At 48.5% G+C, this 143,505-nt stretch overlaps 2 protein-coding genes across 3 annotated transcripts; both read left to right on the forward strand.

The window, feature by feature from the left end:
* The first annotated feature begins 3,304 nt into the window (after positions 1 to 3,304).
* On the forward strand, positions 3,305 to 81,396 carry SYT17 (synaptotagmin 17). 2 transcript variants are annotated; one of them, XM_058569957.1, is made up of 8 exons: positions 3,305 to 3,673; positions 7,292 to 7,309; positions 7,945 to 8,093; positions 13,965 to 14,113; positions 16,895 to 17,514; positions 49,039 to 49,159; positions 50,853 to 51,008; positions 80,004 to 81,396. In XM_058569957.1, the coding sequence occupies exons 1-8, from the start codon at positions 3,659 to 3,661 to the stop codon at positions 80,198 to 80,200; spliced, it is 1,425 nt and encodes a 474-aa protein (XP_058425940.1). In that variant the 5' UTR covers positions 3,305 to 3,658; the 3' UTR covers positions 80,201 to 81,396. The 2 variants fall into 2 exon arrangements, with proteins under 2 accessions (XP_058425940.1, XP_058425939.1); XM_058569956.1 differs by lacking the exon at positions 3,305 to 3,673 and adding an exon at positions 6,706 to 7,140 and having other exon boundaries at positions 7,287 to 7,309.
* A 5,809-nt stretch (positions 81,397 to 87,205) lies between these two features.
* CLEC19A (C-type lectin domain containing 19A) lies at positions 87,206 to 107,147 on the forward strand. Its single transcript, XM_058569958.1, has 5 exons — positions 87,206 to 87,295; positions 98,238 to 98,403; positions 102,464 to 102,557; positions 104,744 to 104,876; positions 106,134 to 107,147. The coding sequence occupies exons 1-5, from the start codon at positions 87,208 to 87,210 to the stop codon at positions 106,211 to 106,213; spliced, it is 561 nt and encodes a 186-aa protein (XP_058425941.1). The 5' UTR covers positions 87,206 to 87,207; the 3' UTR covers positions 106,214 to 107,147.
* Positions 107,148 to 143,505: the final 36,358 nt, after the last annotated feature.

Raw genomic sequence — 143,505 nt, forward strand, 5'->3', positions numbered from 1 at the left:
TCCAGGCTTGTCTACTCCACGCCCACGACAGAAAAACACACACACCCGTCAAAATCTTTCTGAGCCTCACCCTTCCTGCTCTTCTATGGGGTAACTTATAAGGCTGCCCGACATCTGTCCTCTTCTGCCTGTTGAAGCTCGCCTGGCACCACCCTCCCCTCGCTCCAGCCAGAGAACTACCGGTGGTTCCCACTCTCACCTCTAAGCTAATGCACACGCTTCTTTCAGGGGTTCTCGATCCTTTCTGTGCCATGGACCCCCTGCCAGGATGTTGAAGCCTATACATAGGAGTATAATGAAATTATAATTATATTGATATACACTTATCAAAATATTAAAACTAATTTAAATGTGGTAATGTATGTGTTTACTCATTAATGCATTAAATAGAAAGATCTAGTGGTGGGCCTAGTAACTGTTGCAATTTTCAAGCAGTAAAGAGTGTAAATAAAATTTCAAGTTATTTGCAACAGCTGTAATGTGATAGGAACATACATGATTTCCATTGGTGACAAAGACCCAGGTAAGTGCAAATATTGTTGAGGCTTGTTGCCTGCATTCATAATGAAAGGAGATACTGAATTTCAAGTAGAGGTTAGTGGAGATGTAAATTTTTTCCTTTCTAAGTTCATGGACCCCCCAGAATTCTATCTACAGACTCCCCCCTACCCCGAATTAAGCACCACTGGGCTCTAGAATAATCTTCTCCCCACCTTTGGTTCTTTGGGAGTCAGCTTAATGTCACCCCCTCCAGAAAGCCGTCTCTGACCCTCACCACACTGTGTTGGGGCCCATCCTCTGTAACCCCCACAGCCGCCTAGGCCTCGCTTTATCACAGCACAGGTCACACGCAATTTCATGCATTCGTCAGTCCCCTGGACCGGGGGCTCCCCCACCCAGAGCTGTGAAGGTGCCAGCTGCCTCGTCCACACAGACACAGCCTTGGTCTGAGTCCAGGTTAGCCCTCGTAGCTGGACTGCAGGACCCTGTGGAGGGCAAGGAGAGGCTTGCAGAGCTGGGGACCCTGACATCCAGTCTTGGAGTGACATCTGACACTCCCATGATAAGTAACTGAGGACTGACTTCTCGTTCATTCTCTCATTGGGGGCAGGATGGCACAGCCGCGAACAGTAGGGCCTTGAGAGCTGAAGAGACCTGCACTTTATCCTGTCCCCGTCACTTCTCACCTGTTTACCTTGGGCGACTCGCCCCTCCTCTCAGAGCTTCAGCCTCCTCTCCTGTGAAATGGGGTGACGATGGTACTCACTTGGAAGGCTCTGAGGAGCAATAAACAAGCATGCACGTGAAGTGCTCAGCCTTTGATCATAATAACGATGAAGAGTCGGAAGCATCCATATTAGCTATTAGTACCATCCATGTACTCATTCAACGAGCATTTATTAAGCACCTGTTGTATGCCAGGTGCTTGACATACATGAAAGTATTTGATAACCCCAGAGGTAGGTTCTATTATCCCCACTTTAAATAACTTCCTTCACTGGAGGAGGGGTGCTTGGTATTCCCAGATAGTTTTAAGTCTTTAGGGATTAAGGTACCACACTAACCCTAAGGATTTCATCCCCCTTCCCCCAAGATCCAGCCTTGTGAGGCAGCGAGGTGCCGTGGCTAGAGGAAGGATTCCGGCTCGTGCTGTCTTTGAATCCCAGAGCCGTATACCCCCAGGCAAGTTACCCCACCTCGTTAGGCTTCCTTTTTTCTCATCTAAAGAGTGAGAGAGTAACAGTGCTCACCTCACGGTTATCAGAGAATTAAAAGAATTTGTGTAAAAGATTGAAAACAGAGCCTGGCACACAGTTTCAAAAAGGCTAGCTATTCTTCACGGGAACACCTGGCAAACCCCTCTTCCTCTCTCAAGTCCCCCCAAGGAGCACCCATCCCAGTAGGCATGGGTGCCTCTGTGAAACCCCCTTCCCACCAAGCACCCCTTCCCATCAGTGCTGAAGAAACATTGTGGATGAACACCATGAGGTGGTTAGGAGGGCAGACCGTGTGGGTTCAAATGCAAGAACCACCAGCTGCCAGCTGTCATGCCTCGGGAGAGTGGCTTTATCTCTCTGCACCTCAGTTTCCTCATCTGTAAATTGGGGCTAATTGCATCACCTCCCTCATGAAATGAAGAGGAGTCAACAGCAACAACATAAACATTTATTGAGCGCCTACTCTGGTCAGGCTCTATGCTAGATGCAAAGGAGTGAGCACAGCAGAAGAGGATGAGAGGAAATAACGCTTGTGAAGGGCTGAGCACAACGCCTGCAGAATTATAAGTGCTCAACGTGGGCTACATGCCATGTACTACCGATGAAATAGTATATCATACTCAAAAATGTCTACCTATGCTAGATTTGTACACAAAAGATATCCACATATGTATATTACATCTTTTGTTAATTACTTCCACATTCATTTCCTCATTTATTCTCCCAAAACAGCCCTGGAGGATAGGTAGGGCAGAGATTTTATGCCAGTTTTACTGAAGAAAAGACAGAGGCGCTGGGAGGTTCAAAGGTTGATAAACTGGAGTCTGGCAACAGGACACGGCTGAGCATTTTAAAAAGAGAACCAGCGGAGGGCAATGTTCCACCTCAAATCCCTCACTGGAGAGCCAGCCCCAGCTCTGCGGCCTTGGTGGGGGCGAACCGGTTTGAGGAGCTTTCCAGGCCCAGGACGCCCCAGCCACGCAAGCAGGCGGGCTGGCGGGCTGGCGGGCGGACACGCCCGGGGGCGCACGCTCGCTGGCGCGGAGCTTCGAGCGGGCAGAGGCGCGCACGGCGCTGGCGCGACGCTGGGTGGCGCTGCTGGGCCGCCCCACACCAGACCTGTTGAGCCCAGGACGCAACTCGGGCAGGTTTAGGGTAACGGGGCGCTCCGCTCTCTGCGCGCGCCCCTGCATCCCAGGCCTCAGCCTCTCCCTCGAGGCGCCCCACGCCTCACCTTAACCTGATGCTCCCATTCATTCGGCCTCTGCGTTCCTCACCGCAACAGTTCTAGGCGCGTCGGGCGGGGCGGGAATAAAGTTTTTCCAACCTGGTCTGGGAGAGGGCTGGATGGGGAGGACCCTCCCAGCTCGACTCCATGGCAGGCTGGACTGTGCCCCCTCGGCTTCACGGCTGCCCAGGGGGCTCTGCTCTCGGTAGGTGCCAGGCCCGGCGCCGACCGGATGGGCTGACCCGTGCACCGCCCCCTCCCACCCGCTTCCCCATCCCCATCCCCATCCCCTCCCCCGCCTCTGGCGCGCACGGGCCCCAGCGTCTCCGGCCCCGCCTGCGCCGGGGTCGCTGCAGTCCCCGCGGCTGCCCCGGGCTCTCTCCCCAGGCGCCCCGGCCTGATTCCAGCCGGGGGAGCGCCTCGGGGGGAGCGCGGGACAGCGAGGGAGGCCGAGGCGGGGGCCCTGGGTGCTCCAGCTCTCCAACCTGGGAGGCGGCCCCGACACCGGGAGCCGGAACGCAGGGAAAGGCAAGGACGGGGCGGCCGGCGGAGGGGCGGGCGCCGCTCATCAGCCACGCCAGTCACGTCTGGGGCCACCCGGCTGCCTTCTTCTTCCTTTCCCCCTTTGCTGTCTCCCCCCTCCCCTGTTGGCGAGGGCAAAGTGGCCGTGGCGGCGCCATGCCCGGGCCGGAGTGAGTGCGCGCGGGCGAAAATGGCGTACATCCAGGTAGGGCTGAGGCTGGGGGGCACGGTCCGCGGGCTGGGGGGGGGGGTGCCGCGCCCCCTCCGACTGGGAGCGCGCGGGAGGGAGGGCACACGGCTAGGCTCCCACAAACTTGCCTCGAGAAAAAGGGTGCCCGAGCACAGGCAACCTGTGCAGCGGCGAGGGTGCGCCCCAGAAGAGGCTGGGGACCCCACACCCCGGATTGAAGGACCCGGTGTGGAGTCTGCCCGCGCGCCCTCGGCTCCTGGGGATGGAACGGGGGGTGGGGCGGACTTTTCTCCCCACCACCCCTCCCTCTCCATCTTGCACCCCACCCCAGGGGAGGGGCCGCGGGAGGGCGGCCCGGGGCGCACCAGCCGCCCTGCCCGCCAGCGGCCGTTGCCGTGGTGACGGCTCCGGCTAATTGGCCGGCGGAGCGAGCCTGAGGCAGCTGTTCCGGGCAGGAGGGACAAGGACATCGTCTCGGCCGGGCACTGGGTGCTGAGGGGTGGGGGACACACCAGAGGCGTGCTGGTGGGGGTGGCAGCCGATTACTTTAGGCCATTGGATTGGGGTCTGGAGTTGGGGACCCCCATCACCTTGGGGAAACTCCCCCAAGAATCCTTGGGCTGACATTATTAACAAGCATCTTTTTTGGGCGGTGGGGGCTGCTTGACTAAGAGACCTTTCCCCACAGTACGAGGGGGGCAGTGGCTGCGCGTCAGCGTCAAGGTCACGCAGTCAGACCCGTTGAGCGGCTTGCTTGTGGGGCTGGCTGCTCTGAGCCCGGCCCGGAAGCCTGCAGGCTCCTACATTCAGGGCGCCGGTGGGCTCACTTCTCCCCTTGGCTGTAGCTGGGGGGCTGCTGGTCCCCTAGTTCCCCTCTGGCTCACACATCCCTCATCTTGCCCTCAGACTTTTCAGCTTGCCAGGAACTCTGTGCCCTGTCGCCTGGTGTAGATGGCTCCATTGGCTTCCCTTCCTGGAATCCCTAGGTCCTCTTTTCAAATTCAATGAAGGTCATGTTTACTGCACACCTACTGTGTGCTGGATGTTGTTGGGGGGACTATTCCATAGTCACTCAGCAGACACTTGGGTCACCACCTACTATGTGTGGGCACTAGGAACACAGCCATGAAAACAGCATGGTTCCTGCCCCTCGGAAGACACAGTCTAGTGAGAAATGAACAACGTTAGAGCAGGCTTCTGTGGTTCTGAATGACCCACCACAGAGAAATTAACTTGCCCAAGGTCACACAGTTGCTTAGGGGCCATGGTGGGATCTAAAAGGGAGGATGGTGGGGAATTTCTTAAGCATCTAGTATGAGGATGGCCCGGTGATGTTGCCTTTCCTTCTAGAACAAGGTGTTAAACTTTTTCTGTAAAGGGCCAGATAGTAAATATTTTCTTCTTCGAGGGCTGCATGGTCTGTGTCAACTCTGACTATGGCTCTGAACAGCCGTAGACAATAGTCAATGGATGGGTGTGGCCGTGTTCCAATAAAACTTTATTTGTGGACACTGACATTTGAATTTCATATATTTAGTAGGAGTCAAGAAGTATTAATCTTTTGATTTTTCTTTCAACCATTTAAAAACGCACTAACCATTCTTAGCTGGAGGGCTGTGCAAAAACAGGCTGCCAGCTGGATTTGGCCTGCGAGTCAGAGTATGCCAGCCCCAGTGCTAGAATGTCTGGGTTCTCTTTCTTCCTGTTTCTTTCTGGCTTGATTCAGTTCTCCTCCATCGGTTCAAACACGTGAACCCAGTGGACCTCAAGATGCTTGGAAGCATCAGAGCATCTTCCCTTTCCTCTTCATCTTCCTTGGTGTCTCTTTGCTTCCTGACACTCATCTTGTGCCTGGCCTTGAGAAAGCTGGGTTGTTGGTCCTCAGTGGGGATCTTGAGGTGGCCTTGTCTCTGCTCATCATGCTCTTATAAATGGTTCTCTTTTGATCACTAAATACCAGGGAAATGCTTCCCTAAATGAAAAGAATGGCCATGGATTGTGAAAAAGCATCACTTTATCCTTGTACTTTATCTTAAGCATTTTAAAGCACTTGCTCATGTACGCCCCATGAGGGCATAGGTTTTTGCTGCTCCGTTCACTGCTGTATCAGCCAGGACAGTCCCCAGTGCCTAGTAGGTTCCAACTGGACTTGACAAACCTCCTCGTTCTCATAAGCCGCAGAAAGGGTGCAGCTATTTTGCAGCTGGGCAGCACACAAGCATTTTCATAGTCAGTGTCCTAGCTTAGCCCTTCCACTACAAAAAGAGGTAACCGAGGCTCAGAGTGGCCCCCTGACTTGCCCAAGTCACATGATTGGCTGGTGGCGAGGCCGGGACTAGCGCTTCTCCACTCAGCTCTGTGCGTGGCCCCCCTAGCACTTTCAGGTCTTGCTCTGTGTGTGGTTTGAGTTTCTGTTTTGGAAGAGTTTGTGATTATTCCCTGAGAATTTGCTTCCCAAGCTACAGTCACTCCCTTACTACCTCAAGGATTTTGGAGTTTTCACGAGTTGTGTACCACCTGTACTGTTATTTACTTAATATTTTTTTCTATAAATGGATTCACTTTTTTTTTTTTTACTTCGAAAATCATATGAAAAGGAAAATTTTATGTCACTACCATAGTAGAAAACCAGGATCACTTGATAGAAACAGAAAGCAATTGGAAAAATAAACACGATGAGAATAAATGCCACATCTTTAGATTCTAGCTGGATAGAACTATCTCCAAGGCTCTGAGCTGGTTTAAAAAGGAAGGGGGGGGTATGATTTACAAGTGTTAGAAAGATATTAACATGCAACGGTACCAAATTAAGACTTTCTCCTCCTTGCGAGAGAATTGAAAAAGACAATAACTTTCTTCTTGATTCAAAGTTCTGAGTTCGAGTCCCACCTCAGTTCATCTCTGGGACATGTCCCAGGCTGGGATGTGGGACCCCTCCTAACCTACCTGGTCTGCTTGGCCCATTTGGAAAGCTATCAGGACTCTTCCCTGGAAGAGGGGAAGGGAGCCTGTGCCTTGGGAACCTGTGAGAAGAAGATGGGGTGGGGGGTGGGGCCAAAGAAGGCAGCCCCTCCCTCCTCCTGAGGACCAGATATGGCTTCCTTTTCAGCTCCCTCTATTTGTGGGTGATCATATGAAGCTCCCTACCATCACCATTGGAGCAGAACTGGAAGGTAGGGCCTCCGAGAGGAGGGGGGGCGCCAAGTCGCATCCCCTCTGTGCCTGCCTGCGTGTCAGCTAATCATGTCCGTTTAGGTGGGCTTCATGGCTATTTCTGTAGAGGAAGGTTTGCTCTTCTGAAGTGTGGCTGTGTTGGATAGCATGACTATCTATCCAGCCGCTCTGATTCATAACAGCATACGGTGCAAATCAAATCGAAATGCTAAAGTTTCCCATTTATTCGGTGTTGGTTAGCCAGGAGGCTACCAGCAGCCCTGGAAATAGCAACACCTTGCTGGGAAGTCATCTCCCTTCCCAGGATGGTAAGTGGAAAGAGGAGGGCTTTTTTCTTTTCTTTTCTTTTCTTTTCGTTTTTTGAGTTGCTGGAATATTGCTAAACTGGTCTGGTCTCTCTCTTTTTGTAACCCCCACCCCCTCGCCCCTTGGCTTCATCGTGGATCTCTAAAAGGACAGTTGGAACCTTTAAATGAGGTGGGTGAATTCGATGATTCATTTGGTCTGCTTTCTAATCGAGAAATGCTTGCCTTTGATTTTGGAGTCTTCTGTGGGGCTGTGAGGATATTGAATTTTAAACAATAACTGGATGTTGATAACGGCACAATTTCGATGTCTTTCTGTGGAAGGGAGACACGAGTGGACGAGATGGGTTTCCCTCCCCACCCCATCTGTTGGATTATCTCTGTTTTCTTTCATGTCACAGAGATGATTGTTTTAAATATTTTTGTTTCGCTTTCAAGAAGACAGAGTAATATTCATTGTGTTTCGAGAACATATTGTCTGGCCCTTACGGTGCTGTAGACACCCCACCCACATGTCAAGAAAGATGTTCCCAGAAACTCCAAAAGAAAATACCTGTAAATGTTTTGCTCGCTATTAATGGCTTCAGTGAGTTGGTGTTTGCCATCTTTGTGCCTGCAGTTGGTAAATAGAAACGGAAAACATTTTGTTCTAAGTGTTCGGCCGTGGAGACAGACCTCCTGAATGTCATTATTTCTCCTCAGGGATCGGCTGCTTGTAATTTCGGGTGTTTTTTCCTCTTCCTCCTCCCCGCCCTCATCCACCTCCCCTCTCCCCCTCTCCACGGCCCACTCCCCCCTTGGCCTCAGGGTTTTCTTTCTAGAATCTCCGATCTGCTGCTGTGCAGGTGGACTTGCCGGCACTGCTGTGAGAAATGCTGTGCGTCCAGCTGCTGCCAGTCGAGCGAGGATGAAGTTGAAATTCTGGGACCTTTCCCTGCCCAGACCCCTCCCTGGCTGTAAGTAAGACTGCTCTGAACTTCCTTGGAAGCACGCTCAAGACCTTTCTTTTCTCGGTTGCTGAGAGGGGGGTCCGGGCCCCGGGAGGGAGGATTTGGGGTAAGAAAGAGGGAAAGGCTGAGTTCCATTGACCTCTTTGCTGCGGGTGGGGACATACCCTGCGCCTCTCATTTTGTTGGGCAGGCTGGGGAGACCAGCTGGTGGCAGGGCTGTGGTTCAGCTCATTTCACGTCGGGCCTTCTGAGATGTGAACTGTGTAATGCTGAGCGTGTGGGCACTGTTCATCACACTGGGTGTCTTTCCAAGCAGAAAGAGAGATCTGTGAGCATCTGTATTCTTCAAGGGATGTCCAGATACTAAAGGTGTCCACCAAGTCAGTATGACGGATTGTCCTAGCACCTGGCCCATAGTAGATGCTCGAAAAATATTTGTTGCATGGATGGGTGGATGGAAAGAACAAACAAGAGCCTCTTTGCTGGTCTGAGCAAGAACTTCAGAAACAGGGAAGCAGAAAAGCACCTCCGGGCTCCATTCTGTCCTCCAACGCTGTTTATGTTCTCTCTGGCATCTTTCATTTTATTTCCAATTCTTTCTCCTCCCTCGCCTGCATACAACATCTCCATCTGCCAGTCGCTCAGATATTTTGGGAATGCAGTTTTGAAGCTTCTCAGCCACGTGTCTGGTCCACCTCTCTGTGGCTGGGAGAGGAGCGTGGCCTGAGTGTCTGAGTTGAGTCTAGAGGCCAGAGCCTGGGAATTATCGAGTGCAGCTTCTCATGATACGGAGGGGGAGGCCCAGAGAGGGGGAAGGACTGTGCGAGGGCCCACAGCTGGAGCCTCGGCGGGGACGCAGCACTGTCTCAGCTATGTCCTTGGGCTGAGATTCCAGAAGCCTCTGGTGCCCCATCTTTCCCTTCCAGTTGGGGGTCATGTCCCAGTCTTCTCATTGTCTCTTCTTAGAAGCAAATATCAAATATTTCCATAGCAAAATGGCTCCGGGTCAGGCTATATGAGCTCAAATATTATTTCTCCTACTTTTTTCTAGTTCTGTGACCTTGGGCAAGTTGCTTGATCTCTCTGTGCCTTAATTTCCCATCTGTAAAATGGGGACGATAAAAAGAATAGTATTTATCCTAGGGTTGTTGTAGTGATTGCAGGAATTAATATACGGAAAAGTACTTAGGAATGCTTGACACCTTGTTGGCAATCATAAATGTAAATGTTCTTCTTACCCTGTTTTGGTCTCGGTTTCCTCATCCGTAAAGTGGAAACAGTAATAGAACTTATTTTATAGGGTTGTTATTAAGAATAATGGGATACGCATATAACATGCTTAGCGCAGTAGTAAATATCCCTTTTTATCAATATCGGGTATTGATTGAGATTCATTCAACTGATATGAAGGCACTGTTAAGGAACTCTTCCATTGTTCAGAGGTTGTGGCCTCAATCCTGCAGGTGTGTGTAGAGTTGAGATGTTTGGTGAAGCCAACTCATTCATCTGAGGTCATTCCTATTTTCTGGAGCCCTACTTGGTGGAGGTTGGCTCAGCCCTTCTGGTGTCTTTACAGCCACGCTGAGAAGAATGCCAGCTGTGTGAGGGAAAGGTTTCTATCTGTCTTGTTCACTCAGAAAAATAGTTGACCAGCTGACTGACCTACAGGCAGGAATTGAATCCTGAAAGTGCCAGTCGTCTGGTTGAAAGTTGATCTCAGTTTCTTTGGTAGTTAAGTCTCTAGTGCCCTGTGTGTGCCAGATGCACAAGGCTAGAGTCCCATTGCTATGCTCTAGGGTTTTAAATCTACTAGAGAAGGTAGGTACATAGGTCCAGGTGCCCCCTGGAGTTGTGCACACTCATATGACAGTCCTGCATAGTCTTGTTATAGAAAAGTCCAGGGAGAATGGCTTCAGGCATAGCTGGATCCAGGGGCCCAAGTGATGTCATGGACATGTGCTCTCTCTCTGTCTCTCTTTCTGTTTCTTCTGTATTCGCCTCATTCTTAGGCTTACTTTCTTCTTTGCCTCATTCTTAACAGCGGCAAAAGCACCAGGAAAGGCTCTCATTGCCCTGGCTGGGGTCATGTGTTGGTCACGTGAGCCAATCACTTTCGCCTGGAGGGAATGATGCTCAAATCACGCCTGTGTTGCCTGACCACTCTGGAACCAGGGGAAGGGTCATTCCCACCTGAAACACATAAACTAAGCTAGGAGACCAGGCGTTGGCAAACTTGCTCTGTAAATGGCTGGATAGTGAATATTTTAGCCTCATGGGCTTAGTCTCTGTTGCAAGTACTCACTCCTGTCGTTGTGAGAAAGCAGCCGTATACAAGACGTAATGAATGGGGGTGGCTGTGTTCCAATGACACTTCAGTTACAGAACAGGCAATGGACTCAGCCCCAGAGTTCGCTGACCTTCGGAACAGACAGTTTGAGTTCTCTGACCAGAGAGGAGGGGATGGACCCAGAGCAGGCAAACACTGCAAATGGACACTACATCTAGGAAGAGTTGGGGGAGTAATAGAAAATGAGCCTGCAAGCTTAGGTCGTGTGGGGTCTTCAATGCCAGATTAAGGAGTGTGGATTTTTTCTGAACCAGTGGACACCCCCTGATGGACACTGAAAATCAGTCGGGTACACATTTGCCCCCAGATACCTCGATGTTGAGTGTTTCAGATGCAGGGCCTAGGTCCTAACACTGGGCTGGAGAACATTGCACTTTGCCCAGGCTGTTGACCCTTTGTGCAAGCAGGGCGCTCTTTCTGGGCATGAGGGCTTGGGACCCAACGGGAAGACACTTCTTTTGGTTTTGTCACAAGCAGAGAAGTGGGCTGGAACTTTCCCAGCAGGGCCAACACACTCTGCAACTCATGGAGGTGCCATTCACGTGGTGGTCCCTGTGAATAGCATCCCCTAGAGTTGTGCAGTCTACGGCCTGAACAGCTGTACGTGACCTTTGTGCTTCCCAAGATGAACCAGATCTCCCTTAAATCCTGGGCGGTACTTAGCGCATATTTAGCACTCAACATAATGCAAAATGTTACGAGACGTCTATAAAGGGGTGGCAGATTTAAATCATTCAAAAAGCCAATTTACAGCTTGTGCTTTCCCCAGATTTATTTACCAAGTGGGCAGTTGCATGTTATCAAACAGGCAGGGAGTAGAAATGTCAAGTGTACGGGCTTTGCAGTGCTATTCCTACCATGACATTGAACCACAGGACATGCCTTTCTGTAGGGTGGCATGTGGCAGATGAGCTGGCCCTTTATGTGTGTGATTTGGGGGGATACACCATTAATTGTTAAGTATGCTTCCTTCATGTGGGTCCCCCAGCTTTCCCTGGCTGAGCTGGGCTGCTGAGGGTCAGGAAAACTGTGCAATCCGCCTGGCTCCTTTTGGGGCAATGCCAGAAAGACCCTCATTGAAGAGGGAGTTAAAGTCAGATTATTTGTTTGTTCAATAAGCATGTGTTGAGGACCTACTGTGTGCAAAGCTCTCCCTGGCCTCACAGGGGATGCCCAGCTCAGCAGTGCGGAGCATGAGAGCTGGAGTCTGGTATTGCTGGACTCCTTTGGGGTTCTCCTGTTTAACAGTGCTGCGGATTAATTACCCATCTTCCCCTCACCCTATCCTGGAGCTCCCATTTCCCCATCTGTAAAGGGGGCGGGGGTGGTTAATAACAAGTACTTCCTGGATTGTTTTCAGGATGAAATGAGATGGTTCATACAGAGCATTTAGCCCAGTGCCTGGCACATGATAGCTGCTCAGCATCTGGTACCTTTGATCGTGATAAGTACAGATCCCGCCGTTAAGGAGTGTCCCCTGCTGTGGGAGGGGTGACAAGACGTGCACTCTGATCCTTGTGACGCAAGATAAATCAGATACGCACTGCAAGAAGGCTTCGTTCATTCATTCATTGGGAAAATAAATGTGGAACACCCCGAACGTGCCAGTCGCCGTGCTGGGGCGAGGTTGGCGGTGGTGAATAAGACGGACACCTCCCTGCCCGCACGGAGCTCCCGCTTAGTGTCAGAGGCAGAAGAGAAGGAAGCAAGACACAGCCACAGATGAGTTGTGTGCAGTGTTGCAGACGGAATAAAGAAGGTGTAAGGATGAGGCTGGCGGGGGTGGGAGGAGGTGCTATTGAAGCTGAGACCTGGATGATGAGGAGGAAGCAGACAGGTGAAGGGGCAGGAACAGCATGCCGGTCAGAGGGAACAGTGTGGCTCGGCGTGTCGGAGGAAGGGTGGGGAAGCGTGGGGGCTGCAGAGGAGGCAGGGTGGCTCGGCATGCATGGCGCTGTGCCTGCGAGGACTCAACCAAGGCTTCGGGAGGCAGTGGCGTTTAAGCTGATCCTTGAAGACTGGATGGGACTTCCCAGGTGGAGGCGGCTGCCCCAGGGAGGTGTGGCAGCCGGGAAACACGCAGGTGGACACGGTGCCCCAGTGGCCAGAGCATTCTGGTCCTACCTTCCTTAGAAGATGCTGCTGCTTCTATTAAGGGAGAGAGAGAGAGGAATGGTTGATACGATCTGACCCCGTTTCTGTGCCCTTCCCTGCTCCCTTCCACCCCCCGCATTTCATCTGCTACGTTCGCCTTTTACAGAGCAGCAGGAGCTAAAGAGGACTGGGCATCCTCCCCCTTATAACTTGCCGGGTCTTGTCCTGGCTGTGACCCTGACATCGCTTTGCAAGAACATTGGTCTCATTTCACGCACAGGATGTGTCTGAAGACCTCGTGGAATTCGAAACTTGCATTTTTCAAGACTAGTTTCCCCGCAGGCTTAAATGTCAAGTTGGGGGATGCAGTCACAGAACGGATCAGTCTGCAGCTGTGATAGCTTAGGGGCTTGTGGTGAGCAGCATCCGTCTCACGGCCACGTCGCCTGCTTCCTTTCGCCCTCCTCTCCCCTCGCCCCAGCAGCCCTACCTAGCTTTATGAGCATCGGGGGATCTGAAAACCACCCTTGTTGTAATGATATCAGCTAAAATGTCTTGAGCACCTGCCGACCACATGGCAAGCACTGTTCTGAGCATCTCATACGTGTTAACTCATTCAGTGTTCACAGCAGCCATATAAGATAGGTACTGTTATTATGCCCATTTTACAGATGGGGAGACAGATGCACAGAGAGAGGAAGGGACTTGCCCAAGGTCACACAACCGGGGTTCAAACCCAGACATTGTGCTCTTAATTACTACCCTGTGTCGTCCCCCACCCCGCAGTGCTGTCCATGTTTTTGGCATTTCGCATCCTCATTGGGAGCACATTGAATCATGGCTGCTGCTAGTTCATAGCTGTGTCTTCACATCAAACTATTGTTCTCAAATCATTGATTCTCAGGGCCATTTTGTAGCCGTAGCCCTGCCACTTACAGAACCCTTGAATGACGCTGCTATAGGATATTTTTAAAAGATGTTAAATTGTAGACACAGTGGCTGTTGAAATAGCAGGACAGTTCACACCAAAAGCCACTTGCAGAAGTTGGGATGCATATAAACAACCGCATGGTTCCTTCCAGACTGATTGACAGGTCTCTTCTTGACTTTGCCACAGTGGCGCCCCCGTGTGGCAATATCCCGAATAGGTTACATAGCCCTCTCCTCAGCCCCAGCTTTGCAATTATGCAAATTCTTGATGGATTGTTTTAAATTTGGGAATATTCATTCATATCCATTCATATTTCACATTTTGTGCAAAATGTAAGCCATCATTGAGAATTTAGGGCTACCACACTTTCACATTTGCACTATTCAAATCCAAGGTGCGTAAACTGGGTCTGAGAGCTGTTTTGTCGTGGGTCTGTCCCCCAAAGGACAGAGATGCCAGGCCCCGGGGATTCTTTGACAATCATTGAGACTTTTCCCTGCTATAGGATGGCTAGCCGGAGCAGTGACAAGGACGGGGACTCCGTCCACACAGCCAGCGAAGTCCCGCTGACCCCACGGACCAGCTCCCCAGATCGGAGATGCTCGTCCTCAGACACATCCAAGTCCACGTACAGCCTGACCCGGAGGATTTCAAGTAAGTATCTCTGCCATCCCTATTTGGGGGACCTGGCCCGAGAAAGCCTGGCTGCTCAGCTGCCACTCAGAGTCCGTGGATTAAAATCCCATTAGCCGGGTTCCCAGGACAAAGGAAGGGAGCTGGCTTTTCCGGACCCTCAGCGGCGTCCCCAGGAAAGATGTGAAGGACAGGGTTGTCTCTGGGGAGGGGACCGAGTGGGGTGACAGTCCAGGAGGCAAGATGACAGAGAGATAATGACAGTGTGACAGGAATGCATTGCACCTGGTCGCCGAGTTCCGTCAGAAGTGATCATGGTGATTGATTTGTGTTTTTACTGGTCACAGGTTTCACTGAATTGGCTCAATTGATTGACATGGTCAGCGTATATCATTTCAGACACCAAAAGGCGAGTGTTACCATGTTACACAGCAGGGCTTGCAAATTCAAGTGACTTCAGGGGCCAGGTGGATTGTGTCAGTGACTGAATGCAGAGAGTTGGATAGAGATAAATGTCGCCCTAATGCAGTGATAAATGGCAGCTGGTTCTCAGTCTCAAGAGGTTACTAGGGCAGGGTGGGGACCGTGGCCAATTGCAAAGCTAATGCCCCATTGGAAGGGGACAGCTGCCAGTTAGCTCTCACCATGTGGGATTGTGGGCCCAGTATTGCCTCATCTTTCTAAAGAGAAACTGGCAATCTGGGCTTTTATATGAAACTTCCTTACTTTTAAATGCAAACAGAATGTATCTAGGGGTCAAATTTGGCCCATAGGCCACCCACTTTATCCCCTCTAATGTATGGCATATGTGTTTGACCAAATGGTATGATTTGGTGGGGAGGAGAAAGGATGACTCCTGAAGACTCCCAGCCTTCTTTCACTCCCCAAAAGTTTCTCTGCTGTCTCATTCAGCTGGTGCTGAATTTCACTTAACAGAGGAAAAGAGCTTAACATTCATGAAACAGATCCACTTGGGTGGAAATGATTGGCGTCTGATCTTTCCTGGGAGGAGATGGGGAAGAAAAAGGAAGTAGAGACAAGTTCAAGGACTTGAGATAGTGAGCCAGAGGGGATGTCAGACTTCTCCAGGCCTCAGTCTTTCCATCTGTAAAATGAGAGGGCTGGCCTCGACCTGCGCTGTCCACCCAGTACAGGGGCCGCCAGCCACACGTGGCTGTTGAGCGTTTAAATGGGGTTAGGCCGAACGGAGATGCGCTTTACGTGTAACATACACATTGGATTTTGAAGCCAGTATGGAAAAAAGAGAATTTCAAGTGTCTCGCTAGAATGTTTTTATATGGATTACACGTTGGAATGATAATATTTTGGATCTATTGGGTTAAATAAAGTATTAAAATTAATTTCACCTGTTTGCACATTTAAAAAATTGTTGCTACTAGAAGATTTTAAGTTACTTATGTGGCTGTCTTTCTGGCTCGCGTTATATTTCTCCTGGATAGCACTGGTCTAGATGATTCCTGAGTCTCGTGCCCGGCTCTGTACACAGCCCATTTCCATTTAGCACAGTTATCAGAGTCCCGACCATGCACCAGGCGAAAGTCTCCTGATTTTAGCTGACACGACAGGTATTTGGGCAATTAACGAGAATACCGTGCAGGAACTAATACGATGTGATCCCACTAATATGAGGGATCTAACAGTCAGACTCACTGGAGCAGAGAGTAGAACGTGGTTACCGGGGGGAGCGGGAACCGGGCAGTGTCGGTTTTAGTTATGTAAGATGAGTAAGTTCTAGAGATCTGCTGTACGGCATAGCGCATCAAAGTAACAATTCTGTATTATATACTTAAAAATTTGCTAAGACAGTAGATCTTATGTGATGTTCTTATCACACACGAAAAATTAAATAAATAAAAAAGGCGGGAGGAAGCTTTTGAAGGGGATGGATGTGTTTACGGCGTAGACTGTGCTGGTGGTTTCCCAAGTGCATACTTATCTCCAAACTCATCGAGTTGTATATATTAAATACGTACAGCTTTCTGTATATCAATTATGCCTCAATTAAATGGTTTTAAAAAAAGAACACCATGAGCTCGTTGCTAGAATAGAGGGATGAGCGTAGATTAGAATGGTGGCCTGGAGAGCAGTGAGCTCTGCTGGTTGAGGGAAGGGAGAGGCACCCCTAAGTGATGAGGTCTGAAGATGCTCCTTGAAGAAGTACCTTTTACCGTGTTCTCACCGCGCGCGCGTTCTGAGCCGAGCCCTCTCCAAGCGTTTGCTCGGTGAGTCTTGACCGCCGTCTTTGAGGTAGGTGCTCTGATGGACTCCATTTTACAGATGGGGAAACCGAGTCCCAGATTCTCAAGACTGTGCCCAGAGTCACAGGGCTCGTTCATAAGGAGCGGAGCTGGAATTTGACGCAGGCACCTGGCCCCGGAGTCCGTTCTCTGAAAGTGGAGGCAGTGTAGGGTAAGGGTTAGAGCCAGGCTCGGGGGCCAGACGGGCTGGGTGTGACCCCTGGCTCCTCCTCTTACTAGTAGTGTGACATTTGACTTGAAGTGTCTGTTTCCTCATCTGTAAAATGGGGATAACAGTCACTGGCTAATACCTGGTGAAGATCAGCTGACTTGATACATGCAGTGCATTTAGAACGATGCCTGGCGCCCAGACGCCTCTCATAGAATAAATAAGAGGATTTCAGGCTGTGGAGAGCAGAGGGCGAAGAGCATGATGAAGCAGTGAACAATGTGAGAATCCGGGAAATGTGGCCGACCTCACGCGGTGGCCCAGGTCCGGTCCCCTACGTGGCGGTGTTAATTCTTATTTCTGGCGGCCGTTTAGGTCTTGAGTCCAGACGACCCAGCTCCCCGCTCATCGATATCAAACCCATCGAGTTTGGCGTTCTCAGCGCCAAGAAGGAGCCCATCCAGCCCTCGGTGCTCCGACGGACCTACGCCCCGGACGATTATTTCAGAAAGTTCGAGCCCCGGCTCTACTCCCTGGACTCCAACAGCGACGACGTGGACTTTCTGACGGACGAGGAGATCCTGTCCAAGTACCAGCTGGGCATGCTGCACTTCAGCACCCAGTACGACCTGCTGCACAACCACCTGACCGTGAGGGTCATCGAGGCCCGGGACCTGCCGCCCCCCCTCTCCCACGACGGCGCGCGCCAGGACATGGCGCACTCCAACCCCTACGTCAAGATCTGCCTCCTGCCGGACCAGAAGAACTCCAAGCAGACGGGGGTCAAACGCAAGACCCAGAAGCCCGTCTTCGAGGAGCGCTACACCTTCGAGATCCCCTTCCTGGAAGCGCAGAGGAGAACCCTGCTCCTGACCGTGGTGGATTTTGATAAGTTCTCGCGCCACTGCGTCATTGGGAAGGTGGCCGTGCCTCTGTGCGAGGTTGACCTGGTGAAAGGCGGGCACTGGTGGAAGGCGCTGATCCCCAGTTCTCAGGTAAGGGGGGGCGGGGTGGTGGTGTCCCCTAAGATTTTTTTTTAAAATGATGATGTTTATGAATTTCTTTGCATTTTTAAAACTTGTTATTTTGAAATAATTTTCGACGCACAACAAGTTGCGAAAAAGTACGGCGAGTTCCTGTGTACTCTTCATCCATCAACCCCGGGTGGTAAATCTTACACAACCAGAGTAGTGAGCAGGATCAGGAAATAGATGTTGGCAGCTCAACTACATGCCTTATTCAGTTTTCACGTGCACCGCTGTGTGCGTGTGCGTGTGTGTGTGTGTGTAGTTCTATGAAAACTTATCACATGTGTAGATTCATGTACCCACCACCCTGGGAGCTTTTTTGTCATTGATGCCGGGTTATTTAATAAGGACAATGGTTGTCCGGGGTCTGAAGCGATCAGTCATTTTGACTTTCAGAAATTGATTTGGGGAAAATAAAACGAGGGCTGAAGAAGAGGATGATAGATGGATGTTTTCCAGGCAAATTGTGCGATCGGCTTCCCTCCCCCTTCCAGCCTGGGGCCATGCAATTGGCCGCTTGGGAAGCCACCCACGGACCAGGCTGTCTCTGGTGGGCTGTCCCTCCGTTGGGCATCCGTGGGCTGGAGGATGACAGTGCAGCCCCTGCGGGTGCGAGGATGTGGTGGGGGCCAGGGGAGGGAAAGACCCAGCCAGACTCCAACCATCTGGAGGCTGGTCTGGCCCATCCACGCTGGGGCCAGCAGTCCTGGGAAATGTGGGCGGGATTGTCTTGCATCAAACACACTGAGGCGCTTCTCAAAGCTGAGCTCTCCTGGCCAGCATCACATTCAGAACGCAGGTTTTTAACACGAGGACTGGAGGGGCTGTTCCACTGTCGGGGTGTGCGTGTGTGTGTGTGTGTCTGTACACACCATCAAAGATAGGAGATTTATCCCTCTCTTAGTTTGAATTCCCCAAGAAGAAGAAGACCCCGAGGCAAGGGAGGTCGTTTCTCAGGGAGGTGACAGCAGAGGACACCCCCAGAGGGAGTGGGAAAGTCCCGTAGAGGATGCATTATCAGGCCGGCTACCTCTGTGGGTGATTGGAGCTGAAACCTGCTGGGGAAACTGGGAGCCAGCATCACACACATGCCTGAGTCTTTCCACCTGGGGAGCGAGGGAGCTGGGGTATTTATACACCAACTCCTGTCAGCCAGTGAAAGAGGGCGGTTGGGGGACAGGGAGGTTCATTCCCTGGCGTTTTTGGCCTGTTACACTGGCAGATAAAGAGACCTTTGACATCCACAGATGCAAAACGTGCGTTTGCTGGCAGCTGGCTGTAGGCCTGTGTGTGCTGAAGTGGTCAGGGCCAGGAGACAGTGGGCATGGTGTTGGCAGCGTCCGCCCGAGTCCCCAATCCTGCTTCCCATCACATGATCTGGATGTGTTGGGTGGTTTCCGTGTATCCTCCTGGATATTTGATATCACCGGGTTCTCAACTGTCAAGAAACTTACAATCACAAGAGGGAGACCCACTCGACAAAATAAATTCTATATGGCCAAGCTCTGTTCTTGACATCAGTGGCAGGCCCTGGACAGACAGAGAATCTGGACATCCCCATACCTGGCCTCCTTTAGGTCTTGGCTGAAATGTCACCTTTTCGGCAAAGCCTTCCTGGCACGTCCGCCCTAGTTTGGCTGTCCTGAAATCCGAGGCCGAGGCACCTGGGAGCGGGTAGTTGATTCAGGAGGTGATCCCGGAAGCAGGAGTGAGGGCTGAGGAGAGGAGGCAGGGAAGGTCAGTGGTCAGTGGTGGTCCTTCAGGTCGCTGTTCTGGCAGCAGGAGGGGGCGGCCTTCCATTCTGCTGGAGCGTGGACTCCGCCCTTGTGTGCTGGCCAGGTGGGCTCCACCGCCTCACAGGAAGGCTGGGGCGGAAAAGAGCAAGAGGCCGGGTGTGCCTGAGCCGAGACCACGCCCAGGCGGAGCTGTGGAGCATCTGCAGCGTCACTGTTTACATGGCAGCCCCCACCCTGGGCCATCCGGAACCCCTTCTCCTTCTTCTTTTTTCTTTTTTTTTTGTGAGGAAGATCGGCCCTGTGCTAACATCTGCCAATCCTCCTCTTTTTTTTTTGCTGAGGAAGATTGGCCCTGGGCTAACATCCGTGCCCATCTTCCTCCACTTTATATGGGACGCCGCCACAGCATGGCTTGACAAGCGGTGCGTCAGTGCGCGCCCGGGATCCGAACCTGTGACCCTTGGGCCGCCGCAGCGGAGCACGCGCTTAACCACTGAGCCACCGGGCCCGCCCCTCCTGCTTCTGTTCTCTCCACAGCACTTCTGTCATCCCGTAGACCACATATTTGATGGTCTGTCTCCCCTGCTGGTCCGTAAACCCCATGATGGCAGAGGTTTCTGTCTATTTTGTTTACTTCTGTATTCCCAGCACCTAGAACAGTGCCTGGCATGTGGTCGTGCTCAATACTGTTTGTTGAATGAATGAATGATGGAAGGAGGGGTTCTCCAAAGTGAATTTCCTTCTTCCTTTCTCTCTCCCTCCTTCCTTCCTTTCTCCTTTCCTTCTTCCTTTCCTACCTTCCTTCTCACACAAAGAAAGGCTTGTGGAAACTGCCTAAGGGAATAGTGGACTCCAGCTCCCATCTCAAGCTTGCCCTGGAGTTTATGCCCTGTGACTGGAAAGGCCAGTTGTCCGAGGTTGGGCTCCCTTGAAGCAGAGCCTGAGATAGGGATTTGGGGGGGATTAGTTTCCTAAGGCTGCTGTGACAGAGCCCCACAAGTTAGGTGGCTTAAAACTTCCGAAATTTATTGTCTCACAGTCTGGAGGTTAGAAGTCGGAGATCGAGGTGCCGGCAGGGCCGTTAGGGGATCCTCCCTGGCCTCTCTGGCTTCTGGTGGCGGCTGGCAGTCCTTGGTGCTCCTTGGCTCGTAGCTGCCTCGCTCTGATCTCTGCCTCTGTCATCACACGGCCTTCTCTCTGTGTGTGTCTGTGTCTTCTTTCTTCTTATAAGGGCACCAGTCACGGTGGATTAGGGGCCCAGCCTACTCCAGTACAATCTCATCTTAATTATATCTGCAACGACCTTGTTTCCAAATAAGGTCACATCCTGAGGTATTGGGAGTTAGGATGTCAACATATCTTTTTGGGGGGCACAATTCAACCCCAAACAGGATGCAAACAGGAGAAAACCCTGCAGGAGAGGGGGTGAAGCCGTCTAGGTAAATGGTGACAGCTGGACGAGGGCGTGGTCCCAATGAGACCTAGCATCTGCTGGTCTGTGGTGGCGAGGGGACTCTGGACCCCGGATCACGCTGCACCATGTCCCTCGTCCAGACCAGGAGCCAGCCGTCTGTACTCCCACATCTGCGGGTCACTGGCTGGGACCAGGCTGGGAAATCGGATTCTCGGCTGGGCGGCCGTGGGCCTCCCTCAAGCTCCCAGATTGTGGAACAGTGGTTCTGAACCGGGCGCGGTTTTGTCCTCAGGACCTTGGGCGGTGCTGGGAGACACTGGGGTTTGGTGGGTGGGAGGCGCTACTGGCATCTAGTGGGCGGAGACCAGGGAAGTCGCTAACATCCTGCAGTGCACAGGACAGCCCCACAGCAAAGAATGATCGGCCCCACATGTCAGTAGTGCCGAGGATGAGAAGGCCTGTGTGGAGCAAGGAGAGAGGGGAGGTTGGGGGGACAGCGGCAGGGTGGGCCGTGACAGGCGAGACGAGAGCTGGGCTGGTCCCTGTGGGGTGAGGAGGGTGTTTCACAGAGAGCCAGTTGTTGGGATGGGCGGAGAGCCAAGGATGGAGCTGTGAGGGGCAGTATCCAGGGAACTGCTCTGCTGTTCATTCCGTATGTGGAAAAGGAGATATTGGTTCTGAACGAAAATCCACATCAAGCAAATTAGGCCTGCATTGCAGACAGAAGAAACCCTCCCCCAGCCCGCTGAGGCCGTTAGAATGATGTCATTGCTGGTTTCATTGGAGGCCGACATCCGCCTTCACCAAGCCCTCGGCTGGTCAGTGGAGTGGGAGGGGAAGACGCAGCTGTGTCGTGCGGGGACCCAGAACTCTGCGGTTCCTTGTTTTCAGCCCGCTTAATGGTCAGAGTATCTCCGAGGGTCTTGTTCTGCATTCTCTGCCTTGGAGAACCCACGGGAACGGGAGGCTGGTCGGGCCAGTGTGTAGGCATCCGCTGGCTCACAGCAGAATGTCCCAGCTGTTGTGTGCCTTTGAACATTGTGTCTTTGATCTTGGCGTTCAGGAAATTAGCAGCTAATGGAGCTACTGCAAGTTTTTTGGTCTCATTGATAAGGGTTGGCTGGAAGATCCTGAAAATGAGGACAGAGAAATAGGAGGCGTGTGGGGTGATTGAATAGGTGTGAAGTTATACTGGCCGCTGAGAGAAGTTCGCTCATCCAAGTGGACTGAAATGAATTGATGCGTTGGCCATTTAGAAGTGCAGTCTGTGTGGTCTCAGCTCTTTTTAAAAAAACTATTAATCATTGTGACAAAACATGTATAACATAAAATTTATCATCTTATCCACTTTAAGTGTACGTTTCAGTGTGCTTAAGTACATTTATGTTATTATCCAATCATCACCACCATCCATATCCAGGAGTCTTTTCATCTCGCAAAATGAAACTCTATACCCATTAAACAATAGCTCCCCATCCCGCGTTGCCCCCAGCCCCTGGTAATCGCCATTCTTTGTGTCTCTATGAATGTGACTAGTCTAGGTACCTCATATAAGTGGGATCAGACAGTATTTGTCTTTTTTGTGACTGGCTTATTTCACAATGTCCTCAAGTTTCATCCATGCTGTAGCATATGCCAGAATTTCCTTCCTTTTGAAGGCTGAGTAATATTCCATTGTGTGCATATACCACATTTTGTCTGTCCGTTCATCCGTGGGTTGATGGACACTTGGGTTGCTTCCACCTTTTGGTTATTGTGACTAATGCTACCATGAACATGAGTGTGTAGATAGTTCGTCAATCATTTTTTTTTTTTTTGTGAGGAAGATCAGCCCTGAGCTAACATCCGATGCCAATCCTCTTCTTTTTGCTGAGGAAGACTGGCCCTGGGCTAACATCTGTGCCCATCTTCCTCTTCTTTATATGGGACGCCGCCACAGCATGGCCTGACAAGGGGTGCGTTGGTCTGCGCCCGGGGCCTGAGCCCACGAACCCCAGGCTGCAGAAGCGGAACGCGTGCACTTAACCACTGCGCCACCGGGCCGGCCCCTTCTTCAGTCCTTTTTTGAAGCAGAAAAATATCCAGGATGAAGGCAGTTCGTTTTCTCTTGAGATTATGTGGCTTTGGGAAGGAGGGGCGGGGGAGGTGGAGAGATTAGATGGCCGGTGGCCGTGCCGGAGCCTCACGGGGCATCGGGAAGGGTCAGAGTTCTTGTTCTAGCTCTTTCTGCAGGTTGGTTGTGACTGGAGTCACGTAACCTCGTGGGTCTTGGTTTGCTCATGCAGCTTGCAGTGTAGCCGTGCAGATATAAACTCTTCTCAGGAGAAAGTAGCTTCTGGATGTGGAAGGCCCTCGAATTGGGGGGAAATTATAATCTATTGTACACCATAAATATACAATACAAATATTGTACATATATGAACTACTCATTTATTTAGTCAGTGAATATGTTACATACTTACCGTGGTCCAGGGATGGGGCTGCTGCTTTAGCTGTAAGTTAGTGAGTGTCTATGTGAGCCGAGCACAGTTCTAAATGATTTACGCGTGCTAACTCATTTATCCTCACGTGTGCTAACTCATTTATCCTCACAAGGCCCACTCTACAAAGGGCAAAACTGGGCAGAGAGAAGTTAAGTAACTTGTTCATGGTGCTAAGTGGTAGAACTGAGGCTCTTGGCTTAAAAAATGACGTGCCATCACCAAGACATTGGATTGGTTCTCTCCAGCTAGCAAAACAAAGTCCCTGCCCTCGTGCAGCTGACATTCTGGTGGAGGGAGATACGCAGCAAACAAGTGAGTTAACAGGTCATGCCGTGTTGGCACTGTCTATGCCACGAGGAACAATAAAGGAGGATAAGGGGCTGGAGAGAGATGGCTGGGTGGTGAGGGTAGGGATGCTATTTAGACGGATGAGGGGAAGAAATTTAAGTAGAGGGCTGGATGGAGAGAGGGAGTGAGCCTGGAGGATGTCCGGGGAAGAGCATTCTGAACAGTGAGTATAGGCAGTGCAAAGGCCCTGGGGCAGGAGCTTGCTTGGCACGTTGATAGCTAGAGTAGAGCCGGTGAGGGCGAAAACAGTAGGAGATGAGGTTGAATTTGTATACAAGGCCACATCACATTGATCTTGTAGGCTGAAGTAAAGACTTGGCTTTTATTCCTAAGTGGGGTGGAGAGTTTTGAGAAGGAGGGGTGCCCCAGTCAGGCTGCCCTGGAGAGAAATCACTGGGGGACACGTTGACAGGGTACTTATATCCAAAATATATAAAGAACTCCAATGACTCAAAAAGAAAAGATTTATTTATTTAACTAAATTTAAGTAATTGGCAATTTAAAAATGGGCACCAGTTTTGAATAGACACTTGACCAAAGAAGACACATACCAACGGTCTATAAGCACATGGAAAAGTGCTCAACATCATTAGCCGTCAGAGAAACGCAGATGAAAACCACAGTCAGACACCACCACACACCCACCTACCAGAATGTCTAAAATGACAGAGACTGACCACACCAAACGTTGGTGAGCATGTAAAGCAACTGGAACTCTCAGACAGCGCTGCGGGGGTGTAATGTGGTATAGCCACTTAGGAAGAAGTTCTAGCATTTTCTTGTAAAACGAAACGTACATCTACCCTGTGAGCCAGCAGTGCCACTCCTGAGAGAAATGGAAACGTGGGGTCCACACCAAAACTTGTGCATGAATATTCACAGCAGCTTTTCACATCATAGCCCTAAACTGGCAGCAGCCAGGTGTCCATCAACAGGATGAAGGGTAACAAAGTGTGGCACATTCCTATCGTGGAGCATGATTCAGCAATAAGAAGGAACAAAGTACGGATACACACAGCATGGGTGAATGTCACAAACATTATGCCAAGTAGAACATCATGCTGACACCATTATGCTAAATAGAAGCCAGACCCAAGGGAGCATGTCATATATATGATCGCATTTATATGAGGTTCAAGAACCGACATAACTAATCTGGTGAAAAAATCAAAACAGTGGTTGCAACTGGGCTAGGTATGGGGACTGAGTGGAAAGGGGCAAGAGGGAAATTTCTGGACTAATCATGATGTTCTACATTTTGATAGGGCTTTGAGATACACAGGTGTCTGCCTTTGTCAAATTCATCAAGTACACTTAAGGTCTGCACATTTCATTGTATATACATTTTATCTGGAAAAAAAAAGAGCCATAGACAGATGTTGAATTCTAGTTAATAATTTGCCTGCTCAAGTGTTTAGGGGACATGTACTGATGTCTGCAACTTACTTTAAAATGCATTCAAAAAAGATCGACGGATATGCGATAAAGCAAATACAGCATATTTTAAAAATATTAATAGTAGAATTATTAATGTTAATAACTTCATTGTAGAATCTAAGTGATGAATATAAAGGAGGTCGCTATACGATTCTTTCAGCTTTTCTCTATTTGAAGATGTTCATAATGAAACGTTGCGGAGCAGAAGAGAGAAGGGAGCAGGGCCCCCGTTTGGAGTAGTTGGCTGTGGTCTCCTAGGCGGGAGGGGTGACGGCCTGGACCCTGGTGTAAATTAGTTGTGGACAAGTGGCCAGGTTGGGAGGCAATTTGAAGGAGAGTCTTTGATGCCTGGGACCAGTCCTTAGACATTAACCTCCAGCTCAGGGGCCCTGCAAACAAGGGCTGTGACACAGACTGAGGGTTTCTACTGTCATGCTGTGGTTCTCTTACTTGCACAAGCATCAGAATCACCCAGGGGCTGCGACACCCAGAATCACCCAGGGGCTCCCAGACCCTAGCCTCGCTGATTCTCATTTCCTAAGTCTTGGGTGAACCTGCACTTTAGCGAATGTGCTGGGAGGTTCTAATGCAGGTGAACCGTGGACCTTGTACCGGGAAGCGCTGGGTGGCTGGTGGCAGGTAGACGGGGGTGGCTGTTTGAACTGGACAGACGGGTCCGGAGCGTGGCTATGCCACTCGCTGGTCGGCGGCCGTGATGGTTTAATGAGCTGGCGCGGCTGCCTGAGTGCCCCATGTGGGCTGCCATTAGGATTATGTTTTATGGAGCCATGCAGGAGGGAGCAGTCTCAGGTTCGAGGGCTCTTAGATGTTCTCGGGGGATAATTCTGAGTCGTGTAGGGTGCAGAATCTTTTATTACCAAGCCAGATTGCCTGCTGAGGAGGAGTGTTTGATTTGAGCCCAGAAAAGAAAATGTGTTTAATCAAAGGTGATATTTGCACACCTGAAGGCTGGATATGTATGTTTCTGAAAATTGCTTTAACCTGAGAGTTGCTCTGTCTGAAGCAACGCCTTTTAGACCTTTGATGCCTAGAATTCAGGGCCCTGTGGCTTGGGAGGTGAAGTCTGTGCAAGTTGCCTTTGCAAGGGAGGTTCAGAGATAGTAGCAATAAATGTGTTCTGGATACTCACCGCACGCCAGACCTTGGGCTGGGGGCAATACTTACGTTACCCTACCAGATGGATAGTACCGGCTCCTGCATCTTATAGATGGCAACCCGGAGGCTCAGAGAGGTTAAGGAACTTGCCCAAGTTTGCACAGCTGGAATAGGAACTTGAACCTGAGACTAACACCAAAGCCACACCCATAACCGCTGTGAAATCATCTGCTTAGGAGAAAGCCCTGGCCCAGGACTTGGTAGATTGACCTACACCATGGAACTTGAGCATGATAAGGCTGTATTTCTCACAAGTACACCCACATTTTTATATCAATATGTATCTTGCTTCCTTCCACCTTTGGAGCTGTCCCCTTAGAAGGAATTCTGCGTTTGCTCTGAACCTGTCTGTTAAGGAAGTCTTCCGAGTCTGGGGTGTGCTCGTGGCTTTTCTCAAGAGCGCCACGGTGATTGGAGTTTTTGGAAATGGCCAAAGGGCCGTCTGAATTGACACCAAGATAGGTGTCAGCAGTGGGAACGGCTGTGTTGGTTGAGCAATAAAAAAAATTGCATGACTCTGAGGTCAAGACTTACTTTCTTGGGTGGCCCCCTAAATGTCTTTTTATCAGGAATCTGGGTTAAAACTAGCAGAACCCATCTCAAACTCTCTTTGGCCAAAGAGGCAGGTCTGTGGTTGTGTGGGCTCCAGGCAGCACTGGGTCTGGGGCTCAGTGGTGCCCTGGGAATCTTTCTCAGCCAGAATGTTCCTCAGCTGCGCCTTCCTCCATCGCCCCTCTTCTCAGGAAGGCCCTTCCCATGTGGAAGCACAAGTGGCCACAAGTTGCCTCAGGCTTACCTCCTGCTGGCTGGGCCACACAGGTGGAAAGAGAGATCCTCACTTCTGAAAGTTCCGGAAGTCCCAGGGAGGATGCTCTGGGACCCGGCCTGGTCATGGGCCAGGGCGCGCTCTGTCCTCCCTCGTCCACACGGTGGAAGGTGGCCCCTCACCACCCCTCGGGGGTCTTGAAGCAGGAAGGAGTGTGGATTCAGAGAAGGAAGCGTGAATGCCTCCTTGCTTCGCTGCCATAGCTACAGTTCCCGCTGTTATCGTCGCTGCACCTCTGCTCAGGTCCCCACTGAGGAACCTGGGCAGGCAGCCGTTCAAGAGCCGGCCCTGGGGGCAGGCTGTGTCGACTGTTGGGAAGGTCCTGGCGGTGGGCAGGGGCTGCCCTGGCCCCAGGAGTGTATCCTCTGGCCTCTTACCGTTGGGGTCCCTTCACCAGTGAGCCGCCCTCGAGGATGGGCCCTGGTCAGATGGCCCGAACCCAGCTCCCTTCTCTAGGGTTCCCTGACCCCTGGGAAAGTTATCTGTCATCCTGCATTGAGCTCCCCTAGAAACAGACCGAGACCAAGATTTGAGTGCAGGTATTTTATTTGGGGGGTGATGCCAAGGAAAACCGGAAGGGAAGGAGGGAAATGAGACCAATAAAGAATGTGTTATTAGCACTGTGGGCCGCTGCGTTTTGATGCTCCTGGGCCCTCGGTGGAGCCTGCCCTAGGAGTGTGGGCGCTGGGTGCTTACTGACCGGCTCCCAGCAGACGCAGGTGGAGGGGGCTGCCGGGAGTCCTTAATTCCCCAGGCTCCAGCCTGCCTCATGCACACGAGAGAGAGGACTCTGGTGGCCAGAGAGCTGGCGGTCTCCGGCAGTGATGTGGTCGGGGCTGGGGGCTGGGCCGCACCTTCACATCCCCACACTTCCTCTTGCCGCCTCGAGGGCTCAGCGCACAGGGTCTTCCATGCCCCCCACTCTCTCTGCCTGCCACCTCTCTCCATCCTCCTTGCCTCTGGTCAGGAAGATGCGAAACAGATGAGCAAGACCCCTGGCTAAGCAGATGCCCGCAGAGAAGAAGGTGCCCCTCTCTGGTCCTTGAGGGCGCGTCTCTTCTTTGCGAGGGGCTCTCTTGGCAGCTGTCTTTCTCGGCTTTTGGGTGGATGAGCAGGGACAGTCCCCAGCTCTCCCCACTTGGCCAACGTCCCCCTTCTGCTTATAGAGGCGGGGACTGGGGAAGGTGTGGATACTGCAGGACCTGGTCTCTGCTCCTCAAAAATCCCTGAGGGAAGTGCTGGGCCCCGGTTGTTGCTGGCTCCTTGGTACCTCTCACTTGCCGCCAGCTTTGGGCCAGTTCTGGGGTCAACAGGAAAAGGCCCCTCTCCTGTCGATGCACAGCTAAAGGCTTGGCCAGACCCTGGGGCGGGGTAACCACTCCATAGACATCAGCTTTGGTTGTTATTTATTCTCAGCGTCTTTGGCACTAGAAGGAGCTCGGGGGATGTGTTTTGAATGGAATAAATAGGATTGTGTAAGGAGCATTAGCTCTTGAGTTAGACTGACCTGGTCCTGACTTTGCCATTTACCAGCCACGTGAACTTGAGTCCAATCCCTCCCCCATAAATCAGGGGTAATAATGCATACTGCATGGGGAGCTGGAGGAAAACTGTGAAGATGATAATAATGATAGCTGACTCTGAAGTAGCACTCACTGCGCCAGGCGTGAGGCTAAGCGCTTCTATTGTATTAACTATTATCATCCCATTCTATAGAGGGGAAAACTGAGGCATGCGTTGAGTAATATGCCCAAGGCTACGCAGCTGGGATTTGAACCCAGCCTGTCCAGCCCCAGAGGCTGTGCTCTTGGCCGCTCTGCCCACTACGTTGCCTCTCGAAAACCTGAGGTCAGGCAGGCAGAGCCCCTGGCGTGTAACATACACTGAATAAGTGGTGCCCGGGAGCCCAGGCCCCGGGAGGGAGGAGCGGGGGATGCCAAAAAGAGGAAGGAGAGGCTGGAGAGCAGTTGAGATGGAGGCCGTGAGGAATCGGCCTTAGAATCTGATTTGTGTTTCAATTACAGTCATGCGTCGCTTAACGACGGGGTGTGTTCTGAGAAATATGTCGTTAGGCCATTTCGTCGTGGTGTGAATGTCACAGAGTGCACTTACACACACCTAGATGGCACAGCCCACTACACACCTAGGCTGTGTGGTACTGATCTCACGGGATCACCGTCGTCGTGTGTGTCGTTATGCGTCGCGTGACTACATGCTACTTTGATCTTAACCACGCCCCAGGCAAAGATAGAAGGAATTTAGGATATTTTTTTAAAGGAAAATTAGTTGATGATCCGAGGCGCCCAGAGTTACGTGCTGATGGGGCCGAGTGCCTGTGAACCGCCTGCAGTGGTGCGCGCCCCAGCCTCTCCTGACTGCGTACTGTGTTTCGAGATCACTCAGCACTTGATACTGTTACAGCAAGGCCCTTGACGAGGCGGATGTCAGTTTTTAATGAGAATCCCTCTTTAACTTGCTCTGAGCTGCTGTCAGCCTTGACCCTCTCAGCAGAATCCCGGCCTCTGTGTGTGTGTCAGAAGGGTTTCCTGCCCAGGTTTGGTGAACGGCAGTGCTTTGACAATACTGTGCAGCCAGGGCTGGGCCCAGGCCAGAGCCTTACAAGGCAGTGTTAACTAGAAGTTTCTTTGCATGTGCTCCTTCTTGTTTTCGCCCCCTGAGATAGAAATGGAGTTTGTATTTCAGACCTCAACATGAGCTTGATTCTTAGTTATAATATGAACTAGAAGGGGGACCAGAGATGACTTGGACCGACCCTGTTTTATAGATGAGAAAACTGCAGCACAGAGAGGTTGAGTGACTTGTCCAAGGTCACACAGCTTTCAGAAACGAGACTAGAGTTAAGTTGCCTGACTTCCAGGTGGGAGGTCTTGCCACTATGCCACACTGCTGGTCCTTACAAGAGAAGGGATCTATGATGGCCAAGAGCACAGGCCCTGAAGTCATACACACCTGGGTTCAAGTCCCGGCTTTGCCACCCTCTGGAGGTGTGGGCCCAGGAGAGTAACGTATCACCTCTAAGCCTCAATTTCCTCGTCTATAAAATGGAGATTGTGTGGCGTGCTGGCTAGCTTGCACTGGCTCACAGAGCCAATTGTTAAATTTTCAGGAATTTTGCAAGCTGGCTGACTTCACAGTGGTAACCTGGAATCATCCATTGTGTGTGAAGTTGACAGATGCCACAAATCAGAGCCTTTTCCCCCCTGGAAAGTTTACCAGCACCCCACTGATCATAGTGGTACTTACTTTAGAGGGTGTTCGTGGGCAGTCAGAGGGCTAGTTCACATGAGGCTCAAAGCACAGAGCCTGACACGTGTATACAGTGGTGCCGTATGGATGTCAAGAACAGGGTCCTGCAGTCCCATAATCCTCGGGCCAGACTCAGCCCAGCCCCTTCCAGCCGTGTGACCTTGGGCAGTTGTTCAATGGCACTGATAATGATGGTAATTGCTGACTCTTCCTGAGCGCTTCCCCCAGACCAGGCTCTGTTCTAGGGCTTTCCATGTGAGTTTGAAAACACCCAGGGACTATCCTTATCCTCATTTTGCAGCTAAAGAAACTGAGGCACAGAAAGTTTGAGTAACTTGCCCAAGGCCACGTTCAAATCCGTGCGTCTGCTCTCGGTCTCCACCCTGCCTCGCTGAGGCTCAGCTTTCTTCTTTGGAAAATGGCAGGAATAGCGACCCTAACCTCAGGAGTTGGGGTTAGAGTGGCATCTGACAATGCCTGTGGTGGTCACATGGGCCCGGCACGTAGCAAGACCTCAGTTAATGTGCGCTAATTGCTGGTCAGTGCTCAGTAAATGTCGCTGTCAGTCATTACCGTGATGATTGCGTTAAGATCTTCCTAGCCAAGGGACCATGACTCGGTTTGACCAAAGAGATTAAAGCAACATTGGCCAGCCAAGCAGTTCATCGACTCCAGCTGGGCTCGAGAAGATGAGGCCCTGGCTCTGAGTGGCTGGCGGGTTGGGTGGCCGGGCATCTTCAGAGAGAATGTTGGGGCTCTGTGCAGAGAGGGAGAGGTGGAAAGTTTCCATGGGCCGTCCCCATTGATTGAACACGTAGAGATGGCAGGTTCTGGGGTTACAAACATGAGTGAGACCCGGTCCCTTCCCTCGAGATTCTCATCATCAGATAGCAGAGAGCGAGCATGTGTCAATGCCTCCTGTTTCCCGACACCGCGTGAGGCCTTTTCCCCACGTGATCCTGTTGAGTACTCACACAAGCCTGCGGTGGGTGGGGTACGGTGATGGCCCCCGCTTTACACACAAAGAAGCTGAGCTTCAGGATGGACTGACTTGCCTCGTGAAATAAATGGTGGACCCAGGACTTGAACTCAACTGACTCCGAACTCAGTACTTCCCCGTCACCTGGAGTCGCCTCTGAGACACAGTCAGGGCCATCAATAACTGTGACGCGAGGGGAAAATTAGTGGGGCCGTAAGAGAAGGGTCTTTTCATTTCAGGCAGCAGCAAAACTGACTCCAGCCAGCGTAAGGGAAATGAAAAATAAAATGATAATAGATTCACTTACTGAATGCAGGCACTAAGCCCTTCACTGTATGAACCCATTTAACTCCTTCAACAACTGTATCTGATGGGTGTTCTTACCACCCCATTGTACAGATAAGAAAACAGAGGCCAGGGAGTTAGGGGACCCGTCCAGGGTCACACAGGAAGTGGCAGAGGCGGGATTCATACCAGGCTCTTGGAGACAAGGAGGGTGGTAATGAGAGGGTAGAGGAGTAGTTCCTAGAAGCAAAAGAAGACTTGAACCACAGAGGCCCCCGGGCAGCACCACCAACCACCCTCTTGAGCTGATGTCCGTGGACTGGACTGTCCACCAGAAGTATAACGTGAGCTGTATATGTAATCGTAAATTTTCTAGTAGCCCCATTAAAAAAACTAAAACAGGCGAAATTTATTCCAGCGCCGTCTTATTTAATCCAACGTATCTAAAATGGTATCATTTTCACATGTAATCACTTTATACAAAATTATTAGTGTGAAATTTTACATTCTTTGCATACCAAATCGTGGGATCTGTTGTCTATTTTATGCTTACAGCATGGCTCAATTTGGGGCCACCTTTCTCTCTTTTGCTGTCCCTCAGGTAGACTCTTTCTGTTGTTAGAATAAACGGCCACAGCCAGCTCATAGCCTTGCCCCCGTGTTAGTTTTCAACTGCTGCGTAACAACCACAAACTTAGCAGCTTAAAACAACACCCTTTCCAGGGTATGGCGTCACACTTTCCAGGTATGGCTGGGTCCTCTGCTCAGAGGCTCATCAGATTAAAATCAAGGTGTCGGCCGGGGCCTTGATCTCCTCTGACGCTTGGGCCGCTCTTTCAAGCCCACTGGTTATTGGCGGAATTCAGTTTTGTGTAGTTGTAGGACTGAGCCCACAGCTCTCTGAGGCCTCCCGCAGTTCCCTGCCCCGTGGCTCTCTCTACACGTGGCGGTTTGCTTCTTCAGGGCCACCCAGAATCTTAACTGGAGAGTGTGTGCTGCTGCTCCTTATCTCTGACATCTAAGTCCTCTTTTAAAGGGCTCGCCTGATGAGGTCAGGCCCACCCAGGCTAATCTCTCTTTTGATGAATTCAGAGTTAACTGTTGGGGGACCTTAATTTCATCTGCAAAATCCCTTTACCTTTGTCATATAGTGTAACCTAATGGTGAGAATGATGTCCAATCATATTCACACGTCCCACCTACACTCGGGGGTGAGGGGATTGTACAGGGAGTGTACACCAGGGGGCACCAGCCTTGGGGGCCATCTTAGAATTCGACCTCCCCCCCCACCCATGGAGAGGACTCTGACTGGCTGGTTTGGTCACATGGCCATCTCTGAGCCAATCACCTGGCCAGGGAGAGGAGGGTACTCTAGCCAGGCAGGGTCAAATGTCCAGAGTTAGCCCCACCCAGACCACAGCCAGAGGTTCTGATACCAGAATAAGGGGGAGGGATGCTGAATAGACAGATACCTTGTGTAGTGTGCCCCAAAACCTAAGACTGAGAGAAAGTGCAGTTTTTCATAACAGTGAGGGCATCTAAGGGCAGCAGACATAAGAAAGAAAAATAGCTATAAGGGATACCTGTGCTTTTCTTTCTTTCTTTTTAAATCAATCAATAGGTGTATTAGACTCTTACTACGTGCTGGGCCCTGGACTGGGTAAGAGGGTGGGCTTTGAAGTCTGACACACCCAAGTTTGAATCCCGACTTGACCATTTACACCTTCGTCCATTCAGTAAATATTTACTGCGCACTTAGGCAGGCCACTAGTGTTGTCACAGGGGACACTCACTGTGTGACCTTGGGAAAGTTCCTTGACTTCTCTGAGCTTCGGTTTTCAGTAGGGATAAAAGCCAAAGAGCATAGCTGTCAAGAGTGTACCATCTGGAGTCAGCCTCCTTAGATACGTGTCCTGTAAACTGTTTTCTCTCGTAACACTTCTGACACCAAATGTGTGTGGGTTTTCTCCACACCAACAGATTCTCCATTTCTTCAGACACCAACTGGGTGCCCTACAATTCCGTTCAGTTCTGACACGAGCTGCCTGGAGTTGGCTCAGTCCCCACAGGTTAAGGGCTCAGTCCCACAGGACTGGCCCCACTTCAGATGCCAGTCACAAGTGCCAGGTTGTCACCCGAACTTCTGACCGACCCAGCTATAAATCAGGGGTTCTCATGACTTCTTCCTTAGGTTCATAATTTGCTAGAATGGCTCACAGAACTCAGGGATGCACTTTACTTACTATTATTGGTTTATTATAAAGAATACAACTCAGGAAGAGCCAAGTGGAAGGGAGGCAGGGGGCAGGGTATTGGGGGGGAGGGGTGTGGAGGGGTGTTTCTTCTCTGGGTCACCACCCTCCCGGCACCTTGGTGTGTCCGCTAACTCAGAAGCTCTCCAAACCCTGTCATTTAGGAGCCTTTATGGAAGTTTCATTACATAGGCACGATTGATTAATTCATTGACCGTTGGCGATGGAACTCAACCTCCAGCCCACCTCCCTTCCCCAGAGGATGGGGGTTGGGGCTGAGAGTTCCAACCCTCTAGTCATGCCTTGCTCTTTCTGGTGACCAGCCTCTATCTTGAAGCTTTCTAGGGCACCATTCATCTCACTAGCATACAGAAGATACTCTTATCGCTCTGGAGATTCCAAGGGTTTTAGGAGCTGTGTGCCAGGAACTGGGGACAAAGGCCAAATATATATTTCTTACTGTATCGCATTCTGGCTCTGCTGTCTGCTTGCTGTGTGATGTCAGGCAGTGCCTTAACCTTCCAGTGTCTCCGTTTACTTGTAGGGACAATGAGGATAATAATACTCCCTCTCCCAGAGGGTTGTAGAGAAGATTAAATGGGAAAATAAAGGAAGGCACTTAGAACTCTGTGCCTGGTACATGGTGTGCTCTCAGTAATGTTGGTTATCATCGTCACATCATCATCATTAACACCGTCAACATCAACATCATCATCATCATCATGATCATCATCATGATCATCATCATCAACATCAACATCATCATCATCATCATTATCAAAGAGGTCTTTTGAGAATTGAATGAGATAACACATGCCACATGCCATGTGTGGTACAGAAGTGCTCAGTCAATATTTTCTGCTGTGGTTATTCATTTATTTAGTGAACACATTAGGAGGGTTTCCCACGTGCAGGCTCTTGTGTGGGCTCGTGATCTAGACAGAAGGTGACAGTTAGAACCTGAAGTCCTAAGTTGTGCCCATGCTGACACCTCCCTGGGACGGGGTTCCTGGGGACTCGTTCACCACTCTATGCCCAGTGCTGTGCAGCGCCTGGCTCAGAGTAGAGCTTTTGTTTGCAAGAATCATGACCTGTTGGTAGCATTTCCTCTAAGAGGTAAGTCTGAGGCCTGTGGGAGCACCTGGGAGGGGCCCCTGTCCCCACTTGTGGGTGGGGTGGAAGCGGGAGGGAGGTTGGGCAGTCTGGAATGTTCTGTTTGCCTGGCATATAATTTGACCCTATGAAGAATGGTACAATATAAGATTGAGAGAAACTGAAGCTGGAGGATGAAGAACCTCATAGATAGCATTTATCCTGAAGAGGGCAGGAGCCATGAAAAGATAAAAAATAGGGGAGAAACCTGGTCAGGTTTACGTTTTAGATTGCTCCTTCTGGGGCACGAGTTGGATTTAGACTAAATGAGTTAGATCTCAGCCTCGGCACCACTGACATCTTGGGCCGGATCATGCTGTTTGGGGAAGGGCTGTCCTGTGCACTGTAGGAGGTTTAGCAGCATCCCTGGCCTCCATCCACTAGATGCCAGTAGCACCCCCTCCCCAACTGTGACAACCAAAAATGTCTGCAGATGTTGCTAAATGCCCCCTGGGGGCATAGTCACCCGGTTGAGAACCACTGGTCGTGAGATGTGTGAGAACAGAGGTGGGTGACCTTTGACTGTGGTGGGTGAGGCGTCCAGGTGTGACGGGCAGGGCTGGGCTCGGAGTCAAGGTTGTTTAGTTGCTGGAAGTGACACGAGGGCAGAGGGTGAGGGGGGTCTCCAGGATCTCACTCCGTGTGCCGCATTGGGGAGCTTGCTGGCTGGGGTGCTGGATGGTGAGGTGGGAGGAGCAGTAAGGGTGGGGTGGGGCTGGCGATGAGTAGTTCAGTCTGGGGTGCGGGGTGTTGAGGGTGACCATGGGGCATCCACGTGGAGACTTCCAGTGCACTCAGCTGAAGATCTCTGAGTGATCTTATCTGATCCCATCGCTTGCAACACCCATGCGACCGGTATTTCTGGGACACCTGTTTAAAATACTAATTCCCAGGCTCCTCCTCTGGAGAACCTAAGCAAGTAGGTTCAGGGAGGCCCCAGGGGTGTGTGTTTTACAAGCACCCCCAGGTGGCGTTTCTCCTGGGGGCAGCTTTGCAAACACTGAACTTCACCGGCCTAGGCCTGACCCCTGCCTGGGTGGACACCTCACGCGTAACGTGTTGAAGACTGAACTCTGGATTTCTCCCCAGATTTCTCCTCCGCACATGCTCCCCATATCCATTAGTGGTACCCTCATTTACCCTCAACCTAGGAGTCTTATCCTACCCCCGTCAGCAAATCGTGTCAGCCCTACCAACCTCTCTCAGTCCCCTCCACTCCTACGGCTGGTCCAGGCCACCATCGCCTCTCACCTAGATTATTATAACTCTCCTTACAGGTCTCCCTGCTTCATCCCTTTGCCCCCCTCAATGTGTTCTCAACACAGCAGTCAGGGGAATCCGGTAGAATGAATATTAGCTTGTGTCTTTTCCTGCTTCTAATTTTCCAGTGGTTTCCCATCTCATTCAACATAAATTCTAAACAAGACCCAGACCCTGCTTCTCCCTCCAACATTTTTCCCCTGTTGATGGCCTCCCTCGTTCTGCTCCTCGCCAACTCTGTTGTGTTTCTCAAGCACACCAAGCATGGTCCTGCCTCAGGGCCTTTGCACTTGCTCTCTCTGCCTGGAATGCTCTCCCTCCAGATACCTTCATGGCTCCCTCCTTCATTCAGGTCTGGCCTCACTATCACCATCTCAGAGAGGCCTTTCTTGACTTCCCTCTCTAAGAGCAGCCCCATCAGTTTCTATCTCCTTAGGCAGCTTGATTTTTCTATATAGCACTTACCACTAACAGACATTACAAACTGATTTCTTTATTATCTGTTTCTTCCACTACAATGTCAGCTTTAAGAGGATGGGATTGGTTCTCTCTTGTTCACCACTGGTTCCCCAGTGCCTGGTACATCGTGGATGTTCAATAAAAATATTTCTGGAAGGAAGGAAAGGAGAAAGAGAAAACATATCACGCTTAGGCAGGACTAGAATTCAAAAGAAATCAGCATGTTTGGCTCACACAGTAAATGTGAGAGTTGAAACCCTAGGCATCAACAAAATTGCCAAGGAACACTGTATAATGTAAGAAGAAAGGTGACCAGGAGTTGAATTCTGGGGAAAACTACATTTAAGGGCAGGGGAGCAGGAATAAGAAGTCTGAGGACCAACAAACAGAAGCCAGAAGGTGAGCAGAAAACTAGGAGAGAACACTGTCGTGCAAACCAACAGAAGAACTTCAAAAGAGCTGTTCTCCACCAGAACTTCATGGGGTGTATATTAGGTCCCCTGTTTTCTCAGGAGGAAAGGAAAGGAGGCTCAGAGGGGTTCAGCCACATGTCCAGGGCTGCACAGCCAGTGCGTGGGAGAGCTGGTGTTGGAATTAGGTCTGTGACCCAGTCCTTTTGCCTAATCCACCACTGTGTCAGTGTCCTGGAACTGCCATAACAAATGACCACAAGCCGGGTGGCTTAAAACAACAGGAATTTATTTTCTCCTAGTTCTGGAGGCTGGAAGTCCGAAGCTTAGGCGTTGGCAGGCTCAGTTCCTTCTGGAGCTCTGAGGGAGATTCTGTTCCAGGCGTCTCTCCAGCTTCTGGAGGTGTGGCCATCCTTGGCGTTCCTTGGCTTGTAGACGCATCCCCTGATCTCTGCCTCGTCATCACATGATGTTCTCTCTCCTTCTCTGTCTGTCTCCTCTCTTCTTCCAAGGCCACCAGTCACGTTGGATCTAGGGCCCACTCTACTCCAATATGACCTCATCTTAACTTGGTTACACCTGCAAAATCCTTGTTTCCAAATAAGGTCACATTCATGGGTACCAGGGGTTAGGACTTCAACACATGTTTTTGGGGGACTATTCAACCCACACCAACCATGCCACCTGCAGTTACTAGGGCAGGAAAGAGAGGTGGGCGAGAACATAAAAGATGCAGTCCCTCCCCGCCGGAATTATAGTACATGAAAAGTAAAACAGTCTCCTAAAAGAGTTTATTAACTAGAGGTGCAGAGAAGTGAATAATTACAATGCGCATGGAAAAGGGAGTCAGAAGGAGAGATGGCTAGAACTGTCAGAAGAGGAGGGGGTGTAGCCAGAGAAATCTTTTACAAATGCACCTCTAATTAGGTGACTGTCTGCCTAAAGCCTTCTGTGGCTCCCTATTCCTCAGGATAAGTCCAAACTCCTTACCTGGCAGCAAGGCATGAGCTGACCTGTCTTTTCCCCCAGCCTCAGCTCTGCACCCCTGTCCCCCAGCCCGTCCTCCTTCCCCCGCTCTCTTATCCGTATTGCTCCTTTCACTTGTCATCTGTGCCTGCTCCATGGCCCTCTAACTCCTGTTCCTACTTCTGCAGGGGAGTCTTAGGAAGGTCAGTCCCCACAGCACCCTGTTATTCGTCATAGCACACACCACAGTGCTAATAAAATCATTTCACAATTAATTAGTTATGCATAATAATTAAATAATGTTTATTCTCAGGAACTGCACTACAGGGACCTTGACTAGATTGCTCACTGCTGTGTCCTTTGTGTCTAGCACTGTCGCCCAGTTGTTGGATAATTATTGAGCACCTGCTGTATGCTAGCCCTGTGCCTGACATGTGGTAGATACTCTATAAATATCTGTTGACTGGATGGTTGGGCTGGATCTGAGGTTGGGTAGAGGTTGGTGAGACACACAGAAGCAGAGGGGGGCTTTCTGCGCAGAAATGGAATCAGCAGATGGAAGGGTCTGGGGGCTGGACCCCACTGGCTTGAAAGCTTTCCTAGCCGCTTCCCCATAAGTGCCCTGGCTCATCCTGGCTGCTGCCACCTCTACTTGAGGGGGACCCTCCCTAACACAATTCTGTCCACTGTTGGTCCTTCGTTATGGACACTGGGTAGCTGGAGGCAAGGCTTATTGCCTGTCATTTCACGTTTGGGTTGATAGTGTTGCGTGTTCCTGAGCAGTCTCTGCTAGAGTAGCCATCTCTGCTATAAGATGCTCACTGAGAGCCCAATTTAGGATAGAGTCAATATGTCACTTTTTCGAGACGCTTGAGTGGATTTAAAGTAGGTTGATCTAGTTTGGACGGCCATTGAGTCCTAGGTATAAACTCTCATATCAAAAGTCGGAGCTTCTCTCCCATCTTCTCTGGAAGGTTTAGCTTCCTGCACAGGATATAAACAGACATTTCTCTTGGCCAGCATTCGCTAAGGGTCTGTTCTGTACCTGAGGAGGTGGGTGGAAGTAACGTAAAATCACCACCCTCATTGAGCTCACAGCCTCGTGGGGCAGAAAGACAGGAGAAAAGACGGTCACTACCTCAAAGATGAAAATGGGGCCTTACCTCACACCACACACCAAAACCAAGTCCAGATGGCCTGAGGAGTTACATTTGAAAGGCCAAACTTTAAGTTTTAGAAGGAAGAAAAGGAGAATATCTTTTCAACCTTAGTGTAGCATAGTGTTTCTAAAAAAGTCATAAAGTGTGAACCGTGGAAGAAAAGGATGCATGTGTTTGACCTCTTAAAATTATGCACTCTGCTCATCAGAAAATATGGTAAAAAAAAAATTCAAAGCAAGCCACAAACTGGGAAAATACATTTGCTATACATAAATATTAGTTTGCTAGGGCCGTTGTAACAAAGTAGCACAAACTGAGTGGCTTAAACAACAGAAATTTACTGTCTCACAGTTATGGAGGCTGGCAGTCCGAGGTCCAGATGTCAGCAGGGCCATGCTCCCTCTGAGGTTCTAGAAAGAGGCTGTTCCAGGCCTCTCTCCTGGCTTCTGGTAGTTTCTTGGCTTGTGGCAGCACATCTCCAGTCTTCACATGATGTTCTCCCTGTGTGCATGTCTGTCCAAATTTCCCCCATTTATAAAGACACCAGTCACATTGGATTAGAAGCCCACCCTATTCCAGTATGACCTCATCTTAACTAATTACATCTGCAAGGACCCTATTTTCAAATCAGGTCACATTCTGAGATACTGAGGATTGGGACTTAAACATATGAATTCATGGGGGACACAATTCAGCTCACAACAATACATAACTGGTGAATAATTTAGTATCCATAATATTTAAAGGCTTTCTTATAAATTAATGAAAGATGAATATTCAATAGAAAAATGGGCAAAAGGAAATGAACAGCGTTTTCATAGAAGAGAAAGTATAAATAGCTGATGAACATGAAAAGATGCTCAACCTTTTTAGCAGTCAGGGAAATACACACTAAATCCACAGTAAGATATCCAGTGGACAGCAGTAATTAGCCTAATAGTAACAGATAAATACAATCCAGTGCGAAATGCATAGTCGGCCACGCCATGGGCATATAGATAGAGGAAGGGCATTGAACTCACAAAGACAGAAAGTCACTGTTTCCATGAAAAAGAAGAAATGCAATTAAATCGATATATGACTCGATATTCAATCAAACAAATGCAAACAAAAAATATTTTAGCAACCACACTGATCCCATGCCTGTTTGTCAAAATGTTAATACCCAGTACTGGTGACGTTGGGGGAGACTCCTGTCCTCTCCTGTTGGTGGCCGTGAAGTTAGTTCAGCCCTTTTGGCAAACGGTCTGGCATTTCATATATATATATATTTTTTAAAGATTTTATTTATTTATTTTTTCCCCCCAAGGCCCCAATAGATTGTTGTATGTCATAGCTGCACATCCTTCTAGTCACTGTACGTGGGACACGGCCTCAGCATGGCCGGAGAAGCGGTGCGTCAGTGCGCACCCGGGATCCGAACCCAGGCCGCCAGCAGCGGAGCGCACGCACTTAACCGCTAAGCCACGGGGCCGGCCCCTGGCAGTTCATATTGAGTGGCAGAAAAATATCTGGATATTTTTGCTATATCTTGATACAGTCTTTGACCCAGTGATCCCACCTCTGGGTTTTATTAGAAGGATGTAATCTAGTAATCTAAAAGAAAAAAATGCCAAAGTGCTCAATTTTAGGTGGTTAAAAATAACCTAAGTACCTAGCAATAGAAAAATGGTTAAAATAAATTACGGTATTTCAGCCTAATGGAATAGGCTGTGGAGACATTTAAAATGATACTTATGATGTCTAGGTAGTAACATAGAAAATGTGTGTTTATTTATTTAAGTTTAAAGTGGGGGTGGTTCAGAATTCGGCTGCGTTGTCAGTGCAGCTGTGCAAATTTTGTTTTGGTATATTGACAAGGAATGGAAGACAACCTGGGCTGGCGAGGGGCGCGGAGGGAGGAGAAAAGAAAATATTGATGAAATGTGTAAAGTGCTGGGATGGTGGTTGGATTTTGCTTTTTAAGAACTCCATTCCTATTTAATGTTGTTTGTGCGGTAAATTGAGAGACAGAAGGTTTCTCCCAGCCGGTGAGAACAAAGGCAGAAGCGAGAGCAGCTGTGTTGGGGCATTGTTAGAGGTTGTGTGCACACATCTGAAGCCCTCTGCTAGGTGAGAGAGAGCACGAGTGCCGTTTAGAAGCACTTCAAAGGAAGTGTGTTGGGAGGAGAGCCCGGCTGTTGTTTTGCCCAGAAAGTGTCTTTTGTCCCAAATCGTTTTCTTTGATTTCCTTTTCGTTGATTCGAACTTAGCTGTGTTCAAAGGCTGCAGGATTTTTGTCTGGGTGGAGAGCACAGCGGCGCTTGCACAGGCCGGCTGGGGAGGGGCTCGCAGGCTGGCTTCTGAATTCATCTGAGTAATTTACAGACTGTCTATTTCGGTTCTCCCAAGCCCACCCCACGTGGTTCAGCCAAATTAAGCTCAGCAGGCTCCTCAAAAAGGAAAGGAGGCTGTTTCTTCGTGGAAGAGGTGGCAGCGGCTCCAGTCAGCCAGTTCCTCCTCCCACCTCGCCTTCAATCTCCCGAGGTTGGATTGGGCAGGCGACAGGTGTCATACGGACGACCCCTCTCGGACCACGATGTGGCAGCCGTCAGCCTCCATGTTGGGCGCTGCGTAGTTTGTTCTCATGGTCCTCTGGATTGAAGTTGTGCCAGGTGCTATGAATATTGTGGTGGCAAGTTGGACACTGTGCTTGCCTTTCTGGAGAACAAGAAAATACCAGATAAGGACAGAGTGCCGTGAAAGAAATAAAACAGGGAGATGGGATCGAAAGCGGTGGAGGCAGAGGACGGTTTTCAACCGGGTGGTTGTGGAAAGCTTAGATGAGGAGGTGACATTTGAGTTGAGGTTCCCAGGCTGAGGGAACAGCAGGTACAAGCCCTGGGGCAGGAATGGTCTTGTGTTTTCAGGGACTAGAAAGAAGGCAGATGTGGCAGGTGGATGAGGTCCGAAATGTAGGCAGGGCTCAAGTTATTTAGATCCTGGCGGACCAGTGGTTCTCAACTGGGCAATTTCATCCTCAGAGGACATTTGGCAACGTCTGGAGACATTTTGGGTTGTCACAGTTGCTACTGGCATCTAGTGGGTAGAGACCGGAGATGCTGCTAAACATCCTACAGTGCACAGGACGGCCCCCTCAACAGAGAATGATCCAGCCCAAAATGGCAATGGTGCCGAGGTTGGCTAATCCCGTCATAGGCTAGGCTAAGGCCTTCAGATTTCATTCTAGGAGTGATGGAGGGTGTTAAGCAGGGGAGTGAGAGAATGGCCTGGTTCAGTTTTCTTTTATAAAGCTAGAGTATTGGACCAAATTATTTCAGCTCTCACATGCCAACCTTATCTAACTAAATTTGGGTAGGAGAAGGGAGTATGAGTTGGAGATCCTTCCAGAATAAGCAACCCATTCTCCTTGGGACTGCTGAGCCCACTCCCTGGGAGGAGCTTTGTGTCTGGTGCTTGGGTTTCTGCTTGCAGCGAAGAAGAAAGGCCTGAGGAGGAAGCAGAAGGGTGGAAATTGTAGCTTAATCTTTGACTTATAGCTGATGGTTTGGGCTCTGCTGATCTGGAGAAGAAGACCCAAGACAAGTTCAGCTGAGGGAGCGAATGGACTTCCCTCATATCTATTGGAGAAAAATTCTGAGTCTTTGGTTGCTGTTAATGTTTGTTCAGCTAGAATCATGTATGAGAGAAGAATCTGGAGCAGCCCTAGATTCATAGATTTAGTTAAGATTTCTCACCCTCAGCACTATATTTTGGGCCAGGTCGTTCTGAGTTGCGGTGGGGAGTCCTGTACTTTGTAGGATGTTTAGCAGCATCCCTGGCCTCCACCCACTGGGTGTCAGCAGCAACCCCCTCCCCAGTTGTGACAAACAAGAATGTCTCCAGACATTGCCAGATGTCCCTGGAGGGGGAGGGGGAGGGACAAATCGCCCCAGGCTGATGTAGGTTTAATGTGCCGATGCTTCATGGGTGTCCACAAAGATCGTCATAAATTCCATGACCCCTCGGGGCAGGGGACGGGTTGGAGAGCCACTGAACTAGATGGTCCTGCTTTTTCTGTCCCCATATTCTAAGTTCCTTATGGCTGGCTGCTTGTCACCTTTTAAATTTAGCATCAGATACTTCTTCTAGGGAAGAGGGACTAAGACACTGGCTTCAGGAACCCTCCAGGATCATTTTTGCCCTCCGCTTGTTTAGAGCTGCGGTTTTTGATGTCCACGGGGACCCTCCACCTTCTCCGGGGCTGGGTTGAGAGTTTACGCATGGGCTGAGCTCGCATCCTGTCCTCACTTATGATCTTGAGCACAAGTCACTCGGCTTCTCTGAGCCTGAATTCTTTCATCTGTAAAACGGGAACCTCTAGGGTTGTTGAGGGGAAGAAATGCAAATCCGCCTCAGCGTGCGGGGCTCAGTGCCTGGCCCAGGGTGATTTCTCAATACAGGTTCGCTGTAATTGTCATGATCGTGACGTCCCCCATGCCTAGGTCACAGTAACTGTTGAATAAATGTTTGTGAAAGAAATCAAGGAACCCTTCAATGTTGCTCAGTTAGCCCTCTCTTTTATTTCTGCCAACTGTTCCCGGAATTCCAGACAACTGTCTTGCAAGTTGCTCACTCTAAGATGAGGCAGAGAGGAGTAACTGCATCAGTGGGAAACCTCCCTGGAAAATTCAACATGAAAACCTTGATATGCGTGTGTTGGGGGTGGGTGGGCCTGGAGAGGGCACCGAGCTTTTGTCCTCCAAAGGGAAGGAGAAATAAATAAGCTCTGTTTTTCTTGAGATGAAAAACGATGTTCCGGGGGCTGGCCCGGTGGTGTAGTGGTTAAGTTCGTGTGCTCTGCTTCGGCGGCCCGGGGTTCGCAGGTTCAGATCCTGGGCGTGGACTTAATCACCACTCATCAAGCCATGCTGAGGTGGCGTCCCACATAGAGCAGCTAGAAGGATGTACAACTATGACATACAACTACCTACTGGGGCTTTGGGGAGAAAAAAGGAAAAAAGGAGGAGGATTAGGAACAGATGTTAGCTCAGGGCCAACCTTCCTCAATAAAAAACCAACAGAGGCCGGCCAGGTGGTGCAGCAGTTAAGTGCGCGCGCTCCGCTGCGGCGGCCCGGGGTTCGCCAGTTCTTATCCCGGACGCGGACTGACGCACTGCTTGTCAAGCCATGCTGTGGCGGCGTCCCGTATAAAGTAGAGGAAGATGGGCATGGATGTTAGCCCAGGGCCAGTCTTCCTCAGCAAAAAAGAGGAGGATTGGCAGATGTTAGCACAGGGCTGATCTCCTTCACAAAACAAACAAACAAAAACAAAAAAACAAAGAATGTGGTAACCTGGACCTGAAACATCATTTAAAAAAAAACCAATGCTCTTAGAAAGGGGATGACACCAGGAAGCTGCCTTGGTGAAGGTCCGTCAGTGGCCCAGGAGAGGGAAAGAGCAGCTCTTTCTACTCTAGAAAGGGCTTGAGGGCCCCTTAGGCCGTGAGGGCCCAGGAGCCACCTTGGGGCCTTCCTTTCACTTCCTCTAACGGCCTCTGGGGTTGGGCAGAGTCCCACTGGGTCAGCCGCTGGGCAACTGTCTCTAGCTCCCATGGACTTTTCCAGAATCCACCTCTTACCACACTCCAGCCACGCTGGCCTTCCCTCTGTTCTTGAACACACCAGGTTGATTTCTCTCCTTCTGCGCTTGCTGTGCCCTCTGCCTGGTGTGCCCCCCTCCCCACTTCACCCCTTCACTTCCTTCCAGCCTTGCTCGCCCTCACCTCACAGAGATGCCTTGCCTGGCCACCCTGGCTGACACGGCAGCCCCCACGTGTGCCCATCGGTTGCCATTCTCTTACCCGGCCTAATTTTTCTTGCTTTCTTTTTTGATATTTATTTTATGTTTTTAAATAAAATATTTCTAACATAGAATAATAAAACAAACACCCATGTACTCCTCTCCCAGATTTGACAAGTGCTAATCTTCTGCCCTATTTGCTTACTTCAGATCCCCCCTTTTAATCAACTTTATTGAGGTATAATTTACATACAATAAATACATACATTTGAAATGCATAGTTTGTGGATTTTTGGCAAATGCACCCGTGTAACCACCACCACAATCGAGATACAGAAGATTTCCATCACTCCAGAAGGGCCCCTCATCTCCCTTACCCTGCTGGATTTTTCTTCCTAGTACTCAACATTATCTGAAATCAGCTCATTTGTGTCTTTTTTAGTCTGTTTCTTGTCTCTCTCTCCCATCGGAGTGTAGGTTTCATGAAGACAGGGACCATATCTCGCTCTGCAGTCCTGGCACATAGTAGGCCCCACAATCAGTCTATCAAAGTCATGATATCGTCTTTATTATCCTTGTGCGCATATCTTGACACACAGGTGAGGACATCTGTGGGGTAAGTTCCTTGAAATAGAACTATTGGGTCAAAGGACATTTACTTTTTTTGTTATCATAAAAGAGACATCTATCCTTTCTCTCACCTATCCGATGTTTGCCAACCACAGCACTGTTGCTATTTTGGGCTGGATCTTTCTTTCTTTGGGAGTAGGGGGCTATGCTGTGCATTCCAGGATGTTGAACGGCATCCTGGCCTCGCCTCTACTGACTAGATGCCAGGGGCATCCTCCACCCCGTTGTGACAACCCAAAATGTCTGAAGACAGTGATAAATGTCCCCTGGGGGTCAAAATTGTCCCCAGTGGAGAACCACTGGTCTATACAAGTAGGCTCATTTCTTGCCATACTAAATCGTTCCTCCATTGGGCCCATCTCTAAATAAACTACCCTCGATGACGCTAGACTTGTAGAATCCATTTTTCCCCCTCTTTATGCAGCTCAGCTGACTGAATTACAAGTCCTGACCCCTGTCTGTAAAGCTGCGTCGTGAGATGAGAAGCTGATTAGTTTTAGAAGCAGGAAGGCATTGCTCTGATTTATAACCTGGGAGGACACAGGGACATGAGTGGCTTCTTCCTGGCCTGGGTGCCAGCAGAATTCTCAGCATTCCTTGCCAGAGGCTAAATATGTTTGCAGGGTCATACCCTGAGGATGCTGCGTTTTCCAGGCCTTCGAGAACAAGGAGGAAACCCCTAGGGACAGTGTAAAGGGCTCTGAACTTCTCTGATTACTCAGGACACTGAGTTGGCCGTTCCTGTCTTGAAAAATCTGCAAGCTCCTCTGCCCAGGGCAGGACAGCAGGAGTGTAAAGGGGTGAAGGACGGGCGGGGACCTGGTGAAATGAAGGGGCAGGTCCCGTCTAGAGGAGCACTGCACTGTGGCCAGATGTTGCCAGGTGGGAATGTGGGCCCAGCCTTGCCAAACCTTCCCATTTTTAAAGAAAGGCAAGAAATTCAGATTTTAAAAAAATGTGAAATATCTTGATTCTTGGATTTTGTAATAATTAGCAAGTAATTTATCTGCTTAAACACGATGCGGGCCAAGCAAAACGCATCTACAGGCTGCCAGTTTGCAACCTCTTGAGTTAATGTGTGACTTTGTTTTTTGTTTGGGACTAACTTACTTGATACAGAAATCTTTTGGTTTGACTGTTTATCCAGTCAACAGATGTTTATTGAGTATCTACTATGTGCCAAGCATTGTTCTAGAGATGCCACGTGGCATTAAGTTGCTGAAATGACTGACACCAAAAGGAATAGAGATTATGGGTGGGTGGATGGATGGATGGATGGATGATGGATGGGTGGATGGATGGATGGATGGATGATGGATGGACGGATAGATAGACAGATAGATCAATCTGGTCTTTTAGAGATATATACTAAAATATTACAGATAAAATATGATGTCTGGGAATTACTTCAGAATAATATGGAGAGTTGAATAAGAGTATAGGTTAATCAAGATTGGCCAGGAGATGATATTTGTTAAAGATCGTGCCTGTGGGGAGGTTCCTTATACTCTTCTGCCTTTTGAATATGATTGGAAATTTCCCATACTAAAAATATTTGTTCTAATGTTCTTATCAGTTAGAGATGTACTCTGAAGGATATCCAGGTAAAATGACATCATGTCTGGGACTTGGTTTTTTGTTTTTTTTTTTTTAATAATTTTATTCATTTATTTTTCCCCCAAAGCCCCAGTAGATAGTTGTATGTCATAGTTGCACATCATTCTAGTTGCTGTATGTGGGACGCGGCCTCAGCATGGCCGGAGAAGCGGTGCGTCAGTGCGCGCCCAGGATCCGAACCCGGGCTGCCAGTAGCGGAGCACGCGCACTCAACCACTAAGCCACGGGGCTGGCCCTGTTGTTTCTCTTTAATGTGTGTTGTTTGGGTTTTTTTTTTTTGAGGGAGATTGGCCCTATGCTAACATCTGTTGCCAATCTTCCTCTTTTACTTTTTTCTCCCCAAAGCCCCAATACATAGTTGTGTATCATAGTTGTAGAGTTGTAGCTCTTCTGTGTGGGATGCCCCCTCAGCATGGCTTGATGTGCGGTGAGTAGGTCCGTTCCCAGGATCTGAACCAGCAAACCCTGGGCCACCAAAGCGGAATGTGCGAATTTAACTGCTATGCCACCAGGCCGGCCCCTGGGACTTGGTTTAAAATATTCAGCTAAAATTTTTTACAAGTCAGGTGTAGATGTGCTATGGTCTGAATGTTTGTGTGTGTGTGTGTGTGTGTGTGTGTGTGTGTGTGTGTGTGTCCTGCCGCCAAATTCACTTGTTGGAATCTTAAACCCCAATGTGATGGCCTTAGAAGGTGGGGCCTTGGGGAGGTGATTAGGTCATGAGGGTGGAACCTTCTCAAATGGGATTAGTGCCCTTATAAAAGAGGCCCCACAGAGTTCCATAGCCCCTTCCACAAGGAGGACACAACGAGAAGTATGCCACACAGAAGAGGGGCCCCCCCCCGACCATGCTCGCACCCTGATCTCGGACTTCCAGCCTCCAGAACCATGAGAAATAAATTTCTGCTGTTTATAAGCCACCCAGGCTATGGTATTTTGTTATAGCAGCCCATATAGACTAAGACAAGATGAAACATCCGTCAGAAAAATATGGATAAATTGTTAGAATTGGGTGATGGATATATGGAGATTCATTATACTGGTCTGTTTAATTTGTATGTGGTTGACAGTTTCTACAATAAAAGAAATTTGTAAGAAAGGGACGGGGTGGGGGCTTCTATTTTCTAGGTACTTTTGGAAGTATGGAGTCATGCACTGGTTGCTTAGGTGAATTTCCCACAAGTGTGGTACTGTTGACGTTGAGGGAATGGGGACCCTTTAACAAGGGATGTCACAGGCCGAGCGTTGCCATGGTGAGGCTAGAAGCGTGGGCTCTGTTGTGGACTGCAGGTGGAGAACACATTTCTCACCCAGATAGTTGCTCTGCAGGATATTCTGCCTCCCCCATGTCCTGCTGGGAGGCAGAATAGCATAGTGGTCAGAGTATCTGGAATCAGCTTTCCTGAGTCCAAATACCAGCACTACCACTTTCTAGCTGTGTGGCCTTGGACGTGCTATTTAACCCCTCTGAGCCTGAATTTCCTCATCTATTAAATGGGAGTAATACTAATATCTCACAGACTCATTATGAAGATTAAACTAGTTATTACATGTAAAGTGCTTAACACAATACTTGACATGTAGCGTTTATTTATTATCGTTATTGATGCTTTTATTGTTACTGTGTTGTCGCTGCTGTTGAGCGTTCTGAGAGCAGAAAGAACTTTCCGAGATAGGTGGAAGAAAATAATTAGGGGCAGAGGCTAAAGGAAGTCAAAGAAGGTGGCACCCACTGTTATCTGATCCACCCACAGAAGCCCGTTCGTGAGCTGCTGGAATTAGTTTCCTGCATGGTGGATGCAAAAGGTATACAAGAGAAAAGCAACTTCCTGACCGTTTCCTTTTTCTGCAGAATGAAGTAGAGCTGGGGGAGCTGCTTCTGTCGCTGAATTATCTCCCAAGTGCTGGGAGACTGAATGTCGATGTTATTCGAGCCAAGCAGCTTCTTCAGACAGACGTGAGCCAAGGTTCAGGTACAGTGCGATCCCCTCCTTCCCCCATTTCTTTGACAAGGCATCTATGTTTGTTTCACACAGGGACCCATTTTTCTTTTTCTGCATCCTGGATACTATTACTGAGACCCTGTGAGGGTAAATAACATCCAGAACTAGAATGTTAGTTCAAGATGGAAAATAAACAATCAGATATCTCTTAGGATGAGGCAGGTAAATGATGCCATCTCAGTATCCCCATTTGAATTGGGGGTTTGACCGAGACCAGGTGTGATAACTACTGAAATCTAGATCCTCTTTGTACACACGCAGCCCCAAGGAAGTTACTTGCCTTTCCCGATGCTGTGCCTGCAATAGAGACACCATGCTCCAGGTGGCGGTAGTGTGCACTGACCATGACTTCTCATCATTGAGAGAGGTGGAAATACCCTGGGGTTTTTTCCCAGCTCATTTCAAGTGTACTATAAATCTATAAATCCCAGCTCTGAAAAGACTGTTGTATTTAAAGTGTCTACTTTATAGCAAACCAATTCAAACATGACTTTTAATGAAATGGAACAGATTACATTCCATCTGTATATAGCTTCTCATGACAGCAAAGCGTATTATCTTGAAAGCAACCGTGGCTGGGATCTCTTCAGCTCAGTGGCGGAAACACTGTCCTCTCTAAGTGCAATGGCTAAAATAAATTACTTTTGCAATAAGGTGACAGCTGAATTTGGAAGACAACTTGGATTCTCAAAAACCACATTATAAAAGCAGAGATTTTGAAAGAACTAATGGATGGAATGGTATTAAAGCTGGAGAATTTCAGACCCGCCACAGTGGGAGAGTCAATATGATAAAATGATTAAGAGTTTCAGTGTCAAATGCCTGGAACCAAATCCCATTTTGACTGCTTACAAATGATGTGGCCTTGGAGAAGTGACTTAACCTCTATAAGCCTCAATTTCTCCATCTGAAAAATTGATATAATAACGGTATTCATCTCATTGGGTTGTTTAAACAATATTAAATTAGATGATGTACATGAATATCTTTGTAAACTGTAAAGTGAGCTCAGAATGATAGTTATAATTCTGCCATCTCTATTCTCCTTTGTGTGGGCTATGGGCTCACTGACATGATAATGGGTTTCCAGGGACAGAAGGCCAGGACAGGCTCTTGGTCTGGCTTTTCCTCCACTAGCCAGATCTTAAGCAAGTCATTTCTTGTCTTGAGTCCTTAGTTTTTTCATTTGTGAAATGAACACAATACCTGATGCATGAGAGGAGCTCAATAAATATTGGATGGCTGGAGGAAGAGAGAAAGGGATGAACAGATAAGCAATTGGATGTGAAAAAGGAGAAATGAATAATAGATGGATGGATGCAAAAGTGGATGAATGAAAGGGGTGGATGCCTGGACTGATGGATGGAAAGATAGATGGATTAATGGAAAAATAGATGAAAGGATGTGTAGGTGGTTGGGCTGTAAGAAAGATGGGAAGAGCGATGGCTAGATAGTTGGATGGATGGAAGGATGGGTGGAAGAATGGATAGATGAAAGGGTGGTGAAATGATGGGTGGATGGGTGAACTGATGGATGGATGGATGGAAGGAAGAATGGATGAGTAAAAGGATGGATGGATGGATGGGAAGATGAATAGGTGAATGGATGGATGGATTTGGTTTCAAAATCTCCAACATTCTATCATGCTATGTCCCATTCTCAGACCCCTTTGTGAAAATCCAACTGGTACATGGACTCAAGCTTGTGAAAACAAAGAAGACATCCTTCTTAAGAGGCACAATTGATCCTTTCTACAATGAATCGTTCAGCTTCAAAGTTCCCCAAGAAGAACTGGAAAATGCCAGCCTTGTGTTTACAGGTAGGTGGTGTTCCAGACCCTGATGAACCCCAGGTGAGGCATGTTCAACTTATTGTCCTAGAGATAGAAGGCACCTGGAGAGCATAATGTTTAAGAACTTCATGTCTGGTATTCAGCTACCTGAGTCTGAATCCACTTACTGTCTGTGAACTTGGGCAACACTCCTAGAGCCATATAGCATAATAGTTACAAATGTAAACTTTGGAGCCAGATTTCCTGGCACTTCCACATAATTACTGAAGCCTTGGGCAAGTTACATAGCCCCTCTGAGCCTCAGTTTCTTCCTCTATAAAATGTGGGCAGTAATAGTACTTGCTTCATGTTTATTGTGAGGATTAAGTGACTTACACCTTTGCAATAATAATAAGTGCTCACTATGTTAGCTTTGATGGTATGATGCTTCAAGTAGCTTACAGTCTAATGGGGAAACATGAGAAAATAGGGTCACCTAACTCAGGAGGATTTTGAAAGTCTTCCCAGGGGACATAGTATTTAGGTAGACGCTTTGTATGCCACTCTTTGGTTGAATTTGCTCTATCGTTTCCAGGGTTTGTTAGTTATCTATTGCTGCATAACAAATCACCCCAAAATTTAGTGGCTTAAAATCAATGAATGTTTATTAGCTCATGGTTCCTGTGGGTGAGGGATCCAGGCATAGCTTTGCTTGGTTTCTGGCTGAGGTTCTCTGACAAGGCTGCAATCAAGGTATTGGCCGGGGCTGCAGTATCCTCTGAGGGCTCGACTGGAGGGGCATCTATTTTCAAGCCCACTCACGTAGTTGTCAGCAGGATTCAGCTCATTGCAGGCTTTTGGACTGGGGGCCTCAGCGCTTTCCTGGGGGTTGGCCAGTGACCTTGCTCAACTCCTCACCACATGGGCTTCTCCATAGGTCAACTCACGCCCTAGCAGGTGGCTTCCATCAGAGTGGGCAAGTGAGGGAGAAGGAGGTGGTGAGCCAGATGGAAGCCAGAGTCTTGGTAAATCTAATCTCGGAAATGACATCCCATCACTTTTGCCATATTCTGTTCATTAGAAGCAACTCACTAGGTCCAGCTCACAGTCAAGGGGGGAAATTACGCAAGGACGTGAATACTGCAAGGAAGGGACCATTGGGAGCGTTTTTAGAGCTGCCCACCACGACCTGGTTAGAGTTAATACAAGTAATGGTTATTATTCTCTGGGTCCTATTCACAGCAGGGTCTTCATCTATATTATTGCTCATCTTCATCATAACCCACCCTGTCAAGTCAATATCATCCCCATCAACTTACAGGGCTAGGGACTGAGGCTTAAAACCTACGCAGCCCGCTCAGGGTCTCCAACCGGAGGAGTCAGGATTCAAGCTCTGGTCTTGCCAGCTCCATAGCTCAAGGAATCTGCATTACCTCACGCACTGAGGTAGTGCTGGCATTGGGGATCTGATGTCACGCTTTGAGGAGCCCTGCTCCAGAGTAATTGGAAGCTCTCATCTGTTTAAATCTAGTTTAAAATCCTTAGCTGCAGGTCTCCCAAGAAAGAAGGCCATGGCTGAAAAACCCTTGCATGCAAGGCTTCCTCTGCATGGGCTTATTGCTTCTCATCACCAAGATTGCAAATGTTCTGTGCTCTGAGACCCCTCCGAGGCAGGCTGGGTCTGGGCTTTCTCAGGGCCTGTCACCCATAGCGTCTGCATCTGATCGGGGGACGCCTGCTCTAGGCAAATATAACAATCCTATCTGATCACAGCAGCCTGTGATGGCTGCTGTCCAAGGGCCTCGCTCTCCCCAGGGTTTCAGATCAAGACAGAAGACAGTGATTCCATTGAACCATTAAACGATGGAGGGCAGGCGGTGGGAACTATATTGAACCAAGACCAGATCGAAGCATGGAATATTGATTCCCAAGTCCCTACTGAGAAGAAAGGACTTAATGTTGCACGTTTAGATCAGGAGGGGACCCCAGGGGGCATTGAGAGCCCATATGGAAAGCCCTGACACTTCTATATTTTACTTAAAATTTTATGACAAAAGTAGCAGTTGCTTGTTATAATGAGTGACACAACCAAAAGGTGTGTGTGGCTGGAGAATCAGAAGAGCAGAGGGGTTAAATGCGTGGGCTGTGGAGCCAGGGCCTGGGTCCTGGCTTTATGGGCTTGGGCAAGGTCTGTGTGCTTAGGTTTTCTTGTCTGTAAAGTGGGGACAAGGAGCACTTTGAGCACTTTGCCTCGCAGGTAGCCAGCGCTCAGTAACTGTGAACTGTTATTAAAAGGAAATCTTACTTGCTTCCTCATCCCCCTCCAGTCCCTTCTCCCTGAAGTCACCACCTTTAACGTCCCCTGGTGTGTCTCATTATACACTATTTTCCTTGTTCATACAAACTTCGTTCATATATGGAAGATTCAGTTCCTTTCAAAGGTTATTCATTAATTCAAGAAGTGTGTATTAAGCACCTTCTCTGTGCTGACACTGTTTCCAAGTGCTAGGAATGTGGCAGTGAACAGAACAGGCAATCCTCGCTCTTGTGGAGGTTTCTGGACCATTCTATGGATATCACTCTGAAATGTGCTTTTGTTTCATTAGCAATGAATGTGTTCAGTCCCTCCAGGTCAATGCAAATAGGGATGGATCAAACTCTTGTTTTTTTTGTCAGGAAGATTAGCCCTGAGCTAACATCTGTGCCCATCTTCCTCTATTTTGTATGTGGGACGCCACCACAGCATGGCCACCGATGAGTAGTGTAGGTCTGCGCCTGGGAACCAAACCTGGGCCGCCAAAGCAGAGCGCGCTGAACTTAACCACTAGGCCATGGGGCTGGCCCCTAACTCTTTATTTTTATAACTGTTATATACTGTCACGTGGTATACTATGATAAAAGCAGAGGTTATTCATTTTCAGGGTAGGTTGGGGCAAGGGGTTTGTGACAGAGCTTCAGAGAACGTGATAAGAAGTCTGGAGAATTTGCCCCAGAAAAATACACAGAAGGACAAAAAATTTTTGCATACAGTTCAGAGGTTATTTGAACCCCTTGAATCCCGTATGTGAACCCCGTAAGGCAGAAGCCTCAAACTGGAGCAGCACCCCCACCCTCACCCTCATACATCTCTCCTTCAGTCCACCACACTGCAGGTTGGGCAAGGGTCAGCTGTGCCTGTCAGACAAGGCCAGTGCCCTCCATTCACAGAAGACCTGCTTCTCTCTTTCAAACATTGGGGTTTCGAAGGGCCCCTAGCTCAGGGGTTCCTCTCCTCAAGTTTAAAGCCCGTTGAAAATATTCCTTACAGAGAAGGAACAGAGGCCTCCCTGCCCCATTGAGTAAGGGATTCTCAACCATGGCAGTGGGTACACTTTAGAATCAGCTGGGAGCTTTACAGTGCCACCAGTGGCTAGACCCCACCCCCAGAGACTCTGGTTCAGCTGGACCAAGGTGGGCTCCTAGGCTCTATGTTTCTATATATATATGTCTATATATTTAAAGCACCCCAGATCTTTCTAATGCTCAGTCAGGGTTCAGAACCATGGTTGTGAGTGGAAATCACAGCTGGGCTGGCATTTTACATTAAGGGCACTGGCTGGAATAGTAAAAGAAATGCGGATTAAGCAGAATATATCTGGGCAAAGCCACAGTTCTCATGAATTCAAATCCATAAGGTTGATTTATTGATCAACTTGCTTTATTGATCAACTAGGGGAAAAAGCTGTCACCTCCAGGCTAAGAATCTGAAACCCAGCCCATTAGCTTGTTTCCAAACACTTCATAACAAAAGCAAGGTTTATCTGCAATTGAAGTATTTGCCGAGAATCCTGGTAAAAGCCTGTAATTATCTGGTGGGCCGGGCTCTCTGAGCAGTTCCATTCCTGTGTGGGATGAGGGTTCTGCAATTTTCCGTCAGGTGATTTCTGCAGCTGAAGTTTAAAAGAAAAGAGGGGGAAAATTGCTTTTCGACTCCTGAGATCGCAACATGCGGTCCGGATGCCTTCCGGGAAGGCAAAGTGGAGTTGGCCACAGAGGTTATGGGCTGCTACTGGTAGCAGGGGAAAAAAGAAAAAGAGAAATGCAACTTGATGACGGCTTTTCAAAAAATTAAAAATAGAATTACCATATGATCTAGCAATTCTACTTCTGGGAATGTACAAAAGAGTTGAAAGCAGGACTCGAACAGACATTTTGATTACACCCATGTTCACAGCAGCATTATCACAGTAGCTAAAAGGTGGGAGCAACCCAAGTATCCGTCGGTGGATGGATAAGCGGATAAACAAAGTGTGGTCTATCCATACAATGGAATGTTAGCCTTAAAAGGAAGGAAATTGTGACACCTGCTCCGACATGGATGAACCTTGAGGACTTTATGCTGAGTGAAATAAGCCAGATATGAAAGGACAAATACTATATAATTCCATTTATATGAGGTACCTAGAGTAGTCAGATTCACAGAGACAGCGAGAGTAGAGGTTATCGGGTTGGGGAGAGGGGAGAGTGGGGAGTTGTTGTTAATGGGCACAGAGTTTTAGTTTGGGAAGATGAAAAGATTTTTAGTTTGGGAGATGGATGGTGGTGATGGTTACACAATAATGTGAGTTGTCTTAATGCCACTGAATTGTATGCCTAAAAATGATTAAAAGAGTAAATGTTATGTTACTTGTAGTTTACCGCAATTTAAAAACACCAAAGAAAGAGAGAAAGGAAATGCAGTTTGAGCTCCACAGAACCCGAGTAACACCTGGTTGCTGAGGTGGGACCCTTGCGCTTCTCCCTGAGAAAAGTCACCGTCCTTTCATTGCCACTCTGAGGGGGTAAGAAGAGTGGTTGGGGGCCAGACCCTTGAGCCAGATGCCAGGGGTCTTGGCTTCTCTCACCTCAGCTTCCTCATCTGTAAAATGGGGATAATCGTCCTTACCTCAGTCGGTTGTTGTCAAGTCCAAAATGGGTTAATGTATGTAAAGGTTTACACTGGTGCGTGGCTCAGAGAAAGTCCTCCATAAGTCTTAGCTATTATTATTATTATTTGAAAGACACCAAATGTATGCAGCCAGATGCCACCTTAAAGCTTCTGAAAGAGGTAGGTAATTATACCTAAATAAATAATACTCGCTACTCACTTTGTCCACTTAGAGTCCAAGATTCTGTGGAAAACCCAAAAAGGGAAGGAAAAACGTTTTACAGACTTCCCTGGCTGGGGTATTGTCTCATCTTCCTGTCCCCCTCCCTCTCAACGTCAGAGGAAGACCCTCTGTCTTCTTGGAGGTGAAGTTTGGGGGAAATTGCTAGGTTAGAAGGAACTGAATATTATATCATGCTCCTCTAGCCCTCCACCTCCCTCCGTTTCCCCTAAGTACCCTGGGCTTCCTGGCCTGCTGAGAAGCATTCAAAACTCTCATTCATTGGGCTAACTTAGTCAAGAGGCACTTGGCTTAGGAAAGGTTCCCCGTGCCCGGGAGGAGCAGGAGTGGGGGCGTGTGGCCTCAGGCAGCCTGTGATGGCAGGGGTGGCCTCAGGCAGGATCCAGCTCCCTGGGGCAGGAGCTGACCAGGTGTTAGTCCCACGGATTGAATTTTTTTGAGCACCTACTGTGCACCTGGTACTCTCTAGATGCTACGAATTCAACAGGGAACCAGACATTCATGGCACGTTGAGCTTAATTCTAGCAGGGGGACAGACAGGCATTGGTCAAATGCCACGCCAGTAACGATTTAAGCATGAATTGGTCTAAGGGTTGTGAAGGAGAGAAGTGGGGCATATTGCCGAGTGCCCCACCTCGTCGGGGGAGTGAGAGAAGGTGACACGGGAGCTGGGAGCTGAAGGGTGCAGGGAGCAAGGAGAGGTCAGGCAAGGCTCCAGCCCAGGAGGGAAACTGAGATCTGGAAGACAAATCGAGGCCAGCTTTACACTTGAACCTGCCAGGGGTCAGCATGGAAGCCCCATGCCCTGCTGCCCACCTGTCCCACCTGTTAAGAGTTTCTCAAGGCAGCTGCTGCAGGAATTGACCCGAGCATAGGCTCGGAGGGGGGGGGGCATCAGTGATGACAGTGCCGGGCGGCCGTGGAACACCCAAGAAGGAAAGCCAGGCAATGACTGACACTCCTGGCTCCTTGCCAACTCTCAGTGTCTCTAGTTAGGACCAGAGAACACAGCGCCTCAAACCTTAACACGTGTAGGCATCTCCCAGGGACTTCTTAACATGCAGATTCTGACTTAGTTGGTCTGGGGTGGGACCTGGGATTCTGCATTTCTAACATTGGCCAGGTGATGCAGGTCTGCAGACCATGCTTTGGGGAGCAAATATATAGAAGACCCAGGAAGGACATGAGGGTGAGTGGCAGTCATTCCACCTGTGTTAGGAAGAATCGAACTCTCCAGCCATAGTCCTTGCCTCTGCATATCATCAGACTTCCTAACCTCGTCTGTACATTAGTATTACGTGGGGACTTTAAAAAATCCTGATGCCCAGGCTCCAGCCCAGAGCAACTGAATCAGCCACGACATCTGTATTTGGGGGGCGGGTGTCTGTATTTTTCAAAGCTGCCCAGGTGGTGTACAGCCTGGGTTGGCGAGCATCTGCCTATACTCTTCTGCCTCCCCCCACCCACTATCTGCTTGGAGGCTTCCCAGGGCCCTCTGTGAGAGTGAGTTCCAAGGCACCTGGTCTGTTTTCCATAATTGCTTGGCTTTCTGCAGCTGTAGCATCAAATTGGTTAATTGACTCTGCTGGTGAGATGAGATGGGTGGGGAGGCGTGGCAGAGAAGGAGATGGGAGGTCTAGAGGACAGTGCTGCTGCCCTTTTGCCTGGGAAGACCCCAGGGTTGAGTGGGCACCGGAGGGCATGCTTTAAAAGTGTTGGGGTTGGGGAAGCACGGCAGCGGAGGAGCCAAGGGTTTCCAGCAGAGAGAGAAGCGGAAGCCAGTCTGAGAGGGGCATAGCCGTTCTGCGAGAGCCGGGAACTCCCTTGAGATCGAGAGATGCCGTGAGTTTGTTCTGGGGCACAGATGTCCCCCAGCATCTGGCCCCAGCCCACCCATGCCACACCTCCTCTCCGCAGCCTCCCAGCAGCCTCTGCCTTCTCCCTTCCCCGCCTGACCTGTTGGGCACCAGGCCCTGCTGCTCTGCCTCTGAGAGAGATGGTTGCACGGCCATTTGGAGTGTGGATTGGAGTGAGATACAGTTTGGTTCAAATGTCACCTTTACCACTCAGCAAGTGTCTGTGACCTTGGGCAAATGATATCCCTTCTCTGAACCTCCGTTCCTCCTCTGTTGTGACCTTCCAATCTCAATTGTTGTTGTTAGTGCTGCTGAGTCGATTCCAACTCCTAGTGACCCTGTGGACAGCAGAGTGGAACCCTGCCCGGTCTTTTTGCACCATCCTCTCACCTTCCAGCGCTGTATCAGACAATGCTCTGCTGCTGTTGATAGGGTTTTCATGGCCAGTTTTTCGGATGTGGGTGGCCAGGTCCTTCTTCCTAGTCTGTCTTAGTCTGAAAGCTCTGCTGAAACCTGTCACCATGGGTGACTCTGCTGGTATCTGAAATACCAGTAGCATAGCTTTCAGCATCACAGCAACACGCAGCTGCCACAGTATGACAACTGACAGATGAGTGGTGTGGTTCCCTGACCGGGAAACGAACCTGGGCCACGGCAGTGAGAGTGCTGAATTTTAACCGCTAGACCTCTAAGATTGGCTTCCAATCTCAGTGCTTCAAAAAGCTTTAGACAGTGCTTTGTACATAGTTAGTGCTCAATAAATACCAGCTGTGATGATGATGATGGTGATGATGGTGACGGTGATGATAGTGATTGATGGACCCTGCCATAGAGGAGAGGACCCTGGAATTACACAGACTTGGGTTTACATCTTGGTCCCACTGTTAACCACCTGTGTGACTTCCAGCAAATGACCCCACCTCTCAGTTGAGTCCCAACTTTCTCTTGTGTAAAATGTAGCAAATCATCCCTGTTATGGGAATTAAAGGCAAATCAGCATGTGGACCCGTCCATCCCAGAAGTGGCCACTTGGAAAATCATACCTGCTGTTTTAATCATTGCAGTGTGTGCAAGAGTTAAAACCCTGGCACATTTGAGATGAATAGCTCAGCCGAGCTGCCTGTGGTTGTCTCCCCAGCGTCTCCCTCACCTAATCACCATCACTCCAAAGCTGCCAGCTGGTACAGTGTCCAGGAGCCAGGGATTGACATTAGAGCTGTGCCAACCCAGCCGCAGAAGCAGACTGGTTTGTTCTCCCCGCGGTGCCCTGGGGGTGGCGGCGCGTGAGAGGAGCTGGCAGCAGGCACTTGGCTCCAGACCCAGACCCAGTCACGGGAAGGGAGAGGCAGAGTGGGGAGACTAAAGCCTCCATGCTTTAGCCAGAGGACCATGAAAATGGGCCTCTGGGAGCCAGAGTGTGGGGAAGATTGCAGAGAGGAGGCAGTTCCAGAAGGGATCCTATAAACTTATGTATGAACTTCTGGGCTCATTCCCATGCTGCATGTGAGTCGATATGACCCTAAACAGTATATGAGAGACTTTGAGACCTGAACTACAGGGTAGACCACCACCCAGGTCCTGAGCTGGCCCCTGGGGGACACACATGAGGGACAGATATGATTAGCACTACAAAGACTTTGGAAACTGAACTGACATTGGAATAATAGGATGCAGAATGCAGGTTAGAGCATGTGGTCTGACCCTAACCTGGTTAATTTCCTGCTACAACTAAAAAATCCACGTATTCAATGGGATTTAAACAAGACCTAGAGTCTCGTAACATAATATTCAAAATGTCTAGAATGAAGTCCAAAATTACCTGATTGACAAAGAACCAGCAAAATCTGACAAATTCTTAGAGGAAGTATAATTAGCAGACATCAATCGCAAGATGACCCAGATATTGGAATTGTCAGACAAGGGCTTTAAAGCAGTTATTATAACCATGCTCCAAGAAGTAAGGGTGAACCCTCTTGAAAAGAGTGATAAGATAGAGAATATCAGCAGATGAACAGAGAAATAGAAGAGATAAAAAAGAACCAAATGGAAATTTTGGAATAGAAAAATACAATAACTGACATAAAATATTACTAGATGAGCCCAATAGCAGAATGGAGATGACAGAGGAAAGAGTTAGTGAACTTGAAGATAAATCAAGAAAAATTATGCAGTCTGAGCAAGAGAGAGTAAAAAGATTGGGGGAGAAGAGGAACAGAAGGGAAAAAAGCAGACCTATGGAGCCATATCAATTTGGCAGAACCACTACTGTCCTTCCCTTCCCAGAAAGCATTAGCAAGAAGTGAGGAGGCAGTATTGCACTGTGGTTAAAGTCAGCCAGACCTGGCTTCAGACTCTGTGTGACTATGGGCAAATCGCTTTACCTCTCTGAGCCTCAGTTTCCTTGTCTGAACAGTGGACACAGTAGTACTTATATTTATCGTGAACCTCTTGTGTGTTCATTATCTCGTTTAATCTTTCAACAAACACATAAGGTATGATCTATTTTATGGCTGCTTTGCAGCTGGGGGAACTGAAGCTCAGAGAAGGGAAGTGCAATGAGTTTAGCCAACTGCAAAGTCTGAGAGAACAGTCCCCACAAGACTGGCCTCATTCTAGAAACCAGCCACAAGTTCAGGGGTCCCCAGGACCACCCTCACTTCAGACCAGTTGGCTACAAATTCGGGCTCCTGGTGACCACCCCCAGGTTTAATAATTCACTAGAATGACTCACAGAACTCAGGAAAATGCTACTTATGACTACAGTTTTGTAAAAACTTATTTTATTGAGGTCATATTGGCTTATTACCTTGTGTAAATTTCAGGTGTACATTATTATATTTCAGTTTCTGTGTAGACTGCGTTGTGCTCACCACTGATAGTCTAGTTTTCATCTATCACCATACACACGTGCCCCTTTACCCTCGTCACCCTCCCCCCACCCCCTTCCCCTCTGGTGACCACTAATCTGTTCTCCATATCTATGTGTTTGTTTATCTTCCACATATAAGTGAAATCATACAGTATCTGTCTTTCTGTGTCTGACTTATTTCGCTTAGCATAATACTCTCAAGGATACAAGCTAAAATCAGCCAAGGAAAGAGACGCACAGGGCAGAGTCCAGAAGGGGTCCAGATGGGGGGCTTCGAGTCATCTTCTCCCCATGGAGTCATGGATGGTGTTATCTCCTCCTGGTTGCTAAGTGTGACAGTATGCCTAGAGTATTGCCAGCCCGGGAAGCTCACTAAGCCTTTGGTGTCCAGAGTTTTTATTGGGGCTCAGTCACACCCTATCCAGTGGCTGACCTTCAGTCTCCAGCGCCTCCTGGAGGTGAGCACATACCTTAGTCATTGGTTTCTCCAGAGGTCTGAACTGATACTGCGGGGCCCTAAAGCTGCCCTCATAAATCACGTTGGTAGACAGGCCCATGGCCAGAGCCCCCAGGCAAACAAAGGCACTCCTGCAAAACCTTCCAGAGGCCTGGAGATCACCTCCCAGGGGCCCAGGGCAAGGACCAGACCTCTCTTGGGTAAGATGAATTCTTCATTACACAGGAGGTAACTAGTCACTTGTGCAAAGTCCTCCAGCTGGGAGTGATTGAGCCGAGCTTCCAACTCAAGCTGTTTGATTCCGAAGCCTTCCTCACTCTTAACCAGCACACTCTGACATGCATGTGAATCACCTGCGGATCTGGTTAAACTGCAGATTCTGAGTCAGTAAGTCTGGGATGAGACCTGAGCACCTGTATTTCTTTTTCTTTTTGTGTGTGTGTGTGTGTGTGTGTGTGAGGAAGATCAGCCCTGAGCTAACATCCATGCTAATCCTCCTCTTTTTGCTGAGGAAGACAGGCTCTGAACTAACATCTATTGCCAATCCTCCTCCTTTTTCTTCCCCAAAGCCCCAGTAGATAGTTGTGTCACAGTTGCACATCCTTCTAGTTGCTGTATGTGGGACGCGGCCTCAGCGTGGCCAGAGAAGAGGTGTGTCGGTGCACACCCGGGATCCGAACCCAGGACGCCAGTAGAGGAGTGCGCACACTCAACCGCTAAGCCACGGGACCGGCCCCAGCACCTATATTTCTTATAAGCTTTTGGTGATATCGGTGCTGGTCTGAGGACCACACTTTGAGTAGCAAGAAGACCCTTCCCCTGATCTCCCACGTTACCCTAATATATTCAGGGCAGGGAAGGCAATGTGAGTTTAGAGAATTAGCAGAGGGCAGATCAAGTAGAGGCTGTAGGATAAGAAGCTTGTATTTTTTTCCACGTGCACTCAGAAGCCTTTGGAAAGTTTTGACCAAGAACATGATATGATCTGGGTAATGTTTTTAAATATCGTTCCAGTTGTTGAGTGGAGAATAGGTTATAGGGGAGCAGGAGGGGACCCAGGAGACCATCTGGGAGGCGATGGTGCTGGTCCAGGGGAGAGGTGATGGTGGTTTGGGCCAGGGAGATGGCGGAAGGGTCTCAGAGAAGTAACTCAGTGGAATATAATATTGGAGGCAGAGTCCACAGAACGTGCTGGTGGATTAGATGTAAAGGACCGTTCCCTATCTTGGCAAGTTACTTAACTCCTTTTACTTGTCTGTATATCTCAGTCGCCACCTCTCAGAGTGTTGTGGGGACAAAAGGAAATGATGTATGTAACATGCTCAGGACAGTGCTGGCACATAGCGAGGGCTCTGTGGATTGTGGCATTGAATCTGGGTGTGGGCAGAGGCAGAACTCCAGCCAAGCAGTCAGGAGATGAAAGTGGAGATCTGTCACCCTGTGGCTCTCCTGGCAGAGCCCAGAGCCCGCGGCGTCACCCCCACCTCAGCCTCTCTAGGGAGCTCCTTGAGGCTGCCAAAGTCCACCCAGGCGGTAAAACTTGGCTGGATCTTAAACATTCGCTTTGGGTTCCAATGGCAGCCTTTGAAGCCTGGGCCGGCTGCCAGGGCTCCTGGAGATTGTTATTCCATTTGCATGGCTGTTTAATGATTTTGGTGCCTTTGGATGGAGCCTCATTCCAGGCAAACCCCCACTGGGGAGAGTGTCAGGGGGCCAGGGGATTATCCAGCCACACGTGTCCCTGCCGGCCCGAGCTGGACGAAGTGGGAAAGGGAGCCAGCGGAGGCCACGTCAGCCTTGCCCTGTGCCTCCCTGCTGGCGATAGTCGGGCTCAGCCGCCAAGCCCTGCACCTGTGCGGGTTCAAGATGACGGCTGTGTGAGGAATAAAATCAGAAACCAAGAATGTCCTTTCCAGACATCCCTTCTGTCGTTCGCCCTGTCCAACTTCACCAACCCAGAGCTGCCAGTCAGCGGGAGAAGTCTTAACCTGTAAAAGCCAGGGCCTGCAGAGCACGAGCTGTAGTGTCACCCGTCTCCCTACATGTCGAGCAACCTTTTGCTGTAGTGAAAATACCTTTGGCTTAGAAATCAGAAAACCAGATTCCCAGAGCTTGGTTGCTGTATCAGGACCTCTTAATTTCTTTGAGCCTCTGTTCTCCATCTTTCAGACATATATAAAATCTGCCTTGGGATTTTTCTTCTTTTTTTTTAAACTGGTTTTTTTTTTTTTTAATTTCTTTTTGTTTCCAGTTTTGTTGAGAAATAATTGACATACATCACTGTGTAAGTTTAAGGTGTACAGCATGATGGTTTGATTTACATATATTGTGAAATGGGGACCACAATATGTTTAGTTAACATCCATCGTGTCATATAGAAACAATAAAAGAAAAAAAATTTTCTCCTTGTGATGAGAACTCTTAGAACCTTCCTGTAGATCACACAGCAGTGTTAACTACAGTCATCGTGTTGTACATCACATCCCTAGTACTTACTTATTTTATAACTGGAAGTTTGCGCCTTTTGACCACCTTCCAATTCCCCCTCCCCCACCCTGTTCATTCAGTTTTTAACGACAACAACAGCAAACACATATACAATCATGCATCGCTTAACAACAGGGATACGTTCTGAGAAATGCGTCCTTAGGTGATTTTGTCATTGTGTCAATATCATAGAGTGACTTACACACACCTGGATGGCATAGCCCACTACGTACCATCTATTTGGCTATTTGGTGCTAAGCTTATGGGACCGTTGGTACATGTGGTCCGCCATTGATGGAAATGTCATTACGCGGTGCGTGACTGTACGGCGCTTGCTACATGCCAGGCACTGCTCCAGCTGTTTCACATAAATTAACTCATTTAATCCTCATAGCAACACTATGACGCAGGAATCATTATCATTTTATGAACGAGGAAACTGAGGCAGCCGTAGGGTAAGTAGCTTGCCCATGGTCCTAGAGCCAGGATTCAAACTGGCTGGTCGTCTGGATCCAGAATCTGGGCCTTCAATCACTGGGTTCCACAGCCTCAAATACTTATCAACCCCCTACTATGTTGAGGTGCTGCACTAGTTGCTGGAGGAATAGCAGAAAGACAGAAATAATTCATCCTTTCACGATGCTGGCATTCTAGTTAGGGTGAGACAAACAAGAAATAAACACCTAAAGAATAATAGAATAAGGCAACAGAGAGGGCAGGGAGCATTACTTTAAACTGGGTAATATACGCTGAGAAGGGGCCAGCTGTGCAAAGATGGAGAAGGACACTAGGCAGAGCAAATGGCAAGTGCAAAGGCCCTGGGGCAAGAATGAGCTTGTTTTGTTCAAGAAGAGGCCAAAGTGGTCAGAGCATAGTTAATGAGGGGAATGAACGATGCAATGAGGTTAGAGTGATAAGTAGGGGCCATGGTAAGCTTAGATGGTAAGTATTTATTGGACACCTACTGTGTGCTTACGGCTGTTAGGCACTGGGGAAACAGAAGTGAACAAGACAGAGGTGGCTTCTGCCTTCACGAGGGAGGGGGAGATGACACACGTGCAGGGACACTTAGCACATGGCAGATGCTCAGTGGGTGTAACTTTCTATCTTTCCCTGTTTGTAAATTGACATGAAAACTGCTTCCCTGGGTTTCTGCCTAACCCCCACCCCCGCATTAAAGCAGGACAGAATGTGGTTGGCTTGTAATGACAGTCGTTTCTAGAGACGGCCTTAGGCAAGGGCATTATTTACCAGGCAAAACGAAGCAAACGGGTCGGTGAAAAATAAGCAGGGTGTGCGAAGGGGCTCGGCTCTGTCTTCAGGAGCAGGTCCCCACACTGGCCGGCGGGGAGGGTCTTTGGGGCTTAACTCTTCGCCACCCCTTTAGGATCCTGAGTTACGAGCAGGCCCGGGAAGAGTGTCCACTGGCTTGGTGCCAAAGTTCCCATTACGCATCTGCTTTCAGATTTTATTCTGCTGAATTTTATCAGGGGCTGGAAGACAGAAGAGAGTCAGCCTGTGGATGACTCACGGGTAGGGTCCCCGTCCATCCCTGTTCAGGGTCACCTTGGCCTCTCAGTGGCCTCTTTAATAAGAAGGGGACAGGACACTTACGAGATGCCTGGCAACTGTATGATAAAATGAGGGTCCCCAGACTCCTTATAAGAGGTATCCCTAAAACCCAATGTGTCCCTAAGGCATTTGAGGACCGAGGATCATTCTTTTCCAGGTTATTGATTGTGACTTGGAACAGAAGTCACAAAAGGGATAATGAGAAGGGCTCCTTCCTTGGGGGACAGGAGTTCAGTGGGACCTCTTCTTGCCACTAATAACAACAGCCAAGCTTTATTAAGACTTATATGTTCCAGGCACTGTCCCAAGCATTATCTCAGTTGAACCTCGCAACAACCAAATGAGGCAGGTACTAGTATTGTCCACATTGTACAGAGGAGGAAACTGAGGGTCAGAGAGCTCCAGTGACTTGCTAACAGTCACTGTATTAGTTAAGGTAAGGCTAGCTGCTGTAATAGATCAGCCACCCAAGTTTTGTGGTTTAACACAACAGAAGCTTATTTCTTGCTTGCACATTGGTCCTTTGTGGATCTTTTCACGAGTGACCTTCCATGTGCTGATTCAGCAACCCAGGCCCCTTCCATCTTGTGGCTCTGCCGTCTCCTCAGGCCTTGGAGGGTTTCCTCTCCAGCTGGTAGATGGGAGAGAGAGAGAGTTGAAGATTGCGCGGGAAGCTTTTATGGGGCGGGCTTGGAAGTTATGCACATCACTTCCACTTTCTCGCAGGCTCTATTGGCTACACGTCCCTGCAGGGGAGGCTGGGAAATGTAGTCCAGCTGCTTGTCCAGGAAGAAAAGGCTTTGGTGACCCAGCAGCCGTCTCTGCCACGGGTACCCAAGCAGGTGAATAAAAGAGCCAGGCTGGCCACTGCCTCCCCGTTGCCTGAGTTCATGGTCAGCGTCAACATGGGGGGGTCCCACACCACCAAATTCCAGGCTGGGGGAATTCAGCCTGACAAGAGCAGCCCTTGCGGTGAACTCTGGCGAGTTCACCAGATACCTTTTGGCTGGCAAGCCCCGGGGGCACTTGTTACCACAGAAGAGCAGTTAGTGGGTAGAGGCCAGGGATGCTGCTAAACATCCTCCAGCGCACAGACAGCCCCTCACAACGGAGAATGTCAGTGGTGCTGAGGCTGAGGCACCCTGAGCTCTAGCAGCGGATCTGCCGGTCTCCTGGGGTTTATGGGGTGGGGTGGTGACCTCTGGCAGGAGCCGTGAAGGGCAGGCTGGCATGGGCTCGGAGCCAGTCAGCTCCTGTTTTGTGCCTGTTCGAGGCTTGTTTCTTCTCGTTAAAGCATTTTAACCCCTCATCATTCCAGTGGTTTCTCTTTAGCTGCCTGAGTGTGAAGAATTCAGGCGTAGAGCCTGTTGCGTGAATTCGTGCTCAGCTGTGCAGATCTTTCAGATAGCTTCCCCTGTTTCCGCCCACAGAAACTTGGGCAGACGGAAGCGTCTTGCTCTGCAAACCAGGTGGTGTGGACTGGGCAGGTGGACTGTAGCCAGGCCCAGCGCGAGAGCGGGAGGGGAGCCCTCTTGAGAAGATGGGTGGAGTATTTTTGAATCAGGTCTCTCCTCCTCCCCCACCTCGTGGGTGTGGGTGCGTGCCACCTGCGTGTGGTGACGTGAAGGGGTTACATGGGAAAAGGAGTACTGATGGCTTTTTAATATTGTTATTATAAAATATATATGCACACACATACATATACGCATACATATGTGTATGTATAATACAACCATACAGGAGACGGTAGAAGAGAAAGTAAAAACCCCTAATCCCCCCTAATTAGAGGTAACTACTCTTACTAATTTATTGTAGCCTTCTCTCCACGATTATACACACTTATGTATATGTGCGTGGACGTGTATGTATGTGTATATGTGGTATGTGCGCATGCGTGTCTATATGTATATATCTCCATTCTCTGTTGTTAGCATCCAAAATATATACACTTTCTGCAACTTTCTCTTTTCACATAATATGCCTTGGACATTTTTCCATATTAGCATATACAAATATTCGTTGAGCACCTCTTAGGAGCCAGGCAGCGTGCATACATTGGTGAACAAATTAGACAAAAACCCCAGTTTCATCAGGCGAATCCTTGAATGGGGGGAGCCAGGCAGGAAACGAAACAGTAACTGAATTATGCCGTGGAGAGATGATGTCCAGTTCTCAGGAGAAAACAGAAGCAGAGAAAGAGGACAGCGAGGGATGGGGTGTGGGTTGCAACTTTTTAAAAGGTGGCCAGGGAAGGCCTCATGGAGAGGTGACACTTGGACCAAGACGTGAAGGGGATCAGGGATGGGCTGTGTGGATGTTTGTGGGAAGAGCGTTCCAGCCAAAGGACCAGCCAGTGCAAAAAGGCCTTTACGTGGGGGAAACAACAAGGAGATCGGTGTGGCTGACGTGGACTGTAGAGCCCCCTAATTAGTTCTAATGGCTGCATGATATTCCATTAAGTCAATGAGTTGAAGAACAATGCATTTAATTAGTGCCCTGCTGGTAACATTGGGGTCGATTCCAGCTTTTTGCAGTTAGAAGCATTATTGGAGTGAGCATCCGTACATGTCTCTCTGCTCATATATCCAAATGTACCATGAGCTGAAAACCCAGCAGTGGGATTGCTTGGTCAAAGCATACATGTTTGTCCATTTTGATACCTAACGTCAAAATTTACAATCCAAAAAAAAAAAAAAGAAGAAGTGCAGCTTTTACTCTTTTGTGTTTTCTTGAAGCATGCAATTGAAACATGGGTTTCGGTGACTTGGGCAAATATTTCAGTCCCTCTGTGACCCAGGCAGGCTCCAACTCCTGCCCCTTGCAAGAGGATTCTTGTAATGATGAAATAAGCAAGCTTGGAAATTATTAAGTGCTGAGCAACTATGAAGTGATATTTTTTATCATTCTTTTTCACCTGTAAAAAGCATTCTTATTTTTAATTATGTATTATATAATAATTCAAATATACGGAAAAGTACAGAAAAACAATCACGGGCAGCCATGGAGCCCCTCCCCAGATCTGCCTCTGATTCGTCTTTCATTTCTTAGTTGGCATAAGCAAGACAGCTTCACATTGGTTGCTGGCTTCGAAAACCTAGTGTTTGCAATTACTTTATTTTTAAATGAAATGAGTGAAAAAGTGATCAATTGACTTCATCAAGATTTAAAACTTTTGCTCTTTGAAAGACATAGTTAAGTAAAGAAAAGAGCAAGGCACACCCTGAGAGGTGTGTTTTTGCAAAACATATCCAACAAAGAGCCTGTGTCCAGAATATGTAAAGAGTTCTTGCAACTCAATAACAAGACAGACAATCCGTGACTCAATAAAAAGTGGGCAAAAGATTTGAACAGACACACTTCACATGAAGATACACAGATGGCAAAGAAGCACATGAAAAGATGTTCTGCCTCGTTAGTCATTAGAAATGCAAAGTAAAACCACAATAAGATCCACTGCGTACCCACTAGAACTGCTAAGTTTAAGAGACTGAAAATACCAGTGTTGACAAGGACGTGAAGCAGCTGGAGTTCTTGTACATTTCTGGTGGGAATGCAAGATGCTGTAACCACTTTGGAAACCACTATGCTATCGCCTTATAAAGTTAAATATATATTTACCATACAAACCAGCAATTCCACTCCTAGGTATTTATCCAAGAGAAATGAAAACATACATCCACAAAAAATCATGTATACACATGTTCCTAGCAGAGTTATTTGTAGTAACAACAACCCAAATGTCCATCAACTTATGCATGGATAAACAAATTGTGATACATCCATACATTAGAATACCACCCAGCAATGAAAAAGAATGAGATATTAATATACACACACGGATGAATCTCAAAAACATTATGCTAAGTGAATGCCAACGACTATATACTGTATGATTCCATTTTTATGAAATTCTAGTACAGGCAAAATTATAGTGACATGGGGCTGGCCCAGTGGTGTAGCAGTTAGGTGTGCTCACTCTGCAGGTGTGCTCACTCTGCTTCGGCAGCCCGAGGGTTCGCAGGTTCAGATCCTGGGCCCACGCCGATGCACCGCTTGTCAGGCCATGCTGTGGCGGCGTCCCATATAAAGTGGTGGAAGATGGGCACAGATGTTGGCCCAGGGCTGATCTTCCTCAGCAAAAAGAGAAGGATTGGCATCGGATGTTAGCTCAGGGCTAATCTTCCTCACACACACACACACAAAAATTATAGTGACAGAAATCAGCAGATCAGTGATGGCCTGGGAGTAGGGCCTGCTTGGGTCTGGGAGGGGATGGAGGGAGAAGGGACAAGTGGGAACTTTTTTGGGAAGAAAGAATTACTCTATATCTTGATTGTGGTCATGGTTACACATTTGTATACAATGATTAAAATTCATCCAACTGTATACTTAAAATGGATGGATTTTATTCTATATAAATAATACTCCAGTAAAGAAAACCGAGGGGAAATTTTTTTTTTAGATGAACCAAGTGGATGTGATTTTAATTTGCATTTCTCTGATAACTCATGGTGTGGATAATCTTTTAGGTGCTTTTCGTGTGGAAGGAGGAAGGCGTTCAGGCAGGGGCATGTTCTGAGCAGGCTCCGGTGTGCTCACTGGTCCAAAGTAGACTTGAACCTTTTATGTGGTGTTGTGATCAGACAAAACATCAGCGTGCTAGACCCTTCAGCTCAGGCCCAGGACAGTGTTTCTGGCCATGTGTGGTCTGGGTATTGTGGTCATTGGGATAACCTGGCGGGACCCACTGGGAGCTCCTCGCCATCTCTCCAGGTCCTCCTGTCTTTTCACTCCCGTGTCCCCGATGGTTCATCAAGTTCCCTTCCTGCTCTAGGACCCAACAGCCCTGTGACCAGCCTGTGAACTGAAGTGTCACACAGACCTGGAAATTGATATTTCTGTGGTATAAAGAAGCAAGGAAAGACTGTAACGTAGGACAGCGAGCTGTTTGTGTGTTTGATTTTTTTTTTAACCGCAACATTTTATTAAGAAACTTTTTAAAAATATTGAAAGAATTGTTCAGTCAACACCCATATTCCAACCGCCTAGATTCTACAATGAACATTTTGCTGTTGGCTTTATCACACATCTATCCATCCCTCTATTTATCTCTCAACTCATATTTTTTTTCATGCGTTTCAGGGTCAGTTGCAAACATTAGTCCCATTTGTTTGTTTTTTCAAGTTGACTTTTTGTTGAAGTGTAACATACATACCTACAGAAAATCGTTACGTAGGCATAATTGATGGAATCATTGGCCATTGGTGATGAAGTCAATCTCCTGGCCCTCTCCTCTGTGGAGGTTGTGGAAGGGGGTGGGGACTGAAAGTTCCAAGCCTCTAATCATGCCTTGGTCTTTCTGGCACCCAGCCCCCATCCTGAAACCATCTGGAGCCCCCAGCCACCAGTCATCTCATTAGCATACAACAAGACACTCTTATCTCTCTGAAGATTCCAGCGTCTTAGAAGCTCTTGTGTCATGAACCAGGCACTGAGACCAAATATCGTAACAAAAGATGCTCCTATCATGCCTATCACTCAGGAAATTACGAGGGTTTTAGAAGCTCTGTGTCAGGAAGTGGGGGCACAGACCGAATATATGGTTTTTATTATGTCACACCGTCGTGCCCATTCCTTTACATGTTGTCTGTGGCTGCTTTCTGCTACAATGGTGGAGTAGATGCGACAGAGACTGTAGGTGGCCCTTGAGGCCTAAAATATTCACTATTGGACCCTTGATGGACAAAGTTTGTCTACCCTTGCCTGAAAGTAACACCTCTGGCTTCTCTTTTATTCATTTTATTATTTTATTTATTCTCCTTTATCCTTTATTCACTCCTCCCAGGGAAGAATTGACTTATCTGGTTGGGAACATGGTGAGTTTGCATCTAGGGGTCCACGGTCTTCTGCTGGATGGGCTTAAGGAGTTAAAGGTCTCCCAGCCTTCCTCCTTTCTCTGGAACCTACCCTTTTTTCCTGAGGAAGACTCGCCCTGAGCTAACATCTGTTGCCAATCTTCCTCTTTTTGCTTGAGGAAGATTGTCCCTGAGCTAACATCTGTGCCAATCTCCCTCTATTTTGTATGCGGGTCGCCACCACAGCATGGCTGACGAGTGGTGTAGGTCTGCGCCCAGAATCCAAACCCACGAACCCGGGCTGCTGAAGCGGAGCACGCCAAACTTAACCACCAGGCCACAGGGCCAGCCCCCCAAGTGCACTGGCATTTTTAAAAGCCTTCCAAGTGATTCACATGTTTGTGATAGTTCTTCTTTATTTTCTCAATTATTTTAGAAGATGGAGAGGGGAAGATTTCATTAATTATCCCCCTAAAGCTTTGACAGGTGTCTTGTAACTAGCTCTGAAAACCGTTCTGTGAACATTTCCCCCAAGCCATGCCAGCCTCTCTGAAACAAATGTACAAAGATAATCCTCACTTAGATGTGTAAATTTTGATTGTTCATGTAAAAACAAGCACATTACATTACAGTCACACTTTTAAATGCTTCCTTCTAGACGGTGTGACTCACAAACAGATCTGAAAGTGATGCTTCAACCCATATGTCGCCTTCATAAACGCAGGCTCCACGTGGCTCAGTTTCCACACAGGCGTAAAGAAGGGGTCTAGCTGTGGTCCAAAGGAATTTTAAAAGAAATTTCAATCTTGACTTCTCTGTCTTGAGGAAGGAGAAAGAAATCTAATTTGTAAGCCATGGCAGCGTTTCTCAGAGGCCCCTTCCTTCCCTCCCTGATTTTCTCTCACCCTGAGTTTGCTCTGGAATTTCTTCTATGTCGAGCTTCAAACTCTCTCTAGCTCTGTTGAGGTGACTTCTCTCCCTCCCTCCCTCCTCAAGTCTCTCAGGTCTTTTTCCCTCTAGATCTGCGTAGCCTCTCATGTCTCAATGGCTTTCCGTTGTTGTTGTTGGTGGTGGTGGTGGTGGATTAAGTATTAATGAAAGGAAACCCCAAAACATATCCTTTTCCCTTTAGGCAGCATTTCTCAGCCTCGACACTCGTTGACATTTTGGACCAGATAATTCTTTGCTGTGGGGCTGGCCTGTGCATTGTATAATGTTAGAAGAATCCCTGGCCTCGACTTACTAGATGCCAGTAGCAACCCGCACCCCCAGTTGTGAGAATCCAAATGTCTCCTGACATTGCCAGATTTGGGGGCAACGTTGGCCCCAGCCAGGAACCACTGCATGAAAGGAATTCACTCTAAGCCCGTATTGCCTGTAGACCTGGGCAAAAGGGGCGTCTACCCTGGGTTCCGGGGTTTAAATGGGGTGTGGGGTCTGATGGCAGGGAGTCCAGACAGTCAAGCAGATGTGCCCACCTGGAGCCCACGTCTTCCTTTCTAGATCACCTCCGAGTGCTGGGATCCCAGGATTTCCCACCCAAATGACCTGAGCCAGTTTCCTGGCCTGCTCATGGCTCTTTCCAGGTCCATCCTCAGGAAGGCAGGCCACGATGCCAGTGTGACCTCTAGACCCAAGGAGATAATAACAGTACTTATCTTGAAAATAGGGTGGTTGTGTGGATTAAGTAATTTACTGCATCGAAAGTCCATAGAACAAGCGCTGGCATGACTCTAGAAGTGTTAGGGGCTGTTATTATGTTTTTCATATCAATAGTCCCTAAACATAAGACAGCTTCCTTGTCTGCTGCTCGCCTGAAGAAGCAGCCATTCTTTCAGACGTTGGAAGCAAACTTGACCCTGCTGGCCCCTAGAGAGATGGTGTGAAGGTCTCCAACATGACACTGTATTGAGGGCCCTTCTGACTCTTGGCACCTCTTGCCTTACATGCCAGCTTGAGGACCCAACTCCCCTACAAACACACACGTGTACGATATATTTCTACTCCTAATCTTGTCCTTGTCACTTCCAGTGACAGGGAGTCAATGGAAGGGGGAATGGGTGACACTTCTTTTTGAGATGGGAGGAGAAATGATGCTGAGCTGTGGTTTCAATTTCTGCTGTGCCACCTGCTGGCTGTGTGACCTTGGGCACACAGCCTCCTAACCTCTCTGAACCTTTAATTCCCCTCTGCAAAATGGGGAGATAAATAGTACCTTCTCTAATAGGATTGTGGTGTGGATTAAGTCCAAAATGTATATAAAGTACTTTGCTCCGTGCCTAGTATACAGAACTCAGGATTCAGTATTGCTGATTTTTAATTATTATTATACTGTGATCTAAATTGTCATTGTGACTGTTGGAAGGAAAAACATGGAGAAAAAAGTTCTGTGTGAGCAGCTGCTGTCAATCACAAAATGAGCCAAGAAAGCTTGAAAAACATCACCCTTAAGTCATGGATGAAACTTCTTAGAACCAAAGAAATGTCATAGCTGGAAGGGGCCTTAAAACCTACATATACCCACCCATTGTATAAATGGGAAAACTGAGGCCCAAGGAAGGGATATAATTTAGCTTGTTTTGAAGAAAAATTGAAACAGCTTCTAGGTTTCAGAGAGAAGAAAAAAGAGGGAGTGCTATAGTTTGAGGAAGTTTTGCAAAAGTTGAAAAGAGAATGGGTACCACCTTTGTTGGGGTGTCAGAGCTGGCCTGTGGGAGGGGAGAGGGGGGAGGAGACGGGGATGTGTGGACTGCTTTGGGGCTCCTCCACGGATTGAGATAACTCATGAACATGCCAGTGAGGTGTGGGGATCCCTCCGCGGTGAGGAGTTAGGGACGACTGTGAAGCAACCCAGGATGAGTTTTGCTGGCTTAGTGCAGTTTTCCAGAAACGGGGGAGCAGCTCAGCCCAGCACCCCAGAGGTGGTGGATTTTGGGGGACAGTGATGAGGTGGGGTTCCGGCCGTGATCTGGGGGCACCCCTGCGCTGTGCTGTCAGGCTCGAAGCTGCATGTGGGGGCATCACCTTGTGAACCCAGCATGCAGAATGGGGAGCTGTGGAGTCTGCTCCAGTTGGTAAAGATGGAGAGGTTTTTTTCCTTTGAATTTGCGGTGTTTATCACACCCACACTCTAAGTCATCCAGCTTCCCTTCCAGAACCGTCTGCCTTGGCAAACTAAATTAGCAACCAAAAGAGTTTAGCTCTTGCAGGGAAGAAGAAATTCATTTTTACAGCAAATATCAACATGTGAAAGCCTTGACTTGCCCCTGACCTGCTCAGGGTACCTGGATTTTGACTGGAGCCATGAGTGGTCTCCCTGCACCTCTCTGGGCCTCAGTCTCCCCAGCTATAAAATGGGCCAGTGAGAGCAGCTGCCTTAGAGCAGTGGTCTCAATGGAGGGAGGTGGCTTATGCTCCCAGGGGACGTTTGGCAATGTCTGGAGATTCTTTGGGTTGTCACAACTGGGGACTGCTAATGGCATCTAGTGGGCAGAGGCCAGAGGTGCTGCTAAACATCCTACAGTGCTCAGAATAGCCCCCCACAAGACAGAGTGATCTGGCCCAAAATGGCAGTAGTGCCAAGGGTCAGAAACCCCCCTCTAGAGAGTTGATGTGAAGATTAAGTGGATTAAGCCATGTGATGTGCTTAGCCCTCGGCCATACACATGGTAGGTGCTTAACCAAGCAGTGTCACCCTCCATGCTCCTTCAAAGCCTGGTCCTTGAGCCCTGCTGGGTGCCTCTCATCATGCTTTGGTTTTGCCAGTTGTGTTTCTCCACCCTGAATTGCCATGGCGATTGGCGCTGCAGAAGCAGACAGATACATCGGTAATTCTTTAGAGACAAGTTGATTCTAAAATTCCAGAAAGGGGACTATGCAGGGTGTGTCCGTGCCCTGTGTGAGGACGGAACTGGGCGTTAGTGACTCGCCTGTCCGCACAGAGGGCCATCCTCTGAGATTGTAGCCATCAGGATGCTTGAGGGAGAGAGCACAGTGTGACAGGGGACAGAGCAGGGTCCCGGGCACCTCGATTGCTCTACCCTGTAGTCATTGGGGGAGGGGCACGAAAAGGGTTTTGTTTGCGTAAATTTTCCACTTACTGAACGCTTTTCCCTTAAACTTTAAAAAAGGCTTTAAATTTTTAACTGTTTGATAGAAAATATTTCATACCTCCTTTGACCCATTAACCAGAACATTGAGCTTTCTTACTGATTCAGAGTCATAATTATAAGAATAAATGATCACACAGTGAGCATCCCTCAGCCCCATCGAGGAGTAAAGGGTTGTTTGCCCCTTCACCCAATGGCGCCGTTCTGCTGTACTTTGAGTTCTTTTATCTGTCGAGTAGTCACAATCCACTAAATTAATTTAATTACTCCAGGTGGGGAAACCAGATGACCAAGTTTATTCGACTTATGTCTAAATCCATGAAGAGTAAATAGGTTCTAAGAGAACATGTGAGGAGCCCTCTTCAGGGGTTTTGGGCATCTTTGTGACATCTATTCTGACTGTTCAGGTGCCTTTTTGTCACTCTCTGGATTGTATAGGTTGTCAGGAAGTTGCCTTCCCATGACTAGGGTGCATTGGGTATATACATTGTCCAGTTGTATATTAGTGACTGCAATCAAATGAGTCCCCCATCACAGCCGGTGGGGATATTTGGGGGTACCTTCCAACAGATTTTCTAAATGTGATTGTTTCTAAAGAGGAGGAATGTAGGGATCTAGTTATGAGGAATTTGCTTCCTTTACAGTTTATTTGCTGCAAATACTGCGAGTTTTATCCCCAGCTAGCCCAGTGACTTGGTTTCCTTATCTATAATGTGGAGGGGGCAGGGGTATCTGGCCTGCTGTCTCTGAGCCCCATTCTGGATTCTTGAAGAATCCAGTCAATTCCTGTTCTCTCCAACAACACACCCCTAGAATTTACAGTCTTGGCAAATCTTGATCTTCTCCCAGGCAACTTTTATAATAGAAGTTATTCATTCTATTCAGCTTCAGCTTATTATAATTTGCATTTAAATGTTTTGGTTTTTAAAGGGCTGTTAAGATTGCCATAAGTTTACCAACTGATTTGCAAATACGAAGGGCTGCCAGTTAACTCAGATGGCCAGAGCAGCAACTGCTTCCGGTCAGAAAGGCTGAGTCACCGAAGAGCTCCCACCTTTCAAGGGCCAGATGACTCAGCAAGCCAAGTTACTTTGCAAATTGGGATAAGGAGCGTAGGCTATTAGACTTCCTTTCACTCTTCTTCCCCTTCTGGCAATTTAGATGTGGATTCTCTAATAACGACTTATTTTTTTCCTTTGTTTTCTTTCCAAAATAACATGTGCTTATCAGAAGTTCAAACTATACACACTTACATAACACAGAAAGTGGAAAGTTCTCTGCTTCCCTCCCTAGAGAGAGCCACTCTTAACAGTTTGGTGAACATTCTTCCAGAAATTGTTTTCTATTCTATATATTAACATTTTTTTTTTTAAACAAAAAGAGAGTGTGTTTACATATACTGTTTTGCAACTTGATTTTGTCTCCTAGCAATATGTCTTGGAGATTTTTCCATTTTGTGTATATAGGTCTGTCTCATTTTTATATATAGGTCCGTCTCATTTTTAACCGAAACATTGGTTTCCATGGTGTTGTTACATCAGAAATTATTTAATTAGTCCCCTCCAGTTTCAGTCTGGGTGCCTCCCAAAGCTGATCCTAAGACAGTGACTTGGGTGCAAATAGGCTTCTGGGGAGGTGATCCCAGGAAACAATGACAAGAGAGTGGGGAAGTAAGACAGGAAAGGCCAGTCCAGGATGTTTGATGATTGGGCACCTGCAGCTCAGGAGGTCCCCGAGACCCCCATGAAGTTCAGTGATTCTCTGAAGGACTCACAGAACTCAGAAAAGCTGTTGTACTCCTGGTTACAGTTTATTACAGTGAAAGGATACAGACTAAAATCAGCAGAGGGAAAAGGCGCCTAGAGCAGAGTCCGGGAGAGCCCAGGCGTGAGCTTCCAGTTGTGCTCTCCCACTGGAGTCACATGGATGGCACTTAATTCTCCCAGTAACGATGTGTGGCAGCATGCTCTGAGTATTGCCCACCAGGGATGCTCACTCGAGCCTTAGCGTCCCGGATATTGATTGGGAGTCAGTCACATAGGCATGGCTGACTGTCAGAGCAGCTGTCCCTAGTCTCCAGCCCCTTCAGAGGTCAAGCTGCTATTGAGTGGCCCAAGGCCTCTGCCATAAATCGCACTGTTAGCATAGACTGGCATGGCCCAGGCAGAGAGCTGTGGGTGCTCGTGGTAGGACAGTAGCCACAGAAGCTGCGGTAGCCTCCAGGGTGGGCTGAGGGGGTGGGCAGGGCAGCAACAGCCTCGGCCATACTTCCTCATGGACATGTTTGTTATTTCCATTTTTCATTCTCACAAGCAATGTTCTGGAGCAGGGATCAGTAAACTCCATAAAGGGCCAGATAGTGAATGCTTTCAGCTTTGTGGGCCACACGGTCTCTGTTGCAACTACTCAGCTCTGCTGCTGTAGCACAAAAGCAGCCGTAGCCATCATGCAGATGAATGAGCCTGACTGGGTTCCAATAAAACTTTATTTACCAAAAACAGGTGGCAGGCCAGATTTGGCTTAGAAACTCTAGTTTGCCAACCCCTGCTATAGAGAATATCCTTGTATGTATATCTTTGTTTGTGCAGATAATTCTGTGCGATAAATCCCTAGAAGTAGAATTGCTGAATCACGAGTTATGACATTCTTATTTTGAGCAGATACCATGACCCTCCTCCAAAAGTTGAACCTACTTTCTCTTTCACTAAGAGTGCATGAGAGTGTTGGAGATTCCTTTTCTTAAAACCCTTTTCCCAAGGAAGCAAAACCTATACTCATTTACTAGGGTGTGTCCGCGTTTTCATTCTTGAGCTTTGGAGAGGCACAGGAAGATAGAACATTTTGCCCCCAAGGAAGAAAACCAAATGAGGCCTGAAATGGTCTCATAAACAATATCATGCTTTAGATTCGAGGCCCACAGAGAAGGGGACCTTGGTAACTTGTTCTCATTTGGTGAGGTCAAAGCTTACGTTGCCCACTAGACATGGTTCAAAAGAGTCCTAAATGTTACCTATTCCAAAAAAATTTTTTTCAAATGCATCAGAGAGCTCCTTAGCAATTTCCTTTATTAAGCAAAGATTCCATTCTTAATTTTTCCCTTCTGGAAGGGATTGTCATGTAAATGAGGTCCACCTATGCATACTGAGCACTTGACCAAGGGTACAAAAAATATACATGGTCCATTTTTTGTCCACAGAGCTGACAGGTACAGGACACTCTTGACTGAGACAGCATAGCGTTTCACTTAGCCTAGTTCACCCTGTGTCTTTTTGGTTTGTAGAAAGTTGACGGGGTTTTTGTTTTTTCACTTTTCTCTTTTCCCCCACTTTTATCGTTTGGAATTCTTGATGTGAACCCCACAGGGGAGAACAGAGGCTCATTTGCATTCAAGCTCTGTTTTTGGCTGCATATCTTAGCTGGTTTATTTGATCATCCGCATCCCTCCTGGGATCCAGCCCGCCTTTGCTCGGCTCACGCTGGGTGAATCTGTGATATTTCTCATTCTGTGGTCCTTCGTTGATAATACAGACATGGCCTGCTTTCCCTTCAGCGAGATGGCATGCCTGGACTACCCACATGCAGATAAAGAATTAGGCGGAACTCGGCTGGGAAGATAAATCAAGCTAACCATCTCATTAGGCTTGAAAGACACAAATTAAGCTTGCATTGGAATTGACAAAGAAGCCTTCCCAAAAGACAGGCAGTACAACAAGGGGTTTAAGAAATCACCATAGGCGTTTCTCTCTGGAAATTTGCCTCAGTTGCTTGGAATAGAGGAAACAGGAGGTCTCTTTTATAAAAGGTCAACAGACAGAAATTTAGGATCAAAAAAGCAGTATATTAGTGAGCACTTATTGAGAGTAGGTCCTGTGTGCTGAGAGCTTTACACACATTATCTCATCGAAACCTCACAATGACTTGTGAGGTAAAGTACTATGAAGATTCCTGTTGAACCCACGAGGAAACTGAGTCTCAGGGGGATTCCTTCACTTGTCTCAGGGTCCCAGAGCTAGTCAAATGACAGAGCTCGGATTCACCTAGGATGCCTGGCCCCAGGGCCACAGCTTAACCTAGTGGTTCTTATCCAGGATGAACTGCCCCCCCAGATATTTGGCCATGTCTGGAGACATTTTGGGTTGTGACAACTGGGGAAGGGGGTGCCACTGGCGGCTAGTGGGTAGAGGCCTGAGGTGCTGCTAACCATCCTGCAATGCACAAGACAGCCCCACAGCAAGAATGATCCAGCCCCGCTGTTAACAGTGGCATGACTAGAAACCCTGTGTAACCACTCAACTGGATCCCAGTGATGGCTGACTGTTCCACTAGAACTATCCAACTGTCGTGCTCTGTAGGCAGCGTGGTTAGGCTACAGGTTGAATATTGCAGGGGGTGCAGTTCTCTGGCAGAAGGAACAGCCAGTGCAAAGGCTGGGAGGCGGGAGCGTGCCTGGCATGGTGAGGGACAGCAGGAAACCCAGTGTGACAGGAGAGAGACTCGGGGAGGATGAGGTGAGGGAATCAGGGAATTCTCACCATTCAGAGAAACAGACAATGACCTAAAAGCAAGGACCCCATGTTTGCAGTTAAGGAATGCGTAGACTAACGGCCTCTGTCTTGTTCCTGCCTCCCTGTTCTGTACCCCTCCTCCCTCCTGCCTCCTCCCCGCCTGCACTCGCCCTTCTGGCTCCCTAGTGTTCGGCCACAACATGAAAAGCAGCAACGACTTCATCGGAAGGATCGTCATCGGCCAGTACTCCTCGGGCCCCTCCGAATCCAACCACTGGCGGCGGATGCTCAACACTCACCGCACGGCCGTGGAGCAGTGGCACAGCCTGAGGTCCCGGGCTGAGTGTGACCGCGTGTCTCCTGCCTCGCTGGAGGTGACCTGAGGGCTGCGGGGAAGGCAGCATTCACCTGTGAAAAAAAAAGGAAGAAAATTTGAGACAGAAAAAATGTGTCACATACCTATTGCATCCACACCTGCGTACACACACACAACACACACAGACAGACACACACACACACCACGCCAAATCCTCTCAGAACTGAGAGGAAGCTGACTACTGATCACAAAATGGCCTCCCTCAATGAGTGAGGCCTCAGAACTTTCCGGAAGCCCCATCCATGTGTCACGAGCTGAGTGGGCTCTGCTGTGAGACTTATTGGCAGTGCTTGCTCTTGTTGGTACCCCTGCCCCAAAATGCACTTTCAACCCTCAGGCCAGAGAAAGGGCCTCCCTCAGGGCGCCGACCTCCATCGAGACGAAATTTTCCGAGAGGTTGGCCAGTGTGTGGGAGGCCTGACCCCCGCGCCCAAAATGCACACCCACTGGGTGTCTTCTGAACGGGCTGCTGTTCCCAGGGGTTCTTCAAACCTGATACCTTTCCCCAAAAGTGTAAGTACTTTGTCTTCTCTTTAGTGGACATGATAAATAGGTTAGACCATTTGGAAAAACCAAATGGCAACAAAAAATATTCCAGCGTAGGAAACTTCCCTGGCTTAACTGAGTTTGTCCTTGTGTTAGCTTATTCCTGGGGACCCCATGCGGGTACGTATGTGGATGTTCTCGTGCGTGTGCCCTCACAGTTGAACACGTGTGTGCCTGTGTGTCCCCTTGGCGAGCAAGGTGGTGGGCCGGGACCTCAACCCTGACCACTCCCTTTTCTCTGCCTCTCTCATCAGTGAAATTTCACTGTGTCCTCCTGTCTGTCAGGACCCCACCTTCAGTAACAGTAGCGTGTCCGTATGTCAAATAAATAGAATATAATAGAGCAAAAGTAACATTTTTTGACTGAATCATGGTGATTGTGACTCGCAGAAGACCTGCAATGGACAGTTACGTGGATTAAAACGGCCGCCACACCCAAACACGCCCCCATCCAGGATGGACTCCTTCCTTGTCACACTCTGAGGATCTCTCTGTGTTTGTATGTGAACCGAAGTCATTTCTCTCGTGCTAAGGAATTCGTGTAGTTAGAATAGATCTCTCTCTGTTGGATGCTTCTGTATCTTTTCCCACAGCATATTGTCTGGCATAAAGGGGAGCTATTTAATGAAATTAAAGATTATTTATTTGTGCCATGCATTCGAGTTATCTTTTTCTTCACGCATGTGGGGCATCGAGGGCGCGAGGGTGTCTCGGTTACTGCGGCTGTGTAACAAACCATCCTGACCACTCCAAAGCGCTGATATGGCGTGGAGGTCAAGAGAGAAAGGCAGGAGGGCTGGGTTGGGTTACGTTTCTCCGGAGAGAAAAAGATGAGGCATTTTCCCGCTCTATAAAATGGCTTCCTTACCGTGATTGTACAGAAGAGGATAAAAGCCTGAGAGAGCAAACAGAATGAGAAAAGACAGGTACGTAACAGGCATTCAGGACTAGAGATGAGGGAATACCGTGATTGGACCCATGGGCTTTGGGCTAAAGAAGCCATGGTTCAAATCCTGGGCCCACCACTCCCCACCCATGCACCCTTGCACAAGCCACATAACTTCTCTGAGCCTCAGTCTCCTTGTTATCTTAGTTAGGGTACCTCCAAAGCAGACCTTGAGGCGAGGACCCGGGTGCAGACAGTTTATTTGGGAAATGACCCCAGGAAGCATACATGGAAGAATAAGTCAGGGAAAGGAGAAACACAGATAAAGCCTGCGTTAATTAGCACTGTGGGCGGCTGGGGCTCAGTCATGCTGGGGACCCATGTAGAATACACTTGAGAATTATCATTACGGGGAAGCTGGAGTATTTAACTGCTGACCCATATCCCTCAGGGCCTGAGGGTTGCCCCTGGAGGCGTTAAATGTTTGGCACTCAAGGACTGTCCTGTGTGGGCTGAGCAAGCTCCCAGAGCACCGAGAAATCCCCGGGGCAGAGAATGAGGTGCATGTGCTCAATCAGGTGAGCAGTCTATGCGCACGGCCCCGGGGAACTTTACTGCAGCCACAGGGAACTTAGGTGGACTGAGGGCTACGAGGTGGGGCATGCCAAACACCTCATTTAGTCCTCACACAGCAACCCACAGGGAGATGTTCTTAGTCACCTTTTTCAAGTTAGGAAGCTGAGGTTTAACGAGATTAATGGCGAGTAAGCCATAGAGCTAGAATGCCAGCCCAGGCCCCTCTGACTCTAGAGCCTGTTATGAGCGGAATTGTGTCCCCCTCAAAAAAGATATGTTGGTGTCCTAACCCCTAGTACTGCAGAATGTGACCTTATTTGGAGACAGGGTCTTTACAGAGGTGATCAAGAGGAAGTGAGGTCATCAGGGTGGGCTGTAATCCAACATGACTGATGTCCTTATAAAAAGGGGAAATTAGGACACAGAGACAGATACGCACAGAGGGAAAACTGTGCAGAGACACAGGGAGAAGACAGCCGTCCACAAGCCAAGCAGAGAGGTCTGGAACAGATCCTTCCCTCACAGCCCTCAGCGGGAACCAACTCTGCCGACACCTTGATTTTGGACTTCTGGCCTCCAGAACTGTGGACAATGAATTTCTGTTGTTTAAGCCTCCCAGTCTCTGGCACTTAGTTACAGCAGCCCCAGGAAATGAATACAGAGCTGGTGTGGCTAACCGCTCTGCTGGGCTGTCACATCCGAAAATAGAGTGACAGTTCTTACCCCATGGGGTTGACGTGAGGATTAGTGGCAATAATGCCTGCAAAGTCTTAACATACGGTCCTCGATGGCTATTCCCACTAGGCACCCGTCAGGCAGCGTTTTCTGGTTGACCCGAGGGACCAGTAGGAGGGCAGATGTCAGAGCCGTCCACGTCTCCAAGGATAGAGTTTGTCAGGAGACAAGGGAAATGTGTTCAAAGGTGAAGGAATGACTTGGTTTCTATAGAAACCTGGGCCCAAGGTGCCCTATTGTGGCCCCCCATGTGTTTTACTTAGCGTCCTCCTTCTCAGCTAGGAGGTGGGAAAGGAGATGCATGGGCCACCTACACACCCGAGTTCAAAGGAAGAAGGTGGGGCAGGAGGGGTGCTGTGAAGTTTTAAAGCCACGTCTATTTTCCCAGGGCCAATCCTTGAGTCCTCTCACCCCTTGGGTCTCCAGAACCCCTCGGGATTCCAGTCCACCCCCTGGGACTTGACAGAAGCTACAACCTCTGGCCAGCCTTGCTCAGATATGATGGGTCCCAGGGCACCAGGAACGGCTATTTGGGCACCGATATTTCACTCCCAGAAAGCTGGGAATCACTGCCAGGGAGAGGAAGAAAGATTCATTTTTTTCTTCTGGGTGGCCTGTCTTCCACTGCCAGTGGGATACCTGCCCTTTTTCATGTGCAAAAATCCATTTAAAATAACTCAAGAATGGTCACCGCTATGTAAAACCTAAAAACGTATGCCTAGAGAAAAGACTGGAAGGCATTGCCTTGAAGGTTGCCAGCGTTATCCTTTGGGAAGTTGTTTTTCTACTCAACTTTATACCTTCCTGTACAGTATTTTCGAAGGTTCCATGGTGATCTAATGGTAGCTAACATATATTGAGTGCTTTTCATGTGTCAAGCATTGTTCTAAGCATTTATATGAGGGAAGTATTAATTTGTTCCCATTTTGCAGATGAGGAACCTGAGGCTTAGGGGGATTAAATGATCAGTGTGGTCACACAGCAGCAGGTCTGGAATTTGATCACGGATGTGGCTGAATTGAAAGCCATGAAATGAACTAGCTTTTCCTATCCTTTTTATAATGGTGGCAAGGGGTAGGGGACTTTGTTTTATTGGTAAATAAATGCCATTTTTAAGAAGCTAAGAAACGAAAGGAGGTGATGAAAGAGAGAGAGAAAGAAAGAAAGAAGGAAGGAAGGAAGAAAGGGAGGGAGGGGAGAAGGAAGGAAAGGGAGGGAAGGAGGAAAGGGAGGAAGAGAAGGAGGAAGGGGAGAGAGGGAGGAAAGAAAGGGAGGGAGGGAGGGAGGAAATCTTCACTGAACCCCCAGGCCACCATGAGCACAGTGTGTGTGTGAGTGTGTATGGGGGTGGGGGGGGCACCACATGATAAATACAGCTTTAAGAAGCCAGAAAATATATATTGTGTTACAAAGAGACTTCTACCTTCAAGTGACAGCAAAGATCATATTTGTTAGATGAAGAAGCTGTCTACTTTCTGGCCAGTAAACTTGAGGTCTAGGGAAGGGGTTGGCAAACTATGGCCTATGGGCCAAATCTGGCCCACTACTTGTTTTTGTAAATAAAGTCTTATTGGAACCCAACCAGGCCCATTCCTATAGTCTTTGGCGGAGTTGAACAGTTGTGACAGAGACCATGTGGCCTGCAAAGGCTAAAATATTGACTATCTGGCTCTTTACAGAAAAAGTGTAAGTTGCAGTTATGTAGGATGAATAAGTGTAGCTATCAAATGTACAGCATGATGACTATAGTTAATAACACTGTACTGAATACTGGAAATTTGCTAAGAGAGTAGATTTCAGGTGCTCGTCACAAAACAAAAGGTAACCATGGGAGGGGGTGATATGTTAATTAGTTTGACTATAGTATCATTTCACTATGTATATGTATACCAAATCATCATGTTGTACACCTTAAATATTATAATTCTATTAAAAAATAGAATTTAAAAAAAGTTTGCTTACCCCTGTCTAGAGCAATGCTTCATAAACTTCAATGTACACACGACCTCCTGAGATTAGTCAAAAAGCAGATTTTGATTTAGTGGGTCTGGGATGGGGCCAGAGATTCTACATTTGTAATGAGCTCCTAGAGATGCCCTGCTGCTGGTCCGTGGACCACAGGGGACTGAGCATGTAACTAATACTTTGTGTGTTTCCATCCAGAGATGGGCAGGAGCTGATTTACCCAAACCTTCAGCCGTCACATATCAACACAGATCATTAGGAGGTTTATGTGCCAAATCAAAAGGTCTTCCACTTTGGAAAGGATTTCCAGTGGCCTACCTTTGACCGCCCGCTTCTCCCCACCTGGTATGGCTACATTCAGAAGATGTTTGATTACCATGACAGCAGAGGCCTCCAAAATGCGGGGCACCAGATGATGGGGAGTGGGGAGAAAATATCCAAACTTTCTTCTATGTTTATATTTTGTATCAACCTTTTAAAAAAGTCAATTGGGGAAGAGGCGTTTTATAACAGACATGATATATTAATACAGTAAGTAGTGCATGCACATCACTTATATAATACACTCATACGCCACATAACAACGTTTTGGTCAACAACCGGCTGCATATACAACAATGGTCCCTTAAGATTAGTACCATAGAGCCTAGGTGTGTAGCAGGCTGTACCATCTAGGTTTGTGTAAGTAAGTACACTCCATGATGTTCGCCCAACGACAAAATCGCCTAACGATGCATTTCTCAGAACATATCCCGGACGTTAAGCGATGCGTGACTGTAAATGTATGTCATTTATAAATAAATAAGTGTGCATGCTCTGGAGCGTGCCCCAGCACAAAGGTTTTGAGGCAGCTGGTAGGCGTGAGGGCTGCTGCAGGCTGACACTGGGCCTGGGCTGTGCTTGTAGCCCGGGTCAGGCCCTGGCATGCTTTCTGCCCCAGGGCCAGCAGGGCAATGCACGCTGTGCGGGCACAAGTTAAGTTATTCCTCACAGGCACAGCAGTGCCTGTGGGTGTTCCAGAGAGAAAACGAGTGACTGGGACACGCTGGAGTCCTCCCTGGGAATGCCAGCTGCCCAAAGTGCCAGGGCACCTGGCTGAGCGTTGCAGGAGAGGAGGGGGGAATGCAGCGGGGAGAGTGTGCGGGGGACGCCAGGAAAAGGTTTGCTCGGGATCAGCGATAATCATGGCAAAATTTCCTGTCATTTATTGAACACCTACCACTTGCCAGCATCTATGCTAAGTATTATAAACAAATTATTTCATTTCATCTTGGTGAGGTAGGTTCTGGTATGATCCCCTATTTTATCAAGGAGGAGACAGGCTCAGAGAGGCAAAGGGACTTGCCTGAGGACACACGATGTGGAGAGAAGAAAGACTCCCATGCTGGGAGAGATTAATTCTCCATAAATGCAATGAGATCCCAAGGAAACAGCAAACCACACACCAGAACTGTGCCCTAATGATAACGTTTGCTTCTCTGTGTCGAGCACTTGCTCTGTGTCGAGAACTTTCTACTGCCGCCCCCTTTAACCCCCAGGAGACCCTGAAAGGAGAAGGTCGGGAGGAGGCTGAACCACGGAGGCCTTCCTGGGTGCTTCCCGGCAGCGGGGTCCCCCAAGCCTTCAGGGCAGGCAGGTAGGGGAGTGGGCCCCGGGGGAGCCCGAGCGCGCAGGCCCGGCGCCCTTCCCCAGCTCCACGCAATTGTCCCCATTGCTCTGCAAAGGAGGGCTAAGTCTCATCGGATCTTCAGATTTTCAACGAAGGCAGAAATCTAGACTTACACCTAAAATCTCCTGATTTTTATACCCTGACAACAAATTAAAAAGTTTTTTAAACACGGCATGGACCAAACAAATGAGATCCATGGGTGCGCTGCCTACGCTGACTTGGTGTTTTTACCTTCTGGTACGTATTTCCTCCGAGGGGGCCTAGAGGCTTATCTCCTGGGACCGGCTGGGATGTGAGCTCCGTTATCGTCCCATCTCACAGAGGGGGAAACTGAGTCTCAGAAGCGCGCGCACGCCCAAGGCCACACGCGGCTCAGAAGCAGGGCTGCGGTTCCTCCGGGTTCTCCGAAGGGGGCTGGCCCGGGGCAGCTGTGAAGCTGTGGCTCTGAGCTCTCTCCAGCGGCGCAGAGGCGGGAGGAGAGAAGGGAGGGGAGGAGGAGGAGACTGGGGTCTACCCGGTGTGTCCTGAGCTGCCGGAGGCCCCGCCTGCGCCCAGGAGAGCAATGCAGGACCCCGGCTCCCGCGGAAGGGCCTTGTCCCTCCACCCAGGCGCGGAGGTGGCTTTCTCCAGGCTCAGCATGCAGGGGTGGGGGCTGTGGGCCGCGGCCGCCCTGACCCTCCTCTCTGCACAGGCCTTTCCACAAACGGACATCAGTATCAGCCCAGGTGAGCACAGGGGCCAGGGCCGGGAGCAGGTGGAGAGGAGGCCACCCCACAGACAGTGCAGTTCTATCACTGAGGCCTGGCTGCCTGGGCTGCAGGCCTGTCTGACCCTTGGAGTGTTGGGGGGCCGAGCTGAGCCTCCTGGCAGCCCCTCCAACTCCTTCCCTCCATCTCATGGGTGGTGTCCGAGGGTCAGACCCGGAGTCCTGATTTTAAATCCCACCTTTGCCGCTTAAAAGCTGTGTGACCTGGTGCAAGTTTCTTAACCTCTCTGAGCCACAGCTTCCTTTGGAAAACAGTGGTCACAATGGCACCTTGGCGCTACTGTGGAAGGGAGATGAGATAACATGTGGAAGACCTTAGTGTGCGGTGCCCGGCACCACTGGAAGATCTGAAAATGGTATTTTTATTAGAGATTTGCCCTCTGGACTCCCCCCCCCCCCCCGCCCTCCGCCCCACCTTGGCTGTGACAGCCCTTCCCAGGAAGCTTCCAGACCCGCTGCTGTGCCACCAGAGGTTGGGCGTGCAGGAGGACACACTCGTGCCTCCAGCGGCCTCCCTGGAGGCCTGGCCCAGTGACACCCAGCTCTGCAGGTTTTGTAGGGCAGCCCAGGGGCTGGGACCCAGCAGTCTCAGGCGTATGGCCTGCTGGTGTCCCATGTGGAGGGTGCAGATCTTCAAATGAGGTCCGTTTCTTCCTCTCTGCAGTGGGGAGACGGGGCTGCGGACTTTGGGGGACCCCCTCTGGGTTGGAAGAGTCCTGTGTCCAGCAATGTCCTTGTGGCTGAGGATCTCACCTGTCACCTCTACCATGAGGGTTCTTTCCAAACATTGTTTAAAAGATATGATAACATCAATAACAACAATGAAGATTTACACAGCCTGTGTGCCAGGGACTGGGTTAAGCACGTTTCATATGTGGCTTTATTTAATCCTCACATGCCTCTATGGCAGAGATACTATTTTTTTCCCCATTAAAGTAAAGCTCATAATGAAATACCCATCGGATTCCCATAAGGCCACGTTATTGGGCTGTTACAGTGTTGGGTTGAATTTAAACAGTGGGGTGATAGGGTTGCCAGATAACATGCCTGATGCCTAGGTAAATTTGAATTTCAGATAAACTATAAATCATTTTGTAGTGTAAGTGTGTCCCAAATATTTCACAGGATGTACTTACACTAAAAATTATTTGTTGTTTCTCTGAAATTCTAATTTAACTGGGCATTCTTTTTTTTTTAAATCTGGCAACCCCAGTGGTGGGGGATGAAGGGAGTCTTAGTTCATTGGGTAAGCATCAGGGGCTCCAGTTCTGTCATAAACTCTCTGAGTGTCTTAGCTTGGGTGGCCATAACAAAATACCATAGACTGAGTGGCTTCAACAATGGGAATATTTCTTGCAGTGCTGGAGGCTGGAAGTTCAAGATCAGGGTGCTGCGTGATTCGATTCCCCAGTGAGGACAGCCTCCTTTCTCCATGTGACCTCACATGTCGGGGATTGAGAGAGAAACAGAGCTCTGGTGTCTCTTTCTCTTCTCATAAGGGCACTAATCCCATCATAAAGGCCCCACCCTCATGACCTCATCTAACCCTAACCACCTCCCAAACTCCCCACTTCCTAATACCATCCTATTGGGGGTTAGGGCTTCAACACATGAATTTGGGGGGACACAAAAATTCAGTCCATAACAGTGTCTTTGCATCCTTGCTCTTCTGCCTCAGTTTCCTCATCCGTGCAATGGGTGAACAGGAGAGAGCCTGGACAAAACATCCTTGAAGGCTGCCTTGTATGTTCCAAGATCTTGCCTTTCTGCCCCGCGTGTGTGGGAAGGGCCTGAGGCTGAGCTGAGAGGGAGAGAGGGAGGGGAATCCTCTCCCTCACTAGCTTGTGCCCGTGGGACTTCTCTCTGAGCTTCAAGTTTCCTCCCCTGGAAAGTGGGGATAATAAGGGTGCCAGCCAAATGTTTTGGGGACCTTCAATGAGATCATGCAAGTGAAGTGCTTAGCAGCTGGTAGGCACTTGAAAAATGAATTATTACTCTTACCACCTCTGCCACTGTGGTGTCGATGTTATGATAGAATTGGCCAGCAGACACAGTTTTCTGTTGGGACAAAATGCCTCCAGTAAGGAACTTCCAGGCATCTAGCCCCACGCCTCACCCCCACTCTACAGGTAAGGGGACTGAGGTCGCTCCAAACCCAGCGACTTTGGAGATCTCAGGGTTGGAGTTGGAAGGAAGGGTCCTGGAAATCCATTCAGCCCGTCCCTTCCATATTACAGCTGTGGAAACTGAGGCCGACAGAGGCCAAATGACCCAGCCAAGGTCATCATCCGTCTAAGCTGTAGTTCCACTGCTCCCCGGGCTCCCAGCCTGGCAGAAAGCCCAGCTCCAGCCTGAGCAGACAGATCCTCCAGAGGAAAGTGATTTCAACCCAGAATAGAAGGCGTGAGTGTGAGTGTGTGTGTGCGTGTGGTTAAGTGGGTGTGTGTACGACTGTGTGAGTGTGCATGTTGCTGTGTGTCGAGGGAGGGCTTATCTCGGGTCTTGGTGGGCCCTTGCAGACCGTGAGGGTGGGTGCACAGAAAAAAGCCCTCCTTATGGAGAGCAGGCCTGGTTTGTCTTCCTTTTCTGGATTCCCCCAGCCTTTGGGTGCGAAGCGGAACAGGGCATCGGTCCTTCCATCATCCATCCAGCTGCTCCGGACTTTCCATGAACGTGCAAATATATGCAAATAGCGCAACTCAGCCACACCCCTAGATCCCTAGATCCCTAGCCCCCAGCCACGTCCCTTTAGACACTTCTGGAGACTTGGGAGTATTTAGCCAGACTAGATCCTTTCCCCAAAAGCTTTTCTCGGAACCTGGCTTTGATCACATCGTTTCAGTGGATTCACAAGTGTAAGGTGCTTAGTAGGTGCCTGGCGCCTAGTAAAAGTGACATCAATGTTTGCTATTGTGAGTCTTCAGCCATAACCATCAAAGAGTTTCCTTTCCTGCTGCTGACCCAAGAACTCTCCGCGCGCGCGCTCTCGCAAAGTGTTTTGAAGCTCAGGTTGGCTACTGCAGGGCTCCAGGGGTGGGGAGGGGGAATCAGTCAAGTTCCATAGCCTCTTCCTCCCCCTCCAAGAAGCTGGCGTTACTCTCTTAGCTCTGGGGAGATTCCAGGCTGTTTCTGCCGTAATAATATCTCATGTTTACTAGGGTGCCTACCACGAGCCAGGCACTGGCTTCCCTGTGAAGTAGGCCTATCATCATGCCCATTTTACAGATGAGGAAACTGAGGCACAAATTGCTGAATTTCCACGTGCGGCCATCTGCCTTCAGAGGCCAAGCTCTCAAGCTGGACGCAGAGACCTGCATAACCGTGTCCGTGCTTCCTAAAGTACACGCAGGAGTCTGGATCATCGAGTCAGATCCTAGAGTGCCCCGTGGACACTCTGGCCCATTCCCCACCCTCCTCTATGGTCACGGAGCACTCTGCATACTTCTGGAATATCTCTTAGTCTGTGAGGACCCATTGCCCTGTGTCTTGTGTGCTCCTCCACCGAGACTGTGAGCCACTTGAAGGCACGGACCTCAAGCCAAATAGGCACCCAGGAAATGTGGAATTACTTGCTTAATTAACTGTTGGTCTTAGCGCTGGCTGCTATAACAGAATACCATAGGCTGGGAGGCTTAAACAACAGGAATTTATTTTTCATAGTTCTGGAGACTGGGAAGTCCAAGATTAAGGTGCTGACCAATTCAGTTCCTGGTGAGGACTCTCTCCCTGGTTGCAGACAGCCGCAGAGAGAGAGAGCTGTGGTCTCTTCCTCTTCTCACAAGGGCACTAATCCCATCATAGGGGCCCCACCCTCATGACCTCATCCAACCTAATTTCCTCCCAAAGGCCCCATCCCCTGATACCATCACATTGAGGGATAGGGCTTCAACATATGAATTTGAGGGAGGATAGAAACATTCAGTCCATCACACTGTTAAATTTGGTGTTTAATATATCTGTCTTACAAATGAGAAAAACAAGACCAAAAAAAGGTGTTTTCGGGAGGCACTGTAGGGCTCGGGAATTTCTGAGTCCGTGGACTTGAGTCTCATCCTGACACTGCCACTTGCTAGCTGTGGAAGCAAGTGACTTAACCTCTCTGAGCCTCAGTTTCCTCATCTGTAAAGTGGAGTTGGTACTGATACCCGTTCCGGGTTGGTCTCAACAGTTACGTGCTAACCACCCAATGAATGGCCGCTGTTATTCGCAATATAAGAAATCACCCAGGGCTGTTGCCTCCGTATCATGTGGCCACAAGAGCAGCCCAGAGAAGGGAAAGGAAGGCTCAGGCATGGGAGGCCTGGGACCACGAGTTCTGCACACCAGAGCCAGGGCGCACTGGGGAGGAGGATGCTCTGGCAGTGGGATGTGTGCACCAGGGAGGCAGCAGAAGTGAAGGCCATGCGGGTGACTGAGCCCTCCCAGCTGCCACCTTCCTGGACACTGGGAGACACTTTCTTTGGACCCCCTGAGATGTCTGGGGCCCAGTAGGTGGGGGACAAATGTGGCCGGCCTCCCCCCCTCCACTCCGGGCTGGCTCCCAAGGCTGATCTGGGCAGGAGGTGGCAGGGGAGTGGTTTGTGGGCGGCTGGATTGGGGCCAGGGGAGCCAGCAGCCAGATTGAGTGGGAAGGTGACAATTTATTCTTTTAAAAAGAAAGAGAAAAAAATGAGCCCTGAACTCCGCTGGTGTGTTCCCTTTCCTTAACAAGCTCAGAGCTCCCAAAGGCTTTGACTCCCACTCCAGCTGGGAGACCTCGGGGGCCCTTGGTGCTGCTAATTAAAGTAAAAGACCATGTAGTTTGGCCTCCCGGTTTCTAGAGCAACAAGCTCCTTTGTACATCCCTTCCCCCTCCTTCCCCTCCACCCTCCCTCTGTCACCTTCAGCCTCATCTCTTGCCTCCTCCTCCTCTTGAATTCCGAGCCAGGCTGAACCATTTGCAACTCTCCAAATGCTCCCTTCTCTCTCATACCTCCGGGCCTTTGCACATGCTAAGCCCCCCACCTGGAACACTCTGTTTCTGACCCTTACTCATCCTTCAGGTCTCAGTTGAGACATCACCCCCTCCAGGAAGCCCCCTGGATCTCCAAATCTGGGTTATGTGCCACTTTTAGGTGCTCCTGTGCCAACACCCTGTATTTCCTCCATCCGGGAAGGGGACTCTGGCACCCTGTCGTAATCACCCGTGGGCTCCTTGGAGACAGGGTTGGGGTGGCCACCAGTTCACCTAGGGAGAGCAGAGGGACAAGCAAATAACCAGCTTCCAAAATAATTTGGGGGCTGCTCCCTCAAGTTTTTGCCTGCATGACACACATCCACAAATTCCCTGTTAATGACATCTTTACTTCTGCGCTTATTTTTCTTTTTTTCTTTCTTTTTTTTTTTTTTTGTGAGGAAGACCAGCCCTGAGCTAACATCCGTGCCCATCTTCCTCCACTTTATGTGGGACGCCGCCACAGCACGGCCCGACAAGCGGTGCGTTGCTGTGCGCTCGGGATCCGAACCAGGGCCGCCAGCAGTGGAGCGCCAGCACTTAACTGCTACGCCACGGGGCCAGCCCCCTGTGCTTATTTTTCTTAATGTGGGTCTCCATAGACTAAAAGACCCAAGAGGTCAGAAGCCACCTAGTTTGCCACAGTACCCCCAACATGTAGCCAACTGCCCTGGGTTGGCCCTGTCAAGCTATAACGCTGTGAAAATCCCTTCACGAGAGACACAGATTAGCAAAGGCTGGTTTGGGTTTAGGTTGATGAAAGGCCTCTGATGCTTCTGTTCCCTGTTCCTAAAGTCCCAGAGGTAAGGGAGGTGGAGGCTGGAGTCCATCACCATCCTAGCTCAAGCCTCGGTTCCTTTTTGCCTCCCAGGTCCCCCAATTAAAGGCGTTTGCCTGCCCAGGTGGAAAGGGAGGAATTGAGCAGTGACCTGTTGCGGCCCCATTTTCTGCTGTGTTTCACCCCAGGCATCCATAACCACCGTTCGCTCAGTAGGGAAAGTCAGAGGGACCAGGAGTCGGGGTGGGGGGATGGTGTAAGTAGCTCGGTGGGGTCACACCTCAGGGAACTTGTTTTCCACAAGGGGACTTGCTTTTGAAATAGCCACCAGGGTTAGAACCCAGGAGAAGCCTTGGAGTCTCCCCGGAGACAGGAGCCTGCCCTCCTCCCCTCCGCTCCCAGCCCCCTTCATTGAATTGGTTGTGAATGTCCCCTTGAATGAGTGAATGAGCGAGTGAGGAGGAGGCAGGAGCCCGGTCCGGAGGGCAGTGGGGATGCCGGGAGGGCTTAAGTGAGGTGAGATCAGGTTCTTGGAAGGGTCCCTCTGGGTTTGGAGGGTGAGATAAGGTAAGAAGAACAGCTAAGAGGCAGCTGAGGATGGGGAAGGGAAAAAAAAAAAAGAAATGAATTAGAGAGAGGCTAGGAGATGGAACAGACAAGTCCTTAAAATTGATTAGATTTGAGGAGAGGGAAAAAGAGAGGAAGTAAAAATGATTTTTGGCAAATACCCAACAATGCTAGACAATTCTGGCCAATTCCAGCCAATTCTCTTTAATCATAAGTGTGTGTGTGTGCGTGCGTGTGTGTGTGTGTGTGTACGCACCTCTGTGCATTTATCTGGGGAAAGAAAGGGACAGTTGCTTTAATCAAGAGAGCTATGCTATAATATTTGATATCAAATAAAACACATAGGTGGATTAAATGTAATGGAGTATCCTAGGCTGGATCTGGGAACAGAAAAAGAAAACACTGGTAAAATCTGAATAAAGCCTGTCATTTAGTGAGTAGTCTTGTACCCACATGAATTTCCTAGTTTTGACAAATGGACCACGGGAATGTACTTAACATTAGGGGAAACTGGACGAAGGGTGTACAGGGACTCTCTATACTATTTTTGAAATTTCCTGTAAATCTAAATGTATTCCAAAATAAAAAGTTTAATTTTTTAAGAAAAAAAGTGAAAGAAAAGAAAAAGGGATGGAAGACAGAGCGGAGACAGCAACTAGAAGGATGTGCAACTATGACATATAACTGTCTACTGGGGCTTTGGGGGAAAAAAAGGAGGAGGATTGGCAATAGATGTTAGCTCAGAGCCGGTCTTCCTCAGCAAAAAGAGGAGGATTAGCACGGATGTTAGCTCAGGGCTGATCTTCCTCACAAAAAAAAAAAGAAGACAAAGAGGGGGAGACTTCCAGATTAGATAATACGGTGAATTTGAGAACACAACCTCTCCACTATAGACGTCCGGAAATGCCGGATAAACTGTTACAAACATCCCTGGAACATTAAGCTGGGCTTCCAAGCAAGTGAGGGGGGTGCCCAGGGGCCAGAAACAAAAATGAAAACCAAAGCAGGGGGCACATCCTCTTCAGAGCCCTGGGTGAGGTGTCAGCATCCCTAACACAGAGGCTCAGGTGTCACATCTGCATGGGTGGGAGGTGACGTCAGAGCCATTTGAAGCAGGGAGTTGAGACTGTGACCCTCTCGTAGAGCAGAGACCCGTGAAGAGTTCCGCCTTACAGGAAGGGTACACCAGGGGGAAAAATATCCTCCCTGTGTCAGAGAGAGACGACAAAGAAGTGTGTCTGCTTCATCCTGAGCTCAGGGAGGAAAAAGCAAGGTGTCCCCTCTGTAGCATTCTTTGGTGAGATCTGTACCATTAAATTTAAACACAATGTTCTAGCAACATCATCAGTGCTTTTAAGCCATGGGTTTATAATAGTAATATGTTTTAACCTTCAAATTAGAGAAATAACCCAAACTCGACTTCTAATCAGTTGGGTAGCCTGTGGCTTAATTTTTGTTAAAGAAAATACACACAAGCTGAGAAATGTGGGTGTTTGCTGTGATGTTTTGTGTTGCTGTCTTCCACCTCAGGCAGGGTTTCTACTGACATTTGGGGTTGGAAAGCTCTTGGTTGTGGGGGTTGTCCCGTTAATGGTAGGATGTTTAGCAGCACCCCTGGCCTCTCCCCATTGGATGCCAGTAGCACCACCACCCCCATTTGTGACAACCAAAAATGTCTTTAGGCATTGTCCAATGTCCTGTGGGGGTCAAAATCGCCCTTAATTGAGAACCACTGCTCCAGGGTGAGCAACTCAGGGAGGCCTGGGATGTGGGACTTTCGGTTTTAAAACCGGGGCAGTCCTGGGCACACTGGGATGGTTTGGCCCCCCTACTTCCGTCTCTAAGATGAATATTTAGGATGTCAAATAATTTTAGGAGTGGGGAAAGTGGTTTAGCAGCAAATACCATCCTCCTGGCCAATTATTCCAGCCAACTCCCTGACAAATGTGGCCAAGTCCTCACCAGAGAGTGTCCTTGGTTACAAGTGACGGGTGGAAACCAGATGGAAGTGATTCGCTGCTTCTCATCCAGGTGCAGGGGGAAAGTGCTCCAAAAGTAGACCCCAGGGAGTGGTTCAGCTAGTCTCTCTATGTGGAAGGCAGTGCCCGCAAGTCCCGACAGAGAGCTGAGCTACACTCCGAGTTACACGGTGTCCTTCAGCACTCTCAGCATCGAGGCCATGTCCTCCTAGCCCAATGCTCTCAACTGAGAAAGCAGGAGACCGAGCTCCAGAGAGGGGCAGGGACGGGCTAAGGATACTGAACCCTCCTAACTCTGCTAGCAGAGCTCTCTCCCTTTGCCATATAGAGAAGGGTTAAGAGAGCAAATTCTGCATCACTTTGGATAATGGCACACGTTGAAACACAGTTGTCCAGGACTGACCTGGAGGGCTGGGACAAGCCAGGACCGACCTGCTCAGCTGCTGGGGTGGGGGAAGGGCTGGTCCTGGTCAAATGGGAGTGCCCAATGGCTCTGATCAGTGATGGGAAGTATGGCCTGGAACCTGCCTGCTTAGCATAACTCTCTTGATTAAAGCAACTGGCCCTTTCTTTCCCCCAGAAAAATGCACAGAGGTGCATGCACGCACATGTGAACACACACACACGCTTTCAATTTTGCATTTAGTTTCAGGGGATTCACTGGACCCCTGAAGCCCATTAACACAGGTTATAAAACCCTGAGCTAATCGTTAATAATCAAACCATTACAGAGCAATCCAAGTGCTCCGCGAATTTATTTGTCCCAATTAGTTGGCCAGCAAGCTCATGAAGTAGGTGCTCAAGACTAGTAACCATTCTCAGCCCTGTTGATTTCCTTCCCATGGCGAAGCATCACGTGGACTCTAAGATCAAAGACTCAGGTGTCAGGAGGCCTGAGTTCAAATCTCAATGCTGCCACTTACTAGCGGGATGACCTTGGGCAAGTGACTTAACCAGTCTAAGCCTCAGTTTCCCTATATGTGCTTGGCACTTCATCAATGCTCAATAAATGTTGTCCACTATGTTTTTATTCAAGAGCTCAGCCAGCTATTATAGTGGCTTGAAAGGCAGAGATTCCACACCCTTAGGTGGCCACGAAAGGGACCTAAAGATCAGCCAGTTTGACAGCTGAGAAGGGAAGGAACGTGCCATTGTCACACGGCATGTCAGGCGCAGAGCTGGTGGCCGGGACCCAGACTTCCCAATCCCAGTCTAACGATTTTTTTTGTGTGTGTGTGAGGAAGATCAGCCCTGAGCTAACATCCGTGCTAATCCTCCTCTTTTTGCTGAGGAAGACCGGCCCTGAGCTAACATCTATTGCCAATCCTCCTCCTTTTTTTTCCCCAAAGCCCCAGTGGATAGTTATATGTCATAGTTGCACATCCTTCTAGTAGCTGTATGTGGGACGCGGCCTCAGCATGGCCGGAGAAGCGGTGCATCAGTGTGCGCCCGTGCTTCGAACCCGGGCCGCCAGCAGCAGAGCGCGCGCACTTAACCGCTAAGCCACGGGGCCGGCCCTCCCAGTCTAATAAATTTCACCGCTGCCTACCGCCTGCCCTCACGGATGAGCCCCCTAACCTAGTTCAAGGAAGATTCTCAGCACGCCTTCCTCCCCAGAGCCGGTCCCCCTGAGTCGTGGTTTCCAAAAAAAGTATCTCCTGAGAGGCCTTCAGAGGGGCTGAGGCTGGGAAAACTTTATTGTCTCAAACATGGGTTTTTCCTTTGTGCCTTTTCAGAATTAAGAACAAATCCTGAACACCAGTAGTTCGATGGGCTAAAGATAGTAATAGTTTTGGCTGTAGGTTGTCAATAAACATGTGGAAAAATGTCTGCCCTCGCCAGAGAGCCCAGAACTGCAAATTGCAACAAGATGCCATTTTTTGCTTATAAAATTTGCAGAGCTTGCCGTTAAAGTGATAACACTCGGCGCTGGCCAGGGCGCTGTGAGATACACACTCTCAGACATTACTGTGGGAGCATAAATTGCTTTCAGGAGGCAATTTAGCAAATTGTATCAAAATCTTAAAAACCTCTCCGCAGAAAATCATCAGAAATGCTGAAAAGCTTCATGCACAAAGACTGTTTATCCCAGCATTATGTGTAATTGTTTTTTAAAAAGGGAAACAATCTAATTATCCATAAATAGGAGGATGATTAAATAAACTCTGGGGGAGGGGGCCACTCAGTGGAGTATTCAAGAGCTATTTAAAACAATGTTTACAAAAATTTATAATGACATGGGGGGAAATGTTTATATTCTAATTTTTAGAACTCAGAATACTGACAGGTGTGTAGTGTACAATATAATAACAATTGCATTTTTTAAAAATCACTGTATTCAAACATGACAAAAAAGATACACCAAAGGATTAACATTTTCCAAGTGTTTTCTAATGAGCGTGTATTACTTTTATTATTTTGTAAATTTTAGGTGTGCATGTGTTTTTTGGGGACATCAGGCCTAGAATTGCATTAATCATAATGGGACATGTTTTTATTTTCATTCTTGAAAAGGTGTCATAAGCTATAGAGACAATGTTTACACTGCCAACCTTCCTCCTGGTTGGTTTCTCTCTGCCCCCAGCCGTGCCTGAGCTGTCCCAGGCTTCCCTGTGCCCACTCTTCTGGATGGAGTTCCAAGGCCACTGCTATAGATTTGTTCCTCTCAATAAGACTTGGGCCGAGGCTGACTTCTACTGTTCTGAGTTCTCCATCGGCAGGAAGTCCGCCAAACTGGCCTCCATCCACAGGTGAGTGGACTCCTTGGTCCTCCATAGCCCAGCCAAGCACCTTCTGGCGTTTCTCTTTGGTAATTGAAGGTAACTTTTATCCAGCCCAATTTCTCATTGAAACTGCCCGTGGCAGTAGGAGGCAGAGCATGTAGCAGGGGTAGCAAATAGCACGCTGGGAGATCCGTCGTTATAAGTGCTGATCTTGTGCTATGCCCTGCTCTCATAATACAAATATGAAGACTATAATCAAAGAATAATAACTGACATTTATTCGCTAAGTGTTTGTATACGTCATCATATTAAAGCTCCCTCAAACCATATTAGGTAGGTATCTTCATATTACAGATATGGAGCCTGGATCTCTGAGGAGGTAAGTAACTGGCTCAAAGCTACACAGCTCTTAAGTGATGGAGCTGGGATTTGAACCTGAGCAGTCGAATCCCATAGCCCATCCACCAAGGCCTCCTTCACGTTCCTCTGTGTCTGCTAAGCTCCAGCCGCACTGACCGTCTCAAAGTTCTCCAGTCTGGTTCAGCCCTTTTACTCCTCCATACCTTTGCACATGCTGTTCCCTCTGCTGAAAATTCCTGTCCCTGTCTTCTCTTCCAGGTAGGTACCTCCTCAACCTTCAAGCTCTGACAACATCTCTTCACCGAAGTCGCCCCTGACTCCGTGGCACCCTAATTGCTCTCTTTACCCACCTCTCCTACAGCCCTTCCTGCATCACAGTTTAGTGACTTGTTTTCACATCTGGCTTCCTTGCTGATTTCTGGGTTTCTTAAACCAGCTGTGATATGTTCCATTGGCACCAAACTACAAATTCCCAATCTTGTTCTGTTTTTCAAGAATCTCAGACACTTGATGTTAGAAAGACAGTTGGTTCTTATGCTTTAGAGTCACTGAATTTCGTTAAGAACAGAGAAGAGGTCCTCTATGTGACTTTCCAAAGGAGTTATGAATCCTCCCGTCTGTTCATCCACCAGATATATTGAGCGTCCGCTGTATTCTCGGTGGTGCTGAGGAATATGTGGGGCAGTCAGGGTCCAACCAGGAAAACAGGAACCACTACAAATATTTAAAACAAAGAGAATTGCATGCATACACAAGTGATGGAAGCTAAGAACTTTTTTATTTGTTTATTTTTTTGCGAGGAAGATCAGCCCTGAGCTAACATCCATGCTAATCCTGCTCTTTTTGCTGAGGAAGACTGGCTCTGGGCTAACATCTATTGCCAGTCCTCCTCCTTTTTTTTCTTCCCCAAAGCCCCAGTAGATAGTTGTATGTCATAGTTGCACATTCTTCTAGTTGCTGTATGTGGGACGCGGCCTCAGCATGGCCAGAGAAGCGGTGTGTCGGTGCGCACCCGGGATCCGAACCCGGGCTGCCAGCAGTGGAGCGCGCACACTTAACTGCTAAGCCACGGGGCTGGCCCCGGAAGCTGAGAACTTAAAGAGGGGGTAGTGAGGCCATCTAGAGATTCGCTATAGCAGGAAGACTGTTCCACCCCTAACTGGAGGGCAGGCCAGTCCTGGGGGAGCTGGAGCACCTGAGGCAAGGCAGCCCCTGCCAGCGACTCCCAAGGCAGAGAGGGAGAGAAATGCCCTGGCTTCTCTCTCCCTCCCATCCTCCATCAGTGCCTCCCATTACTTGGAGGGCAGCTGACATGATGGGGAAAGGCAGTCTTCCGGGGTCAAGTCCCTTGTGATACAGAGCACGGCACAGCACAGGACTGGCGCTTATAGAGATGGATAAAACAAGTTCTCAAAAATTCCCAGCCTATATAGGAAACTGACATATATGTAATAAAGAGTAAATTTAGAAGTGATTCCAAATGAGGATTTTCCTTTCGCTAGTCCACAGGAAGGACAGTTCAGCCTGCCTCGTGGTGCCTGTAACCTAGACCTTGGTTAACTGGCCATCAGAAAGGATTCTAGAGAAATAATACTTTCCTGAAAACAGGTAGAAAAGTTGAATTTGAACAACACGTTCACCTCTTAAAAATGAAGTTCAGTTCCCATAAAGCTAGACAGTATTATAAAATCTCTAACTATATCTTGTCTTTGAAACACAATCCAATTCTATATTTTTTCATGCTTTTTAATTTTGTTCTTTTCCTTCATAATTAAACACACAATCAGCTTATGTCCGTGGAGCATCTGAGTGAAGTTTAAGATTCTCGTACTTTCAGCTTGCCGAATAATTCCCATCTTTGTTTCAAGTGACAGTTGAATTGAATTAAGTTCTTTTGATCTCTGCTCCTTATTACTTGCAGTAGCACCTTGGGCCTTTGTATGTTCCGGTTATTTTGACCAGATATGGGGAAATGCAATGAAATATTGACATAGTTTCCCAAGCAGATGCCATTGAACGAAGATGGAGATAGTGCTAAAATGACTGGGCGGCCGCTCCACCAGATGACTGCCCGAAATGCGTGTGCAGCAGTTCATGTAGGAGACCCCAAATTGTGCACGAGAGGGGCATTGGGGATGCCAATGCTTGCTCAGCAGCGTAGGACCAAGCTCAAAGAGCTGTTGGACTGAAAAACACTTTGTCGCCAGAAATCATACCACTCTCATGTTAGAGAGAAGACACACCCTTGGAACATCAACATTGAATAGAGCCTGGTGATGATGTGGGAGAAGATGTCAAATAGAAATAAAACATGATGTCAATCCCTATGGTCCTTGCAGTCCATTTGGGGAGACTAGACCTTGAGAAATAGAGAACTGAATCAATCAGCCCGCCCCTGGGAGGACAGAAACCTTGTGCTACAGGTGGTCAAGGATTGCACAGAGGGTGCTCATCGAAGGTTTTCTGGAAGAACTGGTCCTGGATCAGGATCTTGAAGGATTAGGAAGCTCAAGGAATGGGGACAGCAGATGTTCCTAATGAAGTAACCCATGGGAGACCTTATGTGCACTCAGCACAGTACCTGGCATGAAATCAGTGCTCAAGAAACATTTTAATGGCCTGTTGAAAATCTCTATCATCTATCTGTCTATCTATCTATCTATCTATCTATCTATCATCCATCCATCCATCCATCCGTCCATCCATCCATCTCCATTTCTTTGTTGTTTTTGGCAGCCGACTGCCTCCAGGGTCCTCCACTGATGTCTTTTGTTGGGTGAATTATTTTATAAGCTCTGTGAAATAGGAGGTGAGAATCCCCTAGAAAGACACCAATGTCTTCTGCTATGGTTTGAATGTTTGTGTCCCCCATAAACTTATATGTTGAAATCCTAATGCCCAGTGAGATGGCATCAGGAGGTGGGGCATTTCAGAGGTGCATAGGTCGTGAGAGTGAGGCCTTCATGAAGGGGATTAGTGTTCTTATAAAAGAGGCCCACAGAGCCCCCTAGTCCGCTTCCCCCTTGTGAGGACACAATGAGAAGTCTGTGACCTGGAAGAGACCATGCTGGCACCTTGATCTTGGACTTCTAGCCTCCAGAACTGTGAGAAATAGATTTCTGTTGTTTGTAAGCCACCCAGGCTGTAGTGTTTTGTTATAGCAGCCCGAACAGACTAAGACAGCCTCTAAGGAGGGTGGACTGTTAACTACAGTGCTTTGATTTTGCTGAGTGGGCTATGCAAGTTCAAGCCTAGAGCTGAATTTTCCAGAAAAACAACAGATTTTGGAAATGGTATGAGAGAAAAGATTAGGAGAGAAGAGGATATGTAAGGAGGGTTTGAGAGAGAACAAAGATGTCTGGTGGAGACTTTCATTAAGTTATCTGAGGTGTGCAATGCAGTGTAAACCCCTGTCTTTATCTCTTCATGATATCTTCAACATAATCCGCCTTGTTTGCTAGTGTTTTTGAGATGGATTTAAATTTTCAGGATGAATAGCAGTGCTGAGACCTGCTCTGAGCTGGTGTGGATCAAATCCAGAGGTGCCCATGGGAGGACAGCCACATCTAGGGGACCTAATTAAAAAGAGAAAGAAGAAAAAAGCAGGATTGCATCATATCTTCTATTTATTTGGTCCAGGAAGGCTAACAAGGATTGTTTGCAATTTTCAACTCTATCCTGTGAAAAGAGACAATGAGTAACGTGCTACTGTTTCTTACCTTTGTAGCTGGGAGGAGAATGTCTTTGTGTATGACCTCGTGAACAGCTGTGTTCCCGGGATCCCAGAGGACATCTGGATAGGGCTTCATGATCGTAGACAGGTGAGGAAGCAATGGCCATCAGGCCTCTTGGAAGCTCTAGCCAAGATTCTATGTTGATTTAGCCAACCTTTCCCATGGAACCTATGTGCCAGGTCGCTGCCATGTGCTCAGCACACAGAGAGACATCAGACACCGAGATGCCCCAGTTAGAATAGGATAAGTGTGGGCCGGCCCCATCGCTTAGCGGTTGAGTGCGCGTGCTCCGCTGCTGGCGTCCCGGGTTCGGATCCTGGGCGCACACCGATGTACCGCTTCTCCGGCCATGCTGAGGCCGCGTCCCACATACAGCAACTAGAAGGATGTGCAACTATGACATACAACTATCTACTGGGGCTTTGGGGGAAAAAAATAAATAAATAAAATTATTTAAAAAAAAAAGAATAGGATAAGTGTTATGAAAGAGGATGTGATGGGAACATATCATGTGGTCAGGGAAGGCCTCTGTTGGGGTTTGGGTTCTCCAAAAAGCAGACACAAAAACGTGATTAGATGTGCAAGAGATTTTTGAGGGGAAACATCTGTGAAGGAAAAAAGAGGAGTGGGCATAAGGAGGCAGGGAAGGCCCTCAGACAATGATGTGGGTCTGAGACCTGTGAAAGGAGAGGGGGAAGGAAGGACGGGTAGGAAGAGCCTCAGATCACAGCACAGTTCTGAGCAAGTCTAGGCTGGGCCAATGGGGAGGCAAAGGATACCCATTACAGGAATGGGCTCATTCAGGAAAGGATGCTCACTGGTCAGGAATGGGCCACCACTAGTACCCCTGACATGCTGAGCCACTGACCGGGCACAGCCTGGATGGAGGAAGCAACGTGTCACTGGGAATGCAGTGGTGGATCCAATGGGGCAGGAGCATGTCCTCGGCACAAATAAGGTGGTGAGTCAAAGGGGCAGGGAGCTGAGGCTGCCAGTCGACTGTGCTCCCTGCAGCTGGTCCTCCTGCAGGAGCTCTGAGCAGTGCACTTCCATGGCTGCCACGGCCTCCCTGGGTTAGAGGCATTTAAGCTAATGTCCAATGGATAAATAGGAGTCAGTCAGGAAGAACATTCAGGTAGAGGGAACAGCACAAGCAAAGGTCCTGAGGTGCGACCATGGCACATTCAAGGACAAAAGGGCTTGTTTTTTTTTTCTTTTCCAGGCTAGGTACCATGTACTAGCTAAGTCCTTTGCATGCTTTAATTCATTCAATCCTCACAATAACTCTCTGAGGGAGATATTAGCTCCATTTTATAGTTGTGGAAACTGAGACTCAGAGAGGTTAAGTAACTTGTCCAGGTTGCAGAGCCAGGAAGTGGATGGAGCTGGAATCTCAAGCTCTAGTCTCTCTCTCAGAAGTAACATGCCATTTCCATTTTATGACCTGGCCTCGTCATCACCTGTGCTTTGGGGAAGACTTTTCTAGAAACTTGAATAAACAGAGAAATGACTTTTGTTCCAGGACATGGCAAAGATGTAGTTCTTTCCACAGTTAATTTGCACTTTTATTGCAACACCAATCAAATTCTCAACAGGAGTCTTCCTTCAATTAGACAGCGTAGTTCCACATCGGGCAAGAAAAATACATACATTTGGACAAAAAGAAAAGGGATAAAGGATGCCTCCCACCCACTGGTAAATTAAAAAAAAAAAAAAATGGGGGCCGGCCCAGTGGCGTAGTGGTTAAGTTTGCTCAGCTTAGGTGGACCGAGGTTTGTGGGTTCGGATCCCAGGCGTGGACCAACGCACTGCTCATCACGCCATGCTGTGGCGGCATCCCGCATACAAAATAGAGGAAGATTGGCACAGATGCTAGCTCAGGGCCAATCTCCCTCACCAAAAAAAAAAAAAGTGAAAGTTAGGGTCTTGGGTACTGGAGTCAGATAGACCCGTGTTTGATTCCCGGCACTAATGCTCTCTTAGCTGTGTGAGTTTGGGCAGTTCTCTCATCTGTAAAATGGAGATGATGCCTGCTGTGCGGGATGGTGAGGATAGAGGGAGTGACACACCTGGCAAAGCACCTGATAAGCCTCCAGAAACGGCAGGCGTAATGGTGGTGACAATAGCAGCCTATCAGATGAAAGGTGAGGACTTCGGCCCTGTGAGACATGGAGGTGTTAGAATTTTGTCCCTAAGCGGGAGCTGGCTCAAGCACTCGCTCTTTCTCTCCTCGGCCTGCCTCCTTGCCTCTGGATGGACACCCCCCCCCCCAGGAAGGGCAGTTTGAATGGACCGACGGCTCCTCCCATGACTACAGCTACTGGGATGGGAGCCAGCCCGACAACGGCGTCCACGCGGACCCAGAAGAGGAGGACTGCGTGCAGATATGGTACCGGCCCACCAGCGGTGGGTGCCCCTGAGACAGGGCTCTTGCAGGGGTGCTGGGGAGGCACCACGGATGGCCAGGAGACCGGAGGATCATTCGGCCTCTTGGAGAGGGACCAGAGGTCGCTGGGGGCGTTAGGGGCAGGGCCGTTCTCCATGGTGGATATGTCTTAAACAATATTTCATGGTGCGTTGTTAACATGCAGACTATGATTTGGATGAAAAGACGTTAGACATAGAAGTGTGGGGAAAAAAAAGACGTGTATAGAGAGCAAAGGATGGTCCTTCTGTGTCAGCTCACCAGCACACCAAAGGTGGCTCAGCTCCTGAATGTTAGAACTAAGATACGCCTGAGACGCGCCGCAGAGAAAGCAGTGAGAGGACTGGGCTCCGTGCCCGGCCCGTTGCTTTCTAGCTCTGTGGCCTTGCAGGGAATGATTTATTCTCTCTGAGATTTCACTTCCTCTTCTGTGAAACGGAGTTAATAATCGCTCCCATCGGCAGGGCTGTTCTGAGGGTGAAAGGAGGTACAGTTGATAGACGCAGTGACAAGAGCGTGGACTCTGGAGCTGGACGCCCTTGTCTGAACCCCAGCGCCAGCCCGTGTTAATTGCGTAGCCGGGAGTAAATGCCTTCACCTCTTGGTGCCTCAGATTCTTCATCTGCAAAATGGGGCTGATGACACTTAACTCACAGGGTTGCTGTGAAGGGAAAAGAAGGTGATGTGGCTGCAGTGGTTTGCATGTGGTGTTAGCAATCACCACCGTCGTCGTTAACAACATCGTCACTCCTCACACCAATCTTGAGAAGTAAAAACTTAACATTTCCATTTTGCAGATGAGGAAACCGAGGCTCAGAGAAGGTAAGCAACTTGTTCGAGGTTACACAGCAAGCAAGTAGTGGAGCTGGGTTTCCAACTAGATCTGCAGAACTCCAGGTCCACGCACTCAACTGCTTTTCCCTCTTTGCTCCTTTTTCTTTTCCTGATTAGGGGAGGGAGGTAGGGAACAGTGACGTGCTATCCTGGGAGCCATCCTGGAGCCTGAGCTGGGCCAAGTCTCTGGATGAGGTTTGTCCTGCCCCTCCACGGTGGCAAATCTAGACCAGCCTTAGCAGAGAACAAGGCTGGACACCAGCCTCCTCAAGCATCAGCAAGAAAGGGACGCCAGTGTAGACATGAGGCCTGCTGGAGAGGGCTTTTACTGCAGCAGGGTGGTGGGGCGCTTTTACTATGGCGGATGGACTTTCACCCAGACTCTCTGCTTTCTCCCACCGCAGCTCTGAGGTCATGGAATGACAACGCCTGCAGCCGAAAGTTCCCCTTTGTCTGCAAGATCACCTCTCTGACCGTTGGCTGATCCGGTCTCCCCCTCTGGGAGCCAGCCCAACTCCAGGATCCTCTGGTAGCCGTACCTAATGTAAAGTTGGCACAATAAATGTAAAACACACAGAGGACATAAATCTCCCAGACAGAGATGTTAAACAAGCAAATCTTAGTGATAGAGTGGTCACCTGGTCACAAGAGACAGGACACCCAAGTCAAACTGGCCTAATAAATAAAAAGGGGTTATGGGATTATTGGTCCAAGTAACAAAAGTCCAGGGGTTTTCCTAGATTCGGAGCTGACTCTCAGTGGCCTGGCTTGGGGCACGTGCCCATTCCTGAGCAATCCCTTTGGCATATGCTGGTTGGATTGACCCTGCTTGGATTCACGTCGCTGGGGCAGAGGGCACTGTGAGTCAATATCATCTGAACCACGTGGGCCCAAAGAGGAAGCTCATTCCCAAAGGAAAACAAAACTACTGCTAAATTCATACATTTCTGGTGGGAATGTAAAGTGGTGAAGGCATTCTGGAAAACGGTTTGGCGCTTCCTCAAAAGGTTAAATATAGAATTACCCTATGACCCAGCAATTCCACTTCTGGGTATATACCCAAGAGAATTGAAAACAGGTATTAAAACATGATGGTCATGGCAACATTATTCCTAATAACCCAAAAAGTGGGAACATCTCTCAGCCACCACCCATATGATCTCATCCTGTGTGTCAGGGTCCCAACCAGCGCCCTGACCAGTGCATAACACCCTGCCCTGGTTGGAGCTGAACTGCCTTTGAAGTTCGATGAGTCCCAGGCTTGGTCTGCCCTCCTGCCAAAAGAGGTGAGAACTTCCTTGTCTACAACCAAAGAGGCTCTTTAGCTTTTACTCCTGGAGCCAAGTACTTGTTACCTGTCCTCGGCTCTTTGTCACCTTTCTGTAGAGCATCAAAGCCTTGTGGCAATAGCCATCCAATCTCCCCATTATGCTTATGGGGATTAGTGCATCCCCTCCCCGGTATACCCTCCCAGTACATCCCGTGAAAGTGTGACAACCAGATACCCCCTTGTGCTGGGGGCCATCTGTGTTCCACCCACCACCACTGATGGCCAGCCTGGAGGGAAGCCATCTCGCCCGTAAGCCCCATCTTGTCACCTGCTTTCTCAGACTGCTCCCGGTATCAGTGGTTCTAGATCTGGTTCTCTGGAAGCAGTTGCTGAGACGAGTTTGGGGTAGAAGATGTGTATTAGGGATCAGTACCTGAGAAGGGAAGGCAGAGGCAGAAGTGAAACCAAGATGCAAGTCTCACAAATTATCAGCCAACCCGGCAGGGAGATCCGGGGCAAATACTGGCCATCGGAGTGGACCACAGAGGGCTGAGACGGTCAGGCTTTAGACCCGTGCCTCACTCAGTCACTGCTGTGGGCTTCCCCCGAAAGGATGTGCCTTTGATTAAGGCAGTTCTCTGCAGCTGAGGCTGACCCTGAAGGAGCTGACAGCTAGAAGCTCTCTATCCTCTTCCTTGAACGGGGATCTGGGTGGCGCATCTCCATGTTACCACATCTGGAATCAAAAAGACATGAGTTCAAATCCCACCACTGCCACTTTTACCGTGTGACCTCAGGGAAGTGGCTTAACCTCTCTGAGGTTCAGTTTTCTCCTTTGTAAAATGGAGATACACACCCTTCCAGCTCTGACTGTGACTTATCAGACAGCTTTGGGAAAGGAGTTCTGCATAGGTGACTTTTCCAGAAAACTAAAACTCATTCTTCAAGCAACACAACTATCTCTATTTTTTCCACTTTGGGTAGCATCTTTCTGAACCATGTTATACATTTCCCCCCTTCCTTAAACAGATGATACTCTAGAGGGTTACTCTGTTCTTGATGATTCAGGGTTATGTGGGCTGCCCCTACCTCAGGTATTTTTGTCTCCTGTCATCATATCTGGGTGTCACTGTGCCAGTCTCTGACAGCCCACAGGATCCCCCATCTTTTCTAGATTGTTGCTGCTGAGATGCTGTGGGTGGGGAAGCCAGGCAACCAAACCTGAGAATAATCCAAGAGAGAGAATGAGAATAGATGATAAGTGATAGATTAATGATAAATGATGACTACATGGATGCATGGATAGATGAATAGATGAATGGATAGATGGATGGAGACAACAGAGAGATTTTTTTAGAGAGGTCTAGATGATAGATAGATAGATAGACAGACAGACAGATAGGCTGGTGGTCATGAAAATAAATATATACCACGCATACAGTCATTGCAAATGAAACATAGGAGCCCATTGTGTGGATGTACCAAACATATTGAACCATTCTTCTATTGTTAGTCTTTTGGATTGCATCTAATCTTTCACTATTACAAATGACACAGTGATAAGCATCTCTGTACACATGTTCAATTCTTTTCTTTTTCTTTTTTTTTTTTTTGTGAGGAAGATCAGCCCTGAGCTAACATCCATGCCATTCCTCCTCTTTTTGCTGAGGAAGACCGGCTCTGAGCTAACATCTATGGCCAATCCTCTTCCTTTTTCTTCCCCCAAAGCCCCAGTAGATAGTTGTATGTCATAGCTGCACATCCTTCTAGTTGCTGTATGTGGGACGCGGCCTCAGCATGGCCGGAGAAGCGGTGCATTGGTGCGCGCCCGGGATCCGAACCTGGGCCGCCAGTAGCAGAGCACGCGCACTTAACCGCTAAGCCACGGGGCCAGCCCCCAATTATTTTCTTAGGATTATATTCCTAGAAGTGGAATTTTTCTTTTTCCTATTTTTTTCCATTTTTTATAGAAAAAATAGGAATTTTTCTATAAAAATTATGCATGTGGACCACAAAAATATAGAGAGGAAAAAATGTGTGTGTGTCTCCCATAATCCCACCAGGCAGATTAACTACTACTGACCTTCTAAGAGTAGACTCTGGGCACATATACTCTGACAGCCACAAGAACGCACCTCGAAGACCTCCCACCACCAGGGATGTAATTGATCCAGGGCCCTGGTTTCCGTGGTTGAAATCCATCACTTAGTTTGCTCGGAGGCCTGATCTCCCATAGGCTGCGCCCAAGCAGTGACTGAATGAGGTGGGGTCCTGGGAGACATAGGATTCCTTGGCTGGTGGACTTTGGCTCAGGGACACCCCGATGGCCTTGTTGAACTTGCCTGGGACTGCAGGACTGTCTAGGATGCCTCCACCCTCTCTCCTTCACTGAGGGTCAAACTTGCATCACAGGCTGATGCCTCCACCAGCCTTCCCTGGACCCCTCCCTGTTTTCTTTCACACAGGCATTTCCTCTAATACAATCCTGGCACACTGAATTCATCTTGGCACCTGCTTCTCGGAGGACCCAGATTAACATGTACAGTGTATTCAGATGGCCCTCCCAGAAGTCTGTGTTAATTGACACTCCTACATGCAGTGTGTGAGGGTCCCTCTTCACCTGGACTTTTGCCAAAACATTGGTCCCCACCTTCAAATTGAGCCTCCAACGAGCAGGTGGACACTCCCTCCACTCCCTTGGCAGCCTCAGGGGCGTTCTGTAGGCAAATGCATCACTGAGACTGTTTTGATTGCTGGCAACTGAAAACCCAAACCAAACTGCCTTAAACACAAAATGAGTTTTATTTACTCATGGATCTGAAAAGTCCAGAGAGATTCTAGCTTCAGGTTCAGCTTGATCCAGGAGCTTAAATGATATCACCAAAGACATTTGCCACCCTGCTCTGCCTCCATGGTGTTGGCTTGATCCTGGTCTCCCCTTAGGGAAGCAAAAATGGCCACTGTAATTCCAGATGTTATACCCTTCAAGAGAAGGAGGGGTGTTTCTTTCCCACAGGCCCTAGCAATCACCTCCTCTAGTATCACTGGCTGTACCGGGTTATGTGGCCAACCCTTAACCAATCACTGTGGCCAGAAGCATAGAAGAGCCTGATTGTTTTAGCCAATCAGCCTCCCTGCAATCAGGGCTGAGAGCTGGGGAAAGATGTCTTCCCAAAAGGAACTGGAGGTGCCGTTTTATCAAAAGAGAGCTAATGGCAGCCAAGTTGAAAACATAACAAAATATCTGTATTACAAGAAGGCAATGAGGAACCAAATCTAAATTTCAAACTGGGGAGAGGGTTGAAAACACGGAAATCTAACCACAACCTCGGGCAGAAAAGAGCAGGACCACGTCTGACCCCCGTGAAGAGTCCTGGGAGGGAGTATTTTTCTCCTGTTCCCAGCTCATCAGAAGGGTGTTCTCTGGGGGCCGGCCCCGTGGCTTAGCGGTTAAGTGCGCATGCTTTGCTACTGGCGGCCTGGGTTCGGATCCCGGGCGCACACCGACACACCGCTTCTCTGGCCATGCTGAAGCGGCGTCCCACATACAGCAACTAAGATGATGTGCAGCTGTGATATACAACTATCTACTGGGGCTTTGGGGAGAAAAAGAGAAAAGAAAAAAAAAAAACAAGGAGGAGGATTGGCAATAGATGTTAGCTCAGGGCCAGTCTTTCTCAGCAAAAGAGAGGATTGGCATGGATGTTAGCTCAGGGCTGATCTTCCTCACAAAAAAAAAAAAAAAAGGGTGTTCTCTCTAAAGCTGCAGGAGAGAATCAGGAGATGTATCAACTGTCAAAATAAACACATGGGGCATAGTTAAGTGGGTTGCCCAGTTTGAAGGATAATAATAATAATTTTTTTAAAAAAACAGAGAAGTCAGCCCTCTGTTGTTTTGAAGCAAATTTCAGAGCCAACAGCCCAACATCCGTCTTTTTAAGGAGGCTCCGACCAGCTGGGGAGTTCTCTCAAGGAAGGCATATCTTCCCTCTCCTGATCCTCACAAATACGCCACGTTAGAAGATTCCAGGGCTTTCTTTTCCAACCCAGGTTTCGCCGCACAGCACTTCTACCTGCTATCTCCTGAGTGTTGGGGACCTTAGCCATGCAAGCTCATTCATTCCTCTCAACAACCCCACAACAGGGGCTCTGCCGGGCCTCAAGGTGAGGAGTGTGGGCTCGGAGTCAGAGTCAGGGCTCAAGTCCTAGCTGCACCACTTGCAAGGTGCGGCCGTGGGCAAGCGACTTCACCTCTCCAAGCTTCCATTTGGGGATGCTAATGGGAGCACCCAGAGGCTGGAATGAATGCTCCACGGAAAGTGCTTACACGATGGCTGGCGCGGAGTGGACACCCGGTAAACGTTCGCCCTCATTATTATGGCAATTGGTGTGTCCCCCTTCATCAGCGAGGACAAGGAGAGGACACCGGCCATTTAGTATTCAAACTGGGCAACGTTTCCCCCCATCCTGAGTACTCAAGAAGGTCTGTGTTGCCACAGATCCTTCCTTCCTTCTGTAAACTCTGTGTTCCCTGGGGGATGTTCATTCCAGTGTGTTATTTCCTCAAAGAAGGAAGCCTGTCAACCCGCATGGGCGGCCCCGGAGTCCTGGTCCTCTGGCTCTTGTTGATATCACTGCTGCAACACAGGTGGTCCCGAGCCGTCCTCCCTCCCCACTGCCGGACCGCTGTGGGGACCAGGCGCACCTCCGCTGAAACCCGGCATCAAGGCAGCTGTCTGCTGGCCTAGGACAGAGCCCCCACGCAGGCATTTCCCACAACGAATGAGACGTGAGTGCTCTGCCCACGTGGGGCCTGCTCACTCGTCTCTCTTCTCCTCGGACCTCAACTACAAGTGGCCCGGACTCTGCTCCCCGATTCGACTTGGCACACGTGCTAGGGTGGTTGCTGAGTCCTGAGGGGTTCCTCAGTTGCGGCCACCCCCTGTGCCTGGAACACGCGCTCTCCTCTCTCTCGCTTTGCAGACCCCAAGAGCAGAATCACCCCCTCGCTCTTTCATTCCTAAGACGCACTCTCCTAGACTTCCATGAGCTAGGATGGGCCACGAGGAAAACTTTTTTTTTCTATACAGAAGCAGCCTAGAGTCCCAAACCAGAATAGCCAAATGGCCTATTATACAAGGAAGCATTCAATTTCATGGTGGGAGGAGAGGTTTTCCCTCTCTCCAATTACACGGGACTAAGGAAGCATGTGGCCAGCCCTGGTGGTCTCGTGGTTAAGATTCCGCACTCTCACTGCCACAGCCTGACCTCTTTTCCCTGTCGGGGAACCACACCACCAGTCTGTCGGGTGGCTGCGTGTTGCTGTGATGCTGAAAGCTACGTCACTGGTATTTCAGATACCAGCAGGGTCGCCTGTGGTGGACAGGTTTCAGTGGCACTTCCAGACTGACAGACTAGGAAGAAGGACCTGGCCACACACTTGGAAAAAATTGGCCCTGAAAACCCTGTGAGCAGCAGCAGAGCATTCCCTGATACAGCTCTGGAAGGTGAGTGGATGGCGCAAAAGGACCCAGCAGGCTTCTGGAAGATGTTTAGTAGTAATAATATTTAAACTGGAAGGTCTGACCGTGATTTACTCATTTTTTTTTTAAAGACTATTCGAGATTACCCCAATAATAGCAACAGTTACTCTTCACTTATATTCCAATATGTATTCCCAAGAGGGAAAGGTAGGGACAGAGTGAGGGCAGAGGCTCCCAGGCTATTACATATGCTCTGCAGCTCTCAACAGTGTGTTCTGAATGTGAACATCTTCATCATCCATGGCGTGGGGAGACGGGGGCGTGGTAAACCAGGTGAGAACCACTGCCCTGAAATACACAGCCAGGTAAATAAACTGTGGCACGTTTGTTCAGTGGAACGCTATGCAGCGTTTATGTACAGATTCAAAACACAGCTAAGGCATATTGCTGAGTGATAAAAGCAAGTCGCTCAAAAATGCGTAAAATATTATATCATTTATATAATCCAAAATCTCCCCCACAGAATTATACTTCATATTTCTATAGACACATATATCTGTAAATATGGAATAAAGAGTCTGGAAAGATACACAAAAGTGATAAAACTGAGGACCTCAAAGATGGGAGTGATGGTCCCAAGGGAGAATTGTAGTTTTTGTCTGTAATGTTTGAATTTTTACAATGTCATATATTCATGTATCACTCATGTAGTTAAAAATATATAGCTACTTTTCAAATATAATAAATTTCAGCCCATTCTCTCTCATAACCTCTAGGGCTAGGTTTGACTTGGCCAAGGACCCAGGAGCAGCGAAAGTGATTGGAACAAAATATCGATGTGTTTAATATATTTGTTGCCAAAATGCTTTCCAAAAGGTAATACCAATTTCTGCCTTGATCTATGCAAAGATGGCAAAAGTAATAACATTCATTGCTGGTACTTCTTTTAATTAATATTACTTTGATTCCACTGAGGATGAGCATTTTTTCATAGTGTTCTTGCCCATCTTGAATTGGGGGAGGGGGCGGGTTTTTCCATGCCCCCCTCAGCTGGGAATGCCCACCTCCCACAGCCCAGGGATTATTTAATTAACACCTGCCCCCCACAGAACCAAACAACCACCGGGCATCCAGTGAACTTCCCCTCTGCAGGAACCTACACTTTTCCCCCGCACCCACTGGAGTCATTGCTTTTTGCTTTACAATAGAAAGATTCCAACAGTAACATCAGCCTGTCAGAGCCAAGCCTTCTGGAGAGCACTGGGCAGATTAATGATACCGCATATCCACGGGGGCGAGTCCCCAGCTGCGCTGGAAGCACGGATGCAGGGGAGAGGCGGGAAGAAGCCCTGCAGGAGCCCTCAGAGGCTCCACACCCCCTCTTCTCCTCCACGTGGGCCCTGGCAGCTTGACATGCGCTGGTACCTCCTTGCAAAGCCCCGCTGTGCATTAGCCACTACTATTGTCATTAACTCATTACCGTTCATCCATGCAGGCCAGCCCTCTGCCAGCCCCAGCCACTAGCCTCACGGAGGAGGAGGTTGTTGCAAAAAAGGCCTCGTAGTAATAATAGAGTGGTAGGGGGAAACCGTAGGCATCAGAATTTCTACTAGGGACAGACCTGTTTTTATTTAGGGAAACATCTTGATAAAGCACTCAGTGGAGGGGAGGGGAGCCAAGCTAACATAAATGATGGCCAAACTACTCCACATTCAAAATGAGTTGGACGTATACGGTGAGCGTGTGTCAAAGATGTATTTAATTCACTCGTGAAGGAACCAGCAGGATGGCAAAGCGGGTTCAAAGAGTAGGAGAAATTAACACGCCCATACCACCGTATATGCACCCACATCCACACCCACACACGTTCAGTGGGAAAAAAGAATGCGGGGATACATTTCCAAGTTCAATACAAAACTAGTGAATGACCTACAGGGCGATAAAGACCTTAGGCCAAAGAATTGGCAAATGACGACCTGGTGATCAAATCAGGTCCACCACCTGTTTTTGTATGCCCAGGAGCAAAGACTGTTTTTCACATTTTTAAATGGTTGGAAAAAGAAAGAACTATATATCGTAACTTGCGAAAATGACATGAAATTCAAATACCAATGTGTGTAAATAAAGTTTTGTTGGAACATAGCCGTGCTCCTTCATAGCCGTCTGTGTCTGCTTTCACACTACAGTGGCGGAGTTGAGTGGTTGCAACAGAGACCACATGGCCCACAAAGGCTAGATGTTTATCACCTGACCCTTTAACAAAAAAGTTTGTTGACCCCTGCTATAGGATAATAACATGTCAATGCATTGAGATGATCTTCTCTACGGGACACAAAATCATTTGCACCCCCCCCAGGATAAAAGTCATTTGCATCTTATCAATTTTCTACAAGTTAACATCGAACTTTATAGAATCTGGGCCTAATCAATAACAAAGTCAAGGGGCCGGCCCCGTGGTTTAGCAGTTAAGTGCGCGCACTCTGCTACTGGCGGCCTGGGCGCCACCAACACACTGCTTGTCCAGCCATGCTGAGGCAGCGTCCCACACACAGCAACTAGCAGGATGTGCAACTATGACATACAACTATCTACTGGGGCTTTGGGGAGAAAAGGGGGGAAAAAAAGGAGGAGGATTGGCAATGGATGTTAGCTCAGGGCCAGTCTTCCTCAGCAAAAAGAGGAGGATTGGCATGCATGGTAGCTCAGAGCTGATCTTCCTCAAAAAAAAAAAGAAAGAAAGAAAGAAATAGCTAAGGGGCGTGGAGACGTTTGGGATCTAGGAAACAGACATGTTGGAATTTGGCACTTAGGAAACAAACGCCTGTTCGTGGAGGGCTGGATAAGAGTTGTTATCATCTACGATCTGTTCAGGACCCCCAGACCAGCACCTAGGAGGTGCACTTTCCAAGCATCCGGGAATTCCTGCTCTCTGAGCTCACATTCCTACTAGAAGCAGGGCCTAAGTCAAGTATGCATGAGCGAGTGACTCACTGAGAGAGTGCTCACAGGAGAACTTGTAAGGGAGGAAGAGAAAGAGGAGAGAGCTGGGGAAGAAATTAAGAGTTTATTTTGCTTTGTGGCGAGGGAAATGGGCTTCTATTCCCCCACACCCGTCAGCTGTTGGCTACAGCCACGTGATGCCAGGGAGCCTAACTCCCGGGCACCTCCTGATGGCCAAGGCAGCGCCAGTCACCCAGAGCGATCTGTGGAGGTTTTCCATGTCAGCCATTAGTAGCTGCACCTGCAGCCACTAGAAGATGGGTCTACAGAACAGGTAAAAGGGATCCTAGGGGATGTGGGTGGGGCACCAAAGGCATCTACTTAGTGTACCTACCCTGCTAGTTTTCTAATTATCCCTAAACAAACACACACACACACACACACACACACACACACACACAGCTCCTAAGGGAGCTGAATACAGAAGGAACAATAGCAAAATGGGAATCAAGATGCCTCTTGATTATTGGCTGGAAAACTAGTGGGAGCTCTAGCTGGGAGCCTTCCATCTGTCCCTAGGTCCAAAGTCAGCCTTCTCAGGTCTTCTTGTTACTGTTGCTGCATAGCACACCACTCCAAAACTTAACGCTTAAAAGCAAGAAGCAGGGCCGGCCCCGTGGCTTAGCGGTTGGGTGCATGCGCTCCGCTGCTGGCGGCCCGGGGTTCGGATCCCAGGCGCGCACTGATGCACCGCTTCTCCGGCCATGCTGAGGCCGCGTCCCACATACAGCAACTAGAAGGATGTGCAGCTATGACATACAACTATCTACTGGGGCTTTGGGGAAAAAAAAAATTAAATCAAGAATCAGTTATTTTGCTCATAAATGGACTCTTCAGGCAAGGTGGGCATAGCTGGTCTCTGTTCCATGTGACATCAGCAGGGGTGGCTTGACTGGGGGCTGGGGGGTCTTTCAAGATGGCCCAGTCACCTGGCTGGAAAGCTGGTGCTGGCTCTTGGCTGGGAACGCAGCCAGAGCTGGGGGCCAGGGATCTCAGTTCCTCCCCATGGGGGCATCTGCACAGGCTGCTTGGACTTCCTCCCAGCGTGGTGGCTGGCTTCCAACAGCAAGCTCCTCAGAGATAGGAAGGAAAAGCTGTGATTTCTTGAGGCCTGGACCTGGAAACCGGCACCGAGTCATTTCTGCCGTATTCTTTGAGTCAGGTAGTCACAGAGCCCAGATTCAAGAGAGGGGGCATAGACCCCATCTCCTGATGAGGAGTCTCAAACAATTTTGGGGTTATGTTTTAAAACTGCCACATGAGATAAGCATGAATAGGGAGAGACGGCTGGGCCCTAAGAGAAGCCCTGGCTCAGCTTACCAATCCCACAAGGACTAGAGAAAACATATGGGCATGACCTTTTGTGATGATTAATTTTATTCATTTTTATTAATTTTCAACTTGACACCCAGATATTTGGTCAAACATGTCTGGATGTTGCTGTGAAGGCATTTTTTACATGAGACTAACATTCCAATCAGTAGACTTTGAATAAAGCAGATTACCCTCTTGTGATGGTTAATTTTATGTGTCAACTTGACAGCACCATGAGATACCCAGATATTTGGTCAAACGTTAGTATAAGTGTGTCTGTGAATGTGTTTCTGGATGAGATTCACATTTGAATCAGTAGACTGAGTAAAGCAGATTGCCCTCCCTAATGTGGGTGGGCCTCAGCCAATCAGTTGAAGGCCTAAATAGAACAAAATTCCTCCTGTCTGACCACCTTTGAACTGGGACATCAGCTTTTTTCTTATCTTCAGGCTCAAACCACCTCATCAGCTCTTCCTGGGTCTCAAGCCTGCTGACCTTCAGACTGGAACTACACCATCGGCTTTCCTGGTTCTCAGACAGTCAGAATCAGAATGTAACTGTACCACCAGCTCTTCTGGGTCTCTAGCCTATGACTCGCCCTGCAAATCTTGGGACTTGTCAGCCTCCATAATCACATGGACCAACTCCTTATAATAAATCTCTTGATTGATAGATAAAGATAGATAGATAGATAGATCTCCTACTGGTTCTGTTTCTCTGGAGAACCCTGACTAAGGCACCTTCATTATGTGGGTGGGCCTCATCTAATCACTTGGAGACCTCCTCCAAAGAGGAGGGAATTCTGCCAATAGACTGCCTTTGGACTCGAACTACAGCATCAATCTCTCTGCCCTGGGTCTCCAGCCTGCTAGCTTGCCCTGCAGGTTTTGGACTTGCCAGCCTCCACCATCAGATAAGCCAGTTCCTAAAAAACAACAACAACAAAAACCCTGCTGGTTCATTCACTCATTCATTCATTCATTTTATACACATCCTATTGGTTCTGTTACTCTGGAGAAAGAACCCTGACCAACACACCTTTCTATGAATAGGGACTCTGGCCACTAGCAATCAGTGTCTTGTTATCTGGCCAGTCAAAGCAGCAGTTCGTCTTTGAGAAGTAGGACTAGGGAGGAGGTGAGCAGAGAGTCAGGCAAGGGGCTAAATGGCCAGCCCTGTAAAGGCGAGGGCTCCAGCGGGTCAAAGGCAGGGCGCTCAGGCCCTTCAGATTCCTCCTCTGGCCAGCAGGGCTGACAGCCACCGATTCGTGCGTCTCTCTCTATTTTGTTCTCCCAATATGAGAGCCTCTAGGGCCGTTGCAGAGTAGGACACAGAAATGCAGGAAGAAGTGGATAGATTGGGTTTCCTTAGCCTCGTCTTTGGGGCTGTTGAGCTGTCAAGATGAGGGAAAGCCCCAGAGCATAGCAGAAGGAGGGCTGGGCTGGGAATCAGAAAGCCTGATTCTTGCCGGGGTTCCATCACTCACTAGCTCTGTAAGTTGAGCCTGTTGCTCAAGCCTCTATCTATCCTTCAATAAAATGGGCATAACATCTCCCCTGCCTACCTCTAGACTCGCGTGTAAACGTTAAATGAGCCAAGAGAAGGTCTGAGAGTCTGCGTATCAGTCAGGGCTCCATCAGAGAGGTAAAACCATCAGAGACATGCATCATAAGGGATTTATATAGGGATCCGACCCTACACAGGGGAGAGCTGGGCACACAGGCAACGCGAGGCCGTGGTTTCTGTGTCCTGTGCTGGAACCTGACGTCCACAGGGCGGGCAGGCTGGAGAGGACAATGGATGTGAAGTGGAGGAGAGCAAGGACGAGCAGGAAGCCGCGAGACTGAGCTGGAGCCACGAAGACGGACCAGGACCCACGTAGGTCTCTCACTGCCTCCAGGTCTCCAGCGTCACGGATGGGAGGGTCCCGCAGGCGCGCTGGCGCTCCTCATCATGCAGCTTGACACACACCGGAGCCGGGAGTAGGGCTGGACAAGGACCCAGGAACTGCAGGCCAGGCTGCTGCCCCACGCCAGCCAGGTGTGCCAGCAGATAAGCGACAACCGTGTGAGCTTCCACAGCGCCGCGGCCCCGACCTCCCCGCACAGAACGCAAGACCGCTGCTGCGCCACTTCCCCCTTCCGCGTCTTGCACAAATGTCTCCGTGGCTCGTGCCAACCGGGAACTCTGCAAGGAAGGGAGTTCTGGAAAAGGCAGTTCCATTTCAGCTAAGTTGACGTGATACAAATCCACCACAATTTGTCAGCTTCGGTCTTTTTTTGTGCGTGAGGAAGGTCAGCCCTGAGCTAACATCTGCCAATCCTCCTCTTTTTGCTGAGGAAGACTGGCCGTGGGCTAACCTCCGTGCCCATCTTCCTCCACTTTATGTGGGATGCCGCCATCGCATGGCTTGCCAAGTGGTGCGTCCGTGCGCGCCCGGGATCCGAACCTGCGAACCCCGGGCCACTGAAGTGGAGCCACTATGCCACGGGGCATGCCCCCTAATTATTTTTATTTTTTTTAATTATTTAAACAGTTACAACCCACTACATTTATTTCCCCACCCACTAATGGGTTGCAACCTGCAGTTTGAAAAATCGCTGCCCTAAACTATGCTAAGTCTTTGGCACTTAAAAACTCCGTGAGCACCCACTACAAGCCAGATGCTACACTAGACTAGAGATCTCAAGAGAAATGAGACATTTCTGAAGCCCCTGGCTTCAGAAATTTTACCTTCTAGGACAGAAGGGACAGAGAAGGAAATGACTCCTATTATTTGAGCATCTGTAGTATACCAAGCTCTTTGCCAGGCATGTCGACACCTGATGTCATCGATTTTCAGAACAAGTCCGTGAGATAGGCCGGTGCTTCTCAACCTCGAAGGAGCATATGAATCACCCAGGGATGTTGTTACAATGCACATCTTGCTGTGGTGGGTCTGGAGCAGGGCCTGAGAGTCTGCATTTCTATCAAGCTCCCAGGCGATGCCTATGCTGCTGTTCCAGAGACTATACTTTGAGCGGCGAAGAGTGGTTTATTTTTGAATGATTTATTGAGCTCTTCTTACGTACCAGGCACCATGCCCAGCACTCAGGATGTGACAGTGAAGCCACCACTTGAATGCAGAGCTCTCTGATTTCAAACTTCATGCTCATAGGCAAGAAGTGGGAGCAATCATGCTCAAGACACAGGAATGGAAACAGCAGTAGATGGGGCCGGGAGGGAGGGCAGAGGCCAGACCAGGCCCAGTCTCCAGAGCCGGGCTGAGGGACTTGTGGGTAATTTTATGGGCGGTTTGGCTGGCATGGAGCTCATGGTTTGGTGCAGACTGGCTGATGGTCAGGAAAGGCTTATGTTGGTCCCTCTGGATTCCTTGCAGCCGAGAAGCCTCTGACTCACACAGCAGGTCACGTCCAGCACATGCCCTGCGAGGCAGCTCTTCCTGTAGTAGCCTTGGACTATTCGCTCTGTAGCTTCCAAATGAGTCTTTGGGGACAGACTTGCCAAATAGCACAGTGGGTCCAGCCCACAAAGGGCTCCACAGCCTGTGATCTGTCAATCTAGATACCTGCCCCTCTGCGAGACACTCAGCTCAACAATCAAAGCCACCGTGGCCCTGAAATGCTCTAGTATTTATTCCACTCACTCTCTGAAATTTGTTTTGTGTGATTTCTAGAGCTGGAGGGTTTCCAACCCCAGGGAACAGCTGAGTTAGACCAGTGCTGACTGCAAAGAACTTCAATGCCCTTCAACAGACACAGATGAACGCCAGCCTTGTCCCATGCCATGTGGCAGGCATTGGGAGCACAGAGATTTGAAAGCATGAAAAAGAAGTCCCAACGTGGTCATCCAAGATGCATGCCCCCTCACTGCTCAAGTGTCTCAGAGAAAACCACACAGCCAGTAACCGAATGAAACGATGCTCAGACTCCATAATCAAGTAGAGGGAGCCAAAACATCATCAAAATGCCATGTTTCATCCTTCAGATAGGCAAAAGGGTAAAAGATGGAAAAGATTTGGTGTTGGAGATGTTATAATGAAATGGACACCTTGAGACACTGCTATTGGGTAGGTTAATTTGTGAAGCTTTTGTGGAGGCAATCTGGCAGTTTCTGTCAAGAGTTTGGATGGATTCAGTGGCCTTTGACCCAGCCATTTCCCTCCAAGATCCCATCACTAAAGAAAGAGGCAAACGGAGGAAATGCCATAATAACTGAGAGGTCTTTGCTCTGAGCACATGTGCCTTGGGACTCCCGTTACAGGTATCGTGAAGGAATTAACAGCCTAGATGTTCTATAGGAGAGGATGGGACAGATCTAAAACAATGTTTGCTAACTGTTTTATCACCTTACTTTTGTGCCTGCCAGGCTGATATGCCTCTAAAAACATCGATTACATCCAGCCTCTACCCTCGAGGGGCTGACACTCCGCTACGGAAGAAACGTACTTACATAGAAATAATAGACTCGAAGTAGAGTGCAGTGCATGCTGCGATGGAGGGATGGTAGCAGGAGCCAGTGCTTATCGAGCGCCCACTGTGTGTCAGGCACTTCATTCACATTATCTCAGCTAAGCCTCCCAATAACTCAGTGGGTTAAGTGATATTATCCCCATTTTACAAATACAAAAATGGAGCTATAGAGAACTTAAGTAGCTTGCCCCAAGTCTCACGACAAGCAATTCTCAGAGTCAAGAGTCTAGCTCCAGGCTGGCTGACTCCAAAACCGGCGCCCTTCCCATTGTGACATCGCTGTTCTCTAGGGATTTTTCACCAAGGTGCCCAAATTCTGAGAACTCCCTGAGAGCAGCCATGAGAAGTCACTGCCCTGGAGGCAGGGTTGTCTCTGTTTTATATGTTTAACAAGCTCCTCTAATTGGATTCCTGACTTATCTGTACATCACTCAAAATGCAAAGACACCCTAAGAGAGAGCAAGCCTTGTGTGCAGAGAGGGCACACAAGGAATGGTCTATTTATTCATTCATTTCTTCAGAATGCTGAAAAGAGAGATAACATAGTGGTTAAGCATATAGGTCCTGGAGCCAGACTGCCTCAGCTCTCCCATTTACTAGCTGGGTGACCTTGGGCAAGTTACTTAGCCTCTGTGCCTCAGTTACCTGCAAAGAGGGTGTTTTGATGAAATAAGTGAGTTAATATTTGTGAAGAACTTAGAACAGTGTATGGCATAGGGGGAGTGCTATTTGTTAAAGTCTCAGTAGCCGGTTGGAAAATTCATCTTTATTTTCCTACTATTTATATAGGAAATACATTTATTTGGGTAAAATTTAACTATATTTATTTAGATAAAAGACAGTGATGTTTTGGGATGAGACCACACTGTGCCCTTCCCCAAAAGGACATGCTCAAATAACAAAACATGGTACCTTCCAAAGTGAGGGGTCTTATCCCCCCAGGAACCTCGGTTTTGTTTAGCACCATCATGGGTGTTTTGATGTGGATTTGGATGGAGAAGCTGAATTGCTCCTCATACTAAAGGGATGAAGAATTTGAATGGAAATCCAAGAGAGAGCAGACACTAAGGTTGGGAGCTGCGTATGGAAGGTGGAGAGAAAGCACGTGCTCAGAGGCTTCCCAGCTGAAGAACTTGGGAGAACAGAACACCACTATGGACATCTAGGGGAATGATGTGGCCAGCTTAATGTGACCCCTCTGCCCTGTGACCCCACAAGTCCTCAGTGAAGTCTATCATTTTCTCCATTTTCTTGGTGTGATCAGATTTCTATGGAAATGGGTGGAGGGCATGGGTTCTGACTCAGGGCCTGGATGGAGGGAGCATGGAGAGGCTGGGGGGAGCTGAGTCTTAGCCAGGTAAGGTGCTCACTCTGTGTCATGCCACATGGAAAGGCTACAGAGGGAGGGAGGTGACGTGGCCTCTGTACCCAGGTAGCTCACAGTCCTGTGGGGACAGCTGTGGTGTGCCCCATCTTCCTGGCCACTGTGATTGGTTCAAGGGGAGGCACATGACCTCCCTGGCTAATCAGATGGTTCTCAGATTTTCCAGGAGAGACAAGCTCTGTCTTGCCCCTAGAACACCAAGCTGAGATGATGGCGGCCTGGCATGGCCTATCGCCCCCCACCTCACTGAAGCCAAAGGACAGAGAGAAATGAGGCATAAAACAGAGATATTCTTGACACTGTTGCTTGAGTCCCTGGGCCCACCACTGACCTTCCAAATCATCTGAACCAATACACCCCACTTGTTGATACTTTGCTGTCGGTTTCTGTCACTTGCAGTAGAAAAAATCCAGATGTCAACAAATATAAAGACAGCAGGCAATGTGAACACGTGTCTCTCCCTATCACTATAGATGCCCTGTGTTGATGGCTACCACGTACAAAGCTCCATTCACTCCTCCCAACAAACTGGCAGGCACCCTCAACCCCATTCTACAGATGAGGAAACAGTTTGAGAGGGTAGGACTTTTCTCCAACACCACCCGACTAGTAAGTGGCTGAGCAGGGATTCGAACCCAGATCTGCCTCACACCAAAGCCCACGACTTAGCCGCTATCCTATACTGTGGACCCTTCCACCTGGGGGAGCAGTGATTTTGTCTCGTAGTTCTCTGGGGTCTGATTGTTCTTCGGGGTTTCCTGTGGGGGCTGGGAACACCGCAGGTATTTGGTAAATGAGGCCATGACCGATTTTGACAACACCGAAACTCTTTCAAGTGTAGAGTCAGGCCACTCAATTCTGCCACCTTCTAGCTGTGTGACCTCGGACAAGGCCTGTCATCTGTCTAGCCTCAGCTCCCTCACTGTAAGATGGTAACAATAACCATGCCCACCACGTAGGTGTGTTGTGAAGATGGAATGAAATGCACGTAAAGTTCTCATTGTATACATAGCCTTCAATCAATGTTAGCTATTATCATTATTATTGTTGACACATGTCTGGATTCCAGGAGGATTCTAGAAATTATGAAGCAAAGACAGCATCACTGGAAAAAATGTGCAGCTCTTCATGGCGACTACTATGAGAACATCACGTGGTTGACGCAGGGGTGAGGAAGGCAGCTGTGCTCACTAGCTGGGGCTGATGCGGTGGCCTCCTGGCCAGCGGGATGGAGGGCCCCCTCTCTGCTTCTGATGTCACAGGGGTAGCCCCTCACTGGAGGAGCTCATAGGGCTGGGTAAGTAACTTGCTTAAACCAAACGGGCAGAAACCCAAAATGAGTGTTCCTTTCACCTTGGGCTAGGTTGAGAAAGGGTGCAGGCAGCAGGAAGACAGGATTGGGAGGAGAAAAACAAAGACATATACTCTATATAAGCTAAGCCACTGTAAGAAAGAGATCCCAAAATACAGTGGTTTCCTTTTATAAAAAAAAAGTTTCTTTCTCACTTTTGTAAGAGTTCAGAGGTGACCAGTCCAGGCTGGTGGGGCAGCTCTGATCCATACAGTCATTCAGGGATGAAATTTCCTTCCATTTTGTCTCGTGGAATGGCCCCACCCCATCCACCATTCATCCATGGGAAATGGAAAGAGAAAAGATACATGGCAAGAAATTTCTTCTTAAGCAAGTGATGCAGAGGTTTGCCCTCATCCATGGGAAATGGAAAGAGAAAAGATACATGGCAAGAAATTTCTTCTTAAGCAAGTGATGCAGAGGTTTGCCCACATCACTTCTGCTCATATTCCACTGGCAAGAGCTTAGTCAAGTGGTCACATCTTGCTTGGGCTAGAGTCTCAAGCTGGGCAACTCTGTGCCCATCAGACCCCATTATTATGGAGAAAGTGGAGAACAAGCATTAGGGGACATTAATGGGTCAGTGTTATTAGAGACCAGCCAGTATTACCTCCCCATGTGATAGATCAGAAACTGAGGCCCAGAGAGGTACGAGACTTGTTCAGGAGGGCACAGCTTGATAGAGGAAGAGCTGGATTAGAACCAGGACTGCTGACTCCTGTCCCTTGCAGCCCACAGCTTGGAGAGCATGGCTTCAAAGACCAAGACAGGAACCAGATGGGGTGGTTGGAATGGCTTCTTGGTGGGCTGGCCTGCCCTGGCTCTTCTCTTTGTGTCTCCTGCCAGAGTGTGAGCCCCATGAGGGCAGCGATCACCCTTGCTCATGTCTCCATCCCCAGCGCCCATAGTTAGTGTTCAGCAAGTGTTTGTTGATAAACGCCTGCATATGTGCATGAACAGATCACCCAGGGAAGATCATAATGTGCCAAAAAAGGAAGGTACATTTGACCAATTGGAAAAGAAACTTCCACATCCCCAAGACCCCCCACCTTGGGTGGGTGAGGTGACCTTGCCAGGGGCTTTTCGTGTACCCCAAAACTCATCACACTCCCTTGTCATGGTCTCCTGACCCTATACTGGGAACTGGAAATGTAAGGGCTGCCTTATTAGCAAGAGGCGGTACAGCGAGCAGTTGAGAGGCAGACTCTGACTAGCTGACTAGCTCCCTGGCCTTGGGCAAGCTACCCAACTTCCCTGGAGAAGAGCTTATCTATAAACATGGGAAAATGATAATCCTGACAACTCTGTCTTAGTCAGCTCAGGCTGCTCTAACAAAATGCCACAGACAAGGGGGCTTCAACAACAGACGTTTATTGCTCACAGTTCTGGAGGCTGAGAGTCCAAGATCAAAGCACCAGCATGGTCGGGTTCTGGTGAGGACTCTCTTCCCGGCTTGCAGACAGCCGCCGTCTCCCTGTGTCCTCACATGGCAGAGAGAAAGAGAGCAAGCTCTGGTGTCTCTTCCTCTTCTCTTAATCTCCTCATGGGGGCCCCACCCTCATGACCTCATCTAAATTTAATCACCTCCCAAAGGCCCCGCCTCTAAATACCATCACATTCGGGAGTGGAGCTTCAACATATGGATTTGAGGCAGACACAGACATCAGTCTGTAACAAGCACCTTCCTCGTGAGGTTTTCAAGAAGCTTAAGTTGAGTTTAAAGCATCTGGAACAGTTCCTGGCACACACTGAACGCTATGTAGGTGTTTGCTGTTATTTTTCATGTTGGTGTCTCCAATTCCAACAGGGCAAGTGTTTGTTGGATTAATTAATTAATGAGGTTATGAGTGAGTCAAGCAATGAATAAATGAGTATGTGAATTAGTACACAAGTAAATGGTAGAATAAGTAAATGCATGAATGGGTAGATGGCCAGTGAATAAACGAAATAAACAAACAAATGAAAACATGAATGAGTAGATGTGTGATTAAGTGTAAAATATGATTCTATTAAAGAGGGCCTCTCTTCCCAGATATTTCCTGTAGAATTCCCACCCTAGTCTCACAAATTGCCCTTCCTATATGGGAACAGGATAGCATCTGAGGTCACCACCACATCCCCCTCTCCAGAGGGGCCCTGGTACCCCTCCAGCCACCACTGAGACCGTTGCCTCTGGGAGCTGCTCCCGTGGTGCCTAGGCCCAGACCAAAGCCATCCAGCTTGTCCCAGACTCCCCCGCGCACCCCAGACCATGGCATCAAAGACAGTCTCCTATGACTGTCCACTCACGGAACCAGCGACCTATGTCATGAATACCCTGACAGAGAATCCCAGCCTTCTTCACAAGTCTCAAAATTCTCCAGCAGGCATTCCAAGACTTCCAAGACCAAAAGCCCAAGGCGTCTTCACACAGGAGCCAGGACTCCCCCAGGAATCCGGCCAAGTGGCCCCCAGAAAGCCCCAAGCCCAGCACTCTTGAGCCTAGTCCCTCCTACTGCCTTGACCTCTGCCCCCTCCCACCAGAGAGGCTGCAGGACCCAGAGCCCTGGATACCCTTACCTGTCCCTGAGGCCGCAGACATCTACATCCCTGAGAACTGCCCAGCTGAGCTCAACTTGATGGGCCAGTCATATGCACACACGCAGAATTATCTGGCCCCAAATGTCCATGGTGCTGAGGTTGAGAAACGCAGTTCTACAGGAACAGAGGCCTGATTTTTAACTGAGCACAGGGCTGCCTAGAATAATGACCACAAATGACTAAGTTCTGGCCAATGGGATGTGAGCAACTTCTGTACTGTGCCCTTAAAGGAAGAAGTGTGCCCTCCCCTTCCTCCTTTCTCCCTTCCTGATGTCTGGAATCGGACGGTGGTGGCCATCTTGGAACCTGCCAATGGAGGCAGCACCTGAGGATGTCAGACCAAGAAGAGGGGAGGACCCTGCACCCCTGATGACGTCACAGAGTGAGCCACCACACTAGCTGGGACTTTTGCAAGAGAGAGAGAGAGACAAACTTTTATCTTGTTAAAGCCATAATTATTTTGAGTCTTGGTTACAGCCCTTGGTTACAAACGCTTGTGGGAATCAACACGATGTGACTTCTCCCTCTTTCTTCTGCATTCAGAGAACTTTTGTTCTCTGGAGAGAGATGCCAAGTATCTGCTTTGTCTGGGGAACAGACCCTGAAAGGCAGGAAAGCACTTTTGTGTGTGTGTGTGTGTGAGGAAGATCAGCCCTGAGCTAACATCCGATTCCAATCCTCCCCTTTTTGCTGAGGAAGACTGGCCCTGGGCTAACATCCGTGCCCATCTTCCTCCACTTTATATGGGACGCCGCCACAACATGGCTTAACAAGCGGTGAATCGGTGCGCGCCCGGGATCCGAACCTGCGAACCCCGGGCCACTGAAGCGGAGCGCGCGCACTTAACCACTGCACCACCAGGCCGGCCCCAGGAAAGCACTTTTTAAATGCAATGTCATTACAACTCCATGGCATTTGCTCTGTTGGTGTATGCCCACGAGTCATCTCCATCCGAGAATATTCATTCCTCAAATTCCCAGACTTTGACTCAGCTCCATTAGTCTTTGCTTACAGGGCCTCGAGAGGTCTTTTTATGCACAAAAACAATCTTCTGAATACAGAACAGGTGCACATTTCTGGAATTTTAATCTGTCTTCCTGGGGAGAATGGAATGAAGGAGTAGGTGCACAGCCTCTGCTGGTGGGCCAGCTGTCCTAGCTGAGCACATCACAGTTCCCTTGTTCTCCCATCAAGCAGTGATGGGAGGCTGTGGTTGATCACCCAGAGGTCATTATGATCTCCTCTGAGTCATGTCATCCACACTGTTTCTTGCAGTCCAGGGGACTCATGGCACGGATTTGGGACACAGTTGAGCACTTTCAGAGGTGCAGTGGAAGAAACACTAGCCTGGATATTAAGATATCTGGTTTCTTAGTTCCTAACCTGCCTGTAATTAGTTGTGTGATTCTTTTTTGTTTGCAACTGACAATACTTAAACTAGCCTCAGCAAAAGAACAGGGAATTTATTGGCTCGTGTAAGTGACAAAGTCGAAAATCAAAGCATGGCTGGACCCAGGGACTGTATTCACCCTGTTTCTATATCCTGTACACTTGATGCTTTAACATCCGCCCTGCATCCATATGCTGGACACACCTTGTTCTAGACAACCTGATAATATGCTGAGTCCTGAGTCACCTTCTGGCCTCCTGCCTCCTTTGTCACCCTCCCTCTGCAAGTGGAGTCCTCCTCCTGGGACATGCTTTGCAAATACAAATCAACCAATCCAGAGTCTACACCTCTAACCACCTCCCTTATCAGACTCTCACACCCCAGGCCACTATACACCTGCCCTAATCACCCCAGGGCCAGGTGCCAAACAATGGAGGACAGCCCTATGCCCCAGAGTACACTGAAATTATTCAAAATAGCCAACCCTAAACCTGCTTACCCTGCCTCACCCATTCCTTCCTGCAGAAACCACAATAAAGGCTATTGCCCACAGTGCCCCCCAGCCCCCACCTCATGACCGACCCTGGTGTTTCCCCGTGTGGCCCCCCTTGGTGTGACATGTACTACCTCTCTTAGGATCTCTGAGTATATATAATAAACTATCTTTTCAATGGTGGTCGTCTGCTGATCCATTGGCCTTGCCATACCTGAATAATAATAAAACCTATTAAAACAGGGACTCAGACAGTGTCCTCAGGAAGCAGTCTCTGTCTCTAAGCCCTGCTTTCTTTGGTGCTGGCTTCATTCCCAGACAAGCCTTCCCTATGAGGTGCAGAGGTCTGCTGGAAGCCCCCCTACCCTGCCCCGGCACATCTTCATGGAGTTTAGAAACCTCCACGGAAGGAAGGCGTCTCTTCCCAACGATAGTCTTACACTTGATTTCTATCGGCCAGGCTTGAGCAACACACTAAGATTCTGCACCCAATTCCAGTTCTGATCACCAACTACAATTCTGGTCAATTCTGACACTATCTACCTGGAGATAGTGTCAGATCCCACAAGTTAAGGGCTCAATCCTACAAGACTGCCCCCCAACACACATTTCACACACCAATTACAAGTCCAAGTTGTCACCTGTGCTTCTATTATGGAACCCAGCTTGTTGCCCGTTGCCCAGAAAGCCAATCACCAAGATGATGAGATTGCAGCAGAGAGAGGGTTTTAATCACAAGGCAGCCAACTGAGGAAAACAGGAGGCGAGTCTCAAATCCGCTTCCTCGAAAATGGGACTCAAGGATATTTATGGGGTAGGGGGGCAAAGTGGTCTGAAGTGTGGAGATAGATGATTGGAGGTGAAGTAATTGATGATCTGCGCATGCGTAGTCAAACTTCATGCCTTTTCACAGGACACGTGTTCACAAAATGGTGGCGTTAGCATGAGCTGAGTGTGGAATTTTGAGCCTCTTGATGTCAAAAAGGTCACTTGTGGAGCATTTGCACAGGCCCAGTTGATGGATTGGTGGTCTCAACTGGCCTAAACTGGACATGGGGTCCTAAGTAACATCCGTTACCATGGCGACCCAGGTGCCAGGGAGATGTTATCTATAGGAACCTAGTGGGAGTCGCATGGTATATTGCTGAAGCAGCACAGCTAACAATGGGTGGGTGAACAACCGAAAGCTATAATTAGTAATTGCAAAAAAAACTTTAGTTACTAGCTACCTAATCACCAATGGCTAGTTGTTTACCGGTTTCTCTTCTGCCCAACCCGGCTATAGATTGGAGGTTCCAATGAGCCCTCCTTGTGTTGGATTAATTTGCCAGAGCGGCTCACAGAACTCAGAAAATCTGTTTACTCACTAGATTACCAATTTATCACAAAGGATATTAAAGGGTGTGAATCAACAGCCAGGTGAAGAGATACATAGGGTGAGGTCCCAAGCAAAAGAGCTTCTGTCCCCATGGAGATTGGGGCCTGGCAGCACAGGGATGTATTCTGGTTCCCCAACCTGAAACATCCAAACCCTGTCCTTTTGGGTTTTTATGGAGGCTTCATTACATAGGTGTGATTGACTAACTCATTGGCCATTGGCGACTGACTCAACCTCCGGCCCCTCTGCCCTCCCCGGAGGTCTAGGGGTGGGACTGAAAGTTCCAACCCTCTAATCACATGGTTGGCTCCACAGCAACCATCCCCCATCCTCAGGTGCTTTCCAAAATTTACCTCATTAACATAGCAAAAGAGACCTTTATTGCTCTCATCACAGGAAAGTCCAAGAGTTTTAGGAGCTCTGTGCCAGGAACCGTGGACAAAGACCAAATGTATATTTCTTATTACAAATCATAACATCACACATGCCCATCCACCAATCACTGTGCTCTGATTGGATGATATGGGAGACTTCCAATCCCTGGAGCCCGGGAGTGGGATCCATCCCACCCAAGCCATATGGACTGAGAGTGTGGGAAGGCTGCCTCCCAGAAGAAAATTGTGACGCTGGGCAGGAGAAAACCATAGATGGTCACTACCTTAGTTTGCATTCCCTAGAAGCAGACCCAGGAGATGAGGATTTGGTGCAAGTAGTTTACTCGGGAGGTGGTCCCAGGAAGCACCAGCAGGAGATAGGGAAGTGAGGCAAGGGAGGGAAGGAAGCCAATATGATACGAGCTCAACACAAGGTTGACATGAGGGAAGCCATACTGTAGAAAAGAAATCCTCTTGTAACTTTGAATGAGCTCTGATTAACTAACCCAGACATGCTCTGTGGATTTTATGGCCCCTCCCAGCTGCTATAAGTTGATAACTTTGTTCTCTTGAGTTCCTTAGGAATGTGATGACCCCTGGGCAGAGAGTCCATGCTGATAGCCATCACCAATGACGACTGAAAGATTAGGGTAGAGGGCGTTGCTCCGGTCTCTGATGCATATCCAGTAAAACCAAAGACTCTCAGGAACTAAGACCAGGGGCCTCCGCCACTCGGAGGCCAGCTTCCTATATAACTGACCTGTAATCTTTGTTCTGTAAGATGGTTCTTTTGGACAGCAGTTGGCCATCTCCCCTCTTGCTAGCAAGCTGTGATAAAGTTCTCTCTTACCACCTTGCCTCTTGACTATTGGCATGTCTTGCAGTGGGCAGATGAACCCCCTTTTTTGGGTGGTAACAGATACTGGGGTGCATTCCTGAGTGGGTTACTGCTTAGGCAATTGGGATCCAAGCCAGCTGAGGACTTCTGGGAGACTGTATAGAACTTGTCTAATGGTGAGAGAGTTGGAACATTTATCCACAAACCCCCATCTGTCACTGGTTGAGGCTGCTTCAAGGACATAAATTCTCAAGCATTTCCAGCCTACCCTGAGGGCTCATGGAGCGGGCTCATGCGTCCAGAGAGCACCCCAGGCAGAAAATCACAGGTGCTTTGCAGTAAGAAGCTGTGGGTCTGTACAGAATGGTGAGAGCCCAGCAGATATGAGCCCAGGGCACCATCAGCATCTGTTACAGTCAGAGGCAAGACATTTCCCCACTCTGCACCCGTTAAAGTGTTTTCACTTGGGAAATCAGATAATTAGACTTAGAGGCTCTCTCATTTCCCTCTCTGAGGGAGATCCTGAAGCTTCCTGTCTGGGTTGAGGCAATGTAAGGTGGCGGCTGAGTGTTCAGGCTCCAAGGCTGGGCTGGTGTCTCAGTCCGGGGTCCCAGCAGAAAACATATGGCACATGCTAAAATGTTTATTTAAAAAGAATTTAATTATGGGGTGGTCTACAAAGCTGTAGTAATCAAAACAGCATGATACTGGCAGAAAAACAGACATACAGATCAATGGAACAGAATTGAGAACCCAGAAATAAACCCACACATCTATGGACAGCTAATTTTTGACAAAGGAGCCAAGAACATACAATGGAGAAAGGAAAGTCTCTTCAATAAATGGTGCTGGGAAAACTGGACAGCCACATGCAAAAGAATGCAAGTAGACCACTACCTTACGCCATACACAAAAATTAACTCAAAATGGATTAGACTTGAATGTAAGACCTGAAACCATAAAACTCTTAGAAGAAAACACAGGCAGTACACTCTTTGACATCAGTCTTAGAAGCATCTTTTTGAGTACGTCTCCTCAGGCAAAGGAAACAAAAGAAAATATAAACAAATGGGACTACATCAGACTAAAAAGCTTCTGCACAGCAAAAGAAACCATCAACAAAATGAAAAGACAATCTACTAATTAGGAGAAGATATTTGCAAATCATATATCCAACAAGGGGTTAATTTCCAAAATATTTAAAGAACTCATACAACTCAACAACAAGAAAAAACACAATCTGATTAAAAAATGGGCAGAGGATCTGATCAGACATTTTTCCAAAGAAGATATACAGATGACCAACAGGCACAGGAAAAGATGTTCAACATCACTAATTATTAGGGAAATGCAGGTAAAAACCACAATGAGGTATCACCTCACATCTGTTAGAATGGCTATTATTATTTTTTGTGTGTGTGTGAGGAAAATTAGCCCTGAGCTAACATCCGTGCTAATCCTCCTCTTTCTTTGCTGAGGAAGACCGGCTCTGAGCTAACATCTATTGCCAATCCTCCTGCTTTTTTTTTCCCCAAAGCCCCAGTAGATAGTTGTATGTCATAGTTGCACATCCTTCTAGTTGCTGTATGTGGGACGTGGCCTCAGCATGGCCGGAGAAGTGGTGCATCAGTGCGCGCCCGGGGTCCGAACCCGGGCCACCAGTAGCAGAGCGCGCGCACTTAACCGCTAAGCCACGGGGCCGGCCCTAGAATGGCTGTTATTGACAAGACAAGAAATAACAACTGTTGGAGAGGATGTGGAGAAAAGATAACCTTCAGATACTGCTGGTAGGAATGTAAACTGGTGCAGCCACTATGGAAAACAGTATGGAGATTTCTTTAAAAATTAAAAATAGAAATACCATATGATCCAGCTATCCCACTACTGGGTATTTATCCAAAGAACTTGAAAACACTAATTCAAAAAGATCTATGCACTCCTATGTTCATTGCAGCGTTATTCACAATAGCCAAGACTTGGAAACAATCTAAGTTCCCATCAATGGGTGAATGGATAAAGAAGATGTGGTATAGATAGATAGATAGATACTCACACACAATGGAATACTACTCAGCCATAAAAAAGATGAAATCTTGCCATTTGCAACAACATAGATGGACTTTGAGGGTATTATGCTAAGTGAAATAAGTCAGATGGAGAAAGCCAAATACCATATGATTTCATGCACATGTGGAAGATAACAACAACAACAAACACATAGAACAGAGAATAGCTTGCTGGTGACCAGAGGGGAAGGGAGGTGGGAAGAGGACGAAAGGGGTAAAGGGGCACGTGCATGTGGTGACAGATGGCAACTAGACTTTAGGTGGTGAACATGATGTAGCCTATACTGAGGGCAAAATACAATGATGTACACCTGAAATTTATATAATGTTGTAAACCAACATGAAGAAAGAAAGAAAGGAGAGAGAGAGAGAGAGAGCAGGCAGGACTAGCAGAAGCAGGGAGCCGTAGGGCAGAACGGGATAGGGGGAGGGGATGTGTCACCAGAGCCCTGGAGAGTCAGGGTGGTAGAAGAGGGGCCGCTTGACAGAGCCATGGCTGTGGAGGAACACAGTCGCTGCCAGAGCTGCAGCCCAGGAGGACGGGGAGGGGCAAGACACAGCCCAACCTCCTCCCGCCCTCCAAAACCCCCCGCTGGCTAACCCGACTGGAACCCAGGGGACAAGGAAATCAGGTGATGGAGGTCAGCCTCCTGGGGCACAGAGCAGAGCAGAGAAGGGCAGCAATAGGACCTCAGGGGACAAATGGAGAAAAATCCGCCCGCCTGGATTCAACTCCTGGCTCCTCTACTCACTAGCTGTGCACTTCTGGGCCAGCTGCTTAACCTGTCTGTGCCTCCATTTCCTCATATGTAAACTGGCGAAGATTAAATAGATTAACACACCTAAAAGCACTTAAAACAGTGCCAGGCATTTTGTAAATAATCAACAAATATTCGCCATTATTAATAGTATTATATAATTATATCAGTTATTATAAATATTACCCTGTCATTTATTACCATATGACAGCCCTGTGCTAAGTGCTAAATTGCTATGAAGTTAAAACACAATAAGATGTGTCGAAGGGATTTAAAATTTTGGGTGTACTCTGAGATGCTAAAAAGTGTTAGTATTATTTGGCCTAAGAAGATGCAATGAAAAAAGGGACTGCAGAGAGACAGAGAGGACTGACAGGGGTAGGGTGGAGAGAGATCAGATTTTCCTTTCTTTAGGACACTCCTTCCACCTCTTTCCAAGAACCATTTCTTGCCTACGTTGCACCAAGAGCAAATTTTTAAGGAGTCTATGTGCTTTTCATTGTGCATAAGTCAAGACAGGTCTTGTCAGATGAATAGATAGTTATTTCTGGGAAGTGGCTGTGAGCGGAGCCTGGCTCTCAGGACATTCTGCAGAAAGCTTCAAGACCTCAGAATCCCTTCCATGTTATTACGGAGACAGCACAGTGCTTGACGAGCAAACCAGACTTCAAGGGGTACATGTAGGATCGGAGCCCCTTCCTTGAGCGCTTGCTGAGGGCCAGGCACTGTGCTGAGCACCTACAAGCATTATCTCGTTAATCCTTCCTGCAAGGTGTTACTAGTCCCCATTTTACAGATGAGGAAACTGAGACTCAGAGGGTTCTAGGAATTTTCCCCAGATCATGCAGCTACTGAGTGGCTGGAGCCACTGTCCTCCTACCTCCAAAGCTCATGCTCTTTCTGGGACACCTGGACCTAGTTCCAGCTCAACCATTCACCTACTCCATAATCTTGGGGAAGTCACTTCCTGTCTCCGGACACAGTGAATGATGGGGCCAGTCTAGGCAATCTCTCCTTCCAGCTCCACGTTCAATATAGGGATTCCTACACTGAAGCTCCTACCCATGTATAACCAAACCATAATATGAACATCGTGTGTCAGAATTTCTTACAGTCAGCCTGGTTTATGTTTGTTATGTTAAAAAAAGTTTGCAGAGCAAATTAAGAGCATCAATGGGGACAAGGGCGGCCTGGTGGCGTAGTGGTTAAGGGTACGCGCTCCACTGCGGTGGCCCGGGTTTGGATCCCGCGCACTCACTGACACACCACTTGGCAAGCCATGATGTGGCGGCGTCCCATATAAAGTAGAGGAAGATGGGCACAGATGTTAGCCCAGGGCCAATCTTCCTTAGCAAAAAGAGGAGGATTGGCATCAGATGTTAGCTCAGGGCTGATCTTTCTCACAAAAAAAAAAGCATCAATGGGCCGGCCCTGTGGCTTGGTGGTTAAGTGCGCGCGCTGCGATGCTGGTGGCCCGGGTTCGGATCCCGGGTGCGCATCGAGGCACCACTTCTCCGTTCATCCTGAGGCCGAGTCCCACATACAGCAACTAGAAGGATGTGCAGCTACGACACACAACTATCCAATGGGGCTTTTGGGGGAAAAAATAAAATAAATAAAATCTTAAAAAAAAAAAAAAGCATCAATGGGAACTGAGAACAATGCAAGCATCTGTGAACTGTTGAATGGGTAAAAAGATTGTTTTCCGAGTCACACAATGGAATACGATCTAGCAGTGCTTCCAAACTCTCTGCGGTGAAGGAGCAGTCTTGTTTCCTTCAACCTGTTGCAGGCCAAGCTGTAGTCCTCTTGCGTGTGACTAGTCCTCAGCTCGTGACCATGCTGGGAGTTCAACCAATGCTCAGGTAGGTCGAAACCCCGTTCAGCAAGACGAGTCCACCTGAAATGTCATGGAACATCAAATTGTTAGAGAAGTTTTAAAATGCTTACACTCGATTTCTGCACTTACCTGGTCCTTGACCACAAACAGTTTGTAGACCGGCACTAGTCAGTTGACTACATCTTGAGTGGCTCTGCCATACAACAAGAGTCCAAAAACATTTTGTGTAAACGGCCAGATAGTAAATATTTAAGGCTTTGCAGGCCATACGGTCTCTGTTGCAACTACTCAACTCTGCTGTTGTAGCTACAGCAGCCACAGACAGTATGGAAATGAATGGGCAAGGCTGTGTTCTAATAAAACTTTATTTATAAAGATAGGCAGCGGGCCGGATTAGGCCCATGTGCCGAACGTAGTTTGCCAAATGCTGCCGCATAGCAATAAGAAGGAAAAAACTGAAACTATACTCAACAAAACACGGATGAATCTCACAAACACATGGTTGCATGAGAAAAGCCAGATACGGAAGACACACTGTGTGGTTCCATTTGCATGAAGTTCAAAACCAGGCGCGGTCTATGTGGCAGAGGACAGGATAGCGGTACCCTTGGAGAGGGAGTGACTGGAAGGGCCACGGGGGGGGGACTTCCATTGGAGTATCTTAGAGCTGAAAAGGTTTTAAAATATCATTTACTCCATCCCCTTCTTCAAGATTACCATCTGGCACAGAGGTCTGCAAACTATGCTCCATGTGCCAAATCCGGCCCACCACATGTTCTTGTAAATAAAGTTTTATTGGCACACAGCCACGCCCATTTGCTTATGTGTTGTCTATGGCTGCATTCCCTCTATGACATCAGAGTTGAGTCGTTGTGACAGAGATCGTCTGCCCCACAAAGCCTAAAATATTTACTATCTGTGTCACCCAGAGAAGTCCCTAAAACACTTTCCATGTCTAATGCTCTAAGTCGTACTTGCTTATAGGAACCAATGCAGAACAGTGCCAGATGGCCAAAGGGCAGAACCGGTCCAAACCAAAGGTCCAAGATGGCGATGGAGTGCTGGGCACAAGAGGAAACGTGTGCAAAATGTGCCGTGTGCAAGAAGGGAAGATCTGCGCATGCCCCAAGCTCATCATCCCTCCCGGAGTGATGACACAGAGACCCCTCCGGGATAAAGTTTCCACTCTGCTATTCTGAGCCTGGTCTCGTTTTATTGGTGCCAGCAGCTCTGGGCAAAAGGACCCACTTGCAGGTCACGGGTCCCTTAGAGCTCGGTAACATCTGGACTTTGACAGAGAAAATTTGTTGACTTCTGCTCTAGTGTAACCAAAAGAAAGTCATCACTCTCTTCCTCTAAATCCTAAGAGAAGGTTGCTCAAGCTTCTGGTGCCAACTGTTTGGGTGAATTCATGTAGGCAACGAGTTTGATAAATAAGTGACTTTATTGCTTGGGGCTTCAGGATCCCCATCTGCAAAATGGGTAGAAGTGTCTCCGCATAAAGGGCTGCTGTGGAGCATCGAGATGATAACACTGCACAGAAAGCACCTAGGGAAGGAGCTGGCCTTCAGCAGAGACATGCTGGTTGGGCAAGCAGAACCTGAGCCTGTTTGTATTTCCAAAGGATTCAGTTCCAGCTTGTTTCACCGGATTCTCAGGCACATCTCAGTTTGTGTAGAAACTGCCTTGGGGCCTGACCCTGGGGAAGTAAATTCCTGCTTCTCATTCCAGCAGTTCCTAAATTGCCCTGGACTTAGTCTAAGGAGATAGAGCCATGTGTGGTCTCCTGGATGGGTGGACAGAGGCTCCCCACACCCCACCTGGGGGCCTCTTCCTTCTGAATGTGAGAACAGACGTTAGCCCCATCCACACCCTGACTTCACTCGTTGATCCTCTCAGCCACCACATCCAGGTCCAGTTGAACTGACCTAGAAGGTTCTGAGGTCATAGGACTCAAGGTCTCGCCACACCACAGACTTAAAACATGGGATCTTAGACAAGTAACTTTATTGCATCTCAAGCTCTTTATTTCTAAAATGAACGTAATGATGCTTACCTCACTGAGGGGGGCTGTGGACTAAAGTGAAATTATGTAGATAGAAATCTTGGCAAATAGAGATGGATTAGTAAGGGTTTGGGGCTTTAAGCAACAGAAACAAACAATGGCTACCTTGAACAAAGAAGCAAAGATTTATGGAAAGCACATAGACTATCTCATAGGAAGGAAGGAAAAATGCAAGAGCCAGGACTTGAAAAGGACAGAGGCAGGCTCAGTGTCATAGGCAGAATTCTAAGAATAACCCCCAATGATCCTTGTTCTTATATAATCTCCTCTCCTTGAATGTGAGCAGAACCTGTGACTACGATGAGATATCACATCGATGATTATGTTACATTATGTTATACAGCAAAACAGATTTTGCAGATGTAATTAAGGTTACTAATCAGTTGACTTTGAGTTCATCAAAAGGGAGACTATCCGGGTGGGCCTAATCTAATCACATAAACTTTTTAAAAGCAGAGTTTTCTCTGTCTGGTAGCAGAAGAGGAAATAAGAGAGACTCCAAGTGTGAGAAATACTTAATGCACCCTTGCTGGCTTTGAAGGAGGGGGTGCTAGGAAGTAAGAGTGGCTCCTGGCTTATGGCCAGCAGGAGACTGGAATCTCAATCCCACAACCACAGGAAACCGAATTATGCCAACAACCTGAATGAGCTTGGCAGTGGATTCTTCCCCGGGGCCCCCAGGAAAAAACTCAGCCAAGTTGGCATCTTGATTTCAACCTTTCGAGACCCTAAGCAATGAACCCAGCCAAGCCCGCCCAGACTTCACTGACCTGCGGAAATGTGAGATAATAAATGGGTGTTGTTTTGTTTTATTTTTGTTTGGGTTCATAGATCATGACTTTTATGCTATCTTTGATACAATTTTTAATTTTATATTATTATTATGTATTTATTACAGTATTTCTAAGTACAATTTGATAAAACAGAGTAACGATTTTCTATGCTGCATGACAAATTACCACAAATGTAGTGGCTTAAACCAACACAGAGTCACTATCTCACAGTTTCTGTGGGTCAGAAGTCCAGACATGGCTGTGGGTCTCACCTGGAATCAAGGTGTCAGCTGGGGCTGTGGTCTCAGCTGAGGCTGAGGTCCTCTTCCAAGCTCTACTGGTTGCTGGCGGAGCTCCCTGTGGCTATAGGGTGAGGCCCTCAGCTCCTGGAGGCCACCCACTGTTCCCTGCCCCATGGCCCTCTCCCCACACGGCAGTCTGCTTCTTCAATGCCAACTGGAAAGTATCACTGAGGGTTTGAATTTCTTGACCTCCTCTGTCTCTGACCTCAAGACCCAGATTCTAAGGGTTCATGTGATTAAGTCAGGCCCACCCAGGATAATCTCCCTTTTGATTAACTGAAAGTCAACCAATTAGAGACCTTAGTTACATCTGCAAATCCTTTCACCTTTGCCATGTAATGTAACCTGATCAGCAGAGTGATGTCCCACCATGTTCACAGGTCACGCTCACACTCTAGGGGAGGGGATTGTACAGGGAGTGTGCACTAGGGTCCGCCAGTCTTGGGGCATCTTAGAATTCAGCCAGCTGCAATTTCTCGAGCATTTACTATTATCAGGCTCTCTACTAACCACTTTGTACGTACTCATCTAATCCTCACATCAACCCTACGGAGGCGGGGCTGTTGCTGTCGCCATTGCACGGATGAGCAAGGTGAGGACCAAGAGGTTAAGTGACTGAGCACACAGCTGGTGAGAGGCAGAGCCAGGGTCCAGACCCCGCTGTCTACCTCCCCTCTCTCTCTCTCTCTCCTTGTCTCTCTCTGTGTCTCTCTATGTGAATGTGCGTGTGTTTGTGCACGTGCATGTATGTGTTCGGCTCGCTTTCTCCCTCCTTTTCCTCTGTGTGTGTGTCTCTCTCCCTCTCTCTCTTTCTTACACTTACACACACACACGCTCACAACACCTCCCCCCCATCCTTTCCTTCTCCAACCCTTTGGTGGCTGTTTGCTTTCAGAGAGCAGTTTTGAAGGGATGGGGATGTTTGAGGAAAGACAGGGAAAGGAGCTTAGAAAGCCCAATCTTATTCACTGCTCCTGATCACTGAGCACTTACTGTCTTCCAGGTGTTATGCTGAGCTAAGACTTTACATCCATCATCTCAGTCATCCCCACAGCAACCCCAGTTGCTATTATTATTTCCATTTGATTGACAAGGAGATGGGGGCTCAGAGGTTAGGCTACTTACCCAAGGTCACACAGTAAGTGACCAGGTCAGGATGCCCACTCACGTTAGTCCAACCAACAGCTGGCTTTCTCCTGTACCCTAATGCCTCTCCTCAGAGCCCTCTGGCTTCTCTGCCATCATGGTGAGCAGTCGGAGCAGCCCTGCTGCCTCAACAAGAAGCAAACAGAAGGCGCTTGCTCCCTGCCTCCCAGCCCCACAGCTCTCTCGCCCTGCTTGCATTCACGACAACATCAATCTTGTCCAAACCCCGGAGCCCATGAGCCCCGCTGGGCCGGCAGCCTCTGAGTCACTGCACACTGGCAGACGATGCTAAACTAATTTCCCAGCATCTTTGGGAAGCATTTGGTTTCTGTCTCCCCAGCTAAGAGCCACGCAGACGGTGGCAGCAGGCCGGCACGACCCAGGGGCTCCCTGCCTGGTCTGGGAGATCCCAGACGGAGATGTGATAAGATCCTGATTAGCAAAGTGGCTGGGGCTTGGAGATGGTCCAGGCTGCAGCCCGAACTGGATTAAGGGATGGGACAGTAGGTGCCACACCACAGGGATGGTGCCAAAACATCCCTGGAAATGTAAGCACAGAGAGAACATTTTCATTATTGTTTACAATGACTTACATGGCTCTTGCTATGTGTGCAGATGATTTAACCTTCATCACAACCCTACGAGCTAGGTACTATTTATTATTGCCATTTTACAGATGAGGAAACTGAGGCACAGATCTCTAGCCGGTCCAGGTGCCCACATGTCTTGGTCCAACCCTGCCGATGGCATCCAGTGAGCCGGTTAGCATCTTTCCTCTCTCTGGGTGTTTTGAATTGGTCCCCACGTGGCTGGTGATGTTGGTTTTTAAACCAGGCCCAGCCATCTTCCTGATGCCCAGCTCCCTGCTTCCCTCACAGGACTCAAGATGCTACTTTCCACTCACCGATACCATCGACAGAGGCAGCGTGGGGTAACGGAAGGAGCCAGAGCAGAGGAGCCAAGTTCAAATCCTGGCTCTGACACTGCCTGCGGCCTTGGGCACTTACCTCTCTGAACTTCAGTTTTCTCACCTGAAAAAAAAGGCAGCATGATGCCTACCTTGCTGAGCTCTCAGGATTGGCCTGGAGATATAGATACACACATAGGTACCCACATATATACAGGGGCACACAGTCAGCCCTCACTCAGCGACAGTGGCAGAGCTGACACAGCAGTCATCCTTACAGATGAGCCTATTGGTCAAGCGCACAGACTCCAGAGCCCATCTGGGTTCAAAGCTGCACAGACTTGCAGATTTGCTAGTTAACCTCAGAGACCTCATCTGTAAAGCAGAGACGCTAATGATACCCACATTTTAGTTAATTAAGATACACAAAGATTTAGGACACCAGTGTGCACTGAATACTCATAATGTTATTTAAACTCATGATCACAGAGAAGCTACATGTCCACTGCAACCTTGACCTTGGCTCTGGCAGATGGATGTTAAGATTCTGCCAAATGGACCCCTTTTAACCAAGTCCTGTGACCACAAAGCAATTAGTATAGAGTGGATATTGTGTATAATTCAGTGGAATTTAGTATAAAATGGTAAATTTTATGTTGTATTTTGCCACAATTTAAAAAATGTATTCTACCCATTCATTTGTTCATCCTAGCGGTGCCACAAAGTCTGGACTCCTTTGGACAGATGTAGAATGATCTGTGGGTTTCATATTATTATAGTGATATGTGAACAAGCAGAACTGCTCCCTCTGCTGTAAGAGCAGTTTTCCCAGCCTGCAGTCTCGCGAACGTGCCTTATCGACTGACGGTGGAACAGTAAGTAAATGCAGCCAGGGAGAGTTCAGCTCTGATCAGATCCAGGGCCCGCCACAAAGCACGTGACTGTTCAGCACCCCCATCCAAGTGCCATCAGTGACCTGCGTCCACAGCCATGGCAGTCGCCCTTTAAAAGCCACCAGAATCCATTTTTAAAACGATTTCTCTGTGGTTCACGATGCATCATAGATTTATCAGGTTAGACACACCTCCTCCAAAATGTCAGACTGGAAAGAACACGACAAGCACCAGCATTTTAAAACCTGGTTAGCCAAAATGACTGACACGAAGGCTTTGGAAGAATGCAACTCGTCCCGTGTGCCTTCTCTCCAGGTTAAGAGCTGCTGCATAGCTTTGGAACCCAAAGCCTCAGGTGTCTAAAGGTGGCCACTGCAGTTAAAAGCCAAGTGCCCCCTATCATCTTATTTGGCATCATTATATTTTGGCAAGGCTTCTGAGCGACTGCTTAAAGGGACACTGGTGGTCCATGGTCCTGGGCATTCATGTGGCAGCAGGTGAGGATGGAGCTTGCCCACCAGCCCCACCTGACATTCCCAAAGCCCTTGCCGGAGCACGTATGGTTTGCAGGTGCTTTGAATGTGATGGTGAGTTTCAGTGTGCAAGCCGGAATCTGAGGTCCACACAGGAAAATCTCAACGTTTGTTTACATTTTAAAAAAGCTTATTGATAGCAAGGAACTGTGTCTGTGATTGCTAAGATTTTGTTTCGTTTTTATTTTTAGAGCCAATCACAGATTTTATTCCTTTCACTTGGAGGAGGCCAAATCCCAGCTGAGTCCTGCAGATTCCTGTCTTGCTGCTGGATCACATCCTCTTTGGATAATTGGCATCAGTGAGCCCAATAAATTCCAGCCTTCCTCCTGGGAGACTGGGAGCTTGACTCAGAAATACATGGCAGTGAAAATACTTTCTTGATTCTGTGGGGGATGCAGCCAGGCTCCTGGTTCTCCTTGAGACACAGATTTTAGGCCTCATCAGGGCACCCCACTTCAAACTCCAGTTCTCAGCATCACTGGGAACAGCAGGGGTCTCCCAAATTAAAGAAGCTGTATTCTTAAATGGAACCCAACAGATCTGCAGTTAGAAGTAACTTGAGATGTTATTATTTTAACTGCATCATGGGTAATTCCAACTTGTATGTAGCTAAGTCTTCCGGGATCAATCTTGCCTTTAATAATAGTGTCCACTACAGTGCTTTTAGCTGGAGGCATTGAAGCTTGCAGAAAACCCAATTCAACTGGTTTAAACAAATGATAAATGTATAACCTCATATAACAACATGAAATCATAAACAAGGCAAGAATGCTTATTCTCACCACTTCTATTTAACATTGTACTGGCAGTTCTAGCCATTGCAATAAGGTAAGAAAAAGAAATAAAAGCATGAATATCAGGAAAGAAGAAGTAAAACCATCTCTATTTGCAGATGACATGATTATTTACATAGGAAAGCCTAAAGAATCTACAAAATAACTACTAGAAGTAAGTGAGTTTAGCAAGGTTGAAGAATATAGGGTCAATATACAAAATAATCATATAACAAGACATCTGAAGGTGGGGTAGGGGAGTCCCCGTGGTTCAACGATATCATCAAAGACCTAAGTTCTTTCCAGCTTTCCATATTGCTAAATATAACATTGTTCCTCCTGATTGCAAGAAGACTGACACAGCTCCAAACATCACATCTCTATGAAGCA

This window comes from Diceros bicornis, chromosome 26, assembly GCF_020826845.1.
Source record: "Diceros bicornis minor isolate mBicDic1 chromosome 26, mDicBic1.mat.cur, whole genome shotgun sequence".
NCBI classification, from domain to species: domain Eukaryota; kingdom Metazoa; phylum Chordata; class Mammalia; order Perissodactyla; family Rhinocerotidae; genus Diceros; species Diceros bicornis.

Bases quoted from the DNA above. Each gene is read 5' to 3' on its own strand.
- CLEC19A (XM_058569958.1), top strand. From the start codon at position 87,208: ATGCAGGGGTGGGGGCTGTGGGCCGCGGCCGCCCTGACCCTCCTCTCT. The intron at 87,296-98,237 runs GTGAGCACAGGG...CTCTGCCCCCAG, and splicing joins GGACATCAGTATCAGCCCAG to CCGTGCCTGAGCTGTCCCAG. The intron at 104,877-106,133 runs GTGGGTGCCCCT...CTCCCACCGCAG, and splicing joins ATGGTACCGGCCCACCAGCG to CTCTGAGGTCATGGAATGAC.
- SYT17 (XM_058569956.1), top strand. From the start codon at position 7,038: ATGCTAAAGTTTCCCATTTATTCGGTGTTGGTTAGCCAGGAGGCTACC. The intron at 14,114-16,894 runs GTAAGTATCTCT...GCGGCCGTTTAG, and splicing joins CCTGACCCGGAGGATTTCAA to GTCTTGAGTCCAGACGACCC. The intron at 51,009-80,003 runs GTAGGTGGTGTT...CTGGCTCCCTAG, and splicing joins TGCCAGCCTTGTGTTTACAG to TGTTCGGCCACAACATGAAA.